This window comes from Syzygium oleosum, unplaced genomic scaffold (assembly GCF_021117445.2).
Source record: "Syzygium oleosum isolate NSW1041296 unplaced genomic scaffold, Sole_v2.1 Sole_v2.28, whole genome shotgun sequence".
Taxonomy (NCBI): domain Eukaryota; kingdom Viridiplantae; phylum Streptophyta; class Magnoliopsida; order Myrtales; family Myrtaceae; genus Syzygium; species Syzygium oleosum.
The window spans coordinates 5,485-126,777 of record NW_026607512.1 but is presented as its reverse complement, the minus strand read 5'-3'; the positions used below and the strand labels follow the sequence as shown (position 1 = coordinate 126,777).

General features: G+C 40.6%; 6 protein-coding genes and 1 pseudogene across 11 annotated transcripts; 5 read left to right on the top strand and 2 right to left on the bottom strand.

Annotated features, from left to right (window-relative positions):
- Positions 1-10,474: 10,474 nt before the first annotated feature.
- On the bottom strand, positions 10,475-30,093 carry LOC115680638 (omega-hydroxypalmitate O-feruloyl transferase-like; annotated as a pseudogene).
- A 14,387-nt stretch (positions 30,094-44,480) lies between these two features.
- LOC130135160 (transcriptional regulator STERILE APETALA-like) lies at positions 44,481-52,977 on the top strand. The gene is made up of 2 exons (XM_056303663.1): positions 44,481-44,717; positions 51,323-52,977. Exons 1-2 carry the CDS (start codon positions 44,499-44,501, stop codon positions 52,445-52,447), a joined length of 1,344 nt encoding a protein of 447 aa, XP_056159638.1. The 5' UTR covers positions 44,481-44,498; the 3' UTR covers positions 52,448-52,977.
- Positions 52,978-53,263: 286 nt separating this feature from the next.
- LOC115680727 (transcriptional adapter ADA2a-like) lies at positions 53,264-60,961 on the bottom strand. Of its 6 annotated transcripts, none has more exons than XM_056303661.1 (12): positions 60,699-60,961; positions 60,044-60,099; positions 59,449-59,685; positions 58,352-58,417; positions 58,137-58,262; positions 57,964-58,039; positions 57,626-57,683; positions 57,437-57,546; positions 56,894-57,116; positions 55,447-55,657; positions 54,403-54,714; positions 53,264-53,447 (listed from the first exon to the last, which is right to left on the bottom strand). In XM_056303661.1, exons 1-12 carry the CDS (start codon positions 60,715-60,717, stop codon positions 53,445-53,447), a joined length of 1,497 nt encoding a protein of 498 aa, XP_056159636.1. In that variant the 5' UTR covers positions 60,718-60,961; the 3' UTR covers positions 53,264-53,444. The 6 variants fall into 6 exon arrangements, with proteins under 6 accessions (XP_056159636.1, XP_056159634.1, XP_030460415.1 ...); XM_056303659.1 differs by lacking the exon at positions 53,264-53,447 and adding an exon at positions 53,544-54,095 and having other exon boundaries at positions 60,699-60,959; XM_030604555.2 differs by lacking the exon at positions 53,264-53,447 and adding an exon at positions 53,544-54,095 and having other exon boundaries at positions 59,449-59,630; positions 60,699-60,958.
- Positions 60,962-68,046: 7,085 nt separating this feature from the next.
- On the top strand, positions 68,047-71,657 carry LOC115669436 (receptor-like protein 7). The gene is made up of 3 exons (XM_056303564.1): positions 68,047-68,456; positions 69,272-70,040; positions 70,899-71,657. The coding sequence occupies exons 1-3, from the start codon at positions 68,437-68,439 to the stop codon at positions 71,655-71,657; spliced, it is 1,548 nt and encodes a 515-aa protein (XP_056159539.1). The 5' UTR covers positions 68,047-68,436.
- A 13,167-nt stretch (positions 71,658-84,824) lies between these two features.
- On the top strand, positions 84,825-87,539 carry LOC130135138 (receptor-like protein 47). Its single transcript, XM_056303563.1, has one exon. The coding sequence runs from the start codon at positions 84,825-84,827 to the stop codon at positions 87,537-87,539; it is 2,715 nt and encodes a 904-aa protein (XP_056159538.1).
- An 8,739-nt stretch (positions 87,540-96,278) lies between these two features.
- LOC115680635 (putative receptor like protein 25) lies at positions 96,279-97,190 on the top strand. Its single transcript, XM_030604452.1, has one exon. The coding sequence runs from the start codon at positions 96,279-96,281 to the stop codon at positions 97,188-97,190; it is 912 nt and encodes a 303-aa protein (XP_030460312.1).
- A 9,443-nt stretch (positions 97,191-106,633) lies between these two features.
- Positions 106,634-107,071, top strand: LOC115680633 (desmethyl-deoxy-podophyllotoxin synthase-like). Its single transcript, XM_030604451.1, has one exon. It carries the CDS (start codon positions 106,634-106,636, stop codon positions 107,069-107,071), a length of 438 nt encoding a protein of 145 aa, XP_030460311.1.
- The last annotated feature ends 14,222 nt before the right edge of the window (positions 107,072-121,293 follow it).

Sequence of the window (121,293 nt, the reverse complement as noted above, 5' to 3'; positions counted from 1 at the left end):
CTTGTAGCAAAAGGCTACTCACAAGAAGAAGGCATAGATTATGATGAAACCTATGCACCGGTTGCCAGGTTAGAAGCCATTAGGCTACTTTTAGCTTATGCTTGTTTCCATGACTTTAAATTATTTCAGATGGACGTGAAAAATGCTTTCCTGAATGGCTACATCAAAGAAGAAGTATATGTGGAACAACCACCTAGTTTTGAAGAACCAAGGAAGACTGATCATGTCTATAAACTCAAAAAGGCCATGTATGGTCTAAAACAAGCACCTCGTACTTGGTATAAAAGGTTAAGTAACTTCCTTCTGCAAAATGACTTCACCAAAGGTAAGGTTGATACAACTTTATTCATTAAGAGAAAAGGTAATGATTTTTTACTTGTTCAAATTTATGTTGATGATATCATTTTTGGATCCTCTAATGAACTGCTTTGCAAGGAATTTTCTAAGAATATGCAGAATGAGTTCGAGATGAGTATGATGGGTGAATTAACATTCTTTCTTGGCCTACAAGTGAAACAAACCAAAGATGGTACATTCATTTGCCAAGAGAAGTATGCAAAGGAGATTGTCAAGAAGTTTGGATTGCAGAATTGCAAGAAAACAGACATTCCTATGTCTCACTCATCCAAACTGGACAAAGATGAAAATGGTAAAAAGGTTGATCAGAATGTATACAGAAGTATGATAAGATCATTGTTATATCTTACTACATCTAGACCTGACATATTGTTTAGTGTCTGTATGTGTGCAAGATTTCAATCTGACCCAAAGGAATCACATCTCTCTGCAGTTAAAAGAATAATCAAATACATTGGAACTTATCCAATGTTAGGTCTTTGGTATTCCAAAGAATCAGATTTTATTCTTACTGGTTATTCTGATGCTGATTTAGCTAAATGTAAAGTGGACAGGAAAAGTACTACAGGAACATATCAATTACTTGAAAATATGTTAGTATCCTGGTACTCAAAGAAACAGGGCATTGTTGCGCTTTCTACAACAGAAGCAGAATATGTGGCCTTGGAAAGTTGTTGTGCTCAAATTTTGTGGATGAAACAACAGTTGCGAGACTTTACTATTGAAGATTCAAGTGTTGCAATCAAATGTGACAACACAAGTGCTATAAATTTGACCAAGAACCCAATTTTCCATTCACGAGCCAAGCATATTGAAATCAAGCATCACTTCATCAGAGATCATGTTCAGAACGGAGATGTGAATATTCAATTCATTGATTTTAAGAATCAAGTAGCTGATATATTCACAAAACCTTTAGATAAGTCTTCATTTGAATATATTAGAAATAAACTATGCATTACTTACCCATTTTCTTGAAGTATTTGTTAGATAGGAATTTTTCAGACTCAAATATTCTCCGTTTGAATATCCATTTCAGACTCAAATGAAAGGTACGTTCTTAATTCAAATTTTGGAGGGTATATTTTTGGCATTTCTGACAGGATATTTTCGTACATGTTACTTTTAGAAGCAAATCGGGTATGTATTCTAATTTATTTGATTGATTGATTGTGCTTAAAATATTTTTTTTTTCATTCCTAAATAATAGGATCACTTTTTATACTTCAAAAAGCGGTTTTTCTTTCCAAAAATCGTCCTCTTCTTTTTATAAAACTCTAAACAGTACGAACCCATTCACTCCCGATCATCACAACACTCAGAGTCTGCTTCTCCTCCTTCTCCAAGATCAAATCTTTTTGTCTCTGTGAATCACAATGCCTTTCAAAAGACGATCATTGCACATTCTCAACAAAGATTCAAAGTATTCAGGACCAGCAGAATTCATGGAGATATCAAACACAGAATCGGACCACCAAGATCCTTCAGAAGCGACACCACAAGAACCACAACCATCGTCTCCACCAAAAACTACGGGTAAAACTGATTTTTGTTTCAGTAATATCAAGCTTGTGTGGAAAGCATACGAAAGGTTGAAACGCAGCAAGGCCTCTGCATCGGTTCTTCGTCAGTGTTTGAAAGATAACAACTTTCACACTGAAGAAAGTCTTATACGAAGTTACTCTCAATTTTCCTCTAGAACTGATCATGATCAGGCTAATACTACTCCAAAAGAGACTACTTCCAGGAAGGGAAAGGAGAAAGTCGGGGAACAATCCACTCCCTCTGATAAGAAATCTGCTCGATTAAGCCCTAAGTCTACCAGTGCATCTAAATTTACAATTCCTGATGATGATGCTCGACTGTTTCATAACTTTGAGATGAAAGTTGGAATTGCGTCCAGTGTTCAAGGTAATGGCAGTTTATTCAGAAATACAAAGCACAATGTATACTATCAGTTGCTACTTGCTAGAGGGATTATGAATCATCGTAGTGTGGATTTTGACTATCTGGAAAAGGCTGGCATTTCTGTGAAACATCTTTTTAAAAGATTGGGTATTTCTGAATTCTGTTTACAATCTGCACATGTATATGTAGAACTAACTGCTTATTTTTACTCAAATCTTTCCATTCTGTCGCCAAATTGGCTTCAATTCACTGTTGGTGATAAAAAGTATGATTTGAAATTAAAAGATCTGGCTCTAATTATTGAAGCGAAAAATTACAAGTTTACTCCATTAGACGTGAGCCTAGAAAATGCTTCCAAAGCGGCTTTAGAAAATCAGAATTTTGCTAGAGGCTCTAAACGCCATATCTCATATTCTAATCTGACCAGAAGAACTGTAATCTTGTATAAGATCATTATCAATTGCTTGAGGCCTAAAGCTGCTTCCAAGTCTGACTTGTCCAAGTCTGAAATCAAGCTTATTTGGGCCATTCTGAATGGAAAGTCTTTCTCTCTTCCACACATCAGCATTTTCCACATGTACAAAACTCTCCAAAAGGACAAGGGCCAACTTCCTTATGGTGCACTCATCTCTAGAATCCTTATCTTTTTAAACATAACTATTCCTGATGATTTGTGCAAAACCTTTGTTCCTTTGATGTTTGTTGGAGAAAAGATGCTTACTAAGATGAATCTTAAGCATTTTGATGATAAAAAGGAAAGAGCAAGTACAGACAGAAGAAAGGGTGCTCAGCAGTCAGAAGCTCAATGTATTGGCAGGAAAAATGACAAAGACAAAAAAGAAAGAAAAAGAACAGGAAAAGAAAAAGCAAGACAGCAGACTATGTCTTCAAGTCCATTAAAGGTGTACAGTAAGAAGAGGAGAATTCTTCTTAGAGATGAAGATGATGAATCCGAACACCTTGAAACAGGACAGAATGTTGATCCAGAACATATTTTAGAACCTACTGAGAAAGTTTCAGAACTAGTATCTGGAGACTCACATCTGCATCAATAGGATGATATTCCACAAAGGACAGATGTAAGTCAATCTCCACTTAATCCTGAAGAGACTTTGAATGAAAATAGCACTGCAGAATATGCAGATTTTCAGGGGGAGATTCCAATAGAAACAGGGGATAAGTTCGAGCAAAATGCACCAGACAATGTTCAAGGACAGACCTCAGACAACATGACCATTTTGACCCTTCTGCTAGAAATAAAAGAGAAAAAAGCTGCACTTGAAGAGGACGTGAAGAATCTTCATAAAATTGTTGAGGAAAACAATCAGACTCAACGTCTTTAGGCAGAAAAAGACAAAGCAGAGATTGGGGAAGCTATTGCTCTGTGTTCAACAAATATGGAGAAAGCTATGGGTCATTATTCTATAAAGATTGAGGAAGCTATTTCTATCCTGGAAAACTTTCAGCTTGTTCGAACCCCATCAAAGAAATAACCTGCTTCTCACACCCTCCTTTTAAAACCATTCTTATTTCCAAACTGGTTCTGTATTCTAAACATTTGCCTTTGTTAGACTGTTTGGATGGTTTATATCAGTACATTATTCTGCTTATTATTGATTCATTCTTTTTGCTGCTGACAAAAAGGGGGAGAGATTATACTATGCGGATATTGTCATACTAACATTCCAATATGCAGATTATACTCAAAGGAAGAGAAATACACAGATCTAAAGAGTTTGCACATTTATTTCTTATTTGTGTTTCATGCGCTTAATATGATTTATTTGACATTGATTGAATCTGCATTGAAGTTTTGTCACCATAAAAAATGGGGAGATTATTGAGAAAAACTCCTAATGAATTTTGAAGCTGACAAAACTTTCTATGTTTATCTTGTAAATCTGACATGCATTCCATTTCGGGTTAATATATTCTGGAAGTTCAGAAGGAAATATCAGACTTTACAAGTTTTCAGAACTAAAAGTTCAGACTCAGAAATAAGATGTTCAAACTTTACCATAAAAGTTATTTAAACTCTAAATTTGAAAGACTCATATTATACTGAAGACCTACGCTGACTCAGGTTCTAAATGTAAAGAATCAGAAATTCTTCAGACTCAGAAATTATGCAGATGCAGACGCTGAAGTTTTTCAGACGCAGAAGCAAAACTCATTCGGAATGAATTACAACAGCTAGTGATCTGGCATGGATTTCACAAAAGGAAAGTTTTGATTGACTCAATCTCAGCCTAATTGATTGACAATCAAACATTATGACAAGTATGCATTACAACGGATAAAGCTCTACTTATGGAAACCAAGATTCTGATTGTATGGGCGACCAGAATCCGCGGGATTCAGATTTTGTCAACCAACGGCTACTCAGTCCATTTTATACAAATCCGTCCAAGATGAAGATTGGAAGATGATCCTATGAAGACTGTCCAACGGCTAGTTTGGTAGTGGAGGAGTATAAAAGGAGACCTACGAGGAGCAGAAGGTATGTACGAAATCGAGAATCAACAAGTCCAAAGTCTGAGCATACTTCGATCCTTTCTCTTGTCTTTCTTGAGCAAAACACAAGATCTTGAGGGATACTTTGTAAGAGTGATTGTGTGAGATAGAGAGTCTTATCATATACAAGAGTACTGTCACTCAGAATCTGTAATTCCTTTTGATTACATAGTGAAATCCAGCCAGTAGGCTGTCAGCGTGGGAGAGTGGACGTAGGCTTACTATAAGCCGAACCACTATAAACTTGTGTGCAGTTTTTCTATCCCTTATCTCTTACTTTACATACTGCACATCAAGAGCACTGTCTATATAAACTGTTTTGAATTTGAATTTTATTCAGACTCAACTGTGATCAACCATTTCCGCTATAAATTGATCAAAATTGTTTAAGATCACCTATTCACCCCCCTCTAGGTGATCTTTGCTAGCTACATCACTTTCCTTCCATTTACTACTGACAGCACACACCCTCTCTTTCAGTCGGAATCTTCATTTGCATACACTCTAACCTTGCCCTACTGATCATCCTATCATACTATTCTCTATGTCTACGTGACTGTACCAATCCCAAATGATGGAAATTTCCAGCAAATGACCCTTATACTTCATGGTTTTTTGGCCAAAACTGCTTCATTGACCGATCTAGAGAATGCTAGGATAATCACAGTCCAAAACCGATCTAAAGAGATGAGGCAATGAGATGCTTGAGAGAGAGAGAGAGAGAGAGAGAGAGAGAGAGAGAGAGAGAGAGAGAGAGAGAGAGAGAGAGAGAGAGAGAGAGAGAGAGAGAGCTGGAACCTGAAAGCTTGAACTTATGGCTTCACTTGCATGTCGAAGAGGAATATGGGGGACCTTAAATAGAAGTGGAAATTTGTTGGCTTTAGAGCTTGAACGTTTGGCTTTCTTTTTCAACATATAGATGCACGAATTCTTAAATTGTCATTGGGTCAACATGCTTGATGGTGGTACCTAACGATGCACGAATTCTTTAAATTTTCCTAGGGTCAACTGCAACTAATGCATACGTAGCTACAAAAATCCCTTGATTGTAACCTGTTCATGTGTTACCTCGAGCTGGCACCTTCTTTCCCGTCAACCGTCACATGGCCAAGTTGCAATTATTAAGCATCGTATAAAATAACAAAACTACAGAAATAAGTTGCAATTATAATTAGCAAAAACAGAGGATGCACCGCCAATGTAAAGCAAGTTTTACACAAGTGGCCTCGTCCAACTTTGATCGAGAATTGTAACTACCGATTCTCCCAGATCAATGGTGTACAAGACCGCTTGTGTAAATATTAGAATTACTCAATCTTTTAAGCAACGTTGGCCAAGAAGAGTCTCAGTTAATCTTCGGAGCGCAAATATATGTTCATTATAATATTTGACAGCTTCGGCAGCATGTTATTTCTGTTGTTGGAAGAAAAAACAAACAAATTTTGAAATCTGGTAAACGTGTTTTTTTATGTTAATGTGACGTCGAAGGTGGTATTTGTTTCTACCTAATTCTTTTTTACTATGAATTGTGTTAATGAGTATCTCCCGGATACTTATTAAGCACTCAATTAAGAAAATTATATAGATTCCCATCTACACTTAAATATTGGCAACCAATTTAAGTATTCATTGCATAGAAAATTAGGGATTGAGCCCGGCCCCTGAACCAAGATATTACTTAAACTGCATATAAATATTAGGAGCATAACATTAATAGTAAAAGGCTCATATAGCTGTATTTAAATTGGACCGGCTGCGGGTGGATTTGAATGGATGATTCTTAACTTAATTAATAAGCTGGACCGAGCCTATAAGAGCATGGAATTATGGCCAAGACCATGGGATACATATATGGCTGAAACTTGCATTACAAAGCCAAGTTGGAAGACTTGGAAGATAACTCATTCTACGAAAATTCAACTATTGAAAACAATCAGAAAATTGCCTAAGTTGGATATCAAAATGAGGAAATAAGATATCTTTGCTCTTGTGTGAAACCCTAGGAGTTGAGCCTATATAAACGAGCGAGGTTGGTAACATTGAGGGGACAGCCCCAATATAAAAAAAATCAATAGAAAGCAGTGAGGAGGGAGGCACGATACTGAGAGAAAATAGGGAGTGGAGAGGGGATAATATTCGGTTGGAGAGGAAGAGAGAAATGCTCTCGGTGTCCCCTTCCACCATTGATCTTTAGCCATTGTTCTTCTGACAGCCACTACCTCCTAACGTGCACAACACCTTCGTGCCGCGCTCTTGCGTTTGCCGACCTGCTGTTGTGCACTCGTGGGTCTTTTACAGCGTTGACGGTTTTCACAACGAAACCAGCTATCTCGGTGGTCCTTTTATCGTCAAGGACACCCGGCGTTCGCGATCGTTGGCTGCTGTTTCCTGTTTGGCGGTGAACCCAGCAGCTTCCGCAAGCCTCTGCAGTGACTTGTCCGCTTCAGTCGAGCGTCCCCGCCGCACCTCAAGCGATCTTCACTTGCGTTTCCGGTCGTAGAGACGTTCCCGGCAACGCTCACCAGTATAATCCAGCAAGCAACCTGCAGCTATCGGCAAACCCGACGCCACAACACCTCTTTGGCGATTTCACCGAGTTACTGCAGGCCTTCTGGCAATTTCTTGAAGGTTCTCCAGCGACACGCCTTCAAGCTTCCGGCGACGTCCTTGCCCTTTCACAGTCACGCCACAGTCCAGCCCAGTGACAGCGATAGTTTCCGCAATCCCTAGTCCAACGCTAGCTCTGCACCATTGCTTACTGACGTGACATGGTCTGATCCCGTTGAGTTTCCAGCGGTTTCTAGTTGTTTAGCGATCCCTGCAGCTACGCATCCGGCTTCCCATCGGTCCAGACCAGTGCCGGAGAATGATAGCGACCACAACAAGAAGTATCCCGGTTTTCCAGAGAGCCCAATATCTTCCAGTCGCGCCTAAATAAGTTTTTGCAGGTCTTCCGGTGCTAATCCAGCAACTTTGCCCTCGACGTACCTACCCTCCTTGCTGGGTTTCACTGTTGGTCCCCTCACCGGAGACTTGTTGGCCGCCATCCGTGATCCTTGTGCCACTCGCCGGTCACCAAAAGATCCACCGTCGTTGGACCGATTTGGAAGCAAATCGGTCCCGTGATCCGTGCTAAGTCTTTGAGCTTGGTAATTCAAAACCAGATCGCGACCATTACTATTGCATTTTTAGGGGGTGTGGGAATGCGCGTCTCCGTCTTTGAATCATTTTTAGGGGCTCTCCCTACTGGTGCCTTCAATCCAGCTGATGACAGGGTACGTTCTTACTAGAAATGGAAGCAAAAATCCACGTGGCATAGATTGATTTTGTTTCATTAAAATGTTTCATCCCTTGGTTTGTCCAGGTTACAGACTGCTTTGAAAGCTTTGGGAAAATACAAAAGATTTTAAGTTAAAAAGCAGCTTTCAAAATGCAAATAATGTTTGGTTCAGTTTAATTTAAAAGTTTATTGGTAAGCAATTTTGGTTTAATTGGTGTTTAAAAAAAAACATACTGACTTTTGCTATTTAAAATAAAATAAAAATGAACTTTCAAACCTTTTGTTGGAATCCGACGAAGGGCTCAGGCAGCCGCAAGCCAGATCTACCTTAGGCCATCCTCGATGGTTGTCGCCGATGATGTCACACGGTGAAAAATGGTGAGGGTATTTTTGGTATTTCGAAAATTTAGTGAGGGTAAAATTAGAAGAAAAATATGTATTAGCATTCCATAAATGCTAAATCTCAAAGCTTCTACATACCTATCTTGGGCTAAGCAACTGTAGAGGACTTTGGAAATGCAATTGTGTCTCCCCATCGCTCTCCAAAAGAAGGGAAAATTTCAATTAAGGACCCCAAGTGAGGTCAAATTCTCAAAAGAGGGCCCAAAGTGAACATAGTATCAAATAAGGGCCTGCCGGCCCCTGCTATGGCCGGCGGAGGAAGAGAAGAAAAAAAAAAGAGAAGGAAAAGGAAAAGATAAAAAACAGAAAGGAAAAAATAATTAAAAAAATAAAAATTTTACTGTTCCGGTGCCGGAATAGTAACATTCTCGTCGGCCGGTCGGCAACCCAGGCCCTTATTTGAGACTTTTTAAGTACTTCGGGTCCTTATTTGAGACTGATTGGGCACTTCAAGCCCTTATTTGACACTATGTTCACTTTGGGCCCTTTTTTGAGAATTTGACCCCACTTAAGGTCCTTAATTGAAATTTTCCCCCAAAAGAATTGCCAAATGGTACTTGCATTTGGTCAATTGACTTTTGGAAAGTGATTGTCAAACGTAGCCGAAGCAGGCTGCGAAACCTTTGATAGAATGTTTAGTCATGCTAGCAAACATGCACCCATATAAATTTACTATTACAAACTCTTACATAAAACTCTTCATTTGGTTGTCATCCCTATCTTCCAAAATTCTACTAATTCTTGCTTCTGAAGAGTTTTAGAAGAATATATAAGATAATCTTTTATATGCACTAATTCCTTATAACTAAATAGATGATTCGTAAGCAAAAAAGTAACAAAAATTCGATATTGTTCCGAAGATTCGGATGGTGAAGATTCAATTAAAGAAGAGAATAAGTTTCTTCACTGGACAACAGTTTAGCAATAAATTGAATTGGTAATTTCAATTACTGAATAAGAGAAAAACGTAATTTTAAAATATTATGCGGCATTTTTCTGTTACCTTTTCATACGAATATTTTAATTTGACCAGCCCGATTATAGGTACGACATAGTGCTATAATTACTCACACAAGTGTTCGGTGATGCAATGGGCTCTTAGGCCCTTTTTGGTTCAGCTTTGGGAATGGGCTTTTGGCCTCGAAAGCCCCTTCCCAAAATGATGAACCGTTTAGTTCAGCTTTCGACCTACCATTGGCCAAATGTTAGCATTTCGAATGCCGAAAGCCCAAAGCTGGTCTGGACTAGCTTTGGGCTTTCGGCATTCCACAAATGTTGAATCCAAATTTTTTGTCCTCAAACTACCCTCACTTATTTTGGCTTATTTCGATTTTGCCTCTTTTGGTATTGTTCATCTTCTTCGTGAGGTGGCCGGAGACGGAAATAGGCGAGGGCGGCCGACACCGGATCGCATGACCCAGGCGACGACCGCCTGAGGTCACGCGATCGCCCAGGCGCCGCTTGCCTGGGTTGCGCGACCACAGGCGGCCGTCGCCTGGGTCGCGCAACCCTTGCCGATGGTCGCCTGGCCTCGAGCGACGACCACCAGCGACAGATCTAGCTCGCCGGGGGTTGCCAGACCTTGGGCGACGGCTGCTTGCGCCAGATCTAGCTCGCCAGCTTCGGCGAAGGGTAGGATAGGTTTTTTTTAATAAAAAAGATAATTAAAAAAAAACCTTTTGCAAAAAAAAATTTACCAAACACTACATAAGCCAAAATAACTTTACAAATGATTTTTTACCAAACGCCACTTACATTTTCTCAAGGGACTTTAACCTAAAGGTTTTTGCATTCCCCCAAGTAGCATTTGAAAAGTTGAACCAAACGGGTCTTTAGTGATCTTAAAACTCTCCAAGAACCACGATTTAAGCATTTTTTTTCATTAAGTGGCAGATCACAATATTGGAATAATTAGCGGTGGTCCCACAAAATCTCTTACGGTCACGAGTCGTGAGATCAAACTTAAGAACGAGCGAAGTACAAATCCATCCGCGTTAATTCCCCGTTCCTGGATTACACCTTGACCAGTTCTTGGAAGGTTTTCATGGCTGAAACTGGCAACCCCAAGACCACCACAATGCCCTTCTTCCCTTCCCCCTCCGGCAAGAACAGGTCGAGCTCCTCCACTAGGCCGCTGCTACCGAACTATGCCGGCGCTCCCCAGCCGAAGTTTGCCACGCCAAAAGCCAGCCTTGTCCACGAACTTATCACCTGAGTGCCAACCGACGAGAGCCGAGGCTTATAGACATCCTCATAGTCGATCCTCGATCTCACGTAGTCCTTCGTCACGGACTCGACGGCATTCTTTATTTGCCCGATGGTGAAGGAGATGGGCCTCTCCGCCAGCTTGCCAGCTGTGCAGAGACAGCTCGCGGTGGTCACGGCATTGCCGAAGTAACCCACCGGCAACGCCGTCATCTCAAACTTCGACCTGAAGTCGACCATGACGTGAAGCTTCGTGAGTTGGTGTGCCTTCATGTTCTGTGCTTGGCTTCGCGCACGCCACACGTGAGCCGCCAAGGCAGTGAAGCTCGTTCAGCTCGTGACGTTGTCCTCGGACATGGCCATTCTTTTGAGTGTTGCGAGCTTGTGGGAGTCGAAGTGGAAGGCTTGGTAGATCATGGGTTGTTGCTCGAAGAGCATGGCCATGCCGGAGACGTCGGTGATCGAGACGAAGTCCTTGTAGGGTGTCGCGACCGAACTCCCGAGCTTTTTTATTGAACAACATGCAAAAAGAAGGGGGGCTCGCCTGGTGCGTGTTAAGTCTAGGTTCAGGACTTAACTCGGGCTCTCCCAAGCCCATACCATATTGCGACTTAGGGTTTAAGTTTTTAACATGCAAATGGTTTATACCAAGGAGTCGCCACTAATCGATTTGAAGTGGGTCGATTAGAAACCCAAATAGGGTGATGGGAGAATCACCCTATTCCTACGAACCAGAGATTAACCGAGTTCGGGGACTTGGTTACACTAGTTGGATAAACTAATGCCCTTTCGGTACCTTCCTACCCTGTTCATTTTTGAAAACATTTGTCAGGTAATTTGGATTGATTTTAGGACCTTTCTCCTAACATGTGAGGTGATCAAATGAGTGCGTAATCAGAAACGATCAGCAGTCAGAAACACAACAATTCATGCAGCCTACGGTTCTAACCTTAACTAAGTCAGATGACATTCAAAACACAACTCATGCAATTGTATTAAAAATATGCATAATAATTCGATGGTAATAAAAAAACATGCAAAATACTATCATGTAACTTCAGGCTTATTTAATTTAAACAAGACAAAAACATGCATAATAATATCACATTAAATTAAAACAACAAATATATCACATAATTAAAAAATTTAAAAAAAATTTAATTTTTTTTTCGAAAAAAATATATATAATACAGAAAAAACAAATTTCTTTCAAAAAAATTTTATATATTTTTTCGGCAAAAAAAATACAGAAAAAAAATTAAATTTTTTTTAAAATAAAATAATATTATATTATATTAAAAACGGGTCGGGTATGTCAGGTTCGACCCGGGTCAACGGACCCGACCCGGGCGTTGACCCGGGTCGGGTCGGCTGAATCGGGTCAGCCCGACTCGACGAGCAGCCGCCGGCGAAGCCAAAAAACGACCCCTCGCCAACCGACCCAGGCCTACGCTGCCCCCAAATTGGCTTCTGGGAACACCACCGAGCCTCGCCGGCCACCTGGGTCGCCGTCCGACCGCCGTTCGCCAGCCGGTGAGCAATAAAAACAAAACAGCCTCTTTGAGGCATTTTATCGAACACACGGTGAACGGCTCAAAAAAAGGGAATCCCGACTTGTTTCGAGGCCTCGCCGTCCTCCGGACAATCATTCTTACCTTTGTCGACAACGTGCGGACGGCGGGGGACGGCGGTGTGGGCCGGGACTCGCGCAAAACGGCCGGCGCGGGTCCCGGCCAAACCGGGAGCAAAAACAGGGGAAAACAGAGCGATTCGGGCCGGGGGACGACTCACTGATCGAGGCTGCTTCAAGATGGTTTTCCAACGGCTTTGCGATCAACGATACGGCTAAGGGTACCTGCAAAACATACCCACCGATCCTCCTTCTCTTTCTTTTCTCTCGGTCTCTCTCTTTATTTCTCTGTTTTTCTCTTTAGTTGGCCGACCGGGGGTGCTTCCGGGGGTTGCCGATCGGTTTGCTGGTGACGACGAGGCCGGCTGGGACCTACAAGACCCTCCGAGGCTCCTCTCTCTTCTCGGTTTCTCTCTGATTCTCTCTGGGACTCTCTGTTTTCTCTCCGTTTCTCTCTCTTCTCAAACCGACCGAGAAAGACCGCCCCTCTCTCTCTCTCTCTCTCTCTCTCTCTCTGGCCTGTATAGGCCGACGACCACGTTCACTATCTGCTCTGTTGCGTCTGCTGACGACGGCCTACACCGGCCTACGCCCCTTGAAGACTTTTATGGCCATTTAGGCCGGTGCAGGGGCTGCTCTGACACGCGGAAAACAGGGGGGAAAAGGAGAGAGAGATGGCCGGGAAACGAGGAAGACGGGACTGGCCTTAATGGCCAGTCCCATTGGCATGTTTCTTCGGCTTCCTCTGACCGGATGGTCACAGCGCGGGACTGCTCCGCCGCTCGTCGCTCTGCGTTAGCGGCAGAGGAGAACAGGGGAGAGAAAAGGACCGCTCGGCGCAGGGGGGAAGAAGGAAGAGAAGGGGCTGGGCCGGGCTAGGCCCATCCGCGTGGGGGGAAAGAAGAAGGAAAAAAAGAAAAGCGGGCTGGGCCCGCGGGGGGAAACGAAAAGGAAAAGAAAGAAGAGTGGGCCGGGGCCCATGCGGGAAAAAGAAAAGGGCCGGGTCAGCCCAGCCCCGACCCGGCCCGACTCGATTTTTTTTTTTTATTTTTTTTTTAAAAACATTCTAATAGACCCTATTAATGCAAATGTGCCTAATTTCTATATGCAATGCATTTAAATAGAAATATTTTTTTGTTTTAGGAATTAAAGAAATTTAACTCCTAAATTTTGTGTAATTAATTTTTGGGCAAATTAAAAATAGGTGTCAACAGCTGCCCCTCTTTGAAGGTAAGCTCGCAGAGGTTGAGTTCGCGGAGGTTGCATTCAAAGATAAAATGACACCTAAATTTGGCCCATGCATGGTCAATGAATGCTATTTTTTGCGAGACCGTGAGTCCCATTTTTATGATGCGATAAGATGATGCGTGCTAAAGCAAATAAAAACATACATGGGGCTACTTACCTTGCCGAAGGGTAGAGTAATTCAATATAGTTGATATTGTGTGTCGAGGACTCGAACCTGTCTTCGGTCGCCTTGACGAGAGAAATGGTTTGTCTAGGATCCGAACATTTCTTCGGTCGCCTTGACTGGGGAAATCTTTTGTCTAGGACCCGAACCTTTCGTCGGTCGCCTTGACTGAATTTCGTTTGTCTAGGACCCGAACCTTTCTTCGGTCGCCTTGACTGGGGCGCCTAACGGCTTTGGTGAACAGAGGATCGGTCCAATGTTCAAGGGGTACCTGGGGGTCTTCGGCCGAGGATTTGATGGTTTGCCTGGTAGGTCCTCGCCAGCAGGTCTTGAAAAGACTTAAACGATGAGCACCTAGGGGTTCTCGCCCGAGGATTTGTTGGTTTGCCTAGTGGGTCATCGCCAGCAGGTCTTGAAAAGGCTCAAACGATGAGCACCTGGGGGTCCTCGCCCGAGGATTTGATGGTTTGCCTCGTGGGTCCTTGCCAGCAGGTCTTGAAAAGGCTCAAACAATGAGCACCTGGGGGTTCTCGCCCGAGGATTTGATTGTTTGCCTGGTGGGTCCTCGCCAGCAGGTCTTGAAAAAGCTCAAACGATGAGCACCTGGGGGTCCTCGCCCGAGGATTTGATGGTTTGTTTGGTGGGTCCTTGCCAGCAGGTCTTGAAAAAGCTCAAACGATGAGCACCCGGGGGTCCTCGCCCGAGGATTTGTTGGTTTGCCTGGTGGGTCCTCGCCAGCAGGTCTTGAAAAAGCTCAAACGATGAGCACCTGGGGGTCCTCGCCCGAGGATTTGATTGTTTGCCTGGTGGGTCCTCGCCAGCAGGTCTTGAAAAAGCTCAAACAATGAGCACCTGGGGGTCCTCGCCCGAGGATTTGATGTGAACAGAGGGAGTCAGTTCCATGCTCAGGAGGGGTACCATAATAATCTAGGTACATGATGAACAGAGGGGTCAATCCAATGTTCAATTGGTGAATAGAGGGGTCAATCCAATGTTCAAAGGGTACCATAATAATCGTAGGTACAATGGATTTTTGGAACCAGGCACGGGTAGAATGTACTTACCTGGGCACGTTCCTGCCTCTTAAGGGCATGTCTTCTGTCAGATAAATTTTCTTTGTGCAAAGACATACACATTCATCGGAGAAATAGACAACTGAGGCTATTCTTGAATATTGTATGAAATATCTTGACCAGCTAGTCAAGATGCTTTTCTTTTTCAAAGGAACACCTCATTTACCTTCTGGGTAATTTGAAAAGAATCCTGATGAAATACCTAGGATTTCTTACCCAGAGGTTTGATGCATCATCTGCTGAATAACCGACCTTTTTCGGGGTATCTCCCTTGGGATGAAAATGAGGGCTTCTCCAGCGCCCGGATTTTTGTATTCTATCACTGGGGATTTAAAACTCTAAGCTGTCAAAGATAATTAGCACAAACATGCATGTATTCATCAAGGATAAACAAGCTGAGCTATTCCAGAATGCGCATTTGCAAGTTCATGCATGATGATTTTGCCATGCTTGCATCGCCAAAAATCCACCGAGGGTCAATCAAGACAATTTTTCCGCAAAGTGGACTTCCTCTAGATGATGAACGAGGGACATTCAGTCAGAAGGGACTTTCTACTCGCTCTCATTGAAAAGGGCTATTTGTCCCGTCTATTAATGCGGGAACATCGAAACACTCAATCTGACCGTTATCACATCAACAAGGGTCTGAGTTTTCTCGCAATCAGTACGATACTGCCAATCTGAGAGGTCTTCTTATGGGTTGTAATACTGGCTTGGTCAGTGGTTTAACAAAGGTGACTGTCTAAGTCAAGGCCGTGAAAGAAAATATTCTGCAATCATCTCCAGGTTTACAAGTCAAGAACCTTGCAAAACGAGATAAAAATAGTCTTGCTCGCACTTCCTCGAGCGTTGTTTATAAACATTTGAAATTCCACGTTAATTCAAGTGCCCCAGTCAGAAGAGACTTTATGAGGGATGTAACGTGGGCTTGGTTTACAGGTTGAGGAACGAAATGATCATTGGGCTCAAAAATATATGTAAGGGTGAGAATTGGTAATCCTCTTGGCATTGTCACCAGTCTTTTTCTCCACCATCAAGATCCTTTTGGAAGACTCCCTTGGCTAATCCTGTGTTTTAGCATCTTTAACAACTTTTCTTGAGGAGCTTCTGTGTCAAGCATCTTCCTTTTGGGGTTGTCTATTCTTCACCATTTAACAACTTTGAGGTATTTAAGAGCACTTTATCATGCTCAGAGATCTCCTCAGCTAAAACTTCATTGTTTTTTATAGCAGTTACCCAGAAATTGGGGACTCCTTTCTCTTCATCTTTTTCATCGTTTTTCTTCTTCTCCTTTCCTTTTCTTTGTTTTTTATTCATGGGCATTGGCCTTACTTTTACCAGGCACACTGCTTTTTTATGCCCCTATTTTTTTAGCATTTTTTGCTGTTGTTCTGGTGTTGTCAGGACTAGCCTGAACAAGTTTGAATAGAACAATATTATTAGACTCTTGGAGTCTTCATCTTCATTCGTTACTTAGGACCGTGATGCTCAAACTGTGGTGACTTTTGCCTTGCCCCAATGTGGGGATGATCACCAATTGGGTTCGTACGAAATGAAATTGCCGGCTCAATTGGGCTAGCAAGGGATATAAGTGTATGGGATAGAAAAAGAATTGCTCTTCGTCATCCTAGGGCATTTAAATTATCGCGAGAGTTCATCTGCAATAAAAACACTCAAAGATTAATGTAAGTGAGAGCAAGAAAATTTCTATTCGTCTTTTCACCTTGTGCGAGCTGCTGCAGCTGATGATCATGGAAACTTTTAGATATTACAAACTCCTCATCCTTCTTGTCTTGCTCAGTGAAAACATCACTGTTATCAATAAGATATTGGCATTTTGAACAGACTTTAGTTTGCTGCTTCTCTCTTGACAAAGCTCTCTTAGTCTCGACTGTTCAGCCGTTGATGGTGTGCTTGTCTTGGAAGACTCTATCGAGGATCACTGGCTCCGTGAAAACGACGAGGTCGAAGCCACGAGGGCGGTGATCGAAAGGGAGGGAGGCTTTTCTTGCTCCCTCTGAATTTGAGTCCTCCCTGTGATGCTGGTTTACCTCAAGCTACCCCAATGTGGGGTGATTCTTTACAGGGGTAATTTGAAAGGAACCTCCGAGTGTATGGGTTCAAAATGGTCAAGTAAAGGATCAATGGTAGTATATGGGGCATTGAAATGAACTGCCTATCGTCATTTTGGCTTTCATACCTTATGCGAGAAATCCCTTCACCTTGTAGAAATGAAACTTTTTCACTCATCTTGCAAGAGTTTGGTACGTGAGAGTGTGTATAGACTAAGGATTGCCTCTCATCATCCTGACACACCTCGTTCAATACATCGGAGCAGTTCGACACCATTCGTCGAATTGTCGAAATTTTCACAGGGAATTGGTGAATTAAACAGGTAAAATTACCATGCAAGATTCCTTTCCACGTAATGCACTTGAGGAAGAAAATAGTATCCATTTTCTTTAATTATTTCTTCCTTCTTGTTTCTTTCTACTCTTATGAGAAGAGTTTGTTTTTAGGGAAAGAAATACTTACCTGTGTTGCAGCGGTAGTGAAGTATACCTACAAGGTAATAAGAAAGATTGTGTTAATGAATGGGCTTTTTAAGGGATAGGAATTGGAAACGATACAACATTACCCTTCGTGATTCCCTTCATTTGAGCTTAAACTGACAATTCCTTGAGTTTTCTCGGATGTTGATAATTCCCTTCTGACAAGAACAGGAGCTTATGTTAGGAACGAGAGGATTGAAGGTGAATTGAGAACGATACACATTACTCTTCTTCCATTTTGCCTTTAAAGCTAGCAGAGTCTTTTCTTCTCTTTATTTTGTTCAGCCTTCTCTGTCTTAGTATGCTCCCTCATACTCTTGGTCTCGAAGCTCGAATGAAATCCTCTATAATTAGGGGTGCTTTCGAATAGAGGGTTCTATTGTCAACGCATGCTGTGTCAATGCGGTTCCAGCATGTTGAGGAGTTTCTTGTGGATGCTCCGATTCCTGACTGCACAGGTATGTGCAATTGCTTGCATGGGGAACTTCGCAGCAAAGCTAATCTCTGTTTTAAAGGTCTTTGACGGATATGGGCGTAACTGCCATCGAGACTTCCATGGTTGTCAGGATCGGCCTTGATGCCATTTTGTCATGTGCGAAGTCTTTTCCAGCTGCTTGCACATGATCTTTACTCAAATTTGTCTTACATAAAAGGAAAGAATGCGTCATTTCTATGCTAAAGTGGATGAACTTTAGGAACGAAATACACCCTTTTTGATGGATTGGGAGATCGCATGCCCCCTAGTCTACTCTTCCAATTAAGCACTTCTTCGTCATGTTTCATTCGAGAGGTCCCAACATTGGTGCTCTATCCGGCTTGCTAGCACGTCAGAGTCTAGCATGCTCCCCAGTTCATTATCTGTAAAAGAAAATGGATGGAATGTCATTTCCTAAATTTGTTAAGGAATAAGACATACCTTTTTCTTTCAAAAGGGGTAATTTTTTCTTGATATGCCCCCGACTTTTGTACGAGATGATGTTTCGCTCATCATGGAATCAAGGAATGCTCAGCATTCTCTTTCACTCTCTGGAGCTGATGTCACCCACTGGTAGTAATGAGATTTGCCCCATGTTTCATTTGAAGATTGGATGATCTTCGCTCGGACTGCCCCTATCAGATGAGTTGGTCCGCTAGCATTGTCAGGGTCTGATGTGCTCTTCAGTTTGTGTCATTTTCAAATGTCTCCTTTGTAATAACAAATCAAAAAGGAGTATGCTCTGAGACACGAAGTGAGCGAGTAAGAAAAACAAACAGGGCTATGAGCATGCATGCTTTTCCAACACCATTCTTTTTTTGGCCCTTTTGAAAAATGATAAAACGTTTATTTTATTTTCAAAAGCTTAGAAACAAGGAAGCATGAGGAAGCCCGGGCCTCAGAACACTTTCCTTTACATGGCTGGATATCATCAACGGGCCGGTTTGGGATACCTCCTCAGGCCCTCAAAACAAAACATTTGTAATTCTTTTGAATAATTCAGGCGAATTACATTTGTTGGAATGGAAATTACAATACTAAAATTCCAAGCATAATTAAAAATTCAGAAAACTTGGAATCTTATAAAATAACTGAGACTTTAGAAAGCAAGAAAAGCTCCCACATAGGAGGATTCAAACTATTAAATATGCCTCTATTCTAAAGGAGGAAAATTGAGTCTTCAGTTTACTCAATGACGACATCAGCGCCTTCTGCTTGATTGGGTGGTGCGTTGCGGAATGAAAACATCTTTGCATCCAACAATTTCTGGACTTTATTTTTCAAGACAACACAGTCATTGACAGAATGTCCCGTTTCACCCAAATGATAGTCACATACCTCGGAGGGATCGTAGTTGGGGAAATGCTCAGGATTTTCACGCTTTGGCTCTTTAGTAAGCAACCTCTTTTCCAGGAGAATAGGCAGGATCTGAGACATAGGCAAAGGGAGTGGCGTGAATTGCTTTTTGTTATTTCGCCTTTGGGGCGGCTTGCGGCCTGAGGCCGGTTGCTGTCCACTACTCATCTGAATCATTGAGGAAGGACGAACGGTTTGGGTGTATGCAACATCCGCATCTGTCAGGGGTTCTTTCTCCTTCTTCATGCTGAGTTTCTTGCTTGTGGAAGTGGGGTCTGTAAACCACCTCTCACGCAATCCTATTTCGATTCGTTCGCCTATAGGAACAAGACGATTAAGGGATTCAGCAGTGGCACCAACCAGGCGGTGTCTGTATTCATATGGAAGAGACTTTATGAACAATTTCACTTGTTCATGATCAGTGAGTTGTGGGGTAACCTGGGCGGCCAAATTTCTCCATCTGGTGGCATACTCTTTGAAGGACTCACTCTTTTTCTTCTCAGCGCGTTCCAGATCGTCACGAGTAAAGGTGACGTCGAGGTTGAATTGATAATGCTTGAGGAATGCATCAACGGCATCATCCCAAGACTTAAAAGTATCAACATCTTTCGACATATACCATATCAAGGTTGGCCCCATCAAACTTGTTTGAAAGGTCTGAATCATGAGGGGTTCGTTGTCAACGTACTGGGTCATCCGCACATGATACATGTGCAAATGATGTCTAGGGCATGAGGTATCGTTATACTTTTCGAATTCCGGCATCTTAAACTTTTCTGGTACTTTGACCCGTTTGTATATAGACAGGTCAAGTGGGACAGCATGTTGCGGGCCTTGTAGCTGTTTCAGCATCTCTTCGACCTTTGCAAGACGTTTGTCATGTTCTGTCATAGGTACAGCTTCAGGTTCAGGCTTCCTGACGGCAAGGGGAAGCAGATCGTCCTCTAGCAGGGGCATTTGGCTGTCGCTGGCGGAGGCTTTGTCTTTTTCAGTAGACTGTGGTGATAACACCACCTCAACTGCTGCAGGCGTGGGCGTGAACTTGCCCTGAATGGATTCCACCTGCTTTGTGAGATTTTGGATCGCATTGAGGACCATCTTCATCTCGTCTTCCATGTTATTGAGACGGACGTTTTCTTCGGCCATTTTTTTTTGTAACTACCTGTGAAAACGCTGATATGAATGAGTATAATGCTCTATAAAGAATCATTCTATGACCTAGTCATATTATTATTACATACTTTCTTTATTTGTAAAGAAAAAAATGAGAAAAAAGGTTTTTATTATTATCAACATTACAGGCGGCGTCCCCGGGGTTCGAACCCCGGTCGCCTCGGACCGTGATGCTACATCCCCGGATACAACTGGGCCGAAGGCCGCGGTGGTGTCATTAAGGGGCAAAATTTTTTTATTTAAAGCATAAAAAAAACGGCCCGAGTTATATTAACATTTATACAACCCATAAACATTTTTACAGGAGATAACCAAAACCCCTAAACATAAATATTAGGAAATATAAAAGACCGGGACTTTTAACAAAAAGTCGCCCTTCCCGGATGCTCATTCTATAAACGATGGGGAGGCTACAGTCTCGCGGGGCTGCTTATTTTCACGGACAAGCTCCGCAATAAGCGTATCCCTCGTCTCGTCGGTTCCACCATGCCAGAAACTCTTTCTTAGGAGTGGGGACGGATTAGATATCAGCTCTTCCCATCGTATATAGAATGCAATCAACGGGTGGCCTAACAGTAACAAATCAATTGAATAAGTAGGCCGTATAAAAAATGAGAAGGGATAGAATATATACCTTTTCTTGAACCATGGCAATCACAACAACATGCACATGAGGAGTGAGGTTCGATTTCTATCTAGACTGGCTCAGCAAAATGAAATTAAAAGGGTGCCTGACCGTCGCAGCCTCGCGTTGGTGTCAAGTCCTTTTAACCTCGGCCAAATCGAAAGGAATATCTTCAAGTCACGCGAATAGCGGCTAAAAATATTTCTTTATAATTTTTTTTTGAAATAAATTTCGGAGAAAAGAAAGGCAACCTCTACATCGCGGGCTCGCGTTCAAGGTCGTATCTTTCTTAACACCATCCTAAAATGTCCTATTGCGGCCCAGGTCCGACAGCGTGGTTGTGTGTGTAACAATGTAGTACTAAATCATTAAAGCATGCACAACAATTTATAAACAATCAATTTGAACCTGCAAGAACAAATAACACCTTAATGTTAGGGTCATACCTAGAATCCTCGCTGCCAAACAAAAATTATTGTTAAACAGGATAAAATTTTTGGCTTAAGTCCACTTTTAAAAAAAAACAAGTCTCCAGCGGAGTCGCCAGTCTGTCGCGACCGAACTCCCAAGCTTTTTTATCGAACAACATGCAAAAAGAAGGGGGGCTCGCCTGGTACGTGTTAAGTCTGGGTTCAGGACTTAACTCGACTCTCCCAAGCCCATACCATATCGCGACTTAGGGTTTAAGTTTTTAACATGCAAATGGTTTATACCAAGGAGTCGCCACTAATCGATTTGAGGTGGGTCGATTAGAAACCCAAATAGGATGATGGGAGAATCACCCTATTCCTACGAACCAGAGATTAACCGAGTTCGGGGACTTGGTTACACTAGTTGGATAAACTAATGCCCTTTCGGTACCTTCCTACCCTGTTCATTTTTGAAAACATTTGTCAGGCAATTTGAATTGATTTTAGGACCTTTCTCCTAACATGTGAGGTGATCAAACGAGTGCGTAATCAGAAACGATCAGCAGTCAGGAACACAACAATTCATGCAGCCTAAGGTTCTAACCTTAACTAAGTCAGATGACATTCAAAACACAACTCATGCAATTGTATTAAAAACATGCATAATAATTCGATGGTAATAAAAAAACATGCAAAATACTATCATGTAACCTCAGGCTTATTTAATTTAAACAAGACAAAAACATGCATAATAATATCACATTAAATTAAAACAACAAATATATCACATAATTTAAAAAAACTTTTTTAAAAAAAAAATTTCGAAAAATATATATAATACAGAAAAAAAAAATTCTTTAAATTTTTTTTTATATTTTTTTCGGCAAAAAAAAATACAGAAAAAAAATTAATTTTTTTTAAAATAAAATAATATTATATTATATTAAAAATGGGTCGGGTCGGTCAGGTCCGACCTGGGTCAACGGATTCGACCCGGGCGTTGACCCGGGTCAGACCAGCTGAACCGGGTCGGTCGGACCGACCCGGGTCGAGTCGGCTGAACCGGGTCAGCCCGAATCGACGAGCAGCCGTCGGCGAAGCCAAAAAACGACCCCTCGCCAGCCGACCCAGGCCTACGCCGCCCCCAAATTGGCTTCTGGGAACACCACCGAGCCTCGCCGGCCACCTGGGTCGCCGTCCGACCGCCGCTCGCCAGCCGGCGAGCAATAAAAAAAAAAAAAGCCTCTTTGAGGCAGTTTATCGAACACACGGTGAACGGCTCAAAAAAAGGGAATCCCGACCTGTTTCGAGACCTCGCCGTCCTCGGGACAATCATTCTTACCTTTGTCGACAACACGCGGACGGCGGGGGACGGCGGTGTGGGCCGGGACTCGCGCGAAACGGCCGACGCGGGTCCCGGCCAAACCGGGAGCAAAAACAGGGGAAAACATAGCGATTCGGGCCGGGGGACGACTCACCGATCGAGGCTGCTTCGGGATGGTTTTCCGACGGCTTTGCGGGCAACGATACGGCTACGGGTATCTGCAAAACATACCCACCAATCCTCATTCTCTCTTTTCTCTTGGTCTCTCTCTCTATTTCTCTGTTTTTCTCTTTAGTTGGCCGACCGGGGGTGCTTCCGGGGGTTGCCGGTCGGCTTGCTGGCGACGAGGCCGGCTGGGACCTGCAAGACCCTCCGAGGCTCCTCTCTCTTCTCGGTTTCTCTCTGATTCTCTCTGGGACTCTCTGTGTCTCTCTCTCTCTCTCTCTCTCTCTCTCTCTCTCTCTCTCTCTCTCTCTCTCTCTCTCTAGCTTGTATAGGCCGACGACCACTCTCACTCTCTGCTCCGTTGCGTCTGCTGACGACGGCCTGCACCGGCCTACACCCCTTGAAGACTTTTATGGCCATTTAGGCCGATGCAGGGGCTGCTCTGACACGCTGAAAACAGGGGGGAGAAGGAGAGAGAGAGATGGCCGGGAAACGGGGAAGACGGGACTGGCCTTAATGGCCAGTCCCATTGGCGTGTTTCTTCGGCTTCCTCTGACCAGATGGGGATAGCGCGGGACTGCTCTGCCGCTCGTCGCTCTGCGTCAGCGGCAAAGGAGAACAGGGGAGAGAAAAGGACCGCTCGGCGCAGGGGGGAAGAAGGAAGAGAAGGAAAAAAAGAAAAGCGGGCTGGGCCCGCAGGGGGAAAGGAAAAGGAAAAGAAAGAAGAGTGGGCTAGGGCCCATGCGGGAAAAAGAAAAGGGCCGGGTCAGCCCAGCCCCGACCCAGCCTGACTCGATTTTTTTTGGTTTTTATTTTTTATTTTTTTGATTTTTTAAAAAAAAACATTCTAATAGATCCTATTAATGCAAATGTGCCTAATTTCTATATGCAATGCATTTAAATAGAAATATTTTTTTATTTTAGGAATTAAAGAAATTTAACTCCTAAATTTTGTGTAATTAATTTTTGGGCAAATTAAAAATAAGTGTCAACATAAGGGTACTTGATCTGAGGGGGGATGCGCGATTTTAGGATTGTCCGGTTATGGAAAGGGACAACGGTGATGGGAACACCTCGGGTGGCTTGGGCCCACGAGTTAATGAAGGTCATGGCTCTTGCACCGTCGGTTACGCAGTGGCTCATGGCGATCCCCAGGGTGAAACCTCCACATCACCTTATCGAGAAGCAAAGATCAAAGAAGAAAGATCATTTAGGAAGTATCTACAGATACAAAAATTTAAATCAAGAGAGCAGAGATAAAAAGATTCGATATCCTATAAAAATTTATATTATATGCCTACTGTTTTAGTTATTGAAGTTTGACCTCGTGTAGGGTAAATTTCCCAGTTTGATTATTGAGCTTAGTTGACATGCAACGGCTTGCTAAATCGAGCTAGAAGCTCGCAAACTCATGCTCAATCGAATTTAAATTACATATAAGAGAAAAATATTTACAAATAGACTCAATTTATGTAGATCAACACCATAATATTCATTGAACATGTGGAGCTCGCATGACTAATAGTTATGGTAACGTTAGGTCTATATGTACTAAGTCTCTGTGTCTACGAGTCTCCATATTCGAGTCTAGGTGTCCATCACTGAGTTGTTTTGATGATACTAAGCCTAAACTCGTGCAATTATCATATCTGTATGGAATGGGTGAGGGAGGAAACTCATAATTCCAATGATCTCTGACAAATTATTAGTTGACCTGTTACCTACAAAGGCACAAAGAATCTCTGAGAGGACAAATACATAAGTCAAATGTAGAAACTAAGTTGCAATTTCTCGATAGAATGTCACTATCTTTAGGTATCCCGTCCCATGCCGGTTGAAACACAAGGCAAACGACAATTTTAATTGGGTAACGATTGCGGCACAATGGATCTTGGGGTGTGTCGCCTTCTCTTTGCCAGGAGCATAAGATAATCAACCTAATTTTCTTAGATAACCATTGATTAATTAATGATGAACCTATATCACAAGTCTAGTTAAAGTAGATGCATACAAAACCAAGATTCTTCAATACCTGAGCAGTCAGAAGGGGAACTTCTAATAAATCCGTGATGGAAGGATCCGTGTAAACGAGCTTTCTTGAAATGTCCGGATCGAGAACTCGAACATCACCCAACATGTTGATATCACAGTCGGCAATGGCCTCGACAAAGGTCGCACCCCTTTTGGTGCATGGCACGGCGAACTTACTTCAGGAGTAGTAGCCAACTTCCCCGCAAGTGGGTAATAATGGACCAAGACTTTGGCTAAAGCTTTTTCAGCAGATCTCCGATGTCATCTCCGCTTCTCTCGCAGCAATATATTGCATGCATGGTGATGGGAATGGTGTTGGAACCAAAAGAATAATAATAAACTTTGGAAACTTGGAATAAGAGCACAAATAATTATTGGAGGGAGAACTTTTGTTTAGAATGCTTTGTCTTTGTGGCTTCGTGTTTGGCTTGATTTACAACTCACGACTTTATCCCTTTATATAGGAATTGAAGTTCACAAACTCCAATGATTACATTTCATAAAGAAAACATAACAATTCACAATCATTAAGAAAGACAATAAAACAGCTTAATCTGTTGAAGAAAAACGAAGCCACGTTGAAGTTTTTATGACTCTTCTTTAACGCTTATAGCTTCCAGCAACTGACGTGCTCAATCACACCAATAATCAATTTTATGTTTCTCCAACAGCCTCCCTTAAAATTGATTTTGGAATTCAACAACACCGAGCATCATTTTTAATTTTTTGAACGTCTCCGTCTTCAATGGTTTCGTCAAAATATCTGCAATCTGATCTTCTGACCTACAGAAATTAAGTTCGATCTCGCCATCTTTGACTCTATCACGAATATAGTGATACTTGATGTCGATGTGTTTGTTCCTGCCATGAAAAACTGGATTCTTGGCTAAAGCCATAGCCGATTTATTATCACACAATATTTTGGTAGGACCTGTCTGTTCATGCATTAATTCACACAACATCCTACGAAGCCATATTGCTTGACATGCCGCTGAAGATAACGCTATGTATTCTGCTTCAGCTGTCGAAAGTGCAACGACTTGTTGTTTTTTCGAGGACCAAGAAATTACTCCTGATCCAAGAAAGAAAGCATTTCCAGAAGTACTCTTTCGAGTCTCAATATCACCTGCCCAATCACTATCTGTGTAGCCCACCAAACTGAAATTATCGGTATAAGAATATAAAATTCCATGATTACGAGTTCCACTGACATACCGTAAAATTCTTTTTGCTGCCTGCAAATGTGATTGGTATGGTTTCTCCATAAACCGACTAATAATTCCCACACCATAAGTAATATCTGGCCTAGTAGAAGCCAAATATCTTAAACTGCTAACGATGCTTTTAAAATAAGTGGGATTTACTAGTTCACCGGCTCCTTCTTTCTTTAGCTCCAATCGTTCTGCTACGGGAGTTCGTATTGGTTTGAGTGATTCCATCTTCAATCGCTTCAAAATATCATTAGCATATTTCTGCTGTGAAATAAATATGCCATTATTCGTTTGCTTCACTTCAAGTCCTAAAAAATAGGACATCAATCCTAAATCTGTCATCTCGAAATGGCTAGTCATAGCCTCCCTGAATTCAGCAAACATCTTTGGACAGCTCCCTGTAAATATCAAGTCATCAACATAAAGGCACACAATTATTATGTCACCGTTAGTATTTGACTTGATATACAGTGTATGCTCATACGGACACTTTTGAAAATCATGCTCTAATAGGTAAGTGTCAATCCTCGTGTACCACGCTCGAGGTGCCTGTTTTAGCCCATATAATGCCTTTTTTAGTTTGTAAACTTGATTTTCATGCCCTTTCTTCTCATAACCCTGCGGTTGCTCCACATAGACTTCCTCTTCAAGAACACCATTGAGAAATGCTGATTTCACATCCATTTGATGGATCTTCCAAGGATTCTGAGCTGCGAGTGCTAAGATCATCCGAATGGTATCCATTCGAGCCACTGGTGCAAATACTTCAAAATAATCAATACCTGGCTTTTGTTTGTAGCCTTTTACAACCAACCTGGCTTTATGTCGGTCCACTTGACCGTTAGGCTTGTACTTCGTCTTATATAGCCACTTGACACCAATGGGCTTCTTACCAGGTGGTAAAGAAGTTAACTCCCATGTGTCATTCTTTTCAATGGAGTGGATTTCTTCATCCATTGCTAGGATCCACTTCTCATCTGCTGCTGCATCATCATAGGACACGGGGTCACATTCTGCAAATAAACAAAAATTTATCATAGTTTCATCAGTGATTCCATCACTATCACTATCATCATTTCTTGTGACAACATAATCCTTGAATCTTGATGGCGTCTCCCGCAATCACTGTGAACGACGTATCGGCGGTTCTGAAACTGCTCTTGGTGAAGAAAATGAACTACCAGACAAAGATGATGGATCTTCAATTGAAGATTTTTTTGTCTCTCCCACCAATAGTTCTTCTTCGATGGTGATGCTTTTCTGGTCAATCTTCTGGTTCCAGTCCCAGGCTTCATCTTCAAAAAACTGGACATCCCTGCTGATGATTACCTTCTCAGTGACTGGATTATACAGCTTATAACCCTTAGTAATGTCACTGTAGCCGATGAAGATGCACTTCTGGCTTTTCTCATCCAACTTTTTCCTCCGTTCATCTGGTATATGGGGATATGCCACGCACCCAAATACTCGTAGGAACGAAACATCTGGCTTGTTGCCACTCCAAGCCTCTTATGGGGTTCTTCCAAGAACACTCCTTGTTGGACACCTGTTTAGCACAAATACAACACATGCAACGGCTTCTGCCCAAAACTTTTTGGGTAAATTTTTAGCCTTTAGCATACTTCTTGCCATTTCAAAAATTGTCCTGTTCTTTCTTTCTACTATACCATTTTGTTGAGGAGTATAGCTGGCAGTCAACTGACGTTTCACTCCATGAAATTTACAGTATTTGTCAAATTCATTCGAAATGAATTCTCCCCCTCTATCTGATCTCAACGTCTTTAAAATAAAGTCACTATGCTTTTCAACATAGACTTTAAATTCTTTAAATTTGCCAAAAGCTTCAGATTTTTCTCTCAGAAAATATACCCATGTTTTTCTGGTAAAATCATCCACAAAAATTAACGTGTACCTTTTTTGTCCGACTGATTCCACCTCAACAAGGCCACAGATGTCTGTATGTACCAACTCCAATGGTTGTTTTGCTCTTCTGGCTTTTCCAACTGGAAAGGATTCTCGATGTTGTTTTCCAACAAGACATCTTTCGCATGGTCGATCTGGACTGTCAATCAGAGGCATGCCGGTCACCATCTTTTTCTGGACTAGTAATTTTAGTCCACGAAAATTTAGATGACCGAATCGAAGATGCCACAACCAGTTTGTATTTTTCATCATCGCTTGAAAACTCAAAAGATTCTTCGTCTGAAGAGTCAAAGGGAACATTCGGTTCTTCGTCATTTGCACCATTGTAATCAACTTATCATTCACACCTTTGATGGTGCAAACTCCATTTTCAATATGGACTTTATGGCCTCTTTCGGAAAGTTGTCCAACACTTAACAAATTCCAAAAAAGTCCCGGTACAAAGAAAACATCTGCAACAGTAACATTAGTACCATCTTTTGACTTGATATTAACGTTACCTTTGCCCATTACGAGAACTTTGGATTTATTCCCAAAATTAACTTCACCACGAACTGTCTCGTCCAATTGCGAGAATAACTCCTTTCGGCCAAACATATGATTACTACACCCAGTATCAAGGTACCAGATGTTGGTGTCCACGATGCTTGAGTCATCCTTCTTGCACGCTAGCACCTCATTTTCCTCGGCATCAATGGCATGTGCTTGCTGTTCTTGCTCGTACGCCACCTTTGCTTTACATTCGGATTTGTAATGTCCGAATTTGTTACACTTAAAACACTTGACCTTTGATTTGTCAAGTGTTTTATATTTTCCGGTGAAATTAAAATTTCCACGTCCACGTCCTCGACCACCTCCATGACCTCGGCCACCTTGATAGCCTCCTTGGCTTGATTGAGTGACCCGACTCTGCAATGCTTGCTCGGGAGTCGAATTGACGGACTTTTGATTCATTCTTTGCTCATGCGAGCACAATGAACCCATCAACCGCTCCAACGTCATGGTTGACACATCTTGCCTTTCTTCAATCGCCGCGACAACGTAGTTAAATCTTTTGGTCAAAGACTTCAATATCTTTTCTACAACTCGCACATCTTGGAGTTCTTCACCATTAACCCTCAATTGGTTAACAATGGTCTGCACACGATCAAAGTACGCCGAGATTGATTCAGAGTCATTCATACGTAAAGACTCGAAATCTCCTCGAAGTGTTTGAAACCGCACACGTTTGATACGATCATCGCCTTTGTAGGATTGTTGCAAAATATCCCACGCTACTTTCGCGGTTTCCGCGCTCGATATTTTTTCAAATATCATTTCCTCTACGGATTGAAAGATCGCAAACAATGCTTTCTGATCTTTTTTTCGAGATTCCACCAAAGAGTCTTTCTCCTCCCTTCTCAAAGCATCGAATTCTTCAGCATTGGCCACTTCGGTGTAGCCGTTTTCCACCAAGTTCCACAAATCTTGCGATTTGAAAAGAACTTTCATCTGGACGGACCAGTTATTGAAATTCCTCCCGTTCAACTTTGGAAGTTGTAACTGAACGGAACTAGTAGATGCCATTTCTAGCTCTGATACCAAATGTTGGAACCAAAAGAATAATAATAAACTTTGGAAACTTGGAATAAGAGCACAAATAATTATTGGAGAGAGAACTTTTGTTTAGAATGCTTTGTCTTTGTGGCTTCGTGTTTGGCTTGATTTACAACTCACGACTTCATCCCTTTATATAGGAATTGAAGTTCACAAACTCCAATGATTACATTTAATAAAGAAAACATAACAATCCACAATCATTAAGAAAGACGATAAAACAGCTTAATCTGTTGAAGGAAAACGAAGCCACGTTGAAGTTTTTATGACTCTTCTTTAATGCTTGTAGCTTCCAGCAACTGACGTGCTCAATCACACCAATAATCAATTTTATGTTTCTCCAACAAATGGCCCGGTTGAGGCTGGACAGGAAGTAAAATCCGTCGGGTGGGGCCGACTCCGGTTGGACCAAGACTGGTCATGACTTCTTCACGGTCACGGCACCGCCGGTCTTTATCATGGATGCCTCCATCGTTGCAGCTCAGAAACTTCTTGGATGAGAAAAGAACTGCATGTGATGGAAGCAACATATATTTGGTAAAAAATAACAAGTGAGTGCTCACTCAATGCAGCTGATGTACGACGGTTTGTTTTATCTAAATGTTAAAATATACATAACGTTGATGGATGGAGTTCATTATCATCATTTTTGGTCCATCTATACAGTGTGTCCAGGTGTTCTTGTGAAAGATTCAGTAGACTGGAGGCTAAGAATTTCTTTCATAAAGTACGTCTAAACTTTGAAACTAATTAGGTATCTTAGAAAGGGCAATCCTGAAATAAGTTAACTCTATCGTCTGACCATAAGAAACTATTTGATGAACTTAACCCTAGTATGTGTCGAACCAAGTCGATTGCATTGCATTATAGAATGGATCGAGCATCGTAAGGAGGAAAGCGAACCTTTATATTTGCCTTTAAATCCATCAATTTGGATCAGTTTACCGAATCATGCATCAAGGAGAGACAGTGATTCGATGCATATACGCTCACAGATCAAGACCCTTATAGATTATAGTTCTTCTATCAAGACCGAACGAAATAAGAAAGAAAAAGGAAAAAGAAATAACGAAGAGCTCCAAAAAGAAAATGAAAGAGGCATGTATACCTTGGGAAGCTTCACTTATTGAGGTACCAAGAAAAATAGGGCTTTCGCAATGCACGTCTCTGGAGTCCCGACCAGCTTATATAGAGACATTTTGTGGTGTAAGATTGGAACATACATATGAACTGGTCCGGGGAAAAGGGCAGATTAGATCCCATCATGTTGTTGTTTGTCTGTACTAAATAATACTCTTGAATCTCACATTAACTATAATTAATAGATAACTAATACTCGTGGATTAATGCATGTTCTGTTGGCGAAGGTTTTTAAGTTTAACTATCAAGCCAAAATGCAGACTGCAGACACCATCTTCCAATCATCATGTTTTTGCCACTTCTAAAATGATTATCATGCCAAAGAGTGCAAATTATAATGCCAAGATTTTCGTTAACAAGTGCCCTGCAGATTTATTAAGCAATCGAATAAGAAAAGGTTTTGCAGTATCGGAGATTTATTATATGTCCATGTTATGTGTACCCATTAGTAGTTCGAAAATCGAAACGATTATTTGTAAGTATCTTAAGACGTCCGTTGATAAGACCGACATACTTTATAATACTACCTTTGTGTTAGCCAGTTTCTTTGTGATTCGTGCGTGGTTAGTGAGGACGGAGCGAGCAAGGTCTGACACAGATACTCCAACTGCTAGATCTTTCGCTGAGAAGAAGTGCATGAATTTGGCTGGCAAAGTTAGGTAGTTTACAAGGTGAACAACGCGTAAGATAAGGAAAAGAAAAAAAAATGAATAATTGATCAAAGCTAAAAATATAACCATTAAAAAACAGTAATAATTGTTCGCGCCACACCTTCCTTTCGATCCTCTTTTTAACTGAAAGGTGCATTTGATAATGCTTTTGGAGAAAGTTTTTGAAAAATCGCAAAGGACTTTGGATGAAAAGGTTTTTCCAAAATGCAATAGTATTTGATAGAGTGTTATTTAAAAATACATTGAGAAGCAGCTTAGACTTAAATGCCATTTAGACAAAACTGCACTTTGTAAAGGACTTTGGCCAGTTTTTTTTTTTTAAATCTCAAACCTTAGCATCCGGCCAACAACTAGCCGGCGCTAGATTGGCTTGTCAACAGCCAGATTTGGCCTCGCCGGTGATGTCGCATGAGTTGGGGACATTTCCGGAATTATGAAAGTTTAGCAAAGGCAAAGTTGGAAGAAAAAAATATATTTACATTCCGAAAATGCTCAAAACTCAAAGCACCTCCGTACCTACCTTAGGCTAAAGGCCTTTAGAGGCCATTGGAAATGAAATTGAATTTCGCCAAAGCTATCCAAAAAATTTGTCAAATGGTACTTGTATTTGCCCAAGGGCCTTTAGAGCATAAGGGGCTTTGAAAAATTGGATCCCGAACGCATCCTTCATCTGTTTAATTTTCTTCGAAAAGTATACAAATGAAAATTACCTCAAGCATGAAGACTTGACGGAAGAGGCGAACATAGATGTGCTGCTCTAACGCAAAATGATTACATGGTTTTAGCGTACCCTTACAATTACACTGTTCGACCAATACGCTATTTTGCTCTAAAACAAACTCTAGTCCCTCGGGATTGGTTTTTTTATGTTGAGAATAAGTCCCGAGTTTGAGGACGAAAAGGAAATTAGCCTAATCCGAATAGGTTTCCGATTGGAGTTGGTTTCCTATATGAGGTGGTTTGGGTAGGTTTCCTATTTTATATCCAAATCTCTTCAATATAAAAGGTAAGTTTTCTTCATGAAGAGCATCCACGAGGAGCTTGTGATCGTGAATTACATCCTAAGTGTTTGAAGCCATGAAAATCTTGTGTTAAGATTTTGTGAGATTTTTTTGTGAGATTGAGAGATTATTTCGTGAAGAAGTATTGAGCTAAACACTGTGTGACTTATTGGTGTAATTTGGGGCTATGGAACACTGAGAGTGTTTGAGTGACTCAAACGTAATTGTAATCTCTATTGTATCGCTTGATTTATAGTAGAATTCAGTGTTGCTTTTCTCGTAGATGTAGGTCACATCGATCAAAACACGTAAATCTCGTGTCCGATTTATTTCATTAATTTATTTATTTTATTATTCAATCGCTTGTTTTCTGCAAGAATTAATATCACAACTAAAGCTTGGTTGAGTTGAAGCGAATTGGTAGCAACATAAGAATAGAAAGTGAAATCGACATATTTGATGGGAACGATTTCACTTTTTGAAAGATGCAGCTCAAGGATTATATGTACTAGAGGAATCCCACAAGTACCCCTACCTTGGAAGAAGGTAGAGTCGATGAAGCAAGCTAATTAAATTTTACATTCGGTTGATGTTATCTTGTAACGTCGTATTTAACATCGTGAAAGAGAAGACCGTTATAGAATTGATGAAGGCCTTGTCGAATATATACTAGAAGCCCTGTGATCAACAAGGTCTACTTGATGCGACGTCTGTTTCACTTAAAGATTGGCAAATAGGTGTCGGTAATTCAATGCAGTCGTTAGTCAATTGAGTTTGGTCAATGTTGACTTTGATGATGAGGTACATGCTTTAATTCTATTATCCTCATAACTGATAGTTGGAATACTGCTATTATTTTAGTAATTTCTCTAGGTCAACATGCTTAAAGTTTGATGAGATTCACGATTTGATTTTTAGTGTGGACATCCGTAGAAGAGAATTTGATTAATAGATGAAAGTAGAGGAAGTGCTAATACTTGTGTTAGCAGGAGTAGTATGAACTTGAACATATAAAGTTAGTCTACATTTGATAGTGTTGTCTGTTGGAGTTGTGGCAAGATGAGGCACCTTAGAAAGAATTGTGTTTAAACTAAAGAACGAGAAGGGAAAGTAAATTAGAGTTGTGTCTGCAAATTATGTTATAATTATAGCTAATCGTGATTCGGATAGTGGTGATTATGTCTTGTCTATCATTAATGATTTGTCGTATGATGGATGAATTATGGATTGTGGTTTGTTCGTTTCATGCTACACCAAACAATAGCCGGTTTACTACTTATTAATGTAGGAATAGTGGTAAAATGCAGTTGAGAAATAATGTTGAGTGCAATGTTGTGGATATTGGCGATGTTAGAATCAGAATGCATGATGATATCATGAGGACATTGACTGGAGTGAGGCACATTCCAAAATTGAAGAAGAATCTAATTTCCTTAAGTGTTTTGAATTCAATTTATTGTTGGTATACTTCAGAGATGGAGTTTTGAACGTTGATCGAGGTGTCCTTGTGATAATAAGAAAAATTAAGCACAATGGCCCATATGAGTTTTAAGGTAAGACAATGATGAATTTTGCCACAGAGACGTCAGATGAATCTATTCAAGAGTTTGAATTGTGTTATATGCGTTTGGGACACATTAACGAGAGAAGCTTAATGATTTTGAGCAAAAGAAATATGCCGTATGGTTATTGTGGTAAAGGAACGAAATGTAGGCAAATGTTGTAACTTAGATCAACAATAGAAATTGCAATAAGACTATTAGAGAAACCATGGGAATCGCATAATTTATTTACTCAATAGTCGTAGGCTGTCACGATTTCCTTTGAGGAAAAATGTCAAATTTATGCAAATCATAGTAGATGACTAATCGAGGAAGAACCGGATGTTTATGCTGATGCACAAGTTAGATGTTGTTGTTAGGATCATACGCTCGAGAGCTTTGATCGAAAAGGAGATTAATAAGACGATCAAGCATGTACGGACTCACAGTATGAATTCTGCTCTCAGCTATTCAACAAATTCTACATGAAAAAAGACATAGTGAGACGCTGCACTAGTGCTATTGAACTACAACAGGTTACACAGTTGATAAGCAAAATGTTACTAGAGACGGTCCATAAAATGCTCTCTAGTGCTGGTATGGCTAAGAATTTCCTAACAAATTCGCTTAGTGTGGCAAGCTACCCAATGAATAGGTCCTCATTGACTGTGATTAGATGTCAGACTCCTAAAGAAGTATGGTCGAGTAATTTTATTGATTATGCTATTATTAGAATATTTGGTTGCCCGTGTTATGTTCGAGTGGGTGATAATAAGATCGATAGGAGAGCAAGAAAGTGAATATTTTTGGGCTATGCACAAGGTGAGCAAGGTTATCAACTGTGGTGTTCAAACTTAAATTCACCAGTTATCTGTAGAAAAGTTATATTTGACGAGTTTCCAGTACTTTTGGATAGGAGTATTGTACAAATTTGGACAATGTTTGACTCGGGTGAAGTTGCAACTAAAAACTTATGAGGTAGAAGGTAGAACGTGATAATCAACACGAATGGTACTTGTAGCGAGGTGGAGCTTGTAGAGCCAATAGTCGTTGTAATTGCTAAGTTTAACAAGATGCATGTTCAATCTTCTGACAGATATAGATGCGAATTTTTGCTTTATCTGCGGTTAAGGAGATTGTGTTGGAAAATCCTTTGGAGCAGCTAAAGATGTAAGTGGAGATGGTATTTTGATGAGATCCACGATTATGGTAAAGTTCGAGCAAGGATTAGACTTGGAAAATCTCTATGTCAGTTGAGCCCATAAGGGGCCGTGAGAGAGTAGCAGCGAAGTTTGGATTTTTGGCAAAGCGATTGTGACTTTGTTCAAGCATCAAGTCAAGGTGGAGCTTATTGAGAATATGTCTCAAGCTTGACCTCGAAAAGGAAACTTTCCTAATTTGAATAGGTCTCTATCTGTAATCGGTTTCCTATTTGAGTGGTTACCTAATTTGGGTAGGTTTTTTTTATTTTGGATCTAATTCTCTTCTATATAAGAAGTGATTTTCTTCATGAAGAGCATCCAAGAGGAGCTTGTTCACATGAATTACATCCCGATTTTTTTTAAAGCCATAAAAATATTCTGTTAAGATTTTGTGTAATTCCTTTATGAGATTGAAAAATTACTTCACGAAAATTGTGGGACTAAATACTGTGTGAGTTATTGGGTGTAATTTGGGGTTGGGAAGCACTGAGAGTGTTTAAGTGACTCGAATATGCTTATAATCTCTATTGTATTGCTTGATCTATAGTGGAATTCTATATTACTCTCCACGTGGATGTAAGTCACATCAGCTGAACCACGTAAAACTGATGCTCAATATAATTCATTGTTTTGTTTATTCTATCATTCGATCGCTTGTTTTTTGCAACAATTTATTTTTCCTCTCCTAATCAATCCCCTATTTTAATAGAGCACATTCCTTATTTTTGAAGTTTATATTCATATTTTATTATAAAAGATCATTCAAATTCACTTCAAAATTGGGTACGTGCACAGTGCACGTGAAAAAGCTACTCAATGTAAATCGAACCCCAGCACCCCAGGGAAAAAGGCAAACATGATATTCTGCGATTGGTTGGATGGAGCGTCGTGTGGTAATAACTCGAACGCAAAATCAACATTGTCATTTGTGTTGTACAAAGTGGTCACTCTAAATCGCCCGGTTTGTCATTTTGAAAGAAAAAAAAGAAAATGATTGTTAAAAACAAAATAATCCTATTTCGCCAAAATTGCTCCCGCGACAAAATATCTTTCACTGAAAACCGTTATTCGGCTTTTAATGAGAGGAAACGGGTTCTGTGGCGATTCTGAACATGAAATATCCAGGTAGACAAGAAATAATTGCAAACTCTTACTTCGAACCAAACTGTACGAACAAATCGTGTCAGAATTTAATCGACGACAAAGCTTGAAAATACAGTCACTTTCGCAGGAACACACGTACACAAACTGTGCCGGAATTTAATCGATGGCAAAACTTGAGAACGTTCGAAGATGTAACTCCGGAATTTTATAGACGCCGCAACATCCAGGATAGAGATACACATTGGAATTTAATCGATGACGCGAATCGGAAAGCTACAACTAAGAAAAAATAAACTACAGTACAGGAAAGTAAAGATAATTAATTGAAAAAAAAAACATTTTGATTGATTTGTCCGAGGGGAGGAGGGAGGGTTTTTGAAGAGTACGATGTTGTTATTTAAAGCCTACAATCGACAATTATCAACGGAAGTTACAAACAGTTACTAAAGACATAACATCCTAGCGGTTTATAAAGAGAGATTACACATAGAAGTTACAAAAGGAGGTTACAAACGGTTACTACAAAGAAATAACTTCCTAGTGGTTACAAGAAATTATAAAAAGATATTACAAAAAGAAGTTACAAATAGAGGTTACGAATATTTACCGAACGGTTATCGACGATTATGTAGACTCCACTTTGTCGACGGTTTCTTTAATTCCACTACGTTAATGGTTGCTTTTTTTCAGTTGTATCCGATATTGTCGACTCCACTTTTTGTTGATTCATTTAAGCTGTCGATTCATCAAAATGTCGATTCTTCACATTTAACTAAACTCTGCTCTTATCGACTAAATCTATTACTCGTTGATAATAACAAAAAATTGATCATTTTTTAGTATAAACAATTCCGTTGAAAAGAAAAAGGATGGACGGACTGCGGTTTAATTAGCTACTCCTATTGAGTCGATTCCGTTCGCAATATTTCGAAATCGGATTGGTTCGGGTTGAATTAGCCATCATACCGAATCGTGTTCCCTCCTACAGCGGGCATGGATGGGGTTGATGATCGTACTTAGTAATGAACCTATGATATCTCCCTCCAAAAAATAACTTGGTACGCTACCCGAGCCACCGGCTGATATAGACTTTGTTATAAAGTTTTCTCGCTGAATTAAAGACTTGAATAGTCTGTTCGGTTTCAATGAAACCTACGGTTCGAAAACGGGCATCGACCACAGGAAAGATGAAGACGAAGCCAGGCCGACGAGCCGCTTTCGCTGGGCCCAACTTCTAATCAACCTTGGCTAGAAAGAAAGTAATCCCGAAATAGAATTTTTGATCCACATGGTGTCTTCAAACGAGGAGAAGGCAAACACTTCTCCCGCATTCTTAATACACATCCAAGTTTGGAAAGATCAATGTAGTTAAGACATTTAGTGCCCCCTAATAATAAGTTGTGCTGGCTCCATCCATAGCGAGTGAGGTGTGTCTGTAAGAGTGATTACATGATCAGTACTCCATTTGCGATACCCGTCTTACTGGGACCGCTAAATTTCCTCTTACTTGAAAATCAAATAAAGTTAGAATCTTGATTACCGACTACAATGTTAATAATGAGAGTGATGGTGCTAATAATTCGTATACGGTTGTTTGTTGCTAGAGAGACGGGGAGAAGAGGGCACCGGGTAATGGAATCGCGAGGATTCGATTATCATGAGTCTGAGACTGATAAATAGAATTGTAGCATGATAGACCATTTCCGTACTTCGGCAAGGATTGCTAAGGGGAGGGGGGCAGGTGGCAATGTTTTTTCTGTTTTCCTTTTTATAATTAGGAGACACAACCATTGAAGATGTTACCTAAAGGTCGAAGAAATACCTTGCAAATCTCATAGATCACTTAAGATTTTTGTCTAGTACATTATGTAACTTGCATTAAGTTCGATGGTTTGAACAAGTAACCTCTAAATTCCGAGTTCGAAATTTCCTCAACTCAATTGGCTGTGTCGACTTAGGGGCTTGTTGAACGTGCCTTCATCGACTGTGAGCACAGGCCTTATAGATTCTTTTTATTGGGAATGTTTTTTTTTTTTTAACTTTTCATAAATGTTGGAGCACTTACACTCAAAAATCTTTTAAGAGAATTCAATAAAGACGCGTAGACTTTCGAATAGTTCCTTACAAATTATTAATTTTGGATAAAACAACAAGTAAATGTCAAGGATAGATAATAAAAAGATAAACAACCCAAAAGCATGAGTTATCTGGCGGAGAGACCATATGTATGTAAAAAGATATTTCAATAATTATATAATCGATTTACTGCTCCAAATACACATCTTAGCATGATCTTTGAATTTCCTTTCACTTGAAAACCGAATAAAATTGGGACCTTAATTATCGATTCGAATTTTAATAACAGGAGTAATGATACACCAATGCATGTTAGAGAAAGAAGGGGAGAAGGGGGCATTGGGTACAGAATCGCAAGGGTTCGAATATCACAAGTCTGACATCAACATCAATAAAGCATACTTTGACATGATGGACCTTTTTCTTGCTTTGGCAAGGATTGCTAAACCATCACAGAGAGGGGATGATTTTTTAAAATAATTGAGAAACACGAATATAGAATCTGTTACATGAATGTCAAACAAGCACATTGTAAATTTCATGGATCGATTAAATTCAAACATTTAGCTTGTACAAGGGAGTCTAAGATAGAACAACTCACATCCCATTTGATAGTTTGAATAGGAAATCTCTAATTCTTGAATTGGAAATTCCACCACAACCCAATTAGCTGTGCCAACTTTACGGGCTTGCTGATGTTTTCGTTGACTACGAGCACATGCCTTATTGGTTTTTTAACTAGGATTGATTTTTTAAAATTTTTTTCATAAATGTTGGAGCACTTGCACTTTGAAATCATTTAAGAGATTTTTTTATTAGAGATGCCTAGAGTTGCGAATAGTTTCTTGTAAATTAGTAATTTTGAATTAAACAACATGTAAATGTCAGAAATAGAAATAGAGAGATAAATAAATAAACAATTCAAAAGCTTAAATTATTGGGTGGAAGATCACATGTGTACTAAGAGACATTTCGAAAATTACATAATCGATCGTCCATTTCTAATATACATCTTATCACGATCGTTAAATTTCCTTTCACTTGAAAATTGAATAAAATTAGGATATTGACTATCGATTCGAATGTTAATTACTCGAGTAATGATACTAATAATTCATATACAATTGCACATTGTTAGAGAAAGAGAAGGGGACATTGGGTAATGGAATCGCAAGGGTTCGAATGTCACGAGTCGGAGATCAATAAAATTGTACCGTGACGTGATTCCCATTTTCATGCTTTAGCAAGGACTGCCAAATCATTATAGAGAGAGGGGGGAACGATTTTATTTTATTTTTAAATAATTAGAAGACAGGACTACAGAAGTTGTTGCCTAAAGGCCAAGTAAAAAAACTGTGCAAAAATCCTTTGAACCGATTGAATTTTTCGGACTTTTGACTTCTAATAATAGTCTAAACATAGAACAGTTTGCATTCAGTTGCGTAGCTACAAGTAGCCTCTAATTTCACGGATTGAAAATTCCGGAACAACCCAATCGCGAGACGGTCCTCATCAATTCTTTACATTAGAAATGGCTTTCATACTCTCGAAATTTTCATAAGAACGTCGGAGCGCATACATCTCGACTTTTATTTAATCCGAAACACCCAAAACTCATTCGAGAGGTTTCAATCGAGCCACTTAGGGTCGCAAATAGGCTCTCCTAAAATTCCAAATTTCGAATAGAATAATAAGTAGAAGCGAGAAATAAAAATATGTATAATAAACAAAACGGGTGAATTAACAAAAAAAAACCCTAATTTTAGGTCAAGTTCCAAATTTACCCAAAACTTTTTTTTATCTTGGAAAAAACTCTAAACTTTAGGTCCAGTCCCAAATCTGCCCCGAATTTTTTTTGGTCTCAGAAAAAACCCAAAACTTTAACTTCAGTCCCCAAATTTGCACCGAAATTTTATTTCGTGTAAAAAAAAATCAGCAAATTTTATTTATTTTAAAAAATATATTCCCTTTATCCAGTCCCAACTTCATGTGGCACTTCGACGTCGATAACAAATCCACATCAGCAAAGTAATGGGGTGATAGGTATATGCCGACGTCGCATTTTCATTTCGATAACAAATCCAACTCAATAAAAATTATTGACCGATCTAAGATGTGAAAGTTAGGGACGATAACAAATTCACCGAAAAAAACTTTTTTTAATATAAAAAAAACCCAATTTTTAGGTTGAGTCCAAATTTGCCTCGAACTTTTCTTTGCCTAAAAAAAAAGCCCCATTACTTTGTTAATATGAATTTGTTATCAACGCGGAAGTGCCATGTCAAGTTGAGACTGGATCACGGGAGTATATTTTTTAAAATAAATTGAATTTTGATGATTTTTTTTTATATAAAGTAAAATTTGGGGTAGATTTAGGACTAGATTTAAAGTTTGAAATTTTTTTTTGAGACAAAAAAATTCGAGATAAATTTGAGATTTGATTTAAAGTTGGGGGTGTTGTTTGGGAAATTAGGCCTCGAAAAAACCGCCGGCCCTAAATTATCCGTTTCTTTCAAAAAAACAAGAAGGAAGAAAAGGAGTGGGGGGTAGCCTCCCTGTCATTTTCAAGCTTTAATTAAAATACAATCGGGGAAACAAATCACGCGATTAATCCCGCCTGGTGGGTGGGTTTGTCTCTTCCTCTGCGGTCAAAGGGACGATACAATACATCGGCTTCGATTAGAGAGGCCCCTACTCCTACGACTCTATCCCGCCCTACTACCCCTAGAGAGAGAAACAGAGACAGAGACAGAGACATGGAGGGAGAGAGAGAGAGAGATTGTTGCGTCTGTGTCTGTCTTTTCTTTTGTACTTCGAAATTGGAAAAAACAAAAGAATTTTAAAAAAATTAAAGGAAAAGGACAAAATCTTCAAGCCCGAAGAGAATCGCTGATAAGACATGAGCATCCCCCCCCTCCTCCTCCCTCTCTTTGACTCAGAAAAAACCACGAAAAGGAATGAAAGGTGGGCCCCACTCCCTTCCTTTGTCTGGCCCCCCTCCCACCTTCTCCCTTCACGCTCGCCTGCGGTCCGTGGTCTGCACGCTCCGGAAAAAATAGGGTTTTTCTCCTATGGTTTTTTTTGTTTTTTTTCGCCTTTGACCAGCATCTGACAAAAAGGTGGCTTGATCGACTTGACATAAGCAAAACTGAGAAAAAGTAGGCTTGCTTGCGAGCGTGATTGATCATGTAGTTTTTGAAGATTGAAATACTTTTGAGTAAGTACGTTTAATCAGTGTTTCGAAAGCACTTTTATTTTGTTAATCGTAACGTATGAAAGTAGAGTTATTTTTATTGTTCGATGTAATTTATTGCGAAGTCAAATAATTACTGGGTGGCAAGTCTGTTCACGTTTTTTGTCGCTTGAGGAATGATTACAAATAACCACACCTTTATTCTCTTTTACACATGAGTCTATGGCGTACCGATTGTACGTGGTAGGATGCTTCTTGAATTTGTGCCTTTTTCGTGCGACTATCGTACTATGATAAATGTTGTACGTTAATGACATGAGTCGACTCAATAGTTAAGAGAATGCATATAAATGCGAGGATTGGATGCTCGATACAAAAATCAATTCCTGTACTACCAATTATCGGGCCACCCTTTTAGATTTGAATTTGCGTTTTGCCTATTTGAGAAGTCAACTTGTGAACCCAAAGTTTAACCATCGAAAGTGAACTTCATAAAAAAAAACACTTTTGACAAAAAAAATCCGTAAAAAAAACACAAAAAACTGGGACTTGTTAAAAAGAGCCCTCTTCTAATGTAAGCAAGACAGTTTTAAAAGATGATTAGCCTTTTGACGTTGAGATACACCAAAGCGTTGTCTTAAATGATGTACGAGAAATAGACTGATAATGCTAATGAAAAATTTCCCTCTTTTTTTCTTTACATGTTGCCCGCGAAAAAAGTTGGCGTACATGTCATTTCATCACATTGTGTGTCAGTAAAAATAGATAAAATCTCGCTGTACTTTATAAATACGTACCTTGCATGTGTCTATCACATTGGGAGTAGGGTTTTGTAAATGGGTTTTTTTTTTTTGCCGGAAACATTGACATGCTAATGTTTCTTTTTCCTCTTTAGTATATCTATGAGTACATATTCGCTATGGTCAAGTAACCTTTTAGTTGATTTGATCCTGTTTCCAACATAAGCCAGTACATATTCCCAATTCCATGCACACTCATCATCAGAGCACAGGAACTCACCCAGCAACTTGAGGCAAACCTAATAATCATGTAAATCATATGGACTGGTCAGCCGCGACATGGAAATGAGAGACAGCATCTGCACGCTTCCAACCCTTTATAGCTGCTGTCTTGATTTACGCCCATTTGTTCGGGAAGATAGCGGGGAGAGGCAAATCTGCAGCTGGGGTCTTTTATCTCTCTCTCTCTCTCTTTCGAGAGCCATCGAAACATCAAGAGACGCTGCGACACAGCTCGTTCTTGATTCACCTGTCGGTCTGGCCAAAAGGATGGACAAGGTCTCTCGATTCCAACGCTGTACTTACGCGACTCGGTGAATGGCGCACGTTGATCTCTCTTTCGTGTTCGGAAGCATCGAGCATTGATTAGTTTCGTTTGCTTTCTTGGAAGCACAGGTCGAGCAGCAGCATGAGCATGGCTGTTCTGTTCAGTTGATCAATGCAAACACAATCCGACGCATATTGCTCGAGCACAGCCCACCGTCTTTTCCTCCTTGTGTGCTTGAAATACTGACAAATCTGATGTATTATTTCATTTTCCTACTCTTGATATCTTTATCTTTAACGAGAAAAATAATATTTTTTTTCTTCCACAGTCCGTATGGAAAGCGAACCCACCACCGCCACTGCTCTTGCATGGAAAAATGCAACGTTATTCAATGATTTTCGGTTAGTTGCACTTTTTGTCTCTTTACCCGTAATTAATGAAAGTTTGACCTGTGCCAGTCAAAGCAAAGAGCTTTTTTAATTTGATCATTATTCATCGAGGCATGCTTTGCTTACCACCTGGAGGGAAAAAAAACTTTGCAGAGAAAAGTAATCTCCAGGTCTTTATATATATTATAATTTAGCCTTTTCGCTCTCATGCACCTTTTTGACTATTCGAGATAGTTTTAAAAATATATAGATATTTCTCATTTAAAGTGGCTTATCTTTTCCATATTTTTAAAATCTACATCATTTTCTTCTTCCATGGAAAGTTTCTTCCATGGAAAGTTCAAATGTAATTATTTGAAATGACTTTAGGCCAACCAAACAACCCGTAATGAGATGAACGACATAACCCGTATAACAAATCTATTATGGTTGTAAGAAATATTAGTGATTATAAGTTACGAACATCGCTCACATACAAATATAATCAAAATTAAATATGATGGACGCTCATGTTTGTAGTCTATGAATCATAAATTCCAACAATAGTTGCGGGAAAACACGATAAAGTTGATGATTGCTTTTTGTGGATAAAGAGAGAAAATCACCTTAATTTTTTCCTCTAGAAAACAATCTAGCCATATATATATAAAACGAATGAGAACGCGGCTTATTTTTTCCATCTAAGTGGCTAAATGGAAAAAATTAATAAATCAATATGAATTGTCGCATACTCTTTCTTAATCAAAGTATTTCAACTCGCTCAGCTTTAACTATCAGAAATTATTACGATATACAAATATCGACGCGTAAGTTGATATATATTTCATCTATCATTTATTTATCGCGTAACTAAAGCATTAAGAAAATAGAAAACTTTTTTGCTTTGGCTCGATAAAGTAGAAGCAAAGCGAGCAGAACCAACTGCGACAACATGGAATGCCCATCACTCACGGCCATCAGTCATCCACTCCCGCCGTCATTGCAGAGCGGGAAACCTCCAGAGCCCCCACCACTCATCACCTTTCAAAGATAATTTCAATATATTACGGAAATTTGAAAAAAAAAATGAAAAACAATACAAAAATGAAAATTACATACCTATTATATTTAAATTACATCACAAATATTTATGTCGCATTGATATGTTATATATATATCCACGAAACCCATCACCCGCTTCTCTTTCTTGGGTCCCTCCCTCGGCGTCTTTATCCAAGAACCATCCTTTTCGTTCCCCCTTCTTTGAGTACCATTCTCTCTCGCCAGCGCTCCAATGTCTTCAACGTCGTCTTCGTCGGAAGACGGTGGCGGCGGCGGCGGGGCGGCGAGGAGGGGCGGCGACTACGAAGGCCCTTCGACCTCAAGGCATCGTCGCAGCGTCAACGAAGTTTGGCCCGAGCCTTTCCTCGAGGCCCTCGCGGCGCAGGTCGCCATTGACGCTCGCTCCGGGGGACGTCTCTCCGTCGCTCCTGCGCTCGTCAGCATCTTTCGGGTACGTACGCCCTCTCTTTCTTTCTCTCTTGTCCGTCGTATGGAGCTGAATCTGTTCGTGATCACGAGTGCCGTGAGCTAGGACGCAATTCTTGGTTTAAGTTTTATTGCTGGAGTCACTGTTTTTTCTTCGCATCAATCACTGGATCCCAACGAAAAGAAGAAGAGAACATAAAGTTCTCGGAACATCGCATTATTGACAAATCTCAAAAGATGTCAACCTTCTTGCTTAAGAATGAAGGAGAAAAAGAAGGGGACCTTTTAATGAGTTCAGCATTAGGTATCAACAGTTGTCGAGTAGCAGAAACATCAAAAAGCAACAAAAGTGACCAGTTGATCAATTCTTCCACGCGACAAAATTCAAATGAGTACGGGGGGGTGTTGCGATCGAGCTTCTATATGGAGAAGTTGGATTCGAGAGAATATAGTTGGATTTGGGATATGATGTTGATGTGTCTAGACATACCAAAGAAACTGAATTGGAACTGCTTTTTTCCTTTTCTTTCTTTCTATAAAGCGACTGGTTTTTTCCTTTCGATGGGTCCTTTTCTAACTAATCCATATCTTTTCTGAGGGTTGCTGTTTCTTCTTAGTAGAAAAATGGTGATGGGTGTTTTTTCCTTTTCCTTTGTCCTTTCCCTCTCTTCCTTTTCACTGCTTTAGAAATGCCTATTTCCGGGCCTCTTTCCGTATCTCAATGAAAAGGGTTTTTTTGGATCTGATTTTTTCCTTTTCCTTTTGTTTTTTTTTCCTTTGTAATTTTCCCTAAGCTCTAGAAAATCTAACTGCCTTTTGACTGAACTTTCTTGGTCCCTCCCCATTGAAGAATCCACTGGGAGATGCAGGAACTTTACTGTAACATGAGCTTTGTTGGGTGTTTTTTAATGAGTGAGGCCTCGGACTTGTGTCTGTGCCCCATACTTATGTAAGTTTCTCGTTTCTATATTTAGTTACAATACACAGATCAGAAGCCTCTCTCTCCCTTTTCAACTTTGCACAATATAGTGCACAAATTCTCCAAGTACATCTTTCCATTCCGAATTGCCCCTATCACTCCATTTTGAGTAATTTCGAAATCCATTACCATAGATTTGGACTGTCGGAGCGCCTCGCGTAGGGACCGGTCAAAAGCCAGCATGTGCAAGTGCAATGAGCAATGCCAAAAGGCACATGGAGCCCAATGCTTAATTTTTTGACGAGGAACTGGTTTTTCTCATGCATGATCCCCATATATCCTCTTTTGCCACCCTCTTCTGATTGAACTTATTACATTATTGTCTTCCTTGTGGAGTTGTGACTAAAGCATTCTTCCAAAAACAATTTATTGTTTGACAATGTCGCTCAATCTCTGAATGTTAGGGTTCCTTAAAATCTAGTTTAGTGGGATAGAGATTTACACGTCGGGTGTAGGTTAAGCGTGACATATATAGGTTCGGTTCTCTACATAGTCAATACTTCTGCATTTGAACCATTGATCTGGGTATTGAATAGGGATGGCAAGGGATCAGGTTAACCGAGTTATCGACCCACCCACAGCATATGTCCGATTTGATGTCCCACAAAAAAAAAGGAAACTCATAGAGGCATTAATGAATTTGCAATTTAATTGAAGGGCACCTCCCAACTCGAATCAAAGTACTCGTATTGCTAAAGTACCATTCTTGTTAAATGCACTAGATGGCGTAGGTACTTCTCATTATAATATTTCGACTAGGTTCTCCAGCCCTTAATTGAAAAACTCGTCTTAGATATAGATGGGTTGAGTTGTATTTAGGAGTGACTGGATTCGAATTTAGAGATAATAGGGTTAGCTAGGTGAAGTATTTTGTGAGGCGGGATTGTCTTGTGTGTAAGTTGGATTTTCTCGTCATCGAACCCTTTCCCGCCCAAAGCATTCTTATTAATAAAAATCCTTCATTGTGTTGACAAGGGTGGATCACACTTAGAAATTAAATGAATGAAAGAAATGGGAGGACACACAGGTGAGGAACAGTGGGTAGTTGTGACTAGTGTCAAAAGAGAAAGGGTGGAAAAAAGGAGCAAGTTGGAGGGAGAGAGGATCATTGAAGATTCGCTGCTTTTAACGAGAGACACAGGCCTTTTGGGTTAACCCACTCCTTTCTTTCTTGGAAATGAAAGAGAGAGAAAATTTGTAGGAGATAAGAGAGAGAGAGAGAGAGAGAGAGCACGCTTTGTGTTGCATATATCTAATCTTTGCACACGCTCTGACTCGCTGTCTCTCTCTAAATCTCTAGAAAATGCCCTGGTATTTCGCTTCCCATGTATACGAACATATGAGGGACCACACCGACAGTCCTATTTTCGAAGAGCTCGTGAATCATTGAGATCTTCCCACATTAATTTGACTCAAATGGATAGATCTCTTTGATAAGGTCTTCGTGAGACGTGCAGCTCTCGCTTCTACTTTGTTGCGGTGTCCTTTCTGCATCATGAGACTTCGGTAGTTCGTTTCCATGAATTTTTTAAGGCTCTCTGAACCTTTTTCAGATCTCTCATGCCCTCCTTTAACGTAGTGCAACTACTATGTATGGCCATCAAAAAAATAAGTTTTGTGAATGATCTGAGACGGATCTTGAATGAGTGTTGCATAGATATAAAGTAATTATTGCTTAATTGAAATGCGACTGGAAACATCAAATACCACCGTATATGTGTGGGTAGAGAACATGCCTCTGTTGTGCGGCTTGTGCCCTAGCGCTGTACCTTTCAACTGTGTAGTACAGCACGGAGCGATTAAATGACAGTACTGAGGAAGGAGTTGTCACACTCTAGAAACTGAACTCTGATATATCGTAGCCACAACTTATAGATTACAGGGTTGGATATTAGATATAGACAGTAGGAGATTGAAGGTCTCTCGCTACAACTCATTTGTTCAGTCAAATATACAGAACAAGACAAAAAAAAGATTTTTACAGTGGGAAAAAGTCATTTGTCGTAAAACCCCAACAACATAAACGTCTTTCGATGTATGTATTTATTAATCGCAATTCTGTTGCTTATTTTTTCGACTGACACAAATAAAGGGGAAGGCAAATCAGGAGGAAACAAACACCTGCCAAAAATCTATACTGCGACTAGTACAAGACTATATAGTATACACACTAGTTTCCTGCTGCCTCTAGTCCCTAGTCTCTCCAGTCAGTCTAGTCTGTCTCTTTCACAAAGAAAAAGAAAAAGAAAAACTCATTTAAACACTGTTTCACGCGCATGCATGCATGCATTTTTTTGCATTTGCTAATGTTTTCTATTTTTTTTTTTTTGGGTTATCAGTTTTGAGGCATTTGTTGGTGTTTTTGTTGGTACAGTAAGTTCGATCTTCTAAAACATCTTTGGTTATCACATTGATGTGCAGCCAAAGATGTTTTTTGAGATGTTCGTACATTTCTCTTTTCTGTAGCGTTTCCAAAGTGTGTTGACAAGTTTGCAACGGAAAAAACCTAGGCAAGGGTTAAGGGCTGAACAAAATACAAAATCCTTCTGCAGAAATGATTAGACAGAAAAACCCATATGGGAAATTGGTTTATAAATGACATAAACTATGGTTGTAACTCCTGAGTGATCGATATTTAGACATAACATGCAGTCAATATAAAAGTTTAATAAATTTATTTCGTGATTTATTTTTAAAATTAATTTTTATTTTGTTTGTTTTTATTTGGGTGGAGGTTTTGGGTCCTGTCCAAGTGTGTCCTCTACGCTGGTACACATTTATTAATGCCCCAGGAGCAGCATTTCCTTGGGTGATCAGGGGTTTTTTGGCCTTTTGACAGGCTTCGCTTTGCTTCGTCTCGTCTTTCGACTTCTGCCTTTTTGCCCCCAGCTGATGCCAACTTTGAGCTTTTTCCATGTCTTCTCTCTGATCGCTGGGATTTTGTATCTGATGTTGTCTTTGATTAATCTTGTGTTTTGCCTTTAGGGTTTTTCACTCTTTTTTACAACTGTCGCATGCAGTTCATGCTTTATTGATTTCCTCATCAGCCAAAATAGAATGAAATGCTTTCAGACCCTTTCCTCGAGTTTAATACCATTACTGAGCAATGTCCAGCCCTTTTTACCGAGCTCAGCACGGAAACCAAGTCCTTTAATCGTTAGGCTTAAACGTCTCCTTTTCTAGATGTGAGGTTAGGATTATAAATTGGTGGTTGAAGTGCCTTAGGAGCATCCTTCAAAGCATGACGTGATTATTTCCCTCAAAGATTATTTGAAGTAGATCTGTCTACTTTTTTGGGAGTGACCATTTTTCTTTTCAATTTGTTCAATATGCTTCTTGAATTTATTTTTGTCCGAGTAGATCCTTGAACTATATAAATTTCTGCTCGAGTGAGTCGTCTCGTTATGTCAGAAGTTAACAGGATGTCAGAAGTTAACAGGAACGCTAATTCGGCCGTTAAGTTGCTATCAAGTGCAACGGTAGCATCGCGGCTATTAAAAAGCTAAAATGCAAACCATAATAAATATTTTTCAAATTTTCAAAAGAAAACGATATCCAAAAAACAAAATGAAAGACAAAAATGGACGAGAATGGAAGAGCAAGCTACTGTAGGTGGCAGCGCCACCCACCACCAGCGAAGAGCCGGCATACCTAAGCCCATCCGTCGCCACTTTCTGGCGGAGGATGATCCAAACCTCAAATGCAGCCTTCTTGGTGGCAAATAAATGGCCACGAAAGCTGATACCAAACACCTCTCGCAAAACCAAGCCCCTAGCGACATCATCCTACATCTCCTTGTTAACTTCATCTGAGCATGTACATGATCAGGGTTCGGTAGTGGAACAACTTATGATATACCCAAATCACGAACACCACCGAAGATAGCTTTGTTTCACCATATTCATTCTCAAACTTCCATGGTCCCCAAAACGCCCACGTGCTTCACGCCAGATCTCACAGAAAACCCCAAGAAGCTGTTTGTGGAATCATCTGGCTTACAATCTATAGACTGCGACTGATCGACTTGGCCATGATTGCATGGCGAGCACGTAAATAATAGACTGCGACTCGAGCCATAGATCTTGCAAATTCTAAACAGAACTCGCCACTTCAACGGCTAGGGCTGCGTCCCTCACCAGAAAACCTGCAGGAGGGCAGACCTCGCTCAGATCCGAGTCAAGGGCACAACCCTTGCGCAGATCTGCCGCGGGCATCATATTTCACCTCTCCTCTTGTGTGTGTGTGGGAGGAAGTGCCGGCTGTGACGGGCCTAAGAAATGACGAGGGTCTGTGGACTTTTGCTGGTGGCTGGGTTCCGTCACCGTCGCCCAGCCACCACCTCCGTCTTCTTCTCTTCCACCGGCAAGCACTTCCTCCAACGTTTCTGTTTCTTCTCTTTTCTATTTGTTGTATTTACTTTTAGTTCCACGTCAGCAAAGAGTCGGAGGAGCACAATGATGTGGCATGGCATGGATATCCATGTACTGAAGTGGTGTTGAGGTGGATCTTGGTCTTCAGCTTTAACATTTCCGTCCATGTATTTGACGGAGAGACTAACTTGAACAAAATAGTGTACAGTTCAAGGATTCAATTGGATAGAAAGAAAGTTAGGACGAGATTGAACAAATCAAAATAGTTTGGGGATTATTGCCTTTGTACCTTCTGCTAATTAATATATTGAGTACAAAATCTTCTCTCAGTAAGAAATTAATGTTTTGGAATGAAGATCGACCTTGTTTTAGTGGGATCCACCAGCATATCTATATATGAAATTTGTGTAGTTCTCAAACAATTTAAGTTCTTAGGGTTAACTTTAATACATATAAAGAAGAGAATATCCAATAAATATGGAAAATTTGGAATCTGTCGTTTATTCTATGATTATCATGTTCGAATTTGGAATTGGCATTCATGTAGTTTTGCAAGAGTTCTGGGATGATATGTGAAAATAGTGTTCAATATAATTCTTATGAAATGATAATGGCAATTATCTAGATATAAGATGTGGTAATACTATTTTCCAGACCTCATGCTATAAGCAAAGTGATTTTATCTTTATTTTATGAAGAGAATCTGCGGGTTCTCTGTCGACTTGTCTATGATTGAAGAATTACTAGCTGAAGATTGTCATTTGGATCGGGTGCGGCTGTCTTCGAACCTGAAATTCAGTAGAGAGAGAAATGATGATTGATGAGTAGATTATAGACTCGAGCCTTCCTCTGTGATAGTATGGGTATATGATTAAATTCATAAGACAATCATTAATTCGTTTTAGTTTGGATATCTTAACAGATGAACTTACTGGACGATGAGATTGTGATTATTTGGGTGGAAGCACGCTAGTTGTACGATGTTAGAAGGTCTGAGATTTAGGAGATTTTAATATCTTGACAGTGTTTTAACTTAATTGAAATTGATAAATTTCTTTTCTGAACATTGTTACCTAGCCTAGGTTCTGATGTTTACCCTAATGATTTTGTGTTTTGTACTGTACGTGGAGCAATCGCATGCATGCATGATATTTAGTGTTCTGGTTGCCCATGGTGCCGGAGCTCCATTGTCATCTCTTACGTAGTTATTGATACTTCTCAGATCTTTTTACGTAGCTTGATACCAGCCGTAACTTATATATGCCTAAATGCGAAGTGCAGGTGTGCTCCACGTGGCGAAATGTTTCGAACTCGGATCCCCTGTGGGCCCGTCTCACCCAATGCATATGGGGCCAGACCCACCTCACCCATCCCACGTGGCATGACGAGTTCATCTTCCGTCATCGGACCGCTGCGAATTTCCGGTCTCGGCAATCTGTGTATGCCACCCTCCAATTCAACCCTTTGGAGGTGAACGAGCATCCACATGGGCTTATATGCCGCTGCCTCACCCTATCCGACCTCCACCTTGCTTGCGGCTTTGCCGATGGGACCGTTCGCCTCTTCGACCTTGCCACGCGCCTCCACGTCACCACCTACCAACCCCTCCACCAGGGTGGACTAGGTCTACACCCGCGGGCAGTCGCCGGCATCATCATGAGTGATTTGCGACTTGTGTTTGCCACACTGGATGGAGATATCCATGTGGTCATGATCGATGGCAGAGCCCCATTGCGTAGGGCCCACGTCGGTGATGTGGTCAATGACGGGGCATTGGTAGACTTCGCGGGATGCGGCAGGTGGTGGGTGGGACTCTACGCAGGAGTTCCGGGTCGGGCCTTCCGCATTTGGGACAGTAATACGGAGGAGCTAGTCTTTGTGGGCGGGACATTGACCGATCCGGAAGCGCTCATGGGCTGGCAAATGCTGACTGATTTGACACAGTTCGTGGGTCGTCTCCGCGTCACACAGCAAGAATCGGCCGTGGCAGCCACGAGCACGAGGGTAATTATCATTGACCTGAGAGACCAAGGGGTGGTATTGCATGATCGGAGTTACAGGAGAAGAGGGCTCATTGTAACCTCGGTCGATGTCAACGAAGATGCCTACATTGTCGTTGACACGCGGGGGCTTGCTGTCGTGCGCCATGTCGGCACGTCGGAGGAGATATGCAGGTTCAACGTAAGGGGGGCATCGCAAGGTCGAGTCATGGGGTGCATGAACCAGGGGTACGCGTTCATGTGCGTGGCGGGTGTAATTAGGGTCTGGGAGGTGGAGCGCGGGGCCAACTTGTACAACCTTGCGGAGGGGATGGGTGAGGTCAACGCGATGGTGGCTAATGAGCGCCATGTGGCAGTGTACTCCAACGACGCCACTATACACCTGTGGGACTTCGGCGCAGAGTAATGTAGACTATCCTAACACCTCAGGTGTTGTACTTGAGGACTGACCTAATGGAGGGAGGCATGTGCAAAAGTGCTACTGGGTTTCTGCTTACTTCGGGAGGGGCGCGTACGCTGTTTTGGGGACTCGTTTTAGGGACCATTTTGACACTGATTCTGACTACCAAGGGGCTATGGGTTGTGTACAGTCTCAGGGCACACACGAACGGGGAAGTGATTCGCTTCTGTCCAGAGCTAGTGAGGTAGGAAGCATTCGACACTCTTAATCCTACGGCTTTGCAAATTTGTGTAGGTAATCCTGTTTTAGCTTTAGGGGGGCGATAGAGGGCAATAGATACGTCTAGGTGGGGGTATTGTTTAGTTCTGCTGCTGAGGGGGTGGTACTGGTAGGAAAGCGTAGATCGAAATTTGGGAAACTAGGTGTAGTGATGTTTGTTCTACCGGCATTGTAGCTTTTTTTCTAACTTTCCAGTCAGTCTTCTTTAGGGTATTCTTTTCGGTAAAGCAAAGTCATTGTTGACTTCACATTTCTAATGGGTTTCATTCTTACATTCCATTTTGATTGATGTGCAAAGTTCTAACTTCTCAGCCTCTCCCAAATGGAATGCGTGTGGATGTATTTGAGTTGCTGGGTTTTTGTCCGAGTGTTGCCTAGGATCGAAGGGATGAAACAATCTTCGCCTCTGAGCTTCTGTCTATGCACCGTTCGCAGTCTCCATGAACTCCGTTCGCTGTCTGTAGTAAGGCGATCATTTCCGTGATTCGAATACTGATTACCTCCCTCTGAGAGATGGGAGGTAAGGAAAGTTGATCCATCGGCTGCTTGGAGCATTCACAATAAAAGAATGAGGAGAATTCAACATGCCAACATAATCTGGAGCTCGTTTTCGCGTGTTCTGCAGCAAGGTAAGCGCCGCACAAGAGGTCATCATCGTAACAGGACCATACGGTGGATGCTTCCGTTTTGCTTTGGCCTTCTAGAATCATCAATCGCCGCCATTTCACTGCACAACTCCAGACATAAGAAAAGAGGAGAAGTCGGTATTGGGAAGGAATAGTAAATGACGAGAGTGGCATGCATGCATTAACTACGAAAGAAATACTCAAAATGGCATCTGAAGTTGTTTTCTCGATTCTTTCATCACAAAAGCTTTCAATACACAATACTCCGGATCTAGCCTCTTCAGAAGCTTTTGGCAAAGTACATTTCCAGTTTCTTACAAGACCGCCAAACAGAAAAAAAGATGGGGAACTCTCGAATGCTTGAGACTTTTACTTCCTAGCGGGCATATTGTAAACCATTGAATACTAAAAAATTGCTATCATAAGCAAACAATTGCCCAAACTAAACATCTATCTTCCCTCTGGCTGAAAACCCGAAAAAAAGAAAAAAAGATCTAAGAAAAGGAAGATGAAAAGAAAGCACAAGCTATTTACACATCAAGCATGCCCACACAAAATCATGCTTGAGCAATTCCTTTGGATAGAAACATATCATACACCCTATCCACTTTGCTCGGTTCCACTCTGAATAGGCCATGGGCATCTGTGTTTTTGGTAAGGTTGCCCCTCAACATCTCTATCGACATAACATGTAGCATCTTCAGATAATGTGCTGGTAAAATTCTGATCTCACCACAAAGACGTTTCTCCTACACGAAAGAAAAGAGCACTCAAACAGTCAAAATTTCTGCTTAAGACGAAAAATTGAAAAACGTTGGCATTAAGACACTATCATTTTTCTAAATTCTAATGTCCTGCTAAGTAAGAGGGATCCCCACATGGGAGTCGCGCTTTATGACAAAACCAAGAAAAGGTACTTCGTCTTTCGATGGGGGGAGATTCTCAAGAAACATAGTGTTGCTAGTTTGAGAAAAGCAATTGGTTCGACAGTTTTCTGTAGAATCACTTCTCAAATGAAAATTTAAGATTTATAGTTCTCACACTCACAGTACTTACAGCTTCAGATAATAGATCAGCTCCAGGAAAATCGCTGATGTCCCAACCATCTAGGGAGCTGTGTAGAGTATCCAGTGATGTCAAAGTTGTGTCCTTGCCACTGGACTGAAGGCTCGAGAAGCTCCTGACAAGTCCTTGAGGGCTGCTCTCCTGCTCAACTTTGACATGACTAGGCTTTGGAAAGATTTTACCGCTCGGACCAGCCTGTGAAATTTCCTTCATTCTCCGGGCTCCTTCTGCTTCCTTCTCTCTCTTCCGCTCAATAAACTTATTCGCCTCTGCAGCCGTTCGACAGCCAGCAGCTCGGGCATCCTACACGCTCATTAAAGAAAGAAATATAAGAGCGAGCACCACTATATAAAGCTAAGCAGATTGAAGTGCATCAAAGTAAAGGTAGAATTGTAAAGATGCATCAGAATTTTCCATCAAAGTTTGGTAAGGAGATGAAAACTTCCAATCTAAAAAAACTAGAGAAGATTAGATGTTTTTCCTATCCAACGAGAGTCAAAACTTCAACAAGTTCTCTCTGCAAATGGTGCATTTCCATTTTGGCATTGATGCACACTAATCTTATGAACTTCCAATGATCTGAGATACTCAAACAAAGTATAGCAAAGCTTGTGCAGTAATACAGAAAACGAAGACCATAAATGCAGAGTATTTTTAGGCCCAACTGGCTTTATAGTTGCATATATTGCGTTTCAGGTGGATTATAGTGAAAGGAACTAGCTCAATGTATGGCAGCGGACAGACCTTTAGCAGAAAATGGTCAAGCTGCCTAATCCACCATCAACCAAGTTTGTCACTGAAAATAAACTTGACGGAGCAATAGAAGTTTCTAAATATGGCATGACACTAATGAATGTGCATGGGCACATCGGCATGTCACAGAGAAAGTACATTTCCCATTAAAATTAGGAGCTGCAGAACTGCAAAAAGGGCGTACCCATGTTATATACTATATTTTTTGGTTTTAAAATGTGGAACTCACAGGATGAATCAGACGATACGAAAGGACGGGCTATTAATAGGCGTGCATCAGACCTGGAGTTCATGTATTCTTTTGACAATCCGATGTTCCTCTATTATACTCTTAACAAACTCTTCATGCTCTTCTTTCGAGTGAAACCGTGTGAAGACCTTGAAGCGCTTATATATCTCTTTCTCTTCTGGAGAGAGATTCTTCTCAAATGGGTCGGGGTAGAGCAAGTTTCTCTCCAGTATAAAATCCTTTCTACGTTTCCTCTCGTTGAGCCTGTCAAATATTCAAGATAGGGGCAAGAAAGGTAAATTAATCACCTCAAAACAAATGATAAAAGGACACTTCTCAACAGAACTAGTACCAGTACAGAGATTCCACCAAAAGACGGTCAAATAGATAGTATCATTTTGTACTACATGTCACATAGAGTCCAATTGGTAAAAGGCAGGTTGCAAATTCATTTAGCAATTATAACCAAAAATGATAATAGCAGCACTAATGGAAAATATTCAACAAGGTACAAAAACTAAATCTAGGGTCAGAATCAATGTTGTTCTTTTGGTAAGGTGGGTCAGAATCAATGTTCATACTTAAAACTTTAAATCAGTAAAATTTACTATCTTAAATGTACATGGCTAATAAAAACTATTTGAGATGTGTCAAAGTGCATAATCCATGAACCAAACTGTCCAAGCACCAAGGTAACATGTAAACAATAAAGAGAGTGGCTTATTTCCAGAACAGGAGAATATATCAGGAAGCGTGCTTTGTTTCGTCAATACCATTCATATATAAGCTTCATATCTATTGTGTCACGTTTCCTGAAAGTTTAAGCTTTTTAGAAAAATGATTTAACTATTATCAAAGCTTCGAGTGAATGTTGACACTCTTCTGGCCATTATGTCCGTTATTCCTGTTTGTCCCCCCCATTGTCATTAAAAGTAACTACATCTACATCTTTTGTTTCATGTGTAAGGTCCAGCTTATGACAAGCTGGAGTGTTAATTTATTTAGCCGACATATCATGGACACTTTTACAAATAACTTATACTTTTAGAAAAAAATGGTTGTTCAACAAATTCTATTTTGATGTGAGAAAGCAATCATGTTATACAACAAGTACTTTTGCGAAAACGGATGCTACAATATGATGCATGACTGAACCAGACACTAGATTGATGAATTAGTCGGTTCACGTGATGCATTCAATCATGTCATGACGCAATGCATCTGTCAAGTTCAGTCAGTTATAGATTCATTCGAGAGATTTGAGCTGGGTATTTCAACAATTTGGTCGAGTCAAATTAATCAATACCAGATAATGCTTGCAGTACAAAGTTTGATATCCATTAATTGCTCACTGATGTCAACAACATTATAAAGATTATTTCAACATGCAGTGCCCACTATAGTCATTTTGGAATTGTATGCTGTTTGAATCAGCCTCTCACAAGTGCATATCTAGCAACAAAATCCATCTAGCAGTCGTTATGTAGAACAGAACCAAACCTTTTTGAATAGATGCGTAGCACTTGCAGCTTCAATTCACGCTCTGCATCTGTATCAGTATCCCTAAATTCCATATCAGCTAGTAACTGCTCTGCATCATTGTCATATTCAACCTCAAATTCCTGCCTCTTGAAATTATAACCACTGAACTCCGTTGCAGATGGCCCTTCATCCCCAGAAATTCTAGGCTTTTTCTCTCCAATGCTCCTGTCTATTTGAGATTCTGTGGAACAGAAAAGAAATAAATTCTAAAGCCACATTGAATGAATCATTCTTAGGCATATTGTATCGAATTGAAATTAGAGTTATCTAACCTCAGTAATCTATCTTATGCATAACAAGCAAACCAGATAAAACACACAAAGTCATCAGCGTGGACTCAAATCTTACTCTACAAGAGCCCTATTCCTCGTAGTTCTTTTTCTACATGAGCCCTAGGCTATCTATCAAGTAATACTTTAAAACACTTCTTGAAGCCAATTGAGGAGGATGCTTCCTCAAGTTAACAAACAGCCAGGTCAACAAGTTCCATAAAAGTATTACCTTCATCTTTAATTTCTTCCTTAGTATGTGAGATGTTGCATCCCCTCTTACCAGCAATTGAGCCGGAAGAAAGTACATGAACTGGAATTTCTTTCAATGATTCCATGGATCTGAATGAGCACATACAGAGGAATAAGTAAAAACTGCGGTATAACATAATAGTTGACAAACGATAGTGTTTAGCCGTACTTGAATTTTGTAGAAGAAGCTGACTCTTCTTTGAGAGGCTCCCCAATTGAAGATGACTCTGTTAAAGAAGAGCTTAAGTCACGTGCAATTTTCGGTTCTAAGATGAAAAGTTTTTGGTGAATCTGTGACTGTGAGCAAGTATTTCTGTGGCCAGTATGTGCCCATTACTAATGGGAAAAGCAGCTGAGCTTCAAACATGGATATATGATTAAAGAGACCGTGAAATTCCGGCATGCAGGAAATTGCTCATAATTGCTCTCTCTCAAGCTATAGCAGGACTGTAGGAGTCCTGTAAACCAGATTAGAAAACAATATCAATCAACTAATCCTGAAAGTACCTTCCTTTAATTCCTCTTGTCCTTTGGCCATAGCAAGAAGCTCCTCTCTGTTTTTGCCCATAACATGAGACAAGTCCTAGATGAATATGTGGAACATATCATAATTGGAAATACTGTGTCTAAAAGGTGTATTAGTGATTGAGTTATCATAAATCTAAGTAACAAATCCTTACCGGCAGAGGCCAGCAAGGGGAGTTCATATACATGGCACTGTAATGGGTGATGCATTGTGATTTGCTTTTAGATCCAACATGTTCGGCAACTTCCGCCCAATTACCAAATCCATACATTTCAATGCCCTAAATAGGAAAAACCGCTAAACCTTGTGAATATGAAACGCTAAAAACGGTGAACTATTTTGAAGTAGAATAGAAAACATTAGTAACACCTCTAAAAGTAACATTTCTTCATCTGCATTCCAGCCTGGACATAGAAGTGGAAAGCACAAATTGTCCTGTTACAAAGAACAAAATCAAGATAAATAAACAAATGGATCAGAAATACTAATTTTTACAAAGAACATTCTAGTTTAAAAGTGTCAGCACAATATACATTCCATCATCACTTGTGCAATCACATTTGGAAGAGAAGATGGAGCACATGACTTAAAGTCCAGAGACATCAGACAAATGTAACCTCTAATCTGCACTTTACTCCAAGCAACTCCTTTCATTCAACAGGATAGAGATCATTTCGAATTAATAGGGCTTTTTTTTGCAACACTAAAGTTTTGTTCATGAATGTCAAAGCAGTATAAAACTATAAAGTAGGCTGCTCTCAGCTCTCTTCACCTGATTATTGTTAAAATTTAAGCGAGAAGGGTGTTTATGCGAACTAAACAATTGTAGACCGTGTTAATGATACAACTAGCGTGATGTTCCCCAGCAGAGAAAAAAAAAAACTTCTGTTTCAGAGTCTACATATTTTCTTAGGAAAGCACTTGAAACTGTTTTCATCTCTTTCTCAAGAGACCATTCTTTCATGGAGTTTTCCAAGAGCTATAAATGTTATTAGTCATGACTATGCGGCATTGCATCACTGAATCAGTATCTCAGCCACAAGTGCAAGTTTATCACCATCAAGTTACTAGCCATGAAAGGAAAAGAGTCACGAAACATTAAACACTGGAATTTCATGAAGTACTCATCAAGGAAGAGTAAGCCATAATTTCATAGAAATTAAGGGATTATGCATAGTAATTAAGAAATTTCAATCTGATTCAGACTTGAGACTGAAAAAGTTTATTTTGTAGAGGTAGACGGACCATTATTGTAAAATGAAACTTGTATAGTGACGAAAAGAATTCAAGAAAGCACTATAGACCTGATTGATAAACTAAGACTAGAAAGCACTTTAACAACAAGAAATTGGAGAAGTGTCTTCATTGTCTAAGATGCTCACTTTCATAGAACAAAGGAGGAAACACAACAAATGAAAGATAACATAATCCTGGCATTCTCAATCAAAGGAAAGGAGATGACCAACCATGACCCGATATGGATGATTGCTCTTGTGGGGGATAATTTCAGCTCCAACAGAAAAACATTCTATGCAAAGGTCAAAATCTGGACAAGCTGCACACTTAATACGAATTTTTCCTGATATATCCTTGTCGCAGCAGTTGCAGTGGTAGGAAGCCCCTTTCTCTTCATTTCCCTGACCAATAGCTACATTGCACAGTGGAATTTTCAGCAAAATCAGAGACAGGAAATCTGTTTTGACCTACCTAAGAAGAAGTATGATTGTCAAGATTTAACCCTTTAAGAACGAGAGAAAAGATTGACAAGATTTAACCCTTTAAGAGCGAGAGAAAGAACAAACCATTCAATTGACCACTAATAGGTTAACCCACTATCTAGCTCGTCATATTGTAGGGCCGTAAGACTTTGGTCCTTTTATTGCCTTTAAGAATGAATTCAAGAATAATCTATGAACAACCAATGCTTAACAATCAAAAAACAATTTCTAAATCCCATAAGAAAAATTGGGCACAACCGACTCAAACATGTGAGCAGAAGCCTGAAGAATAAAGAGAGAATTCATATCCCCAAAAAAGAGCTGAGAAGTCGCCGACAAGTACCTGTAGATGCAGACTCTGCATTTTCTGGACCAGAGCCAATCTTTTTCCTCTTGGATCTACCGGAAAGAAAAAGTTCAAGTGAGCTTCACCAGCAATACATAGCAACGCAAAAATGTACACTCCCTTGAATTAAGGCCACACGGAAACGCGTTCGAATGAATTCCCAAATCTACCAAAAGGGACGGGACTAGTCGAAGTTGGTAGATCAAAGGGTACCCAACGAACGACCGCAGCTACGCGAGCGAGGCATCCTCCCAAAATGACCCGGGCCTCAAACTCGATTCTATCTCACAATGCTCACGATTATCGCCATTTCTCCAAACTCTTCAAAGAAGTAGAAACTAGAACGAAAGCCAGTTGATTTCAGAAGCTCTAGAGAACAAAGAGAGCACACGGGTCCTACGCATTCGAAGCAGGGAACGGCTCACGAAATCCTTTAAGCCTCGGGCTCTCTAGCTAATCGACATCGCTGGAGCGCAAACGAACGAAACCAATTACACACCGACATAATCTCCCTAATGCCCGACTCTAATCCCGCGGAGACAACTTCGTACTCCATGGAATTTTCCACCGACATCCAAACACATCAGTCCTCATCTCATAATCACAACCAAACCTCGTATATTCACGAACACACGCGCACACACACACAAACCTCTGGTTCGGATCTTCATCGGCGGGGCGAGAAGCCGCGCGAGAACGTCCCATCGGAGCCCAGACACGTCGCCCGTTCCCGGATCGAGGTCGCGCGGCCGCCCGAACGGTATCCCTCAGCCCGCGACCGCCGGCGCGATGCGGATCGATCGAGCTCGCTCCGGAAGCGTTCGCGTCATCGCATGCGCTTCCGTCGATGGCGATCTCTGTCGCGCTGCTCAGTCGCGGCGAGAGAGAGTGCCCCAGCCGATGGCAATGTCGTAATTTTCGTCTTTTGCCGGGGTTTTTCTTTATTACTTTTTTTTCGGCTAATTTACTATTCATACGCGGATTTGGGCCTTTTGGGCTTGGTGATGTAAACGGGTCGGGCAAAAAGATCCGAACCGAATTGAGGTTTGGGTTTGGAACTAGGCAAAGGTTTAGATTGGGGTTATTAATTTTATCATGTTGGAGCTTAATTTGTACACCAGGTAATCATAAACCGCTTCGACTAAGTATGCCTCGCCGCACAATAACTTACCAAGAATCGCAAGAGAATACGCAATGAAAAAGGGGAAGAGTTTTGGATACGATTTATTAGGATTAGCGCGAACCAAAAAAGCACATTGTTGGTCACAAAGAAAAGAAAGAATCTGCCAACGGGAGGGAAGAATCTGGTGAAGAAGATCTAGACGACGTGATTTTAAAGATTCAGGAGTCCGGAGAGCACAAGTTTCAACTTATGACAGATAATACCAAAGGGACCCTCCTCATAAGACCGAATCTTCACTTGCCTCTTAATCTATTTAGGCCTCTACTAAGATGAAATTCCATGGCAAAGCATAAGTGAGGTCTGTGCAAGCTTTAATTTGGATGCTTTTAGTCCAAGAAATAAGAAAATCAAATCAAACATTCTGGGACTCAGATTTGGTCTTGTCGGTGCTTGTCGGAAAATAAGTGCAGTCTATTTCATTTTTAGGAAGAAAACTCGGCAGTGTCACATAAAAAGTCACATGAACTGCAAAAGGATGAATCCTCTGTTCCTTCGGGTGGACATTAAGCTTACAAAATTTTGCGACTAACTATGTCGGAAATCAGAATATGCCTGGCAATTACCGAACAAGTTGAGTGTTCACAATTCCTATACCTTGAGCCTACACATAAATTTTGTGCCTAATTTTGCTGGAAATCAGAATATGCCTGCAATACTGAAGAGATCAACTTGCGTTGCCCACTACTAAATGTTAAAATATGCTTCTGTCTACTCCTTTCCTCCACTTATACCAAATGTTGATTCCCTAAAAAGACCATGCATTCGTCAGCCAGTGTTGACACCACCAATTTTCATTCCTTTTTCGCAAGCCATCAAACTCGAAGATCGTGCCTTCCTTTCTGAGAAATATTCTTAGGTGGAAGCGCGAGTACATTGGCGACCCTGAAATGGGCAACAGCGGAAATGCTGAGAAACCCAAGAGTTTTGGAGAGAGCACAGTCCAAGATGCGGCGAGTCTTTTCAGGAAAACTGAAAGTCGGCGAGGAAGACCTCTGGGAACTACAGTACTTGAAATTAGTCATCAAAGAAACTGTACGCGAGCATCCTCCTTATCCCTTCATTATAGGAGAGTCAAGGGACCGATGTGAAGTCCGCAGATACGAGCTACCACAAAAAACTAGAGTCATCATCAAGGCATGAGCACTCGGAAGCGATCCAGATCGATGGACAGGTGCTGATCGTTTTATACCAGAGAGATTCGAAGACTCTTCAGTTAGCTACAAAGAGACCAACTTTGAGCACATACCATTTGGGGCAGGTGTACGGGCACATTATTTTGGTCTTACCAGTATTGAACTCCCGCTCGCACAATTGCTCTACCACTTCAATTGGGAGATCCCTGGCGAGATCAAGCCAGAAGAGTTCGACATGACCTAAGTATATAAAGCAACCATTCAAAAAAAGACTGAAATGAACTCACTCGCCATTCTTGTCACTTCATTTCTATAGAAAAGTTATTTAGAGCGTTCCGGGGTGTGTGCGTGTTTTTTTTTTTTTTTTCTGTTCCATCGCTAACTCTCCCCACTCTGATTTTTGCTCTACCTCCTGCAGAGCGCGAGAGTCAAATTCCGCACTTGTAATACTAGCTTTCTCACTCCCCAATCTCTTTACCAGCAGGGCTGTATGCCTATTGACATGTTCCGGGGTATGTTGAGAGAAGCTGAAAATGGCACGTTAATGAGGATCCAAGTTTAACTACTGAACTTTAATTTTTAGCGAAGGATCATGAATTCTCCTTGAACTCGACAATGTCATTGCCGATCATAAGGAGAAGAAAGAATTTGACATTAGGAGGCAATGTGCTCTTAAAGATTCAGGAACCTGGGGAGCTCGAGGTTTATCTAACGACCAATCCCATCAAAGTAATTCTCGTGGTAAGACAGAGACTTCAAGATCCAGTAAGTGAACTAAAATAAAGCTTGTACACGCTTCAGAAGAAGATCCAGTATCGAACAATTCTAAAGGGTCCCATAGCCTTGTTCATCTTTTTCGAAAGACCCAACAAATTAATATGTTTTGTTAACCAAATTTCTTGGCAAGCAACAATTTCATTTTTCCTACTACAAGTTAGAAAATTCTACCTCGATGCTCCATATGCAGCAAGAAAGAAGTATGATCAGGTAGCCCCAGTAATTACTATGGCAAGTCGGTAATACACTGTCCTTTGGTAACAACATAAGCTGTGATTATGTTCCGGTATTCCAAGAACACCTCAGGTGATATGCCATCATATAGGACTTGCCTTTCTTTTCCCTTTCTTCTTCTTTTCCTTTTTTCTCGCTCTCTTCGTCTCTGTGCGCCCTAACTTTCCTTTATAGCGTCCACTTTTTCTTGCCTTTTGTTGACGAGTCAACTTTTTTTTTCTGCCCAATCGACTCAGTCAACGCCACTATTACAATCACTGCCCATTTGCACGCGAACTGCCATTGCCGGGAGATATAGGAACGTAGTTATATGTATAACTGGTGTCCCATTTTGTATTTGCAGTTTGTAAAGAAGTTGTGATCAGACCATCTTAGCAAAAAATTCAATGGAACTCGCGGTGTAGGAACATCTTCATACGAAGAAAGAGATGTGAAGTGGGAAGAATGTCATTTGTCCGAAAGAGATGACCTGATGTTTGGCCCAGTCAATCCTCACTCTGCATTGCTTTCATCATTGCCGACCTGCAGCTCCACAGAAAGTCTGAGGCTCTTTCTGCGGCATGGTAACCAGTTGAATGGGTTTTGTCATCTGGTCTCTGGCTGATCAGGTGTTCGATTGCAGAGAGAAACACCGCCTGACAAGGAGACCGCACGCACGCAATCACTCGGAATTCAAGTGTTAAAAAGATAAGAAATCCAAGATTATAGAATATTACACAACGAATATAGACATCTAATATGATCCTACACCCATTTTCTAACCAAACCTCACATTTTTAAAAGCACACATTCGTTTAACAGAATAATCTTTTAAAATAATTGAGATTGATCTCACAGAATTTTATATGGTATCAGATCATAAAGTCTTAAGTTCAAATCTTTCACGACACTTTTCTAAAACAATTGCAGTGGTCACACAAAATTCTAAACTAACCAGGTGAAATCCAATATTATATACTTTTATTTCAGCTTTTATTGGGAGAAGAAACGGTGTTAGGTGTATAAGGCGCTAAATAATGACATTTCCGTATCTTGCATTTTATAAGCTAGCGTGCTCTTTGGGGTGCAAGAATTCCAAGTCAAGAGACATCTCTGTCCATGTCTTATCATCCTTGATGATACGGCCCAAACAAAGTTCAAAATAAATTTAAAGAATGACTTGGAAATTAGGAGGGGAACCGTGACTCTTAAGACTTCGATTCATTCATTTGTAGTCCGGTCCACCCTTGGAAGAGTCAAGCAGTCCATATCTTGAGGTGTTATCTATAACGGAGGAGTCGAGTTTCGCAGTCAGTCTCGAGACTACGTCATGATCTCTAGCAGCCTTGTGAAGGACGATATAGACTGTATTTTAGAACAGTTGCAGTAGTCTAAAAAATTTCTACACTAACCGGGTGAAATCAAGTATTATATACTTATGTTTCAGCTTTTATTTGGGGAAGAAACGGTGTCGGGCGTATATTTTCAAAGTGCCTAAACAATGACATTCTGTATCTTGCATTTTCTAAGCTAGCGTGCTCTTTGGGGTGCAAGAATTCTAAGTCAAGAGACATCTCTATCCATGTCTTATCATCCCCAACGATACGGCCCAAACAAAGTTCAAAATAAATTTAATGAATGACTTGGAAATTAGGAGGGGAACCGCGACTCTTAAGACTTCGATTCATTCTTTTGTAGTCTAGTCCACCCTTGGAAGAGTCAAGCAGTCCATATCTTAAGGTGTAATCTTAAGGCTGCCTCCCACCGTTGGTCGCCGCTGCCCGCCCCCCACCGTTGACTGCCATCGCCCAACACGGGCCACCTCTTGCCACCGCCCAACACTGGCCGCCTCCCACCATCGGTCGTTGTCGCCCGCCCCCCACCGTTGCCCAACACCGACCACCTCTTGTCGCCGCCCAACACCAGCCACCTCTACCGTCCTTCGCCGCCCACGTCCCACCGTTGGTCGCCGCCGCCTGCCACCCGCCCCCCACTGTTGACTGCCATCGCCCACCTCCCACTCAAGGTCCCGACATCGGGTCACCTCCCGCCGGCCTGGGCGAGGGCTAGCCTCTCGCCTCTAGCCGACGACCCCGTTAGCCATTGTCGCCAGCGCCGCCCCACTGGCGATGGGGAGGCAGCCACAGGCGGGGAGGGCTGGCTGCCAGGCCTGCCCCTTTTTTTTTTTTAAATCTAATTTAACTAAAATTTATGTTAAAATTATTTTTGGACGAAAATGCCCTTGGTCGGTCGGAAAATTTGCGGTCGGCGAAAGCCGATGGGTGAGGCCTCCGTGGGCGAGGCCTCTATTTGAAACCGTTATAACCACTTTGCATCCTTATTTGAGAACATAAACCACTTCAGCTCCTTATTCGACAAAATAAGAAAGACTTCGGATCCTTATTTGAAATTTTCTCTCACAGCATGTGCTGGATATCACCAGAACGAGCTGAATATTAGCATAATACCTTTTCTACCTACGACGAGATTCTTGTCACAAACTTCAAGGTTATCATTTTGAGATTCTTAATCTCATTCTTTACAGCTAGTAATCTGGAATGGATTGCCACTTTAAAAGATTGTGATTGACTATCAATCTTAAACTTTATCTTCGCAAAACAATCAATCATGCGGGATATTTTGGTTGATGGACAATCATCTTGAAGGCAATATTATTTCCATAGTTGAAGAATATTCACTTTTGGAAACCAAGATTTGTTTGTATGGGCGACTAAATCGACGGGATCTCTAATTGTTCAATCTCAACGTTTACCTAATCTTCTCAACAATTGTATTAGATTGGAAAGTGGTCCTTGAAGATTGTCGAATGGGAAGTTCGGATGCTAAGAAGTATAAAAGAAGACCAAGGCGCCGAAGAGCAAGAAATATCAAGAGTACATCATTCCAAATTTCGAGAGAGCTTCACATACTTTAAATTGTCTTCTCATAGCATATTATTGTAATCTCTTGAGAACAGTGTTATAAGTATATGCTTAGGTGTGAGATATTGAGATATATCAGTTTGAATATTAGCAACACCTATTTTGTGGAGAAGTGCTTGAATATTAGCCGGCGTGTACCACTGTAACTTCCCATCGATTATAGTAAAATCCAACCAATAGATTATTAGCGTGGGAGAGTAGACGTATGTTTACACTAAGCTGAACCACTACAAGTTCTCTGTGCAAAATCTTCTATCCCTTTGCTCAAATTTACTTTATTTGAATATTATCACAACTCTGATCATATTCACACTCTGTCTCATTCGGTCACTTTTGGCACTTTTAATTCCGCAATTCTTTGCCAAATTTTTTAAATTTACCTATCCACCCCACTCTAGGTGATATTATTAGCCACATCAATTCTTTCTTCGAATAGAGCTATTATTTCTTTCCTTCAAGTCTTTAGAGTGCGCGAGCATGGTACCTACGTACTGAAGCTATACTTGAACGCACTGAATGAATGTAAATCAATGCACCTTAATCGTTAGATCAGGTCGATTCCACTAAAGTCTATCCGTGAGACCAATCTAACCTGACACGCGGTCCCACTCCCTCAATCCTCATCCTTACGAAAAATTTCAGTATTGTGCTTTTTTTTTCTGGGATCACAGGAAAAAAAGCGCAGATGTTAAAGTCAAGGTCACCGAAGAATTTTCAGAGTGTCATCAATTCTAGTGTGGCCCAGCACTTTTCTCGGTCCCCACTAAGAGCTGTTTACGCAAACGAAAAAATCTTGCCGATGACTTTGGCTGGCATGAAGATGAAGGTCTCTGTATACAGGAAACTGACGTGGGACCGTGAAGAAGAAAAAAGACAAAAGATCAAAGGAGAGAACCCACCCGGTAGCCACAAGTTTCTTTAAGACTTTTAGAAGATGAATATATTGGATGGACAAATTATTAAAACAAACTGAAAATCAAGAAGGGCTAAATACAACATTTTGAACTTAACCTTAAATAAACCATGCCAAAACTCATCCCAGATGTTTTTAGAAATGACTTTAAAAACCAACCTTGTTGATTCTCTTCGTAAGTCCCAACAAATTAATATGTTTCGTTAACCGAATTTCTTGGCAAGTGACGATTTCATCTTTTTTATGACAAGTTAGAAAGTTCTACCTGGACGCTCCATTTGTAGCAAGAAAGAAGTATAATTAGGTAGCCCCAGTGATTATTATGGCAAGTGAGCAATACACTGTCCTTCGGTAACAGCACAAGCTGTGATTATGTACCAATATTTCAAGAACACCTAGGGTGATATGCCATGATATAGGACTTGTCTGATTGTGTAAACTAATCAAGTAGTCACACATCAGACTATTTTCCTCCTGCTCAATCCTGAATCACGAGACGCGCTATGCAAGAACAAGTCATATGCAAAGAGATGCAATTCAACACGCTTCATTTATTGTCAGAAGACAAGATTGGCCCAATTTGCTTTCCTCCATTTCCATTTCCATTTCCATTTCATGGTCCAAGTCAAGCTGAAGTGAGATTCGCTGCTCGTTCTAGGATCTGCCCGCATACTGAAGGGGTTTCTGTCACGTGGTCCCCTACTGATGATGAAAGAACAATTATGGAGAAGACAAAAAGCTTGTCTATATAACAATAGTATCTTCACCGTTGGGCTTCTTGTATATCCCAAGTCGAGAAGTATCCTTATCCCACTAACTAGTTTTGCAGAATACCACAGAATAAGTGTCCTTTTACTTCACCAACATGATAATCTTGCAGTTCTTGCTTTTGCTGTTAAGAGTTGTTGCATCTCTTTCTCTTAATTCAACCCAACCACGATGCCATGCAAATGAGAGATCTGCCTTATTGGAGTTCAAGGCAACCTTTTTCACAAAAAGGCCTCCTTGTTGTGATGAATCATCGGATAAGCATGTGAAGCTTGAATCTTGGAAAGCAATCGGGGAAACTACGAGCAATTGTTGTGATTGGGATGGTGTTGAGTGTGATGAGGCGAGCGGTCACGTGATTGGCCTCGACCTCAGTTGCAGTTGTCTCACCGGTTCCATCAACTCCAGCACCGCCAGCATCCTCAGTCTAGTTCACCTACAAAGCCTTAACCTCGCTTTTAATGGCTTCAATTTCTCTCAGGTACCACTTGAAATTGGAAACCTCGGCTCTTTGCGTGAATTGAATTTGTCCAACTCCAATTTCATAGGCCACATCCCAACTTCACTGGGCAACTTGACCCAACTCACTCATCTAGACCTCTCATTTAATGCATTCTTCGGTTCAGTCCGATCAATTGAAAATCTAACTTTACTTACTCATTTAGACCTGAGTATAAATTCATTCAGCGGTAAAATCCCATCAATTTTAGGACGTTTTGCGCGACTTAAGCATTTGGATCTTGGCCGTAATGATTTGACAGGTAAAATTCCATCTTTTCTAGGAAATCTTACCAAACTGAACTATTTAAGTTTGGTAGGGAATGAACTCATGGGTGAAATTCCATCCTCTCTACGGAGCCTCATGCAGCTTACTTATTTGGATCTGAGCTTTAATCAATTGACAGGAGAAATCCCATATTTCTTACGAAACCTTGTTCAGCTTACCAGTTTAGCTCTTTCCTCCAATCGATTGACTGGAGAAATCCCATCGTCTTTCCAAAACCTCCAAGAGCTTGAGTACTTAATTTTAGACACAAATGAATTAGAGGGGGAAATACCAACTTGGTTAGGTAGTCTGGCGCAGTTGGGTTATATTGACTTTTCATTTAATAGCTTCCACGGCTCAATTCCAAGCACAATCACTCACTTACAGAATCTCGGCGTTCTTGATCTAACTTCAAATAATTTAAGCGGCACAGTGGAGTTAGATATGTTTTCGAAGATTGAAAGCCTCTTTGTACTTAAATTATCATCCAATAATTTGTCGGTGATGATTAAACCCAACATATCAAAAAGATATTGGGTACTAGGTCTTGGTTCATGCAACTTAAATAGTTTCCCAGAGTACCTTCGTGGTCAAGAAGATCTGTATCAGCCATTTAAAGATCTGTATCAGCTAGATCTATCCTACAACAAGATCAGCGGTCAAGTGCCCGAATGGTTCTTAAATGTAAGCACAAAAGAGTTGGTGTATTTGAACATTTCTGGTAACTTCCTAACTAGTTTTGGGCAGGATCCCGTTACCTTCAAGTGGACAAAGCTTGTCTGTGCAGATCTCAGGTTCAACCAGTTGCAAGGATCACTTCCGATTCCCCCTCCCAAAATCTTGTACTACTACATTTCAAACAACAGACTCTCCGGAGAAATATCGCCAGTTATATGCAATCTAACCTCGATTCAGATGATCGATTCGTCCAATAATAACTTGACTGGGGTGCTTCCGCGATGCTTGAGTAATTTGAGTGGTTCTTTGGAAGTAATGAGCCTACAAAGCAACGGCTTTAATGGGAAAATTCCTCAGTTGAATGGGGACAACTGTGCATTTCTCATGATTGATCTGAGTTATAATGAATTGATGTGGCCACTGCCAAGATCACTCCGTAAATGCAAGAATTTGGAGTTCCTGAGTTTTGGAAACAATCAGATTAGAGATGTTTTTCCTTCGTGGTTGGGATCACTTCTTGGCTTAAAGGTACTTGGATTGCGACATAACAGATTTCATGGACTAGTTGGGGAACCGAGAGATGGTTTTGAGTTCCCTAACGGTGCGCATGACAATTATTCTGTGCCCGGAAACTATTTTTACTCAGAAATGATTCTTTTTGATTCTGTGCGCCTTCTAAATAATTTCTCGAAAGATTCGGCGTTTTAGAATCGGCCCAAAATTTCTATTCCTGATGTAAAAGCAATGTAAATACGTTTGGTAACTATACAAAATTTCTTTCTATTAATAATATTTTAAATTGTTTAATATTTTTTTTCTTTTTTTTTTCTTTCTACACTTCCCTTCTTTGGCCATGGCCGGTCGTCGGCGCCGGCGACCAGCCACAGGCTAGGGCGTCGCGGCCCTCGCCGCCGCCCGGCCGCCGCTCTCACCGCCGGCCTCGCCGTGGGTCGCGACGGCGAGGCCGACCTCACCGTGGGTCGCGACGGCGAGGCTCGGCCTCACCTAACCGGGTGAGGCCGAGCCTCGCCGTCGCGACCCACGGCGAAGCCGACCTCGCTCGATCTGGGCGAGGCCGACCTCGCCATGATCGACGGTGAGCCGCCTCGCCCAGGCGGCGAGGGTCCAGCCCTCACCCTCACCTCCGCCGGCGAGGGCCATGATGCCCTCGTCGGCCCTGGGCTATGGCCGGTCGCCGGCGGCCGGCCACAGCCCAGGGAAGAACAACACGAAAAGAAAAGAAAAAAAAGAAAAAGAACTCATTCTCAAAATCGTGCCGTAAACAAGAAGCAACTTTTTTTTATTTCTTGTTTCTCTTCTAAAACTGTTTTTGGCACAAATTTTTGCAAAAATGTGCCGAACAAAAAGCTTTACCAAACGATTGCTCCCAAACTATTTCCTAAATAAAAGAATAGAAATTTTCACTGTTTGACACGTTACCAAACGGGCCTTAAGCTGCAAATCATTGATCTTTCTCAGAACAATTTGTCCGGTAGCTTGCCATCCGGGTACTTCAAGCAGTGGACTGCCATGAAAGTTTATGAGAGAGTTCAATCAGACTACATAGGCAAATTTATCCAGGAAGCATTGCCGTTCTTTCCATCCTCAACCTTTGACTACTCTATGAGGGTAATTATCAAAGGCATCCACATGAATTACTTAAAGATCCAAGAGTACCTCACATTGATTGATCTCTCAAGCAACAACTTCAGCGGAGTGATCCCTGAGACCATTGGAAGCCTAGAGCAGCTAGAATTGCTCAACCTTTCCAACAACATGCTCTCCAGTCCCCTGCCTCCATTCTTGGCAAACCTGACTAATTTGGAAGCATTGGACCTTTCTCGAAACCAGCTCTCTGGAAAGATCTCTCAGGAGTTGACGCAACTCACTTCGCTTGCGGTCTTCAACGTATCTTATAACCGTCTGACCGGGCCGATACCTCAGTCATGGCAGTTTGATACATTTGAAAACAACTCCTACAAGGGAAACCCAGGGCTATGTGGCACTCCTCTGTCTAGAAAATGTGGAGATCCCAAAGTGTCGCCTCCATCATCTCCGACGTCCGAAGAACATCAAGATTCGGGGATTGCAATGGAATTAGACTGGAAGATCGTGTGCATGGGGTATGCAAGTGGGTTAGTGAATGGAGTGGTCCTCGGGGACTGCTTGATCACAAGAAGAAGGGCTCAGAGACTTGCGAAGAATTTTGGCAAAAGAAAACAAAGGCGAAGAAGGTAGAAGAGACGGTCCGAAACCAGAGGAATACTCGACCGAAATCTGTTGTCTTACTGTGTTTGAGTACTTGTAGCTGTAACTTTCTCTTAAGTTTGTCTGCTGCTATATATATTAACTTAGTCTATATGCATTTTGAATAAAGCATTCCGCAATCACAAGTGCGTGAGACATAAATCAGAAAATAAGAAAGTTGGGTAGAATGGGACTTTGTGGTTGAGGCACATCTTCACAAAAACCTCCATTCCCTACCGCTCCCTTTCACATTAATTACGTTGAAACCGTTAATTTTACACCAATCGGATAGAAAAATTAATTTTTCCTGCTTATCTATCATTGATTTCATAAAAAAAAATATTGTTAAAGTGATTCATGTAATATATAAAGAGGCCATTACTAATTAATTAAATTAGTGGAATAATAAGCAATTATTTAATTACACATATCTGGCTTATGAAAAATACAAAATTTGTGATCGTTTGATATAGAAGATAAAGAAACATATTCCTATTTTTTATATTTATTGGTTAAAGAGCTTGTAATACAAAAAAATGCATACATAATATATACATATATACATACATAATCCCTCTATAGTTGCAGATAGCATGTCTTAGGACCTCTGCTAAGAAGATCTACAAACAGGGCAGTATATTACTTTGCCTTACCACTTGAAGGGTGGAGAAAGCATCCGGGCGATAGTTCGCATGTTTTTTTTTTGGTCGAAGCGATAGTCCGCATTGACTTGGACCTAGATGTGAGGATTTAATTGAATCCGAGCTTTTATTTGTGCTTCTCTGTTTCCTAATCCTTCCATACGTGAATCCCCTGAGCTCCGTTGCATGTGATTCCGGTGAGGGAGATCTCTGTCGTGCTACTCAGTCGAGGAGAGAGAATTTCGTCTTTTGGGCTTGGTGATGTAAACGGGTCTCGAAATGAAAATCCAAATATATTCGAATTGAGATTCTGGTTTTGGACTAGACATGAATAATGGGTGGGCCGGCATAGGACCTAAAACCTTGCCCGTGATTGGAAAACTATTAATTTTCTTGATGAAATGATCGGGCCTGCATGAGCTTGGCGGGCCGGGTTGGATGTGTCGAGCCCGAGAGAAATTACATGCCTAGACCCACCCAATTTGTGCTTCGGGCTTGGGCGGGCCGCAAAGCCCGTGATCAGATCCCATTTTAAACCGAATTCATTGATCTACAGATACTAATACCGAAAAGTGTCGAGTACTTTACAAACTGGTTTAGAAAACTGGTCCTCTGAACAACAACGTTATAGTAGAGGGGGAAAGAAATGGAGAAAGGGACAGAGGAGGCAATGGTTTAGATTGGGGTTTAATTTTTGCATCTTTATCATGTTTATGCTTAATTTGTACACTAGGTTTTTTTTTTTTTTAGGTCAGAGTACACTAGGTTACCATAAACCGCTCCGACTAAATATGCTTCATAGTACAGTAACTTAACAAGAATTATGAGAGTGTATGCAATGAAAAAGGGGAGAGCTTTAGATGACTCATTACGATTAGTACGAAGCAAAGAAGCACGTCAACTGGAAAAGGGTCGAGATTGTGTCACAACCGCTATTATAGCCGGTCCGGAATGGCCACATTAACCCGACTCGAGATCTAAAAAAATGATCCTTTGTCAAGATTAAGCTCAAGATAATTAATGTAGTACAACTAGTCGGCCTATATTTGAAGGGAAGTCTGATCATGCAAGTTAGATATCAAATTCTCCTTCACTACTGCCCATTTGCACGCGAGTTGCCATTGCTGAGCGATTTAGGAAGATAGTTATAAGTACAATTCAGCCTCGATAGTTGACAATTCATGCTGTCAGACTGGTGTGTTGCGGTTTGATAAGAAGTTGTAACCAAACCATCTTAGTGAACAATTTGATGGACCTCCCAATGTAAGAACATCTTCAAACGAAGAGATGTGAAGTTCGAACTCTCTCATTTTCGCCTAAAGAGATGACTTTGACGTTTGGCCCAATCAGTCTTCACTCTGCATCCCTTTTGTCATTACTATTTGAGTATACGTGTTGAATGATAAACAATCATTTAATTATATATATCGCCTCATAAAAAGGCTACAAAAACGTGAACTTTTTTAATATGAAAGATAAAGAAACATACATTCCTATTTCTTATAACAGGATTTGATCATTAGCTTTGCGGGCCGCTCAGGCATTCAACTGACAGCTTAAAATTTTAGAACAATTAGTAGTAACTTTACGAATTTTTACATGGTATCAGAATAGAAGCAGTTGACGGTGATTCCATAAAATTTTACAACAACCAAGTCGATTTCTATATTATATATTTCTATTTTAACTTTCATTTGTGAAAGAAACCGTGTCGCTGACCTTATGTATCATGCTTCTTCTTCTTCTTTTCGGTTAGCGTGTTCTTTGGAGCGCAAGAATTCAAAGTCAAGAGACATCTCTGTCCATAGCTCATAAAATAACATCCTTAGTTAGTAACTCATTTGCAATTGGAAAGCTACTTTTTTGGAATATTTGAGGAGCTGCAGATAGCACCTGAAGCACATCCCAGGGCGGTAAGACCCAAACAAAGTTGAAAAGAAATATAAAGAATGACTTGGAAATTAGGAGGACAATTGCGACTCTTAAGACTTCGATTTATTCTTTTATAGTCCACCGTTGGAGGTGCTATCTGGAATAGAAGAGTCGAGCGGTCCATATCTTGAGTTGTTGAAGTGATTCATGTAATATATAAATAGGCCATTTCTAATTAATTATTTAAGTTTAGTAAAAGGCAATTATTTATTTAATATAGAAGATAAATAAACATATTCCTATTTATCGTATGTATTGGTTAAAAGAGCTTGTAATACAAAATTATACATATATACGTTCATTATCTATCTGTAGTTGCAGACGATTAGCATGTCAGAGGACCTCTGCTAAGAAGATTTACAATCAGGGCGGTTCATGATTTTGCTTTGTCTTCCCGTTTGAAGGTTGTGGATAGTATTCGAGCCATAATTGGCATTGGCCTGTAGCTAAATCCAGAGCATTTAATTGAATCCAGGCTGCTATACACCTCTGTTGAGGGAGAAATTACATACCAAGACCTGCCAAATTTGTGCTTCGGGCCTAGGCGGGCCGCAAAGCCCGTGATCAGACCCTGTTTTAAGCCAAGTTCATTGATCTATAATTATTAATACCGAACGGTGTCTGGTACTTTAAAATCAATTTACGAAACTGGTACACTAAACAACAACGTAATAGACGAGGGTGAAAGAAACGGAGGAAGGGACAGAGGAGGCAATGGTTTAGATTGGGATTTAATTTTTGCATCTTTATCATGTTCATGCGTAATTTGTACAATAGGTAATCATAAACCGCTTTGACTAAGTATCGCTTCATCGCCCAATAACCTACCAAGAATTATGAGAGAATATGCAATGAAAAGGGGAGAGTTTCATATATGACTTGTTACTATTAGTTCAAAGCAAAGAAGCATATCAACTGAAGACTTTGTCAGAGTTGCTACAATAGTTGGTCTGGAACGGCACGATTAATCAAACTTGAGAACGAGAAAAGCAATACTTCATTGTGATTAACCTGAGATAATTAATGTGGAATAATCACCAAAAAAGTCCTAAAATTATTGTACATACGTCAATTCTATTTTAAACATTTTTATTTGGCCAATTTAGTTTGGTTTTGCCAAAATTGAACTTCCACTTGCTCAATTGCTCTACCACTTTGATTGGACACCACAAGAATTTGACATGACCTTGGTATTTGGAGCTACAGCTCGGAAAAAAGAATGACTTGAACTTAATTGCCATCCTATAACGTTTCATCCCAAAGCATTGGGAATAGTATCAATGACTATTTTGCACTCCCTGTCCTTGTGAAAGAAGATTTTTCCATTGAGGCACTACTTATACAATAAGACATTCTTACTACGAATAGGGCAATCCTTTCTTCCCTACAAGTCTGCAAAGCGCAAGAGCATCGTTCCAACGTATTGAAGCCATACTTGGATGCATTGAATGAATGTGAATCAATGCACCTCAGTCCTTAGATAAGGTGGATTCCACTAGAGTCCATCTGTGAGACCAATCTAACTCAACGCGGAGTCCACTCCCTCAATCCTCATGCTTACGAAAAATATCAGTATTGTGCCTTTTTTTTCTGGGTTGTTGACACGTGATTTTTGCCAGTTCGATAAATCGGTGCTTAAAAGGTAAATGCACTAAGATAATGTGAAAATGGACAATAAGGTGAAATAGTAAAATTATTAGAAAATGTGTTTAAAAAAAATCGGGCCGGTTCAACCCGGTACGACCGAACGGGCCCTTTTCCTCCCCTCTCTTATCTCTTCCAATTGGGCCTAAGCCCTTTTTCTTTCTCTTTCTTTTCTCAATTTGGCCCGGGCCCGAGCCCTTTTTGCCCTGTCTCTTTTTAGCCCAGCCCCTATTCTGTCTTCACCCCCCCTCTCCTCTCTCTCACGCTCGTTCACAGAAGCGACGAAGACAAGAAACGGAAGCGACGAAGGCAGAAACGGCCGACGAAGAAGGTACGAAGGACAAAACGGCCAGGACAGAGCAGTGCGCCGCAAGGTCGAGCGGAGTCTGGCAGGCGGGTACTTTCCTTTGGAGTGAGGTGAGCGGGGGAAAAAGAATGAAGAGGGGGAGAGCTGGTTTAGAAAAGAAAGGAAAGAGGATTGAGGGAATCGGGAGGGGAAGGCAGAGAAGAATCGGGAAGAGAAAGGGGGGGTGTTCAAGAGGAGAGCGTCTCGGTCCCGTTGTTCGTATGAACGACGACCGGGCAAATCTCTTCCCCCTCTTTGTTGTTCATTCGCTCGCTCATTGTCGCCGGTTGCCATCGCCGGAGGCCTCGTGATTCGGTGATTCGCCTTCTCGGACGGAGAACAGTCGCGGGAACCAGATTTTAGTCGACGAGAAGAGACGATCCAAGCTCCGACGTCGGTGATTTCCCACCATTCCCGAACCAGATGCCGTCACCGTTAGCTCTCTCTCTCTCTCTCTCTCTCTCTCTCTCTCTCTCTCTCTCTCTGCTGTGTGTATGTATGTTTCATTATTATATCGCTCCAAAATTTTTTTAGCCGTTAATGATGCTTTGGCCGGAGGTTATTTGTCTCGGTCATCGTCGGTAATAGACCGGCGACGGTCGGAATAGCCGGTCGACGGGGTGTGAGGCTGTTGGTGGTCGTCGGCATTGACGGCACGCGACGACGGTCGGAGATTGACAAGTGTGCGGCGTGATCACGGTGGAAGCGGCTTCGTTGATGAAGTCGTGTGGAAGGAGTTCCGGTCGTGAAGAAGACGTCCCAGGGCAGACAAAACAAAAATAGAAAATAATAAAAAGATCCGAAAATATAAAAATAAATAAATAGGACCGGGTCGGATTCGGTATTGGGTCGAGAGCTGGGTCGGATCGGAAGCACCCTGGGCTGGAGGTGTTTTTGAATTGGGCCGAACGTGTGGGTTTATTTTAGTTTGGGGCTTGAATCGTTTAAAGAAAAATTAGAAATTTGGACTTGGTCTGATTGGCTTGGCCCAAGCCAATCAGACCAAGGCGACATTTGAACTGGGCCTTAAGGCTGGCCCGATTTGACCCAACCCGGACGTTCGGGGTCAGGGTCGGGCCGGCAATTCGGACTTGGTTCCCCTGACCCGATCGGAAGTTCTATTTTTCAGATTAAAAATTATTAAAAAAATAAAAAATTCAGAAAAATTCAAAAATATAGAAAAATTTTAGGAATTAGTTATGACTAAATTTCACTAGATTTTAGTGTTAATTCTAGTTTGGAGCTTATTTTGCATAAAAAATGTGAAAGTCTTTTTGGTGAGAGTTGAACTCAAAAATTGAATAAGTTACGAGGCTTTTGATTACCTTTTCTTTTTTTAAGAGACAATGCTAGGTCGTGGGTTGCTTGTTTTCTATTATGATTATTTGATTGCGCACTTTTAATAAGTTGGTCATTATTTTCCATTTTTAACTTGGTTAGGATGAACTTTAGGATCTTCGATAGCTGCCCTGGCACGTTGGTTAGTAAATAGTCAAGTTTAGGTATTGAAAAGGTATTAGTTAAACAATTAGTGCAATCAAGTCCTCGATTTTTAGAATTTCTAGTTGTGCATGCATCGATTGCTCATGCATTGAGACAACATTCCCGCATTTCGATTAGGGTTTATAGTCAATATTAGCTAGTGGCGACTCCAATTGAATGCCTGGATTAGAAAAACCAATGTCGCGCGATATATGAGGCTTGGGAGCGCCTCTGTCCTTAGATAGATGAGCCTTTTAGTTTGTCTTTCGAGCGAACCAATTGATGTTCACGTCTATTGATAAATACCTCTAAATCTATTTCACCCTAAGGGGCGGCCCCTCGAGAATATTGGGGTAGGTCACGACAGGGGTCATTGGAAGAAACGCACAAATGCTAAAGTCAAGGTCATCGAAGACTTTTCAGAGTGTCAAGAACATCAATTCTAGTCTGGCCTAACATTTTTCTCGGTCCCCACTAAGGGCTGTTTATGGATACGAAAATATCGTGCTGATTGGCTGGCATGAAGATGAAGACTTCTGTATTTCCCAGGAAACTGCAGTGGGACCATGAAGAAGAATAAAAGACGGAAAAGATTGAAGGAGAGAACTTAGCCAGTAGCCACAAGTTTCTTTTAGACTTTAGAGGACGAATATGTTGGATGGACAAATTGTTAGGACAAATTGAAAATCAGGAAGTGCTAAGCACGACATTTTGAACTTAACCTTAAATTAACCATGCCAAAACTCACCCCAGATGTCTTTGGAAATAAGTTAGAAAGCCAACCTCGTTAATCCTTTTTGAATGACCCAACAAATTAATATGTTTCGTTAACCGAATTTCTTGGCAAGCGACAATTTCATTTTTTCTGCGACAAGTTAGAAAATTTTACATCGATGCTCCATATGCAACAAGAAAGAAGTATGATCAGATAACCCTAGTAATTACTATGACAAGTCAGTAATCACTATTGCATTGGTCTCACAAATTTCTAAATTAACCGGGTGAAATCCAATATTATATGAGGAGACTAGCAAGGATCACTTAAAGAGGGTGAATAGGTGATTTAAACAATTTCTGACCAATTTAAAGCGGAAATGAAAAATCAAGAACAAAGTCTGAACAACGTTCAGATTTTAAACAGTCTTTGATATAAATCGTGCAAGTGTGCAATGCAATAACTAAAAGAAGCTTTAAGATGTGAGAAAATCTACACACAAGACGTATAGTTATTTGGCTTAGATCAAGCCTCAGGCCCACTCTCCTATGCTTGCAGCTTACGGCCGTATTCCACTAGATGATTAAAATATATTGCGTATTTGGAATGATAACACTTTGTGAATGATAGACCACTCTATCTCACTCAATAACTCTTACAATGTGTCTCTCAAGATCACAGATTTTAGCTCACGAAGGACAAGTAACAAAGTTTGGAGTATGCTCAGACTTTGGAATTGTAGATTTTGAATTTCATCTCTTTTCTTGCTCCTCGATACTTGATCTCCTTTTATACTCCTCCACTTCCAAACTAGCCGTTGGACAGTCTTTAAAGGATCATCTTCTAATCTTCAAGTTGTACAGATTTGTATAAAGAGTATTGAGTAGTCTTGAGTAACAAAATCTGAATCCCGCTGAATCTGGTCATCCATACAACCAGAATCTTGGTTTCCATAAGAAGAGCCTTTCCATTTAAAAAGAAACTTGCCTCGATGTTGATTATCAATCAATTTAAGATAATTTGTATTATAAATTTCCTTTGCAAAATAGCCTTTGAGATCGAGTCAATCAAGACTTTCCATTTGTGAAATCCAAGCCAGATTACTAGCCGTTATGTACGTTCTGAGTTTGCGTCAAAGTCTGGATATAGTCTGGTTCTATATAATTTTATCTCGCATTCAGAACTTATGTCAGGATGGGTAGAATGGGTTGTTCTCTAAATTCTGAACCTTCCGATTCCATTATAAAGTTTGAACTTCTTCTTCTGCCATCTAGGTCTGAATTTTATCGTTTGCAGTATAGAATATGAACTTCTCCTTCTGCCTTATATAAAGTCTGAACTTCTTGAAGTAATAAGTTTGCCATCTCCAAAGTATAATTTTATAGATCAAAATACTTCAAAGCATTTATCAGACTTACAAAATACTCATGGACTATTTTGTCAACTTCAAAATCTATTAGGAGGTTTTTTCAACATTATATTCTTCTGTTTCAGCTTTTATTTGGGGAAGAAATGGTGTTGCGCGTATATTTTCAAAGCGCCTAAACAGTCACGTTCCGTATCTTGAATTTTCTAAGCTAGCGTGCTCTTTGGGGAGCAAAGAATTCTAAGCCAAGAGACATCTCTGTCCATTACTTGGGCACTCGCAGGCTGTGAACAGTAGTTCCTAAATGACCAAATCAATGATACTTTTCCATCCTGGTTGGGCTCACTTGTCGTCGTGCCGATCTTGGCAAGCTAACAGATTCCACGGGGTGATTTGGGGAACTTGTAAGCAACTCTACTTTCCCAAGGCTTCAGATCATCGACCTATCCCAGAACAATTGCCTGTAGCTTGCCATCTAAGTACCTTGAGCGTTCGATTGCCATGAAAGTTGCAGCGGCAGATCGAGCGGACTATTTTGGGCAACACTGATCTGTAAATCATAAATGCCATCAAGAACCTCTGTCACAGGCTCTGCCCACGATACACGACCCTGCAACTACTCTATGATAATGACAAACAAAGGCTCCCGCAACTAAAGTAACCAAGGATCTACGAATATCTCACATTCATCGATCTTTCAAGCAACAGTTTCACAATACACACGGTGGGCATTGGGTCAGCAAATCCAAGAGTGAACACGTGACCTTGAAGTTGCCACCCATTAGAAATTTAATAATTATAAATCATCCACATAATATAGATCAATATAGTTTCATTATTTGTGGAAAAAATTTAAAAAACAGTTGCTCAAAGCAGATATTTGAAACTGTCCGCAACGCAACACGAAACTTTAAAATCTCACTCCGACTAAACTGTTACTCTAAATGACCAGCCTCCATTACATTTCAAGACTGAAAGAGATTTCATAAGGTCCTAATCTATCATTTCCATATAATTTCACATCTTAACAGCTCTTAAATTGGATCCCGCAATCCAAATATCACATAAATTTAAATTTATGATCTAATTTCAATAATTATTTTGATTAGATGAATAAAAGACTTGAGTTTTACGGGTGTTACGAAACAAAGTTAATCCGCCCCGACGAAAACTCGCTGGCGGGTACCTGAAAAACCTTTCTTTTCTTCTTTTATCTCCTTTCTTTTTCTCTGTTTATTTAGTTCTGTGCTCAGAATCAGATTCTGGGCAGAAATGATTCTTTTTTATTCTGTGTCCGGAAATGATTTCTAAGCATTTAAAGGCATTTGGTAACTGCCCAAAATTTCTGTTCTTAGAATAGAAAAAGAATTGAAATGCGTTTGGTAACTACACAAAATTTTTTTTTATTAATAATATTTTAAATTTTTTAATACTTATTTCTTTTTTTTCCCTTTATTTCTTTTTTTTTTCTTTCTTGCCCCTTCCTTTCTTGGCCATGGCCCGGGCAGGCAGCGGCCCATCGCCACAACGCCGGCGGCGAGGGCATCGCGGCCCTCGCCGGGTGGCGACAGGCGAGGTCGGCCTCGCCTTGGGCCGGGCAAGGCTCGACCTCGCCTAGATCTAGCAAGGCCAACCTCGTCGTTGCCACCCAGGTCTGTCGCCTGGGTGGCGACGGCGAGGGGGACCCTCGCCAGCCACAGGTGAGGGCCGCGACGCCCTCGCCAGCCCTGGCCTATGGCCGGTCGCCTGCGGTCGGTGGCCGATGGGTTGTCGGGTCGAAGAACAACAATAACCAAAAAAAAGAAAAAAATCAAGAAGAATCAGTTTTGAAAAAATTGTTCCAGAATCAAGAAGCTGTTTTTTCTATATTCTTGATTCTGTTACAAAACTGATTCCGGGCATAATTTTTTGCAAAATTATGTCCGGACACAAAAAATTTAGCAAACGGATTTCTGTTATCAAACTGACTCTGAAAATAAAATAACAGAATCAGTCGCTATTTGATAAGTTGCCAAACAGCCCTATGTCGAAACTGCACTTTCCTCTTTACTGCTTTTATCTCTCGTGGTCTTCTTTTTCTATTTTTTTTTTTTGCCCACACTTTTTGACCGAGTCAAAGTCCTCGTATTACATCAGCCATGCCCCTTGAATGGGCGAAGGCCAAAATGGTGAAGAGCCCCAGAGCAAAGGAGAGAGCTCATTCTGAAATTCAGCAAGTTCTTTGAGGAAAAGAGGGGATCGACGAGCAAGGCATCCAGCAACTACACTACTTTAGATTAATCTTAAAAGAAACTCTACGCTTGCATCCTCCTATTCCCTTCATCACGAGAGAGTTAAGGGACAAATGTGCAGTCTCCCGCATATGAGATACGGCCAAAAACTATAGTCATCATCAATGCGTGGGCACTTAGAAGAGATCCTGATAAATGGAATGATGCTGAATGATTTCTATCAGAGAGATTTGGAAAACTCTTCAGTTACCTACAAAGGGACTAACTTCGGATACATTCCATCTGGAGCAGGTAGAAGGATGTGTCCCGGCATATTATTTGGTCTTGCCAATATTGAACTTCCGCTTGCTCAATTGCTCTGCCACTTTGATTGGAAACCACAAGAGTTTGACATTTGGAGCTACAGCTCGGAAAAAGAATGAATTGAACTTAATTGCCATCCTATAACGTTTCATCCCAAAGCATTGAGAGTTATGCACTCCATATCCTTGTGAAAGAAAGATTTTTCCACTGAGACATTACTGATATAATAGAACACCTCTTACTGCGAGTAGGGCTATTCTTTCTTCCCTGCAAGTCGGCAAAGTGCAAGAGCATGATACCAACGTACTGAAGCCATACTTGGATGCACTGAATGAATGCGAATCAACGCACCTCAGTCCTTAGATCACGTGAATCTTGCTAGAGGCTATTTGTGAGACCAATCTAACTCAACGCAAAGTCTACTCCCTCAATCCTCATCCTTACGAAAGATATCACTATCGCGACTTTTTGCTAGGGTTAGAGAAAAAAACGCACATATGTTTAAGTCAAGGTCATCGAGGACTTTTCGGTGTATCGAGAACATCAATTCGAGTCTCGCCTAGTACTTTTCTTGGTCCACACTTAGAGCTGTTTACGGAAACGAAAAATTCCAGCTGATTATTTTGGCTGGCATGAAGATGAAGACTTCTGTATTTCACAGGAAACTGCCGTGGGACCATGAAGAAGAATAAAAGACGGAAAGATCAAAGGAGAGGACCTACCCAGTAGCCACAAGTTTCTTTTAGAGTTTTAGCGGACGAATTTGTTAGGACAAATTGAAAATCAAGAAGTGCTAAACCCGACATTTTGAACTTAACCTTAAATTAAACATGCCAAAAACCTGATGTTTTTGGAAATAACTTAGAAAACCAACCTTGTTCATCCTTTTTGAAAGACTCAATTGATAATTACACTCCAACTAAACCGTTACTCTAAATGATAAAAGCCTCCATTACATTCCACGACCAAAATAGATTTCTGTCAAATTCCACGCTCCACAACGTCCTAATCTATCATTTGCATGTAATTCCACAGCTTAACAACTCCTAAATCAGATCCCCTAGCTCAAATATCACATAACTTCGAATTGATGACCTAACTCCGATAATAGATGAACAAAAGGCTTGAATTCTTACTAACCTTGGCTTGGTGAGGTCTGCATAGCGTGAACATGAGAAATCTTTGTTTTCTTCCCTCTCCTTTCTCTATTTCTTCTCTCTGTTCATTGGACCAAGCTGTGCTTTTCCTCTTTCTTTCTTGGGTTAATACCACGAAAAATCCTAAATTGGTACACCTGATACAAATTTACCAAAAACTAATTTTTTGACCACCAAAAATCCAAATCTAGTACGTTTGTGACAAATTTACCTTCTGTTAAACTGGATTAATATCACAAAAAATCACAAACTGATACACCTATGACAAACGGAGAGTAAAACCCCGAACTAGTACACACGTCAACCGTCATGTGTCATCTAACTTAGAAATTTGATGGTAAAATTAAACGAAAACTAAGGCTCCGTTCGTTTGGCGGAAAATATTCTCCCGGAAAATATTTTTCGGGTTTTCCGGTGTTCGGGGGGCGGAAAACATTTTCTGTGGGAAAATATTTTCCTTCCCCCCCTCACAAAATAGCCTAAGTCTACGGAAAATGACTTCCGCTTCTTCAAAAGCGGAAATCATTTTCCAGAGCTTCTTCTTCTTCTTCTTCACTAAGGTCGCGGCCGCCGCCAGCTGCGCCGCTGCAGCCGCTGCCGGCGCGCCGCCGGTCCACGGCCGTCGGCCGCCGGCTGCCGGACGCCGCGCGCCGCCGGACGTTGGCCGTCGGTGCCGTGTGCCCGCCGCGCGGTCGCGGCCACTGTCGCTGCCGGCTGGTCGCCGCGCCCGCCGCCGGCGAAAAATATTTTCCGAAACTTTTTCATATTGGTCGCCGAACACCGAAAATTATGTTCTAGGAAAATATTTTCCAAAAGAAGAATATTTTCCGCCAAACGAACGGAGCCTAACATGTAAATGAAATTGTCACATGTGTTGACGTTAATTTTTGGTGATCAAAAAATTAATTTAGAATAAATTTATCATAAATATACCAGTTTGAATTTTTTTTAATATTGATCATTCTTTCTTTTATCCATCGTGGTCTTCCTTTCCCTTTTTTTTTGGCCCACACTTTTGACCGAGTCAAAGTCCTCACGTCACGCGAGAAATCTTTGTTTTCTTCCCTCTCATTTCTTTCTTTCTTTCCTCTGTTCACTGGACCAAGCTGCACTTTCCTCTTTCTTTCTTTTATCTCTCGTGGTCTTCTTTTTCTTTCTGTTTTTGGCCCACACAGACAGTAGGATTGTTGATTAAAATCAACTCACTGCGTTAGAGTAAAGCATGAGAACGACATCGGAGAAGAACTTGTCTATATAACTAACATCTTCATCATCAGGCCTCATGTACACTCGAGTTGGCAGAGTGAGTTTGAGAGTAGCACTAGATTTGCTAAGGTAACCATGGAAAAAGAGTCATTTCACTTCAACTATATGATACTCTTGCTTACTCTTGTTGCTTCACACTCTCTTGCTTCAACCCTACCACGTTGCCATGAAGACGAGAGATCTGCGCTGTTGGAGTTCAAGGCAACCTTCTTCACCAGACAGCCTTGGTGCTGTTACAGCGTCACTTCAGATGAGCGACCAAAAATTGAATCCTGGAATGCATCAACAGGGAAAACTCAAAGCGACTGCTGTTTTTGGGCTGGTGTTGAGTGTGATAAGGTAAGCGGTCACGTGATCGGCCTCGACCTCAGTTGTAGTTGTCTCTCCGGTAAAATCAACTCCAACACCAGTATTTTGCGTCTTCTTCGCCTAAGATGCCTTAACCTTGGCTTCAATGACTTCTTTTGTCATATTCCTCCGGCAATTGGAAATCTTGGTTCCTTGACTGACTTGAACTTCTCCGGCTCCTACTTCATGGGCCACATCCCACGTTCGCTCGGTAACTTGACCCGACTTGTCCATCTAGACTTGAGTGACAATTTACTAAATGGTACGATTGCATCTTCTTTTGGCAACATCTTCAAACTGGAGTATTTGAGTCTATCCTTCAACGAATTTGGAGGTAAAATCCCATCTTTTTTTGGACGTCTTGGTCACCTGAAGCATTTAGATCTAAGCGGCAATTCTTTAACGGGTGAAGTTCCATCTTTCTTGGCAAATCTGGTCCAGCTTAAGTATTTAAGTCTAGGAGCCAATATGTTAATTGGGCAAATTCCATCCTCTCTCGGGAACCTCGTCCAACTTACTAGTTTAGATTTAATGTTTAATCAATTAACAGGCGAAATCCCGTCTTCCATTGGAAATCTAGTTCAACTTGTCAATATAGATCTTGGATATAATCTATTAGCGGGTGAGATTCCTCTCTCTTTCCAAAACCTCCAGGAGCTTAGGTGCTTAACACTTGCGTCAAATCGATTAAGTGGTGAAATTCCATCCTCGCTGGGGAGACTCACCCAGTTGATCGACGTTCACCTTTCATTCAACCAATTCCATGGTGCAATTCCAAGCACGATTTTCCAATTACAGGGTCTCAGCACTCTTTATTTGAATTCAAATAACTTGAGTGGCACAGTGAAGTTAGATAAGTTTTCAGAGGCTAAAAACCTTCGAGAACTTGTGTTATCCTCTAACAAACTGTCATTGATCGTCGAAACCAACATAACTCACCGGTACTTGGTTCTAGGTTTAGGTTCATGCAACTTAAATAGTTTCCCTGAGTTTCTACAAGAACAAAATGATTTGCATTTGCTAGATCTATCCGACAATAACATTTCCGGTCAAGTTCCTAAATGGTTTCTGAATGTGAGCACAGAAAACCTCTATAGATTGAACCTCTCTGGCAACTTCCTAACAAGTTTTGCTCAAGATCCCGTTATTTTCAAGTGGAAAGAACTCTTTGTAGCAGATCTCGGTTTCAACGAGTTGCAAGGATCAGTTCCTATTCCCCCTCTTGAAATCCAGCACTACTTCATGTCAAATAACAGGCTCTCTGGAGGAATATCGCCACTCATATGCAATCTAAGCATTATAGAGATGCTCGATTTGTCTGATAATAATCTGACTGGGTTTCTTCCACAATGTTTGAGTAATTTGAGTGGTACTTTGGAAGTAATAAGTCTACAGAGCAACAACTTTATTGGAAAAATTCCTCAGTTGCATGGGAGCTTCTATATGATTGATCTAAGTTACAATAAATTGCAAGGGCCACTGCCAAGATCACTCCGCAAGTGTAACAACTTGCAATTCCTTAATTTCGCAAACAATCAGATTAAAGATGTTTTCCCTTCATGGTTGGGCTCACTTCCAGGATTGAAGGTACTTATATTGCGGTATAATAGATTTCATGGATTTATTGGGGAACCGGCTGATAGAATTGAGTTCCCTACGCTGCAAATCATTGACCTATCTCATAACAGCTTTTTTGGTAGCTTGCCGTCCAAATACTTCAAGCATTGGATTGCCATGAAAGTTTCTGAGACAGATTCGTCAGGCTACATTGGACATAGCAATGGGTCGGTCTGGGATTTCTCTCCATTCGTAACCTTTGACTACTCTATGAGGGTAATTGTCAAAGGCATCCAGACGAATTACTCAAAGATCCAAGAATACCTCACATTGATTGATCTCTCGAGCAACAACTTCAGCGGAGCGATCCCCGAGACCATCGGAAGCCTAAAGCAACTAGAATTGCTCAACCTTTCCAACAACATGCTCTCCGGTCCCCTACCTCCATTCTTGGCAAACCTAACGAATTTGGAAGCATTGGACCTTTCTCAGAACCAGCTCTCCAGAGAGATCCCTCAGGAGTTGACGCAACTCACTTCGCTTGCAGTCTTCAACGTATCTTATAACCGTCTAACTGGGCCTATACCCCAATCACGGCAGTTTTCTACATTCGAAAACAACTCCTACAAGGGAAACTCGGGGCTATGTGGCACTCCTCTGTCTAGAAAATGCGGAGATCCCAAAGCGTCACCGCCATCATCTCCAACGTCTGAAGAAGATCCAGATTATGGAAGTGCAATGAAATTAGACTGGAAGATCGTGTGCATGGGGTATGCAAGTGGGTTAGTGATTGGAGTGGTCCTCGGGAGCAGCTTGATCACAAGAAGAAGAGCTCATAGCCTTGTGAAGAACTTTGGCAGAAGAAAACAAAGGCGAAGAAGGTAGAAGAGATGGTCCGAAACCAAGGAATACTCAACCGAAATCTTTCATCTTCTGTGTTTGAGTACCTGTAACTTTCTCTTAAGTTTTTCTCTTTTAGATATTAACTAGTCCATATGCATTTTGAATAAAGCATTCTGTAATCATACATGTGTTGGAGGACACAAATGAGAAACGTCTATAAATAACAAAAAGGTCGGGTAGAATGAAACTTTTGAGCCACGTTACGTTATCACTAAACTCTGTTCCTTCCACTTCCTTTCATAAAACCATAAATTTTTACACCAATATGTTAAAAAGAAACTTAATTTTTCTGTTTAACTAACATTTATATCCCTAAAAAAAATTCTTGAAAGTGATTCACGTAATATGTAAAAGGGTTATTATTAATTGATAATATGTGTTGAATAATAAGCAATCATTTAATTAAATATATTGGCTCATAAAAAATACAAAATGTGAAATCTTTTAATAAAGAAGATTAACAAACATACATTCCTATTTCTTATATGTGTTGGTCAAAGAGTACGCAATAAAAATATACAATAACACAAAATTCAACAATACCACTTTAAAACAACTATATGTATCATCATAATTAGATTTCACAACCAAATTGATGTAACGCTTTCACGAAGCATTTCACATTTTTAATTTGTTTCAGAAAGCAATTACTAAACTAAATTAACATTTCTTTAAATATGAAAAGCAATGCAAATCACAATGCGAATCCTAGAAATGAAAATGTAGTCAATGTCCGATCCAAGATTCTTTAAAACAAATGCTCCAGACAGTTTCACTTTCTTTCCAAAATACCATGTCATGCCATGCTTATCTTATACTAGTCGGCGTTTTGCTTACTTAGCGTTGAGGCTGATTCACCAATAGAGAAGGCAGGTTGGCCTAGATTGGGAGATAGGAGATTGAGGTCCTGGGATAGGAGTCCGCAACAGAAGCTGAGTGGATTTCAGGGCGTTACACTGGCCAAGTACCAGAATGGTTCTTAGATGTGAGTAAAGAGAAGCTATTGGTTCTGAACTTTTCTATTAACTTCCTAATGGGCTTTTTGCAACCCCTTGATGTTTTCAAATGGAGAGCGATTAAGACTTTAGACCGCAGCTCCAACAAGCAGCAAGGACCGCCTGAAGTCTTCCTGACAACCGTCTTGCACTATCTTGTGTCGTATAACGGACTCTCTGGACAAGTTTCGCCGTCATTTGCGAATTGAGCTCCATACGTGTCCTCGATTTGTCTTGCAACGCCGTAACCGGTGTACTACCACCAATGTTTGAGCAATCTGAGTGACACTTTGGAAGTGATTAGCCTATGAAGCAACTTCCAAGGAAGAATTCCTCAAGTCAAGAAAACGAGTGTGTAATTGATGATGATTGATTTCAGTTATAATCAATTCTGTTTTTTTTTTGGTCGAACGGTTATAATCAATTCAAGGGCCATTAATCATTACCTGGGGCACTCGCAGGATGTGAAGAGTAGGAGTTCCTAAATGTGCAAGATGACCAAATCATTTATACTTTTCCATCCTGGTTGGGCTCACTTGTCGTCGTGCTGATCTTGCAAGCTAACAGATTCCACGGGGTGATTGGGGAACTTGGGAGTAACTATAGTTTCCCGAGGCTTCATATCATCGACCTATCCCAAAACAATTGCCGGTAGCTTGCCATCAAAGTACTTTGAGCGTCGGACCGCCATGAAAGTTGCAGCGGTAGATTAAATGGACTATTTTGGACTACCCAGATCCGTAAATCATAAATCCCATCGAGAACCTCTCTCACAGGTTCTGCCCCGATACCTCACCCTTCGACTTGTTGAAATACATGTATGAGTTATGTTAGAAAAGTTCTACATCGGAAAATTGATGTGGTATTGAGCAATTAATATATCCTAATTGGCCCATAATTCATTTGCTTAAGTTTTTGAGTGAAGGTGGGTCTAACTTGATATATTGACGCGCTCGAACTTGGGCTCTCTCTTAGCGATCTCCCTAAGTGAAGGTATAGGGCTTTTAGTACGCACTTCCAATAATTGGTATCAGAGTCGATGGTTGATTGGTAGGCCTCCAATCTGTCATGATGTTTGGTGAATATCTTAAGAAAATAATTTTATACGATGAACACTTGTTTCGAGTGGAAATTTATTCCCTTCCACATTAATTACTTAGAAACCATTATATTTTTCACAAATCATATAAAATACACTTAATCTTTCTCATTATCTGACATTGATATCACTAAAAAAAATATTTAATTTCATAAAGGGGTCGGTACTTAATTAATTATATATGTGGAGTAATAAGCAATTATTTAATTTCACATATTGCGGCATAAAAGTAGAAAATGTGACATCTTTTAATATAGAAGATAAAGAAACATACATTCCTATTTCTTACATGTGTTGGTTAAAGAGTTTGCGACATAAATGTAGAATGGCTCAAAGTCCAACAATACTGCTTTCAAATAACCATATGGACCGTCATAACTCATTGTATAATCAGAGTTCACAAGCCAAATCACTTATCACATTTGCGAAGCATTTCACATTTTCAATCCGTTTCAGAAAGCAATTATCAAACTAAGTTCACATTACTTTAAATATGAAAAGCAACACAAATCACAATGTTGAAAACGTAGTCAATGTATGATCCAGGTTCTACACAACAAATGCTCCGAACACTTTCGTGCTTCTTCCGAAAACCGTGTCATCCCATGCTTATCTTATATACTCATCGTTGAGACTAGTTCACCAATAGTATTGGCCGATTGCCCAAGATTTGGGAGATAGGAGATCGAGGTCCTGGGACAGGAGTGCACATCAGAAGCTTCGTGGATTTCAGGGCTTACACTGGCCAAGTACTCGAATGGTTCTTAGACGTGAATTAAGAGAAGCTATTGGTTCAGAACCTTTCTACCAACTCCCTGACGGGCTTTCCGCAACGCCCTGATGTTTTCAAATAGACAATGCTCCAGACCCTACACCTTAGCTTCAACAAGCTGCAAGGACCGCTTTAACTCCCCCCTACAACCGTCTTGCAACATCTTGTCTCGAATTACAGACTCTCTGGACAAGTTTCGCTGTCAATTTTCCTAATTGAGCTCCATACATGCCCTCGATTTGTCTTACAACGACTTGATCGGTGCACTCCCACCAATGTTCGAGCATTCTGAGTAAACACTCTCGAAGTGATTAGCCTATGAAGCAACAACTTCCAAGGGAGAATTCCTCAAGTCAAGAAAACGAGTGTGCAATTGATGCTGATTGAATTCAGTAATAATCAATTCCAAGGGCCATTACCCTGGCACTTGCAGGCTGTGAAGTGTAGGAGTTCCTAAATGACCAAATCAATGATAACAGATTCCGCGGGGTGATTTGGGGAACTTATAAGCAACTCTAGTTTCCCGAGGCTTCAAATCATCGACCTATCCCAGAACAATTGCCGGTAGCTTGCCATCTAAGTACTTTGAGCGTTGGACTGCCATGAAAGTTGCAGCGGTAGATCAAGCGGACTATTTTGGACTACACAGATATGTAAATCATAAATCGCATCAAGAACCTCTGTCACAGGTTCTGCCCACGATACACGCCCTTCGACTACTCTGTGATAATGACCAACAAAGGCTCCCGCAACTAAAGTAATCAAGGATCTACGATTCGCTCACATTCATCGATCTTTCAAGCAACAGTTTCACAATAGACACGGTGGGCATTGTGTCAGCATTTCCAAGTGTGAACACGTGACCTTGAAGTTACTCCAAATTATAAGAGCCTTCATTACATTCCAAGACCATAAAAGATTTCTGTCAAATTTCACGCTCCACAATATCCTAATCTATCGTGTTCATGTAATTTAACAGCTTCACATCTCCTAAATCGAATCTCGCAATTCAACATCACATAGCTTCAAATTTATGACCCAACTCCAATAATTACTCTGATTTTATGAACAAAAGACTTGAATTTTACGGGTGTTACAAAACGAAGTTAATCCAACTTGAAATCTCTGTGGCGTGTACGGGAAAAACCTTATATTTCTTCGTTTATCTCCTTCCTTTCTTTCTTTTCTCTGTTCACTGGACGAAGCTGCACTTTCCTCTTTCTTTCATCTCTCGTGGTCTTCTTTTTCTTTTTTTCTTTTTTGCCAACACTTTTTGACCGAGTCTAAGGCTGCGTTTGGGAACACTTTGGGGGAAAGTCTTTGGAAAAATGTAAAGAACTTTAAGTTGAAGGATTTTAATAAAATGCAAATTGTGTTTGGTAAATTGTAACTTAAAAGTCCATTGCAAAGTAACTTTGGGTAAAATAGTATTCGGAAAAATTATACTTGCAAGGCACTTTTTTTCATTTTTTTTTTATGAAAAGTTGAAACCCTTCGCCGGAGCTGGTGAAGGGCAGGCGGCCGCCGACGACCCAGATTTGGTGCCGGTGGCTGTCGTCTGTGGTCGAAAGACCTCAGACGATGGCCGCGCAGCGCCAGATTTGGGTCGCTAGTGGCCCTCAAAGGTCATCTAGGTCGCGCGACCTCAGGCGGCCCTCGCTTGGGTCGCGTGGCCCCTCACGGTGGTCTTGCGAGCCTAGGCGACGGTCGCTGGGTTGCACGACCACGCCGGCCCCCCTCCGGCCGGTCGACGTCCCCTCATAGCCACGCCTGCCGAGGTGTAAGCGAAGAAGATGATGAACAATGACAGACGAAGCCAAAACCGGAAAATCAAAAAGTAGATGAGGGTAGTTTCGGAAGAAATTTTTTTTACTTATCTGGGAGACTTGCATGCCGAGAAAGCTGAAAGCCCAAGGCAGCCTAGGACCTACCTTGGGCTTTCAGCCTTCACAAGGCTCACTTTTGCTGACGGGGAGTTTTTAAAATTGTTCCCAAACACCAAAATTTAGCCCAAGTAGCTTTGAATGCCCAAAGCCGCTTGGCAAAGCCAATTCCAAATGCACCCTAAGTCCTCGTATCACATCAGCCATGACCCTTGAAAGAGCGATGGCCAAAATGGTGTAGAACCCGAGAGTAATGGAGAGAGCTCAATCTGAAATTTGGCAAGTTCTTTGAGGAAAAAAGAGGATCGACCAGCAAGACATCCAGCAACTTCACAACTTGAGACTAGTCTTAAAAGAAACTCTACGCTTGCATCCTCCTGTTCCCTTCATCACGAGAGAGTTAAAAGGGACAGATATGCACTTTCCTTATACGAAATACAGCCAAAACCTATAGTCATCATCAATGCGTGGACACTCAGAAGAGATCCTGATCAGTGGAATGATGCCGAATGCTTTATATCAGAGAGATTCAAAAACTCTTCAGTTATCTACAGAGGGACTAACTTCGGATACATTCCATATGGAGCAGGTAGAAGGATGTGTCCCGGCATACTATTTGGTCTTGCCAATATTGAACTTCCACTTGCTCACTTGCTCTACCACTTTCATTGGAAGCCAGAAGAGTTAGACATGACCGTGGTATATGGAGCTACAGCGCGGAAAAAGAATGACGTGAACTTAATTGCCATCCTATAACGTTTCATCCCAAAGCACTGAGAGTAGTATCAAGGACTATTATGCACTGCATGTCCTTTTGAAAAATGATTTTTCCATTGAGGCATTACTAATATAATAAGACATTCTTACTGCGAATAGGGCTATTCTTTCTTTCCTGCAAGTCTGCAAAGTGCAAGAGCATGGTACCAACGTACTGAAGCCATACTTGGATGCACAAAATGAATGTGAATCAATGCATCTCGGTCCTAAGATCAGGTGGATCCCTTAGTGTCCATTCGTGAGACCAATCTAACTCAACGCAAAGTCCACTCCCTAAATCCTTATCGTTACGGAGACTATGAGTATTGTGCCCTTTTTCTGGGGTAACAGGAAAACAAGCACAGATGTTCAAGTCAAGGTCATCGAAGACTTTGTAGAGTGTCCAGAACGTCAATTCTGGTCTGGCCTAGCACTTTTCTCGGTCCCCACTAAGAGCTGATTACGGATAAGCAAAATCGTGCTGATTACTTAGGCTGGCATGAAGATGAGGACTTTGGTATTTCCCAGGAATCTGCCGTGGGACCATGAAGAAGAAAAAAGACAGAAAAGATCAAAGGAGAGAACCTACCCAGTAGCCACAAGCTTCTTTTAGAGTTTTAAAGGACGAATATGTTGGATGACACATTGTTAGAACAAATTGAAAATCAAGAAGTTGCCAAAACTCACCCCATATGTTTTTGGAAATAAAATAGAAAACCGACCTTGTTCACCCTTTTCAAAAGACCCAAGACATTAAAATGTTTTGTTATCCATATTTCTTGGCAAGCGACAGTTTCATTTTTCCTAGGACAAGTTAGAAAATACTACATCGATGCTCCATATGCAACAAGAAAAAAGTATGATCAGGCAGCCCAGTAATTACATGGCAAGTCAGTAAGTAATACACTGTAACAACACGAGCTGTGATCATGTACCAATATTCCAAGAACACACCTCTGGCGATATGCCATGAAATAGCACTTGCCTTTCTTTTCCCTTTCTTTCTTTTTCTCCTTTTCTCTTTTCTTCTCTGTGCACCCTAACTTTCCCTCTATAGTGTCCACTTTTTCTTACCATTTGTAGACGAGTCAACTTTTTTTTTTGGCTGCCCAATTGACTCAGTCAGCGCCACTATTACAATCACTACCCATTTGCACGCGAACTGCCATTGCTGAGAGATGGAACGTAGTTTTATGTACAATTCGGCCACGATACTTGACAAATCATGCTGTGAGACTGGTGTCCCATTTTGTAATTGCAGTTCGATAAGAACATTTTCATACCAAGAAAGAGATGTGAAATGGGAATGATCTCATTTTCGGCAAAAGAGATGACTTGATGTTTGGCTCAATCAGTCCCCACTCTGCATCCCTTTCGTCATCGCCGGCATGCAAATCAGCTCAACCGAAAGTCTGACGCTCTCTTTCTGTTCCATGGTTTTCAATTGAATGGGTTTTGTCATCTGGTCTCTGGCTGATCAGGTGTGTGATTGGAAAGAAAAACACCGCCTGACACGGAGATTGCGCGCATGTATTTACACTACATTCAAGTTTTACGAGATAGGAAATCCAAGATTACAGAATATGACATAACCAATATAAACATCTACTATGATCCTCTATTCCTATTTCTAACCATTAGCATATTAAATTATTGAATCCATGCATTCATCTAGTAGCTTAATCTTTTAAATTGTTGAGAGTCATCTCGCAAAACTTTACATGTTATTAGACTATAAATCCCTGAGTTCAAATCTTTTGGAACCCTATTCTATAACAGTTGCAGTGGTCTCACAAATTTCTACACTAATTGGGTGAAATCAAGTATTATATACTTCTGTTTCAACTTTTATTTGGGGAAGAAATGGCGTCGGGAGTATAAAGCACCTAAACAATGACATATTTTATCTTGCATTTTCTAAGCTAGCGTGCTCTTTGGGGTGCAAGAATTCCAAGTCAAGAGACATCTTTTCCATGCCTTCTAACATTAACGCGGTAACAGGATCTGTTGATTATAGCCAACTCACTGCATTAGACAAAAGCATGAAAATGACATCGGAGAAGAACTTGGCTATATAACTAGCATCTCCATCATCAGGCCTCATGTACACCCGAGTTGGCAGAGTGATAAGGTAAGTGGGCACGTGATCGGTCTCAACCTCAGTTGCAATTGTCTCTCCAGTAAAATCAATTCCAACACCAGTATTTTTCGTCTTCTTCACCTAAGAAGCCTTAACCTTGCCTTCAATTACTTCAATTGTCATATTCCTCCAGCAATTGGAAATCTTGGTTCCTTAAGGGACTTGAACTTCTCCGACTCCAACTTCATGGGCCACATCCCACATTCGCTTGGTAACTTGACCGAATTTGTCCATCTAGACCTCTCAAATAATAGGCCGATAGTCACAATACTCAAAGACCTGACCATATTTTTTCACTTAGACTCGAGAAATTATTCATTAGTTGGTAAACTTCCACCTCAAGTTGGGAACAGCTCGAAACTGAATATGAGTCTATATGTCAACCAATTTGGAGGTGAAATCCTATCTTCTTTTGGACATCTCGGTCGCCCGAATAGTTTAGATCTAGGCTTTAATTCTTTAACTTAAGGTTCATGCAACTTAAATGGTCTCCCTGAGTTTCTACAAGATCAAGATGACTTGTTTTTCCTAGATCTGTCCTATAATAACATTTCCGGTCAAGTTCCTAAATGGTTTCCGAATGTGAGCCCAGAAAACCTACGTCATCTGAACCTTTCTGGCAACTTCCTAACAAATTTTGCTGAAGACCCCATTATTTTCAAGTGGAAACAACTCGTTGTAGCAGATCTCAGTTTCAACGAGTTGCAAGGATCGGATCCTATTCCCCCTCCTGAAATGTGGTACTACTTCATCTCAAATAACAGGCTCTCAGGAGGAATATCACCACTCATATGCCATTTAAGCTCTATCCAGATGATCGATTTGTCTAATAATAATCTAACTGGGTTTCTTCCACAATGTTTGAGTAATTTGAGTGGTACTTTGGAAGTAATGAGTTTACAGAGCAACAACTTTGTCGACAAAATTCCTAATTTGAATTGGAATTTCTGTGCGCTTATTATGATTGATCTGAGTTTCAATAAATTGCATGGGCCATTGCCAAGATCGCTCCGCAACTGTGACGATTTGGAATTCCTAAATTTCGGAAACAATCAGATTAGTGATGTTTTCCCGTCATGATTGGCTCACTTCTCAGCTTGAAGGTACTTATATTGCGGTATAATAGATTTCACAGACTTGTTGGGGAACTGGCTAATAGATTTCACGAACTTATAGGGGAACCGGCTGATAGGGTTGAGTTCCCTACATTGCAAATCATCGACCTGTACCAAAATAATTTTTCCGGTAGCTTGCCATCCGGATACTTCAAGCATTGGACTGCCATGAAAGCTTCCGAGACAAATTCGTTAAGCTACATTGGGGATGCTATTAAGCGGGCTTGGATTTTCTCTTCAGACGCAACCTTTGATTACTCCATGAGAGTAATTGCCAAAGGCATCCAAATGAATTACTCAAAGATGCAAGGGTACCTCACATTGATTGATCTCTCGAGCAACAACTTCAGCGGAGCGATCCCTGAGAGCATTGGGAGCCTAAAGCAAATAGAATTGCTCAACCTTTCCAACAACATTCTCTCCAGACCTCTGCCTCCATTCTTGGCAAAGCTAACCAATTTGGAAGCATTGGACCTTTCTCAAAACCATCCCTCAGGAGAGATCCCTCAGGAGTTGACGCAACTCACTTTGCTTGCGGTCTTCAATGTATCTTATAACCGTTTGACCGGGCCGATACCGCAGTCACAACAGTTTGCTACATTCGAAAACAACTCCTACAAGGGAAACTTGGGGTTACGTGGCACTCCTCTATCTAGAAAATGCGGAGGTATCAAAATGCCGCCATCGTCTCCTCCATCCAAAGAAGATCAAGATTCGGGAAGCGCAATGGGATTAGACTGGAAGATCGTGTGCATGGGGTATGCAAGTGGGTTAGTGATTGGAGTGGTCCTCGGGAACAGCTTGATCACAAGAAGAAGGGCTCAGAGCCTTGTGAAGAATTTTCGTAAAAGAAAACAAAGGCGAAGAAGGTAGAAGAGATGGTCCGAAACCAATGAATACTCAACCGAAATCTTTCGTCTTCTGTTTTTGTGTACCTGGAACTTTCTCTTAACTTGGTCCATATGCATTTTAAATAAAGCATTCTGTAATCATACATGCGTGGGATATAAATGAGAAACGTCTATGAATAATAAAAAAATCGGAGAAAATGAAACTATTGGGCCACGTTATCCCAAAACTCCGTTTCTTCCGCTCCCTTTCATAAAACCATAATTTTTACGCCAATATGTTAAAAAACTTAATTTTTCTATTTATCTAACATCGATATCCCTATAAAAAATTCTTAAAAGTGATTCATGTAAAACATAAAAGGGTCATTACTAATTGATTATATGTGTTGAATAATAAGCAATCATTTAATTATATATATTGGGTCGTAAAAAATTAGACAATTGAAATTTTTTGTTATAAAAGATAACGAAACATCCCACCCATGGGTAACTCAGTTGGTTCGGGCGTACTTGGGATTGTGTGATTAGGCGCACTGATCTCAGGTTCGATTCCCCAGCTGAGCACTTGTGATTTAAGTGGGGGGCCATGGCGGTGGGTTGCTGTGCTAGTCTCCCCCAAGGAATAGTCGAGGTGCGCGCAAGCTGGCCCGGACACCTCGGTTACCAAAAAAAAAAAAGAAAAGATAATGAAACATACATTCCTATTTCTTATATGTATTGGTCAAAGAGCTTGCAATATAAATATACGATAACACAAAGTCCGACAATACCACTGTCAAACAACCGAATGTACAGTCATAATTAGAGTTTACAACCAAATCACAATGCGAATCCTAGAAACGAAAATTTAGTCAATGTCCGATCCAGGATTCTATAAAACAAATGCTCCAAACACTATCACTTTCTTTCCAAAATACCATGTCATGCCATACTTATATTAGTCGGTGTTTTGCTTACTCAACGTTGAGGCTGATTCACCAATAGTGATGGCAGGCTCGCCTAAATTGGGAGACAGGAGATGGAGGTCCTGGTATAGGGTCCGCAACAGACGCCAAGTGGATTTCGGGGCATTGCACTGGTCAAGTACCAGAATCGTTCCTAGATGTGAGTAAAGAAAAGCAATTGGTTCCGAAACTTTCTATTAACTCCCTCATGGGCTCTTTGCAACCCATGATGTTTTCAAATGTACAACGCTCCGACTTTAGACTGCAGCTTCAACAAGCAGCAAGGACCGCCTGAAGTCCCCCGACAACAGTCTTGCACTATCATGTCTCGTATAACAGACTCTCTGGACAAGTTTCACCGTCAATTTGCTACCTAAACTATGAATCAAGTAAACTAAGCTTAATCGCTTACAAAACGACTTTTACACACTAACAAAACAGTCACTCAAAGCATATATTTAAAGCTGTCCGCAACGCGACGCAAAACTTTAAAATTTCGCTCCATCTGAACCGTTACTCCATATGATAAGAGCCTTCATTGCATTCCAAGACTGAAAGATAATTCCACAATGTCCTAATATATCTTTTCTATGTAATTCCACAGTTTAACAACTCCTAAATCGGATCCTGCAGTTCAAATATCAAGTAATTTCGAATTAATAACCTAACTTCGATAATTACTCTAATTAGATTAACAAAGAGCTTGAATCTTATTGACGTTACGAAACGAAGTTAATCCAGCTTGACAAGGTATCCGTGACATGTACGCGAAAACCTTTCTTTTCTTCATTTCTCTGTTCGCTGGACGAAGCTGCGCTGTCCTCTTTCTTCGTTTTATCTCTCGTGGTCTTCTTTTTCTTTTCTTTTTTTTTCCACACTTTTGACCGAGTAATGGAGAGAGCTCAAGCTGAAATTCCGCAAGTTCTTTGAGGAAAAGAGAGTTTCCACTAGCAAGACGTCCAGCCACTACACTACTCGATGCTGGTTGGTTGTTTGTAAAACAAACAAATTAGTGCTTTTCCTTGTCCCACATAGAAAAGTTTTGATTGTGTGGGCTACTATATAAGTGTGTATGTCTTCTAACTTGTTAAATTGAAGATAAGGCACACTTAGCAATAGAAACAAATTGCACTAATCCACGTTATTAATTTTGAATTTTATTATTTTTGTCTATTATTTTTGCCTAACGGTTATTAGGTGCTTTTTCAGACATAACTCATTCATCTTTGAAAGGTTGTATTTGTTAAAAGATTATTTTTCAGAATTTATAAAATTCGGAATAATTTTTATTATTTTAATCCGAATTTTTATTTTTTTGTATGTCTTTTGAGAAGGCATCTTTTGACAATGCAACTTCTCCCGAAAGGTTGCATTTGGTTCAAAAAGACTGAAATATACATATTCATATATTTCAAGTCTCTTTTACTTACTTTTTGGTACTTCTTTAAAAAAAAAAACAATACAACCATCTTTTCCAATTGTTTTCCTTGAGAGATTCTAGAAAAGTACCAAAATTGTTATCCGATATTTTCATTCGAGACTTTATTATATCCTGGAGGATTTTGCAAAGAACATTAGAACGACGTTGTGAGGCAAATAATTTTTTAAAAAAGAGTGTTATTACGCCTCAAAGTCGATTTCATTTTCTTTCCTTTTCGATTCACGTGGATATTATCCCCAACACTTGAGACTAGTCATTAAAGAAACTCTACGCTCGCATCCTCCTATGCCCTTCATCACAAGAGAGTTGAGGGACAGATATGCACTTTCGTTATACGAAATACGGCCAAAACCTATAGTCATCATCAATGCGTGGACACTCAGAAGAGATCCTGATCAATGGAATGATGCTGAATGCTTTATATCAGAGAGACTCGAAAACTCTTCAGTTACTTATAAAGGGACTAACTTCGGTTCCATTCCATATGGAGCAGGTAGAAAGATGTGTTCCGGCATATTATTTGGTCTTGCCAATATTGAACTTCCACTTGCTCAATTGCTCTACCACTTTGATTGGAAGCCAAAGGAGTTTGACATTAAAGTGGTATTTGGAGCTACAGCTCGGAAAAAGAATGATATGAACTTAATTTCCATCCTATAACGTTTCATCCCAAAGCATTGAGAGTAGTATACTATTATGCACACCATGTCCTTGTGAAAGAAGACTTTGCCATTGAGGCATTACTAATATAATAAGACATTCACCCACCTGCGCATGGCCGAGTTGGTGGGCGCTTTCCTTTCCTCGAGAGGTTACGGGTTCGAATCCCGTTCGGTTCAGTAATTTAAGTGGGAGGCCGCGGCGTGGGTTCTTTGGCTAGTCTTCCGAGGTATAGGCGCCGGATTACTTGCGGGCTCGTCCCAGGAATGGTGGCGGATCTCGGTTACCAAATATATATATATATATATATATATATATATATATATATATATATATATATATATATTATAATAAGACATTTTTACTGCAAATAGGGCTATTCTTTCTTCCCTGCAAGTCTGCAAAGCGCAAGAGCATTGTACCAACGTACTGAAGCCATACTTGGATGCACTGAATGAATTTGAATTAATGCACCTCAGTCCTTAGATCAGGTGGATTCCACTAGAGTCCACCGTGAGACCAATCTAACTCAACACGGAGTCCACTCCCTCAATCCTCATCCTTATGAGAAATATCAGTATTGTGACTTTTTTCAGGGATCACAGAAAAAAAAAAAAGCACAGATGTTTAAGTCAAGGTCATCGAAGACTTTTCAGAGTGTCAAGAACATCAATTCTAGTCTGGCCTAGCACTTTTCTCGGTCCCCACTAAGAACTGCCTACGGATATGAAAATATCGTGCTGATTACTTTGGCTGGCATGAAGATGAAGACTTCTGTATTTCCCAGGAAACTACTGTGGGACAATGAAGAAGAAAAAAGACAGAAAAGATCAAGAACCTACCCAGTAGCCACAAGTTTCCTTTAGAGTTTTAGAGGAAGAATATGTAGGATGGACAAATTGTTAGAATAAATTGAAAATCAAGAAGTGCTAAACACGACATTTTGAACTTAATCTTAAATTAACCATACCAAAACTCACCGCAGATGTTTTTGGAAATAACTTAGAAAACCAACCTTGTTCATCCTTTTCGAAAGACCCAACAAATTAATATATTCCGTTAATCGGATTTCTTGGCAATTACAATTTCATTATTTCTACAACCAGTTAGAAAATTCTACATCGATGCTCCATATGTAGCATGAAAGAAGTATGATAAGGTAACCCTGGTAATTACTATGGCAAGTGAGTAATACACTGTTGCATTGGTCTCACTAATTTCTAAAATAACCGGGTGAAATCCAGTACTATATACTTCTGCAGGCATATATTTTCAAAGCGCCTAAACAATGACATTCCGTATCTTGAATTCTCTAAACTAGCGTGCTCTTTGGGGTGCAAGAATTCAAAGTCAAGAGACATCTCTGTCCATGCCTTCTAAAGTAACATCCCCCAAAGATGTGGCCCAAACAAAGTTGAAAAGAAATTTAAAGAATGACTTGGAAATTAGGAGGACAACAGCAACTCTTAGGACTTCGATTTATTCTTTTGTAATGCATCCTTGGACGAGTCAAGAAGTCCATATCTTGAGGCGTTATCTATAACAGAGCAATTAAGTTTTGCAGTCGGTCTCAGGACTAGGTCATGATCTCCAAAACGCCTTGCGAAGGACGTTATGGACTGTTTTAGAAGGCTATCTAGTCAACCCATTCTAACATTAACGTGGTAACGGGATCAGTTGATCATAATCAACTCACTGCATTAGATTAAAGCGTGAAAATGACATCGCAGAAGAACTTGGCTATACAACATCTCCATCATTAGGCCTCATGTACACCCGAGTCGGCAGAGTGAGTTTGAGAGTACCACTAGATTTGCTAAGGCAAACATGGAAAAAGAGTCATTTCACTTCAGCTATCTGATACTCTTGCTTACCATTGTTGCTTCACACTCTCTTGCTTCAACCCAACCACGTTGGCACGAAGACGAGAGATCTGCATTGTTGGAGTTCAAGGCAACCTTCTTCACTAGAAAGCCTCAGTGCTGTTCCAACACCACCTCAAATGAGCAAGCAAAGATTGAATCCTGGAGCACATCGACGGGGGAAACTCAAAGCAATTGCTGTTTTTGGGCTGGCATTGAGTGTGATAGGGTAAGCGGTCACGTGATCGGCCTCGACCTCTATTGTAATTGTCTCTCCGATAAAATCACTCCAACACCAGTATTTTCCGTCTTCTTCGCCTAAGAAGCCTTAACCTTGCCTTTAATGACTTTTTTTTTTGGTCAGATCCTTTAATGACTTCAATTGTCAGATTCCTCCAACAATTGGGAATCTTAGCTCCTTGAGTGACTTGGATTTCTCCCACTCCAACTTCACGGGGTCACATTCCACATTCACTCGGTAACTTGAACCGACTTGTCCATCTAGACCTCTTATATGATAGGCTGATAGGCACAGTAACGTCCCTCGAAAACCTGACCCTATTTACTCACTTAGACTTAAGTTATAATTCATTAACGGTACCATTCCAACTTATTTTGGCAACATCTTGAAACTGGGGCATTTGAGTCTACATACCAACCAATTTGGAGGTGAAATCCCATCTTCTTTTGGACGTCTTGGTCACCTGAAGCATTTAGATCTAGCCCACAATTCTTTCACGGGTGAAGTTCCATCTTCCTTTGGAAATTTTGTCCAGCTTAAGTATTTAAGTCTAATGGGCAATGAGTTAATTGGGCAAATTCCATCCTCTCTGGGGAACCTCGTCCAACTTACTAGTTTAGATTTAAGCTATAATCAGTTAACGGGTGAAATCCCATCTTCCATTGGAAACCTAGTTCAACTTATTGACATAGATCTTGAATCCAATCAATTAGTGGGCGAGATTTCACTCTCTTTCACAAACCTCTTGGAGCTTTGGTCCTTAACACTTCGGTCGAATCAGTTGAGTGGTGAAATCCCATCCTTTTTGGGGAGACTCACTCAGTTGATTGCCGTTGTACTGTCATTCAAGCAATTCCACGGTGCAATTCCAAGCCCAATTTTCCAATTACAGGATCTCTGCCTTCTTGATTGACTTCAAATAATTTGAGTGGCACAGTAAAGTTAGATACGTTTTCAGAGGCTGAAAACCTTATAGAACTTGTGCTAACAAACTATTATTGATTGTCGAAGCCAACATAACTCACCCGTACGTTACTCGAGGTTTAGGTTCTTGCAACTTAAATGGTTTCCCCGAGTTTCTACAAGATCAAGAAGACTTGTTAGCGCTAGATCTATCCTACAATAACATTTCTGGTCAAGTTCCCGAATGGTTTCTAAATGTGAGCACAGAAAACCTACAATATTTGAACCTTTTTGGCAACTTCCTAACAAGTTTTGCTCAAGATCTTGTTATTTTCAAGCGGAAAGAACTTGTTGTAGCAGATCTCAGGTTCAACGAGTTGCAAGGGTCGGTTCCTATTCCTCCTCCTGAAATCTTGTCCTACTTCATCTCAAATAACCAGCTCTCTGGAGGAATATCGCCACTAATATGCAATCTAAGCTCTATCCAGATGATTGATTTGTCTGATAATAATCTGACCGGTTTTCTTCCATAATGTTTGAGTAATTTGAGTGGTAATTTGGAAGTAATGAGTTTACATAGGAACAACTTTATCGAAAAAATTCCTAATTTGAATGGGAACTATTGTGCACTTATTATGCTTGATCTGAGTTACAATAAATTGCTCGGGCCATTGCCGAGATTGCTCCGCAACTGTGACAATTTGGAATTCCTGAATTTCGGAAACAATCAAATTACGGATGTTATCCTGTCATGGTTGGGCTCACTTCTCATATTGAAGGTACTTATTTTGTGGTATAATAGATTTCACGGACTTATTAGGGAACTAACTTATAGGATTGAGTTCTCTTCGCTGCAAATCATCGACCTATCCCAAAATATTTTTTCCGGTATAGCTTGCCATCCGGATACTTCGAGCATTGGACTGCCATGAAAGTTTCTGAGACATATCTGTCAAGCTACATTGGGCTACCGATCGGGGCTATCATTCCAGACGCAATCTTTGACTACTCTATGAGCGTCATTGCCAAAAGCATCCAAATGAATTACTCAAAGATCCAAGAGTACCTCACATTGATTGATCTCTCAAGCAACAACTTTAGCAGAGCGATCCCTGGGACCATCGGAAGCCTAAAACAACTAGAATTGCTCAACCTTTCCAACAACATGCTCTTCGGTCCTCTGCCTCCATTCTTGGCAAACTAACGAATTTGGAAGCATTGGACCTTTCTCAAAACCAACTCTCCGATCCCTCAGGAGTTGACGCAACTCACTTTGTTTGCGGTCTTCGACGTATCTTATAACCGCCTGACCGGGCCCATACCATAGTCACGGCAGTTCGCTACATTCGAAAACAACTCTTACAAGGTAAACTCGGGGCTATGTGGCACTCCTCTGTCTAGAAAATGCGGAGATCCCAAAGCGTCACCGCCATCATCTCCCATGTCCGAAGAAGATCAAAATTCGGAGAGTGCGATGGATTTAGACTGGAAAATCGTGTGCATGGGTATGCAAGTGGGTTAGTGATTGGAGTGGTCGTCGGGAACAGCTTGATCACAAGAAGAAGGGCTCAGAGACTTATGAAGAACTTTGGAAGAAGAAAACAAAGGCGAAGAAGGTAAAAGAGACGGTCCAAAACCGGGAATACTCGACCAAAATCTATTGTCTTCTGTGTTTGAGTACCTGTAACTTCTCTAAGTTTGTCTGCTATACATATTAAATAGTCCGAATACATTTTGAATAAAGCATTCTGCAATCATACATGCGCGTGAGACATAAATCAGAAACATCTATGAATAATAAGAAAGTTGAGTAGAATGGAACTTTGTTTTTGAGGCACATCTTCACAAAGCTCCATTGCCTTCCACTCCCTTTCACATTAATTACTTAGAAACCACTATATTTTACACCAATCAGATGGAAAAACTTAATTTTTCTTGCTTATCTAACATTGATTTCACAAAAAAAAAAAATTTGTTAAAGTGATTCATGTAATATATAAAGAGGTCATTTCTATTTAATTATATAGGTTTAATAATAAGCAATTATTTAATTATATAATTTGGCTTTAAAAAATGCTAAATTTGTGATCTTTTAATATAGAAGATAAATAAACATATTCCTATTTACAATATGTATTGGTTAAAGAGCTTGCAACACAAAAATTTACATACACACATTCATAATCCATTTATAATTGCAGATGATTAGCATGTCATAGGACATCTGCTAAGAAGATTTACAATCCGGGCAGTTTATGATTTTGCTTTGACTTACCATTTAAAGGTTGTCGATAGTAATCAAGGCCATAGTTGGCATTAGCCTATAGCTAGATCTGAGGATTTAATTGAATCTAAGCTCCTATTTGTGGTTCTCTGTTTCCTAATCCTTCTATATACGAATCGAATCAGCTCGTTGTGGAAGCGTTTGCACCATTGCATGTGCTTCCGTTGAGAGAGATCTCTGTCGTGCTCCTCCATTGCGGAGAGAGTCCCCAACTAATGACAATGTTGAAATATCCGAACTAGTCCGAACTGAGATTTTGGTTGAACTAGAGTTTAAAAATGGCGAGCCAATATCGGACCTAAAACCTTGCCTGTGATTTAAAAACTATTAACTTTTTTTAGAAAACGATGGGACCTTCATGGGCTTGGTGGGCCTAGGTGAATGCGCTGGGCCAAAGAGAAATTACATGCCTAGACCCGCTCAATTTGTGCTTCAGGCCTAGGCTGGCCGGAAAGCCCATGATCAGAAATGCTTCAAATCGAATTCATTGATCTTCATACATTAATATCTCCATGATCTGCTTAATTTGTACACCAGGTTATCATAAACCGCTTTGACTAAGAAAACTTCGTAGTACAATAACTTACCAAGAATTACGAGAGAATTTGCCGTGAAAAAGGGAGAGTTTTAGATATGATTCGTTAGGATTAGTACGAACCAAAGAAGCATGCCGGCTAAGAAAAGGGCCGAGACTTTGTCGGAGTTGCCATCATAGCTAGCTTGGAACGGAGCGATTAATCATACTCCGAGATCGAGAAAAGCGATCTTTTATCATGATTAAGCTCGAGATAATTAATGTAGTAATACAGGGTAACCTGTAGTTCTTAAAAAGAAATGTGCTCATGCATCGCATGGTCAACTAGGCTCGAAAAAAAACACATAAACTATGAATTCCCTTAGGCCTCGTGGTCCGTAGGATGACCATTTAAAAAATTTGTTTCCAAAGGTTCACTGGCCCATCTTGTGTCATTGTTCTTTTTTAGCAATTGATCAAACTCAAAATCCTGCCACGTTTCCTATCCGAGAAATATTCTCAGGTGGAAGTGCTAATACATTAACGACCCTGGGGTGGGCAACGGCAGAAACGATAGTGGAGGCGACTAACAACTAGCCACTCTGCTTTCACCCGGATGCTGCTTGCTCCTGCATCAATGCCCATCATCAATGCGTGGGCACTCAGAAGAGATCCTGATCGATGGAATGATGTTGAATGCTTTCTATCAGAGAGATATGAAAACTCTTCAGTTACCTACAAAGAGACTAACTTCGAATACATTCCATCTGGAGCAGGTAGACGGATGTGTCCCAGCATATTATTTGGTCTTGCCAATATTGAACTTCCGCTTGCTCAATTGCTCTGCCACTTTCATTGGAAGCCAGAAGAGTTAGACATGACCGTGGAATTTGGAGCTACAGCTCGGAAAAAGAATGACTTGAACTTATTGCCGTCCTATAACATTCCATCCCAAAGCATTGGGAGTATTATCAAGGACTATTATGCACTCTATGTCCTGGTGAAAGAAGATTTAGGCATTACTGATACAATAAGACACTCTTACTGCGAATAGGGCCGTCCTTTCTACCCCGCAATTTTGCAAACTGCAAGGGCATGGTACCAACGTACTGAAGCCATACTTGGACGTACTGAATGAATATGAATCAATGCACCTCAGTCCTAAGATCAGGTTGATTCCCCTAGAGTCCATTCGTGAGACCAATCTAACTCAACGCAGAGTCCAACTCCCTCAATCCTTATCGTTACGGAAACTATCAGTATTTGTGCCCTTTTTCTGGGGTAACAGGAAAAAAAAGCACAGATCTTTAAGTCAAGGTCATCGAAGACTTTTCAGAGAGTCAAGAACGTCAATTCTGGTCTGGTGTAGCACTTTTCTCGGTCCCCGCTAAGAGCTGATTACGGATGCGCAAAATCGTGCTGATTGCTTCGGCTGGCATGAAGATGAGGACTTTTGTATTTCCCAGGAATCTGCCGTGCGACCATGAAGAAGAAAAAAGACAGAAAAGATCGAAGGAGAGTTCCTACCCAGTAGCCACAAGTTTCTTTTAGAGTTTTAGAGGACGAAAATGTTGGATGGACAAATTGTTAGGACAAATTGAAAATCAAGAAATGTTAAACACGACATTTTCAATTTAACCCTAAATTAACCATGCCAAAACTCACCCCCAGATGTTTTTGGAAGTAACTTAGAAAACCAACCTTGTTCATCCTTTTCCAAAGACCCAACAAATTAATATGTTTAGTTATCCAGATTTCTTGGCAAGCGAATATATCATTCTTCGTACGACAAGTTAGAAAATTCAACATCGAAGCTCTATATGCAGCAAGAAAAAAGTATGATCAGTTAGCCCCAGTAATTACTGTGGCAAGTCGAAGTAATACATTGTCCTACGGTAACAACATGAGCCGTGATTAGCCCGTTTGGTTCAAGATTCCAGGGGCTTTCGCCTCAAAAGCCCTTGGAGAAATCTTTGGGGCGTTTCGCAAGCATTCCCATGGGCTTTCGGTTGAAAAGTAAGCATTAGGAATGCTTTCAAAGCTCAAAAGTTGGTCCGGACCAACTTTGGACTTTAAGTATTTGCCAAATGCTCAACTTAATTTTTTTCTTCCCAAACTGCCTCCACTTATTTTTAATATTCCGATTTTGCCCATTGTTGTTCTTGTTCATCTTCTTTGCGAAAGAGCGGCCGAGGGTAGTCGACGACACGGATCTTGGACAATGAAGGGCCGACGAGGTCGCCCGACCCGGGCGACGGCCGCCCGGGGGTCGTGCGACCGCCCAGTGCAGGTCGGCCTGGGTCAAGCGACCTCGGGCGATCGCCGCTCGACCTAGGCCACGTCGCTTGGCTCGCGCGACCTCAAGCGATGACCGCTTTGGGCCGCGCGACTCCGATCGGCGTCGGCTGGGTCGCAACCCTGGGGTGACGGTGACTTGAGTCAACCGACCACGAGCGACAGTGCTTGAGGTCGCGCGACCCCGACGAAGCGCCACACGGGTTGCGCAACCCTCACCAAGGGTCACCCGACCTAGAGCGACGGCCGCCGGCACTAGATCCGGCTCGGCTGGAGGCCGTAGCCCTTCGCCGACTCCGGCGAAGGGTAACTTTTTTTTTTAATAAAGAAAGGGTCCCAAAACCCTTTTGCAATAAAAAATAGCCAAATATTACTTAGGCCAAAGTAGCTTCACAAAGAATTTTTACCAAACGCCATTTACATTTCTCTAAGGGGCTTTGATCTAAAGGTATTTGCATTCCCCCAAGACTCATTTGCAAAGTTGAACCAAATGGGCCCTATGTACCAATATTCTTGATATGCCACATGTCTTTCTTTTCTCTTTCTTCTTCTTTCCCTTTCTTTCTTTTTCTCCTTTTCTCTTTTCTTGGCTGTGCGCCCTAACTTTCCCTTTATAGCGTCCACTTTTTCTTGCCTTTTTTAGACGATTCAACTTTTTTTTTTTTAGAAACATGTGCACTAAAAAGTCACTAAAAGCTTATCGGGCTTGAAATTGCAATTGAGTCATAAAACTTGCAAAAAGGTGCAATCAAATCGTAAAAACTTGTCAAATTGATTCAATCGAGTCATAAAGTTAACACCGCTTCTAATTTACTAACGGAAATGCGACGTGGCTCTCGACGTGTCATATTTTGTTACTTTTCTTGAGACACGTGGCAATGATGTGGCGTCCAACAACAGCTCCACGTCAGCAAAAATAAAAATAAAAATTAAATTAGAAAAAAAGCTATAAAAAATAAAAATAAAATAAAAAATAGAAAGAAGAAGACCCCAACCGAGTGGGCGTGGTGGCGACCACTGGCTAGCCGCCCAGGAAGGGCTAGCGGAGGTCACACGGGCCTTCTCGAAGCCCGGTGACCCTCGGCCCCAGGATGAGGCCCCACCGGTCCCCGGCGACAACATGCAGCCCCGATCTAGGGAGGCGCACGACCCTCGCCTAGAGTCACCCACCCAGGGCGAGGCCTCGCCGGCCACGTCCGGCCCCGGGCGAGGCTAGCAGCCCTCGCTCGGATGCAGGGGAGGCGAGGTCGCGGCCTTCCTCGAGATCGGGGCTACGGGCCCTCGTCGGGGACTCGCCGGGGCGGCGAGGGTCGCCGGGCTTCGAGAAGGCCCAAGCAACCTCTACGGTACTTCCCCGAGCGTGGCGTGGCCAGGCGAGGGCTTGGCAACCTGGCTGCAGCCATTGGTTTTGATTTTTTTCCCCCTTTTTTGTTTGTTTTTGTTTTTATAGCTTTTTCTAATTTAATTTACATTTTTTCAACTTTTTCGGACGTGACGCTGCATTGTTGGACGCCACGTGTATCAAGAAAATTAATAAAATAAGACACGTCAGCGCCACGTCAACAATTTTCCGTTAGTAAATTAGACGGTGTTAACTTTAAAACTCGATTGAACCAATTTAACAAATTTTAGGAATTTAATTGCGACTTTTTAGTGATAAGTTTTAGAACTTACAGTAAACATGTCCCCTTTTTTTATGCCCAATTGACTCAATCAACGCCACTATTACAAGCACTGCCCAATTGCACGCGAACTGCCACTGCTGAGAGATATGGGGACGTAGTTATCTGTACAATTCAGCCACGTTAGTTGACAATTCATGCTGTCGGACTGGTGCCCCATTTTGTATTTGCAGTTTGATAAAAAAGTTGTAATTAGACCATCTTAGTGAACGATTCAACGGAACTAGCGATGTAAGAACATCTTCATACGAAGAAAGAGATGTGAAATGGGAACAATCTCATTTGTCCGAAAGAGATGAGTTGGTGTTTGGTCCAATCAGTCCTCACTCTACATCCCTTTCATCATTGCAGACCTGCAAGTTAGCTCCACAGAAAGTCTGAAGCTTTTTCTGTTGCACAGTTTCCACTTGAATGGGTTTTGCGATCTGGTCTAATGCAGGTGTGTGATTGGAGAGAAAAGCACCGCGTGGCACGGAGACCGCACGCATGTATTTACGCTCTATTCAAGTGTTACGAGTTAGGAAATCCAAGATTACATAATATTACATAAACAATACAAACATCTACTATGATCCTATATTCCTATTTCTAACTGTTACAATTTTAAATTATTAAAATAACGTGTTCGTCTAACATCTTAATATTTTAAAATAGTTGAAGGTGGTCTCAAAAAACTTTACCTGATATCATAGCAGAAAGTCATGAATTTCAAATATTTCAAGTCATTTTCTAAGAATTGCAGTGGTCTCACAAATTCAAACTAAAGGTGAAATCCAAATATTATATTGTTTTTGTTTCAACTTTAATTTGGGGGAAGAAATGGTGTGAGGTGTATATTTTTAAAGCACCTAAACAATGACATTCCGTATCTTGCATTTTCTAAGCTAGTGTGCTTTTCGGGGTATAAGAATTCTAAGTCAAGAGACATATTTGTCCATGCCTTCTAAAGTAACATCCCCCAACGATCGGTATGATAACATTCTCCCACTTAATCCCAACATTTCATCAAACGAAATATCGAATCAACTCCGTAAAAAAAACTTCATATTGAAGACAAAACACATAAATCATGGCGATAAGTTCTATTAGAACAAGTATTATCTTCCATATATCACAATGCACCTTATCTCTTCAAATTTAGCCCATATGTGATAACAAAACTTAATGAATAAAGCTTATGTTTATTCTAGGTAAAAAATGATCTTTATTCTTAGAATAAACGAATGTGTATACTAGAATTGAGAAAACATCACAAATAAATAAGAGTTGAATAAATTCGTCCATACGAAGAAAATTTACATGATATGACCAATTCTCATCCTAACCACGGATCCTTATGACTCATTGGTGGCATGCCTTTAGTTAAACAATCAACTAACATCAATTCGGTGCTAACATGTTTTATAGATCACTTTGTTCTCTTTAACACGTTTACTTATGGCTAAATACTTAATGATCGATATGTTTGTTAAGCTACCAATTTTTGTTGTTTTTAAACATGAAAATCGTTGTTGAATTGTCATAAAATATCCTTAATGGCCGTAGTAATGGAATCCACAACTCTAAACCATGATATAAAACTCTTCAACCACACAACATGCGAGGTGGCCTCAAAGCACGAAACGAACTTAGCCTCCATAGTGGAAGTAGCAATCAAAGTCTACTTTGCACTCCTTCAGAACACAGCTACGCCAACAAACATAAAAATGTATCTAAATATTGATTCTTGAAAATCAACGCAACCAGCGAAATCCAAATTCGAATAACCAACTACCTCCAAGTTATCAAATGCGTTTATACATAAGCATGTAACATTTTGTAACTTGAAGGTACCTCATCACTTTCTTTACAACTCTCCAATGGTCCAAACCTAGATTACTCCGATATCTTCCCAACATTCCCACAACAAAGCAATGTCCAGGTCGAGCAAACTTGAGCATATATCAAGCTTCCGACAGCAAAAGCATATGAAATGTTTTTCATTTGTTTCCTTTCAAGATAGTTCTTGAACACTAGTTTAAATTGAACCTATCACCATTAACAATATATGTTATACTTGGTGAATAACCTTTATCACGAAATCTCTTTTTATACTTTATTAATATAGGTTTCATGAGATAGTCCTAAAATGTCTCGAGATCTATCTTTGTGGATCTTAATACCAATGACATAAGATGCATCACCCATATGTTTCATGTCAAAACTCTTAGAGAGAAATTATTTCACTTCATGTGGCAACCGCTTATTATTAGTTGCAAGTAAAATGTCATCCACATATAGGACAAGAAAACAAATTTTGCTCCCACATACATTGATCCATGACATTTTCTACAAATCGAATGAAGAGATGACACCATGGAAACTTAAGTACCATTAGCGGGATGCTTGTTTTAAGCCATCTATAGAAGAATCCTTTTAGTTTTTTAATGGAAACCTCCTCCTTTAGTTCTCCATTGAGGAACACCGTTTTCGCATCCATTTGATGTAATTCCATGTCGAAATGGGCAACCAATACCATCTTGTCCCCCAACAACTGTCTCGCACCATATTGTCTCGAATAACAGACTCTCTGGACATGTTTCGCCGTCAATTTGCAAATTGGAGCTCCATACATGCCCTCGATTTGTCTTCCACCGCCTTGACCGGTGTACTCCCACCAATGTCTGAGCAATCTGAGTGACACTCTGGAAGTGCTTAGCCTATCAAGCAACAACTTCCAAAGGGAGAATTCCTCAAGTCAAGAAAACGAGTGCTCAATTGATGATGATGATTTCAGTAATAATCAATTCCAAGGGCTCTTGCATGCTATGAAGAGTAAGAGTTTTTAAATGATCAAATCAATGATACTCTTTCCGTCCTGTTTGTGCTCACATTCCATTGTGCCGATCTGGCAAGCTAACAGATTCACAGGGTAATTGGGGAACTTGTAAGCAACTCTAGTTTCCCGAGGCTTTAGATCATTGATTCTTCGACTGCTCTATGATAATGACAACAAAGCCTCCCACAACTAAAGTATTCAAGGATCTACGAAAAAGCTGACCAAAAAAAAAAAAAAAAGAGGATCTACGAATATCTCACATTGATCGATCTTTCGCCAACAGTCTCACAATCAATACGGGAGGCATTGGGGAAGCAAAGTGTGAACACGTGACCTTGAAGTTACCACCCATTAGAATTTAATAATTACAAATCGTCCAAATAATATAAATCAATATAATTTCATTATTTATGGAAAAAATTAAAAAAGTCGCCAAAAGCAGATATTGGAAATTGTCCACAATGCAGTATGAAACTTTTTAAATTTACGCTCCGACTAAACCGTTACTCTAAATGATAAGAGCCTTCATTACATTTTCAAGATTGAAAGAGATTTCCGTCAAATCTCACTCTCCACAAGGTCCTAATATATCATTTCCACGTAATTTCACACCTTAACAACTTTGAAATCAAATCCCGCTGTTCAAATATCACATAACTTCATATTTATGACCTAACTCCAACAATCATTTTGATTAGATGAACAAAAAGACTTGAATCTTACGAGCGTTAGGCAACAATCCGGCTTCACCAGATCTCCGTAGCGTATACACAAAAAACCTTCGCTCTCCTTTTCTGTGTTGACTGGACGAAGCTGGACTTTCCTCTTTATTTCTTCGATCTCTTGTGGTCTTCTTTTTTCTTTTTATTTTGTTGCGCACGCTTTTTGACGGAGTCAAAGTCCTCATATTGCATCGGTCATGACGCTTGAATGGGCGATGGCCAAAATGGTGAAGAACCCCAGAGCAATGGAGAGAGCTAAATCTGAATTTCGGCGAGTTCTTTCGGAAAAGAGAGGATCGACGAGCAAGACATCCAGCAACTACACTACTTTAGACTAGTCTTAAAAAAACTCTACGCTTGCATCCTCCTGTTCCCTTCATCACGAGAGAGTTTAGGGACAGACGTGCAGTCTCAGTATATGAGATACGGCCAAAAACTATAGTCATCATCATTGCGTGGGCACTCAGAAGAGATCCTGATCAATGGAATGATGCTGAACGCTTTATATCAGAGAGATTTGGAAAACTCTTGGGTTACCTACAAACGGACTAACTTCAGAATATATTCCATCTGGAGCAGGTAGAAGGATGTGTCCCCGCATATTATTTGGTCTTGCCAGTATTGAACTTCCGCTTGCTCAATGGCTCTACCACTTTCATTGGAAGCCAGAAGAGTTTGACATGGCCGTGGTATTTGGAGCTACAGCTCGGAAAAAGAATGACTTGAACTTAAGTGCCATCCTATAACGTTTCATCCCAAAGCACTGGGAGTAGTATCAATGACTATTATGCACTCCACGTCCTTGTGAAAAAGATTTTGCCATTGAGGCATTACTAATATAATAAGACATTCTTACTACGAATAAGGCTATCCTTTCTTCCCTGCAAGTCTGCAAAGTGCAAGAGCATGGTACCAACGTACTGAAGCCACATTTGGATGCACTAAATGGATGTGAATCAATGCACCTCAGTCCTAAGATCAGGTGGATCCCCCTAGAAATACATTCGTGAGGCACGTCTAACTCAACAAAGAGTCCAACCTCAATCCTTATTGTTATGGAAACTGTTATGCATTTTCTAGGGTAACAGGAAAAAAGCACAGATGTTTAAGTCAAGGTCATCGAAGACTTTGTAAAGTGTCAAGAACGTCAACTCTGGTCTAGCCTAGCACTTTTCTCGGTCCCCACTAAGAGCTGATTACGGATAAGCAAAATCGTGCTGATTACTTCGGCCGGCATGAAGATGATGACTTTAGTATTTATTTCCCAGGAATCTGCCGTGGGACCATGAAGAAGAAAAAAAGACAGAAAAGATCAAAGGAGAGAACCTACCTCGTGGCCAAGTTCTTTTAAGGTTCCGTTTGTTTACCTGGAAAATAAGCTTAGAAAATGTTTTCCCTGATTTTCCGTCATATCGTTCTGAAAAATAAATGGGTCATGGAAAACATTTTCTTAGAATTGAAAAAAAAACACATTCAAAAGTGAGGAAAAGCGGAAAACATTTTCCTTATCTTCTTTCACTTCATTTTCTTTCAAATAACACATTTTTCTTTTCTTTTTAAGAAAAAATTGATTTTTAAATTTTTCTTTTTCCCTTTTTTTTTTTTGGCTTCTTCCTCGGCCTGTTACTAGCCACAGGCGAGCTCGCGAAGGAGCCTCACTGTAGCGTCTAGCGACCTCGGGCGAGGGCTCGAGCTTCGCCCCAGAACTCTCGTCGGATGCAGCGAAGCCCGAGCCTCGGTCCACCGGCCTTGGGTGAGCTTAGGCCTCGCTTCGGATTAGGGCGAGGCGAAGAAAATAAAAATAATTTAATAATTAAAAAATTCAAATTTTTTGGTAATTTTCCAAAATGACAATATTTTTCGGTGTTGGAACAAACTGAAAATGAACTTGGAAAATATCTTTCGCCGTTCGGTATCCGATTTGATTTTCTAGGAAAATTACCAAAGAATTATAAAATTTTAATTATTTTAATTATTTTTCTTTTTCCTTCTTTCTTTCTTTTTTTTCCTTCTTCCTTGGCTGGCCACGGCAAGCGACGGTGATCGACCACGGGCGAGCTTTGAGGCCTCGCCGGATCGAGGCAAGGCTCGGAGCTTGCCCGGCCGGCCGACCCGGTCAAGGAAGAAGAAAAAAAAAAAAGGAAAGGAAAAAAAAAAAGAAATTTAAAAAATAATTAGAAATTTGATTTTTTAAAGGAAAAAGAAAAGAAAAATGTGTTATTTTAAAGAAAAGGTGAGGTGAAGATATGGAAAATGTTCTTCTCGAATGTGTTATTTCCATTGTAGAAAATATTTTCCACAATGGTTTATTTTTCATGGAAACGAAAGCGGAAAATTCGAAAACGTTTTACTGGGGAAAGTCATTTTTACATAAAGCAAACGAGCCTTAGAGTTTTAGAGAACGAATTTGATGGATGGACAAATTGTTAGAACAAATTGAAAATCAAGAAGTGCTAAACACGACATTTGAACTTAACCTTAAATTAGCCGTGATAAAAACTCACCCCATATGTTTTTGGAAATAACTTAGAAAACCGACCCAAGACACTAAAATGTTTTGTTATCCAAATTTCTTGGCAAGCAACAATTTCATTTTTCCTAGGACAAGTTAGAAAATACTACATCGATGCTCCATATGCAAAAAAAAAAAGTATGATCAGGCAGCCCAGTAATTACTATGGCAAGTCAGTAAGTAATACACTGTCCTCCGGTAACAACACGAGCTGTGATCATGTACCAATATTCCAATAACACCTCAGGCGATATGCCATGAAATAGGACTTGCCTTCCTTTTTCCCTTTCGTTCTTTTTCTCCTTTTGTCTTTTCTTCTCTTTTGCGCCCTAACTTTCCCTTTGTAGTGTCCAGTTTTTCTTACCCTTTGTAGACGAGTCAACTTTTTTTTTTGCTACCCAATTGACTCGGTCAACGCCACTATTACAATCACTACCCATTTGCACGCAAACTGCCATTGCTGAGAGATGGAACGTAGTTATATGTACAATTCGCCACGATAATTGACAAATCATGCTGTGAGACTGGTGTCGCATTTTGTATTTGCAGTTTGATAAGAACATTTTCATACGAAGAAAGAGATGAAATGGGAATGATCTCATTTGAGGCGAAAAGATGACTTGATGTTTGGCCCAATCCAGTCCTCACTCTGCATCACTTTCATCATTGGCGGCATGCAAGTCATCTCAACAGACAGTCTGAAGCTGTCTTTCTGCTGCATGGTTTCCAATTGAATGGGTTTTATCATGTGGTCTATGGCTGATCAGGTGTGTGATTGGAAAGAAAAAAACACCGCCTGACACTCGGAGACTGCACACATGTATTTACACTATATTCAAGTTTTCGAGATAGAAATCCAAGATTACAGAATATGACATAACCAATATATACATCTACTATGATCCTAATTTAGAATATTAAATGATTGAAACCACGCATTAAATCAACAGCTTAATCTTTAAAATCATTTAGAGTGTCTCATAAAATTTAACATGTCATCAAAACTAAAAGCACCTGAGTTCAAATATTTCGGGCCCTTATTTTAAAAGAGTTGCGGTGGTCTCACAAAATTCTACACTAACCGGGTGAAATCAAGTATTATATACTTCTTTTTCAGCTTTTATTTGGGGAAGAAATGGTGTTAGGCATGTATTTTTAAAGCGCCTAAACAATGACATTCAGTATCTTGCAATTTCTAAGCTAGCATGCTCTTTGGGTTGCAAGAATTCTAGGTCAAGAGACAAATTTATCCATGTCTTTAACATTAACGCGCTAACATGATCTGTTAATTATAATTAACAGTACATTAGATTAAAGCATGAAAATGACATCAGAGAAGAACTTGGCATATATATAACATATCCATCATGAGGCCTCATGTACGCCCAAGTCGGCAGAGTGAGTTTGAGAGTGCCACTAGGTTTGGAAAGGTAACCATGGAAAAGAGTCATTTCACTTCAGCTATATGATACTCTTGCTTACTATTGTTGCTTCACACTCTCTTGCTTCAACCCAACCACGTTGCCGTGAAGACGAGAGATCTGCGTTGTTGGACTTCAAGGCAACCTTCTTCACCTTAGAGCCTCCGTGTTGTTCCAGCGCCACTTCAGATGTGCAAGCAAATATTGAATCCTGGAATGCATCAACAGGGGAAGCTAAAAGCGACTGCTGTTCATGGGCTGGTGTTGAGTGTGATGAGGTAAGTGGTCACGTGATCGGCCTCGACCTCAGTTGCAGTTGTCTCTCTGGTAAAATCAACTCCAACACCAGTATTTTCCGTCTTCTTCATCTAAGAAGCCTTAACCTTGCCTTCAATGACTTCAATTGTCAGATTCCTCCGGCAATTGGAAATCTTGGTTCCTTGGGGACTTGAACTTTCCGGCTCAACTTCATGGGCCACATCCCACATTCGCTCGGTAACTTGACCCTACTTGTCCATCTAGACCTCTCAAATAATAGGCTAATAGGCCCAACACTCGTAGACCTAAACATATTCAATCCTCCCATCAGTCGATGGAGACAACCTCCGTTGGGCGATCTATATGTCAACCAATTTATAGGTGAAATCCCATCTTCTTTTGGACGTCTTGGTCACACGAAGCATTCAGATCTACGCTTTAATTCTTTCACGGGTGAAATTCCATCTTTCTTGGGAAATTTGGTCAAGCAAGGATTTAAGTCTAGCGGGCAATATGTTTTTTGGGCAAATTCCATCCTCTCTCTGGGAATCTCGTTCAACTTACTTGTTTAGATTTAAGCTTAAATAAGTTAACAGGTGAAATTCCGTCTTCCATTGGAAACCTAGCTCGACTTACTCATTTAGATCTTGGATACAATCAATTAGTGGGCGAGATTCCCACTCTCCTTCCAAAACCTCCTGGAGCTTAGGTTCTTAACACTTCGGTCGAATCAATTAAGTGGCGAAATTCCATTCTCGTTGGGGATACTCACCCAAGTTGATTGACGTTGACCTTTCATTCAACCAATTCCATGGTGCAATTCCAAGCACAATTTTCCAATTACAGAATCTCGACACTCTTAATTTGAATTCAAATAACTTGAGTGGCACTGTAAAGTTAGATAGGTTTGCAGAGATCGAATTCCTTCAGTACTTGGGTTATCCTCTAACAAACTGTCATTGATCGTCGAAAAACCGACAAACATCAACAGTACTTTGCTCTAGGCTTAGGTTCATGTAACTTGAATGGTTTCCCTGAGTTTCTACAATTTCAAGAAGAATTGTTTTCCCCTAGATCTATCCTACAATAACATTTCTGAGTCAAGTTCCCGAATGGTTTCTGAATGTGAGTCCACAATGCCTACATCATTTGAACCTTTCTGGCAACTTTCTAACAAGTTTGACTCAAGACCCCCGTTATTTTCAAGTGGGGACAACTCGTTGTAGCAGACCTCCGTTTCAACGAGTTGCAAGGATCAGTTCCTATTCCCCCTCCTGAAATGTGGTACTACTTCATCTCAAATAATAGGCTCTCGGGAGAAATATCACCACTCATATGCAATCTAACGTCTATCCAGATGATCGATTTGTCTTATAACAATTTGACCGGGTCTCTTCCACAATGTTTGAGTAATTTGGAGTGGTACTTTGGAAGTAATGAGTTTACAGAGCAACAACTTTATCGGCAAAATTCCCAATTGAATAGGAATTCCTGTGCGCTTATTATGATTGATCTGAGTTTCAATAAATTGCACGGGCCATTGCCAAGATCGCTCCGCAACTGTGACGATTTGGAATTCTAAATTTCGGAAACAATCAAATTAGTGATGTTTTTCCCGTCATGGTTAGGCTCACTTCTCAACTTGAAGGTACTTATATTGCGGGATAACAGATTTCACGAACTTATTGGGGAACCTGCTGATAGGGTTGAGTTCCCTACACTGCAAATCATTGACCTATCCCAAAATACTTTTTCCGGTAGCTTGCCATCTGGATACTTCAAGCATTGGGCTGCCATGAAAGTTTCTGAGACAAATTCATCAAGCTACATTGGGGATGCTATTAAGCGGGCCTGGATTTTCTCTTCAGACGCAACCTTTGACTACTCTATGAGAGTAATACCAAAGGCATCCAAATGAATTACTCAAAGATCCAAGGATACCTCACATTGATTGATCTCTCGAGCAACAATTTCAGCGGAGCGATCCCCGAGACCATCGGAAGCCTAAAGCAAATAGAATTGCTCAACCTTTCCAACAATATTCTCTTCGGTCCTCTGCCTCCATTCTTGGCAAACCTCACGAATTTGGAGGCATTGGATCTTTCTCAAAATCAGCTCTCAGGAGAGATCCCTCAGGAGTTGACGCAATTCACTTCACTTGCGGTTTTCAACGTATCTTATAACCGTATGACCGGGCCGATACCGCAGTCACGGCAGTTTGCTACATTCGAAAACAACTCCTACAAGGGAAACTCAGGGCTATGCGGCACTCCTCTGTCTAGAAATGCGGAGATCCCAAAGCGTCGCCGCCATCATCTCCAACGTCCATGCAGAAGATCAAGATTCGGGAAGTGCAATGGAATTTGACTGGAAGATCGTGTGCATGGGGTATGCGAGTGGGTTAGTGATTGGGCTGGTCCTCGAGAACACCTTGATCACTAGGAAGAAGGGCTCGAGCCTTGTGAAGAACTTTGGCAGAAGAAAGCAAAGGCGAAGGTAGAAGAAATGGTCCAAACCAAGGAACACTCTGATCGAAATCTTTCGTCTTCTATTTTTGAGTACCTAGTATCTTTTTCTAAGTTTTTCTGCTGGAGTATATTATGTAGTCCATATGAATTTTAAATAAAGCATTCTGTAATCATATATATGTGAGACATATATCGAAAAATCTATAAATATTAAGAAAGTTAAGTAAAATGAAACTTTGCTCTTGGAAGCTCTATTTACTTCCACTTTCTTTCACATTAATTACTTAGAAACCATTCTATCTTTCACCAATCATATAAAATACACTTAATCTTTTCTGATTATCTAACATTGATATCACCAAGAAAAATTAATTTCATAAAAGGGCTCATTACTTATTTAAGTATATATGTGGAGTAATAAGCAATTATTTAACTTCATATATTGGCACATAAAAATGCAATATGTGAAATCTTTTTAATATAGAAGATAAAGAAAAATACATTCCTATTTCTTATATGTATTGGTTACAGAGCTTGAAACATAAATATCAAATGGCACTAAGTCTAACAATACCACTTTGAAATAAATGTATGGACCATCACAACTCACTGTATAATCAGAGTTCACAAGCCAAATCATTTGTCACTTTTAAGTGACATTTCACATTTTCAATCCGTTTTAGAAAGCAATTATCAAACTAAGTTCACATTGCTTTGAATATGAAAAGCAACGCAAATCACAATGCAAATCTGTAGTCAACGCCTGATCCAGGTTCTATACAACAAATGCTCCAAACACTTTCGCTCTCTTTCCAAATACCATGTCATCCCGTGATTATCTTATATCAATCAGTGACTTGCTTACTCAGCGTTGAGACTAATTCACCCATAGTATTGACAGGTTTCCCTAGATTGGGAGACAGGAGATGGTGGTCATGGGACAGAAGTGCGCATCGGAAGCTTAGTGAACTTTGTGGCATTACACTGGCCAAGTACTAGAATGATTCAGATGTGAATTAAGAGGAGGCTGTTGGTTCCCTGACGGGCTTTCCGCAACGTCCTTATGTCTTCAAATGGACAACGCTCCAGACTCTACACTT

Excerpts from the sequence above, each read along its gene's own strand:
- LOC130135160 (XM_056303663.1), top strand. The coding sequence starts at position 44,499 with ATGTCTTCAACGTCGTCTTCGTCGGAAGACGGTGGCGGCGGCGGCGGG. Across the intron at positions 44,718-51,322 it reads CGCTCGTCAGCATCTTTCGG|GTGTGCTCCACGTGGCGAAA; the intron begins GTACGTACGCCC and ends TGCGAAGTGCAG.
- LOC115680727 (XM_056303659.1), bottom strand. Across the intron at positions 55,658-56,893 it reads CTACGCATCTATTCAAAAAG|GCTCAACGAGAGGAAACGTA; the intron begins GTTTGGTTCTGT and ends AATATTTGACAG. Across the intron at positions 54,096-54,402 it reads CTGATCTATTATCTGAAGCT|GAGAAACGTCTTTGTGGTGA; the intron begins GTAAGTACTGTG and ends TCTTTCGTGTAG.
- LOC115669436 (XM_056303564.1), top strand. The coding sequence starts at position 68,437 with ATGGCTTCAATTTCTCTCAG. Across the intron at positions 68,457-69,271 it reads ATGGCTTCAATTTCTCTCAG|ATATTGGGTACTAGGTCTTG; the intron begins GTACCACTTGAA and ends CATATCAAAAAG. Across the intron at positions 70,041-70,898 it reads GTGCGCATGACAATTATTCT|AACAATTTGTCCGGTAGCTT; the intron begins GTGCCCGGAAAC and ends GATCTTTCTCAG.
- LOC130135138 (XM_056303563.1), top strand. The coding sequence starts at position 84,825 with ATGGAAAAAGAGTCATTTCACTTCAACTATATGATACTCTTGCTTACT.
- LOC115680635 (XM_030604452.1), top strand. The coding sequence starts at position 96,279 with ATGATTGGCTCACTTCTCAGCTTGAAGGTACTTATATTGCGGTATAAT.
- LOC115680633 (XM_030604451.1), top strand. The coding sequence starts at position 106,634 with ATGCTGCTTGCTCCTGCATCAATGCCCATCATCAATGCGTGGGCACTC.